Raw genomic sequence first — 111,315 nt, 5'->3', positions numbered from 1 at the left:
CCAGGTCTTCCTGTAACACTGGTACAGTATGGCCAGGTCTTCCTGTAACACTGGTACAGTATGGCCAGGTCTTCCTGTAACACTGGTACAGTATGGCCAGGTCTTCCTGTAACACTGGTACAGTATGGCCAGGTCTTCCTGTAACACTGGTACAGTATGGCCAGGTCTTCCTGTAACACTGGTACAGTATGGCCAGGTCTTCCTGTAACACTGGTACAGTATGGCCAGGTCTTCCTGGAACACTGGTGCAGTATGGCCAGGTCTTCCTGTAACACTGGTACAGTATGGCCAGGTCTTCCTGTAACACTGGTGTAGTATGGCCAGGTCTTCCTGTAACACTGGTACAGTATGGCCAGGTCTTCCTGTAACACTGGTACAGTATGGCCAGGTCTTCCTGGAACACTGGTACAGTATGGCCAGGTCTTCCTGTAACACTGGTACAGTATGGCCAGGTCTTCCTGGAACACTGGTACAGTATGGCCAGGTCTTCCTGTAACACTGGTGCAGTATGGCCAGGTCTTCCTGGAACACTGGTACAGTATGGCCAGGTCTTCCTGTAACACTGGTACAGTATGGCCAGGTCTTCCTGTAACACTGGTGTAGTATGGCCAGGTCTTCCTGTAACACTGGTACAGTATGGCCAGGTCTTCCTGTAACACTGGTACAGTATGGCCAGGTCTTCCTGGAACACTGGTACAGTATGGCCAGGTCTTCCTGTAACACTGGTACAGTATGGCCAGGTCTTCCTGGAACACTGGTACAGTATGGCCAGGTCTTCCTGTAACACTGGTGCAGTATGGCCAGGTCTTCCTGTAACACTGGTACAGTATGGCCAGGTCTTCCTGTAACACTGGTACAGTATGGCCAGGTCTTCCTGTAACACTGGTACAGTATGGCCAGGTCTTCCTGTAACACTGGTACAGTATGGCCAGGTCTTCCTGTAACACTGGTACAGTATGGCCAGGTCTTCCTGGAACACTGGTGCAGTATGGCCAGGTCTTCCTGTAACACTGGTGCAGTATGGCCAGGTCTTCCTATAACACTGGTACAGTATGGCCAGGTCTTCCTGTAACACTGGTACAGTATGGCCAGGTCTTCCTGTAACACTGGTACAGTATGGCCAGGTCTTCCTGTAACACTGGTGCAGTATGGCCAGGTCTTCCTGTAACACTGGTGCAGTATGGCCAGGTCTTCCTGTAACACTGGTACAGTATGGCCAGGTCTTCCTGTAACACTGGTGCAGTATGGCCAGGTCTTCCTGTAACACTGGTACAGTATGGCCAGGTCTTCCTGTAACACTGGTGCAGTATGGCCAGGTCTTCCTGTAACACTGGTACAGTATGGCCAGGTCTTCCTGTAACACTGGTACAGTATGGCCAGGTCTTCCTGTAACACTGGTACAGTATGGCCAGGTCTTCCTGTAACACTGGTACAGTATGGCCAGGTCTTCCTGGAACACTGGTGCAGTATGGCCAGGTCTTCCTGTAACACTGGTACAGTATGGCCAGGTCTTCCTGTAACACTGGTGCAGTATGGCCAGGTCTTCCTGTAACACTGGTACAGTATGGCCAGGTCTTCCTGTAACACTGGTGCAGTATGGCCAGGTCTTCCTGTAACACTGGTACAGTATGGCCAGGTCTTCCTGTAACACTGGTACAGTATGGCCAGGTCTTCCTGGAACACTGGTGCAGTATGGCCAGGTCTTCCTGTAACACTGGTACAGTATGGCCAGGTCTTCCTGTAACACTGGTGCAGTATGGCCAGGTCTTCCTGTAACACTGGTACAGTATGGCCAGGTCTTCCTGGAACACTGGTGCAGTATGGCCAGGTCTTCCTGTAACACTGGTACAGTATGGCCAGGTCTTCCTGTAACACTGGTACAGTATGGCCAGGTCTTCCTGGAACACTGGTGCAGTATGGCCAGGTCTTCCTGTAACACTGGTGCAGTATGGCCAGGTCTTCCTGTAACACTGGTGCAGTATGGCCAGGTCTTCCTGTAACACTGGTACAGTATGGCCAGGTCTTCCTGGAACACTGGTGCAGTATGGCCAGGTCTTCCTGTAACACTGGTACAGTATGGCCAGGTCTTCCTGTAACACTGGTGCAGTATGGCCAGGTCTTCCTGTAACACTGGTGCAGTATGGCCAGGTCTTCCTGTAACACTGGTACAGTATGGCCAGGTCTTCCTGTAACACTGGTGCAGTATGGCCAGGTCTTCCTGTAACACTGGTGCAGTATGGCCAGGTCTTCCTGTAACACTGGTACAGTATGGCCAGGTCTTCCTGTAACACTGGTACAGTATGGCCAGGTCTTCCTGTAACACTGGTACAGTATGGCCAGGTCTTCCTGGAACACTGGTGCAGTATGGCCAGGTCTTCCTGTAACACTGGTGCAGTATGGCCAGGTCTTCCTGTAACACTGGTGCAGTATGGCCAGGTCTTCCTGTAACACTGGTGCAGTATGGCCAGGTCTTCCTGTAACACTGGTGCAGTATGGCCAGGTCTTCCTGTAACACTGGTGCAGTACTCAAAGGTTTCTACATTCCTTGTTTTGCCTCCTCTTCCACCTTTGTCATCTACAAACTCTTTCTCTCTGGCACCATAATTAGGAACAGTGATGGCCCCAGGACCCAGCCCTGTGTGTGTGTGTGTGTGTGTGTGTGTGTGTGTGTGTGTGTGTGTGTGTGTGTGTGTGTGTGTGTGTGTGTGTGTGTGTGTGTGTGTGTGCGTGCGTTCGTTCAGGTCTGGAGCCTACATACCTCATTGATTTGATGGCGTACGGCCTTGGATCAGTATTTTACTATGGAATATGCAATATTTGAAAGACAAGTAGAGGTTTTTAACTACATTAATATACACAGTGGATTGTTCTTAAAGACAACTCCTGCAAGTTGTGTTTAAGAACAATATGCGTCCCGGCAGTACTGACACTGAGTACTTGGTGGTGGCGGCGTGAGTGGTGGAGGAGAGAGGCGCCACACTGGCATTGAAGGCAGTGAACGATGCCGGCGACGGTGGCGTGACACCCCCGCCACCCTTCCATACCTGGCCGACAAGTGAGAATGTAGTGAGATCATCCCTTACCATATATCTTCCTGAGCGAGGAGTACCATCAGAGACCAGACACTATCACCCTTGCTCACCCAGGAGCCAGAGTGTGGAGAGACTGGCCCTCGCGCTACTCCCCATACCAGAAGAGTCCTCTGGGACGACGCCTCACACTAAGTGAACGCTTCTCACCTGCCAGTCATCTACCTGGACTGTAGTAACTGTGTCATATTGAACTAATGTTCAAGCTCAGTAGGTTACGGGTGGCGAGCAGTGTGTGAGTTGACATCAATGCGGAGCCTAAGATTGGTTTACATGTTGTGTGTGGGCCACTAAGGAGCTCCCCGACGGCTGGAAGACCAGTGTCCCTCAACACACCACCACCATGGCCTCCCTCTGCTGCTGCACCACCCGCCTCCCCACCACCACTACCGTGAGTGTTGCAACTTGTCTTCCACACATGTACACAAGTACCGCACCTCTTTACAAGACGGAGGCAGGGTCATAAATACCGGCCAACACTATACACATCACACTCAAGCCCAGCGCCACGCCCACAACCTCTCCTCCAAAGGTGGAATGTACAAAATGTGGACTTTTGCTCCCCAAACAAATGATCAAGTTTCGCACTATTTTGTAGAGGACCCGAGGAAGGTGGCGGCAACCAAACCTAACTTCCTAATTATATATATATATATATATATATATATATATATATATATATATATATATATATATATATATATATATATATATATATATATATATATATATATAGTATATTTTGGTAGCAGTCTTGTAAACATATGTTGTTGAATATGACCGAAAGGGTAAGATTAATGATTCTAACAGGAATCTTCTCAATATTTCTTACGTTTATGCGGACGAAGAGTCACAATAACGTGGCTGAAATATGCTGACCAGACCACACACTAGAAAGTGAAGGGACGACGACGTTTCGGTCCGTCCTGGACCATTCTCAAGTCGATTGTGAATGGACTTAAATTGATACAATCGACTTGAGAATGGTCCAGGACGGACCGAAACGTCGTCGTCCCTTTACTTTCTAGTGTGTGGTTTGGTCAACAAAATTTTATGTTTTTCTTCACTGTCGGGGGTAATTGAAATATTAACTCTCCAAATTTCCTTTTCTCATTTTTCATTTATTGTCTGACGCCTAAAAGCGTTTTATAAGGGCTTCTTACATTTTCAAAGACAAGTTTACACATATCATTTCATGCTTATATTCGTTTTGGGTGAGGTGATATGACAAATGTTTTTTGGGTGAGGTGACAGAACACGAATCAATGGGTATAAATTGGATATGAAAACATAAGAAAAACATAATCTTACGGGCTCACTATAGCCCGTGCTACATGGACACTTCGTTCTGAGTAGCTAAATCTGAAACAACAAACAACATAAGAATGGAGAGTTACAGCTCTCCAAGTTACAGCCCCGCTCCTGTGCCAGGTAAGTCCACTACGGGCTCACCATAGCCCGTGCTACTTGGAACTTGTTGTTCCCAGTAGCTGAATCTATAACAACAACATAAGAATGAAAGTAACTACAGAAGGCCTATTGGCCCATATTTTCTCTTGCTGCTTCTATATTGGTTCGGGGTCTTGAAGTGGGTAGAATACAGTTATGCATTAATTGGCTGTTGATTGCTGGTGTTGACTTTTTGATGTGTAGTGCCTCGCTGATGTTGAGTCGCCTGCTATCGCTGTATCTATCGATGATTTCTGTGTTGCTTGTTAAGATTTCTCTGGTGATGGTCTGGTTGTAAGAAGAGATTATATGTTCCTTGATGGAGCCCTGTTGTTTGTGCATTGTTAATTGCCTAGAAAGAGGCGTTGTTGTCTTGCCTATATACTGATTTCTTTGGTATATAGATGTGTGTAAACCTGTCTTTGAAAATGTAAGAAGCACTTGCGAAACGCTTTTAGGTGTCAGACCATAAACAAAAAATGATAAAATGAACTTTGGAGAGTTAATATTTTAATTACCCCCGACTGTGAAGAAAAACGTAGGAAATATTGAGAAAATTCGTGTTAGCATCATTAATCTTAACCTTTCCGTCATATTCAATATATATATATATATATATATATATATATATATATATATATATATATATATATATATATATATATAATATTAATATACATAATATAATATATGTCTTACTACTTGGCCTAGTAAGCAAGGCCAAATTGACTTAACAGGCAGAGTGATTTTCCATGTTTTCAAATATTTCTTTAAAAAGTGGTTCTTTTCAAACAATATTTCCTAACCTCATAATCGGGATGTGGGGTTTGGTGGCCTAACCTCACAATAGAGGGGGGAGCGTGGTGGCCACGGCACGCTGGCCTAACCTCACAATAGAGGGGGGGAGCGTGGTGGCCACGGCACGCTGGCCTAACCTCACAATAGAGGGGGGGAGCGTGGTGGCCACGGCACGCTGGCCTAACCTCACAATAGAGGGGGGAGCGTGGTGGCCACGGCACGCTGGCCTAACCTCACAATAGAGGGGGGAGCGTGGTGGCCACGGCACGCTGGCCTAACCTCACAATAGAGGGGGGGAGCGTGGTGGCCACGGCACGCTGGCCTAACCTCACAATAGAGGGGGGGAGCGTGGTGGCCACGGCACGCTGGCCTAACCTCACAATAGAGGGGGGGAGCGTGGTGGCCACGGCACGCTGGCCTAACCTCACAATAGAGGGGGGGAGCGTGGTGGCCACGGCACGCTGGCCTAACCTCACAATAGAGGGGGGGAGCCTGGTGGCCACGGCACGCTGGCCTAACCTCACAATAGAGGGGGGGAGCCTGGTGGCCACGGCACGCTGGCCTAACCTCACAATAGAGGGGGGGGAGCCTGGTGGCCACGGCACGCTGGCCTAACCTCACAATAGAGGGGGGGGGAGCCTGGTGGCCACGGCACGCTGGCCTAACCTCACAATAGAGGGGGGGGGGAGCCTGGTGGCCACGGCACGCTGGCCTAACCTCACCAATTGTCTCTCATTGTGTGTTGTTGACGTGTCTGCCGCCCGCCAGCACGTGCGGGCCTTCACTCTTGTTCATACTGTTGAGCAACTCCGTGACCGAGGGCTCTCATTGGCCAGACGAGCTGGTCCTCGTCATCACGCCCTCTCGCTCCACGAATCACCGACCAATACAAGGGGGACACGGCCAGCCAATCCTCGCTCCGGTATAATGTTTCAGGCCAATCGCAGTTCAGGGAAAGTAGGAGTATGTGGGGTAATTTACAATGTCGCAAGAACCAGTGATGTAATTCCTACTCCGAGCACAAAAACTTTCCTAGAGACGTCAGTTGTAGAGACGACAGAGGAGAGGTGTGCACAACCTGACAAGTTACCACTCTACTTGTTCCTCACTACGTACACCACAGGCAGTCATCTCCTACCTCATCGTTACACTACCTTCATTATTAGCATCATTACACACACACACACACACACACACACACACACACACACACACACACACACACACACACACACACACACACACACACACACACACACACACACACTCACACACACACACACACACACACACACACACACACACACACACACACACACACACACACACACACACACACACACAGTTTAGGGGGTCTCGTAGCCTGGTGGATAGCGCGCAAGACTCGTAATTCTGTGGCGCGGGTTCGATTCCCGCACGAGACAGAAACAAATGGGCAAAGTTTCTTTCACCCTGAATGCATTCCGCACCAGTACTGTGCACCTACTCCCAAAGCGATATGAAAAGGCTTGAAAGCATTCAAAATGAAGCCATGACAATCATTCTTGGAGTCCCAAGAACTGCCAAAACGTCTAATCTACGAGAGGAGTTGTCCCTTCCCAGTATTAAAAGCAGAATTCAGGAGCTGAACGCTAAGCTTGCAATTAGGATAGCCAGAGATCCCCATTACAATGATATTGCCAAGAAAAAACTGAGCTCTGTGCTACTTTCAGGGGGAAACAGGAGAAGCAAAAAATGGCATCACAGAGCAGTCTGCTACCTTGAAGAACTTCACCTGCTCGAGCAAGCCCGTGAGCTCCTGCCTGTAGAGAGGTTACCTCCCTGGGAGGATGACTCATGAAGGATTATCATCTATGGAATGGCAATGAAAAAATCCAACATGATACCACAAGAAATGAGGCACAAGTATCTCGAGGACATTTATAAAGAAGCCGGAGATGAACTAGATCAAATCTACACTGACTGGTCATCTAATCCTATCAATGGCAGGGCTGGTGCAGCATACAAGGTAATCAAGGATAATACTTTCCAACGCAGAAATGAAGAAAAAGCACGTATTGAGAACTATGCCTCTTCAACGCAAGCAGAGCTAACTGCCATTGTTATGGCGTTAAGGTTTCTTGAACGGAACACTAATGGCGCAGTGATTTGCACCGATTCAAAAGCAGCACTGCAAAGCCTAAGTAAAAATCAGGCAGAAAATCTTGCAATAGTCGCTGAAATCAAGAGAGCTGTGAGAGTACTTGTAACAAACTAGGCTGTTGTAAGAATTATCCAGAGTGGTTTATCGACAAAAGAGAATGGGAAGCTGAGCCGCATGGTGACCTGACCCCCAGGGGAATTCGCGGTGGAAATAACCAACGCTTTGTTCATAGCTGCGTATAATGAATCATCCTATAGTATTCAGTAATTTAGAGAAAATTAGCCTTTATTCATTTTGCATTAAAATTGTATTGTATAATAGTACTGGATACAATATCAAGAGTATTCTAATTATTGAGTTAAGTCACCATCAGTGACGTCACGAATCAGATCTAACTTTTAAGGCGGAGTGACCGGCGGTCATAGGTCAGCAGGGTTGACATGTCTAATATTTCTCAAAGTTTTAATAACCATTTTTGTGATCGGGAACAGCTTTGCCGTTAGATGTTTGTGTAATCTAATTAAAGTAAAATAATTCAACCAGTCTGGATCAATTCAGTACAAACAGAGGTTAATTGTTATAACTTAAACCTTGCTAGTAACTGGGTAGAACTTTGACTAGGCGGAAGGATACAATACTCTTGTCTGGGGTAGACCAGACAAGGAGGAGATCAGTGTGAATACGGGAGCAGCTGGGAGAGGTCAACCATCTTACCTCTCCCCAAGACCAGCACAACATCTTAGCTGGAAAACATAGAGGTATAGTTGCTATGGTTATGTATAGAAATAGTCTTCTCATTTGCCATTCAGGTCAAGTAGGGAGTGTTAAAGTGATAGGGAGTGAACACATTTAGATTTTGTTTTAGTTTTCTTTTAATAAATTAAATTTGTTATTAATTTGCATTTTATTGTTTCCATTTGGTTATGTGTAAACTTGTCCTGGTCACGTGGTCCACACGAGGCAGAGTTGCATTGGGCGCCGATTCTAACATCGGATCGGAATTCATCATCCCCATCTAATTAATTCCACACTCAAGTTTCCGAGGTTATAAACTACTAGTGGGGATCAAGCCCCAAGGTGGATTAATTAGCGTGATCGATCCAGACCTCGATCATTGCTCTGTAGAGCTGGTCTGGTGGTGGCAGCATAGAGGCGACTCTAGGGTTTTACTCAGGGCTTAGGTCACGTCATACTGGGTGTAGAATCCTAAGTCGGTCAATCGTCTTAGGACCACGTGGCGTGGAGTTGGCTTTGGTAAAAGTTTTGGAGTCCCTTGGTAGAGAATATAAGTAAGAATACGGGTAGAGGGAGTAGAAGGTAGAGAAGAAAAGAGAGAGAAACCCAAACCCGTGTTACATACTTACCAACCAGGGAAGAGTCATCAAGTTTCTGTGGATCCCCTCCCATGTTGGGGATCCCCTCCCATGTTGGAATATGTGGGAATGAACGAGCAGATGTGCTGGCTGCTGAAGGCGCTGAAGGAGACCATATTGAATACTTCATACCCAAGACTCAACTACAAATTAGAGGTATTATCAGGCAACATCACCGTGACAAGGTAACTGAGGAAAGGAGGATAGAAGCACAAACCAGTGAATCTGTACGATGGTACAACATGGTTGCAGCTGGCAATCCCAATCAGTATGGCCGAAGAGGAGGACGACGAGGGAGAGAATCTGTAATAGCGAGAATCCGTCTTGGATACAAATATCCATGGAGATTTGGAATGGAAACAACAGTTGATCAACGAAGTTGCAGAATCTGTGGTGAGTGATGGACACCGCCTTGACCACTATCTACGTGAATGTGAACACCTGAGAGACATTAGGAATAACTGTAGAATAATAAACCCCACATTGTTTGAGTTAGGAAAACACTATTTGTCAAATGTTGATACTGTTCTTAAAAGATTTCCCCATTTTGCACCCGCAAGATAACGTAAGCTTTTAAGGGTTGATAAATGTTAATCTTCTTGTTTGAGGAGCTGTTCACTTGAGACAGTTAAGCAAGTCCCAGCTGTGTCTGGGTACAAGTGACAGGATGAACAACCCAGCGGGTTTTCTTCCTATTGGGGAGTGTTGTACATTCTGCTATGGCGGTATGTTCACTCACAAGATGAGTGGCGCTGCCCAATACTGTCACTATGGCGGTGTGTCCACTCACAAGATGAGTGGCGCTGCCCAATACTGTCACTATGGCGGTGTGTCCACTCACAAGATGAGTGGCGCTGCCCAATACTGTCACTATGGCGGTGTGTCCACTCACAAGATGAGTGGCGCTGCCCAATACTGTCACTATGGCGGTGTGTCCACTCACAAGATGAGTGGCGCTGCCCAATACTGTCACTATGGCGGTGTGTCCACTCACAAGATGAGTGACGCTGCCCAATACTGTCACTATGGCGGTGTGTCCACTCACAAGATGAGTGGCGCTGCCCAATAAACTCGCCCCTCGGGGCAAAATTAAATTAAATTAAATATCAATAAAAAATATAAAATAAAACGGTACAATACACTAAGCGAGGTACAACACCCTGAACCAGATACATTGAGCCAGGTACAGATGGCCATGTACAGAGAGGCAGGTACAGTGGTACTTCCAGGTACTTCCACAGTGTTGGAAGACGGCTAATGTAGTCCCGATATTCAAGACGGGTGATAGACAGGAGGCACTGAACTACAGGCCAGTGTCCCTAACTTGCATACCATGTAAGGTGATGGAGAAGATTGTGCGAAAAAAGCTAGCGGAACATCTGGAGCGGAAGAACTTTGTATCACAACATCAGCATGGGTTCAGGGATGGCAAGTCCTGCCTCACAGGATTGATTGAATTCTATGACCAGGCAACAAAAATCAGCCAAGAAAGAGAGGGCTGGGCAGACTTCATATTTTTGGATTGCCGGAGAGCCTTTGACACAGTACCACATAAGAGACTAGTGTACAAACTGGAGATGCAGGCAGGAGTGAAAGGGAAGGTAACCACTGGATAAGGGAGTACCTAAGCAACAGGACACAGCGAGTCACCGTGAGAGGTGAGGTCTCGGAGTGGCGGGGAGTCACCAGTGGAGTCCCACAGGGATCAGTCCTTGGACCTATACTGTTCCTGATGTATGTAAATGATCTCCCAGAGGGAATAGACTCGTTCCTCTCAATGTTTGCTGATGATACAAAAATTATGAGGAGGATTAAGACAGAGGAAGACAGTATGAGGCTACAAGATGACCTAAACAAACTGAAGGAATGGTCAAACAAATGGCTACTAAAATTCAACCCAAGTAAATGTAAGGTAATGAAACTAGGGAAAGGAAATAGGAGGCCAGACACTGGATACCGAATGGGAGATGAAGTCCTTCACGAAACAGAGAGAAAGATTTAGGAGTTGATATCACACCATACCTGTCTCCTGAAGCCCACATCAAAAGAATAACATCGGCGGCGTAAGCGAGGCTGGCTAACATCAGGACAGCCTTCAGGAACCTGTGTAAGGAATCTTTCAGAACCTTGTATACCACATATGTAAGACCAATCCTGGAGTATGCGGCCCCAACATGGAGCCCGTATCTTGTCAAGCACAAGAGGAAGCTGGAAAAAGTTCAGAGGTATGCCACTAGGCTAGTCCCAGAACTAAGAGGCATGAGTTATGAGGAAATGCTGCGTGAACTGCACCTCACGTCGCTGGAAGTCAGAAAAGCTCGGGGATACATGATCACCACATACAAAATTCTCAGGGGAATTGACAGGGTGGACAAGAATGGATTATTTAGCACAGGTGGTACACGAACAAGGGGACACAGGTGGAAGCTGAGTACCCAAATGAGCCACAGAGACGTTAGAGGGAACTTTTTCAGTGTCAGAGTAGTTAACAGATGGGATGCATTAGGCAGTGATGTGGTGGAGGCTGACTCCATACACAGTTTCAAATGTAGATATGATAGAGCCCAGTAGGCTCAGGAACCTGTACACCAGTTGATTGACGGTTGAGAGGCGGGACCAAGCTCAACCCCCCGCAAGCACAACTAGGTGAGTACAGAGAGTCTGGTACAGTGAGCCAGGTACAGTGAGCCAGGTAGTGAACCAGGTACAGAGCCAGGTACAGAGAGCCGGGAACAATAACATAGTCTCCCTCTAACCCTCGACAATAACGTGACCGTTTTCTCCGGCCTTCACCTTCACAAGGACGAGCGCGGTTGCCAAGTCTATGGAGGAGGCGCTCTTAGACCTTGGCACCCAGGACCCCTGACCCCGGCACCCAGGACCCCGACACCCAGGACCCTGACACCCAGGACCCCGGCACCCAGGACCCCGACACCCAGGACCCTGACACCCAGGACCCCGGCACCCAGGACCCCTGACCCCGGCACCCAGGACCCCGACACCCAGGACCCTGACACCCAGGACCCCGGCACCCAGGACCCCTGACCCCGGCACCCAGGACCCCTGACCCCGGCACCCAGGACCCCTGACCCAGGCACCCAGGACCCCTGACCCCGGCACCCAGGACCCCTGACCCCGGCACCCAGGACCCCTGACCCCGGCACCCAGGACCCCTGACCCCGGCACCCAGGACCCCTGACCCCGGCACCCAGGACCCCGACACCCAGGACCCTGACACCCAGGACCCCGGCACCCAGGACCCCTGACCCCGGCACCCAGGACCCCTGACCCCGGCACCCAGGACCCCGACACCCAGGACCCTGACACCCAGGACCCCGGCACCCAGGACCCCTGACCCCGGCACCCAGGACCCCGACACCCAGGACCCTGACACCCAGGACCCCGGCACCCAGGACCCCTGACCCCGGCACCCAGGACCCCTGACCCCGGCACCCAGGACCCCTGACCCCGGCACCCAGGGAGTCACCTGAACCAGGGAGTCACCTGAACCAGGGAGTCACCTGAACCAGGGAGTCACCTGAACCAGGGAGTCACCTGAACCAGGGAGTCACCTGAACCAGGGAGTCACCTGAACCACACAACCAGGCCAGGAACCAACAGATATATTAATGGTCAGTAAGAGCCTGCTGGAGGCGGCGACCTGCACGCACAACTTCCCGCCACTCAGGAAGCATATGGAGTCTTCCGTTGTATGTCTCACACACACCATTGTCGCCACCACCTCGGGGGAGCCACTCTTGTGTCAGGAGCAGTGATACACTCTCACTCTGGTCACTCTCCACCCCTATTCTCCCGTCTCATCTTACATAAACATGCAGGAAAGATTTGATTGTTGTCGCCGGAGGCGGCTAGATTATTGTACACCCCATACTCATCCTGTGAGCGGTAGCGCAAAAAACATTACAGAGGGCACAAAAGGTCTTTATCAGTCCTCATCTTAGATTATTACTTAAACAATTTCATCTATCCTTCACACTTTATAGTTACAATGTCAGCTAGTTACAGAGAAAGTGCTATTTCAAGAGCTACATATTTACAGTAAAGTCATCATACATTAATGGTAAGTCTTATCGCTAGTACATAATTGTTTGACCAATGAAGATAGTCATAGGAGAGCTTCTGTTTATTATTAGTCTTCACAATACACTACTTGTTTCTGAATCTCATATGTCGTTTATCTACTGGAAGCGAAATATGGATACAGTGCAAGGATTGCAGGTAATAAGATAGGTTGCCATATCATACAGCGTGAGCTTAGATTTATCTCTAAATGGCTCAATTTTACTACAATCCAAGATATAGTGTTCGAGTGTGTGTCCCTGTCTTTGTTTGCAACCCGTTCTCGCACTTGCTTACAGTCAATATTGGCTTATTTAATAAGTGCATATGTGACATACTAATTGATTGTGAATATTTTAGTTTACCTTGAAAAGCTTCATAGAAAACACCAACCTCACCTAACCTTCTTAGTAGGTTAAGATAAGCATCTTATTGCTTCTTATTTACAATTATTACTTAACCTATCATTGCTTTGTCCACACACTTTACACTTTACTTCATCTAGATCCCTATTCAAGCCGAACTGCCAGAGATACTTGTAGCCAAGTCTTATACGAGCTGTGACAACGTCTGTTAGTTTATTGACTTTGTTACTTGCCCCATACACATGTTTTTTAGGACAACCTGTCTTCGCACTTAATGCCTCGACACTGTCGACCCGTCGACGCCCGCTGCTCGATTTGCCTCTACAAATATTTGACCTGTCAGCCAAAGGAGAAACTCACAAACCCAAGCATTGTAACGTTCATTACGTTAACGTAAAAAACGCGACCTATTAGTTGGCTGCACAGGTTGCTACCGTCAAAATGTCCTGACTAGTGAACACTGGGTAGTGAACAACGGCCTGGACAGGTTGCTGGGTGGCCAGGGTTCGAAGGCTTCTGGTGAGGCAGTGGTCAACGAAATCTGGTTTCCACCGAAATATATGGGGATTGATTCCCGGCCAGGACGGAGACGTTTGGCCATGTTTCCTTTCACCTGATGCCTGTGTTGACCTAGCAGGAAACAAATACTCGGGAGTTCGTACATTGTTGTGAGCAGCACCGTGGTGAAGGTCAGTGGCTGGCCTGGGTGCCGCTCTACAACACTAACAGGCTTCCTGTCCCCGACAAAGAAACACTGTGGGTTGTCTGGTGGTGAGAAGCGACTAAGCGGACATCAAGCTAAAGTTTTGTACGAGTTTTTGCATGTTGGTGTTGGGGAGGACGCGCGCCTATAGCCTCTATGTTGCCTCCGTTCTCCACAGTAAGTAATGAACAGCAGTTCCAGCCAAACCTTTACCTGTCTTCACTGCAAGTCTCTTCAAGACTGCAGGTTCTCCTTCTTAAGCTTCGTCTCTATTCTTGAAATACATTACAATAATTTTGAAAATGTTCCTTGTAACCGACAATTATTAATTAAAGCTTTGCAGGATTTTTTAATCAATGTTATTATGGTATTGGTGATGGAAGGTTGTTACAATGTTGAGAGGTGTTCTCGTGTGGCAGCCGAGCTTAGCCTGGTAGAGGGTGTAGGTCACCAGACGACACCCGCCTGAGTCAACCTGTAAGATGGTCCACACAATGTTGGTGTGTGGCGCACCTTCCTCCACCTGGGTGATGGTGGACACACTAGAGTGTGATCAGCGGTGCTCCCCGTGTCTCATGCTCTCTTACACCACCTGGCCCAGTGTGACCCACGCTGCCTCGCTCCTCCCCGCGGGCGACGGGGGCTCTCAAGTGTTCCACCACCCCCCACACAGTGTTCCACCATCCCCCACACAGTGTTCCACCATCCCCCACACAGTGTTCCACCATCCCCCACACAGTGTTCCACCATCCCCCACACAGTGTTCCACCATCCCCCACACAGCTGTAACACCATAAAGGTGTTTAGTTTAATACTTCACATAAAACATAAGTCAGCCAGACGGGATATTTGAAGGGTCAGGTTGCCTGGCCTTAACAATTAAAAAGTCACATCACTAGTGTGTTAATTACAACAGGTCACATCGGGTGAAGTGACCTTGCCCTCTGCTAAGCCGATAATTGCAGACGATTAGTTGTTCCCATGAAACAAGCCGCTGTCTAGGGCCAGGGATAGGAAACCCCTATCTTACTGGGTAGGTGGAGTTAGCTCCCAGATCCCCCATAAATCCCCATGGAACTGTACATTCGACACAAGGATTGACAGCGAGCAGGACAGCGTGATAGATCACTTGTCGGGAGGCCGCAGCCAGACCGCTGTCAGGCCGGGTGGGGACTCTGTCAACTCTCCCCCCCCCCCCCCTCTCTCTATCAAACTTTGGCTGAGAGACTTTGGTGAGTTAAACTTTAAGGTGACAAATTTGGTGTGTTTCCAACTTAAGGTGTTGTGTGATTTTGAGGGGCAGTAGTGTCCTCAAATGCTTGTGTGGTGACTCACCTTGTGTATTATCTTGACATAGTCAACATAAAGTTTAACTGTTTGAATTATGACATTCACATGACTTGTTATATATTTTATTAACTTGTTGGTTTAAATTAACTTTAATTTTGTTCCCTAGATTTTTGTCAGTTGAGGCGAGTTAGTAGAGTCCTCTGAGTTTACCGGCTTGAAGATTCTTGCGTGTACAAGTACATGATTCCACTTGATACATGATATACATGATACATGCTAACATTTGATAACAGCTAGATGTACAGACAAGTTCCAGTCCTTGTCTTACTAACTTGAATGGATGGTGGCAGCAACTTTTCATCTTTAATCTTCCTTAGTCTAAAATTCTACTCTTTTACTTTCCTCCTTGACCTCCTCCTCCTCTCCCTCCCATTCTAAACTTTCCCTTTCCCCGGACCTCTCCTTCCTCACACCTCCCTACCTCCCTCACCCCATGAAAACACCTTAAGTTTTCATTCCTTTTCAGGCGTTTTCCCGATACGATACGCAATGTTCCACCATCCCCCACACAGTGTTCCACCATCCCCCACACAGTGTTCCACCAACTCTGGTCTAGAGAGTTCCACCAATGCTGCTGGCTACCCCCACACACCTGGGCCGGGCCAGGTGTGTGGGGGTAGCACATCTGGTCCATGACTTGAGGGTGACACCGGGGACGTGACGCGCACCTCACACCCCCACATGTTAATATGTGAGATGTTTCCGTGTGTGGCAGGTGGGGGCTGTGTGAGCCGACCTGCACTCCCCGTCCCTCCCCGCCCGTCCTCCCCCGTCCCCGCCCGTCCATCCCCCCCCCTCCCCGCCCGTCCTCTCCCATACGCTAAAAATACAAGTTTTGTCTAATCAGAAGCATTCAAACCCAAGCAACCCTCCCAACCTATCGAGGCTGATGTCTAGAAAACATTTGTAATTTTTACTTTATACGTCGTATATTTAACGGATTAGTCGATTCCGTTAAAATCGCGACGCATTAGGTGAGCAGACAAGGTCATAGTTATGATCGCTTGAACGTCCTCGCAATTATTTTATTTTTAGATGTATAGGTTAGGTTATTTGTGTTCATCCGGGTTACTGTAGCTTACTCAGCAAATAGTTGTAGTTTAGGTTGCAACACCCTCACCAGATCCATGTTTAATCCCATGCAGTTTCCGTGGCGTAGGGGTAAGATACTCGCCTGGCCTTTCGCGAGCGCTATGGCCTGAGTTCGTACCCTGGCCGGGGAGGATTTACTTGGCACCAATCCTTAACTGTAGCCTCTGTTCACCCAGCAGTGAACGGGTACCTGGTTGTTAAACGATTTAGCGGGTCGTATTCAAGGGAAAATTAGAATTAAGGACCTGCCCGAAACGCTATGAGTGCTGGTGGCTGTACAAGACTGTAACAACTCTTGTACATATAGATATATAACTGTAGGTGTGTGTATAAGCATAGGACATTATGGAGCGTGAGCCAGGCTTGAGGCCCCTCCCACACTCACCCAGTCTACGCTACTCATCTCGGGTTCTCTGAAAATAGAAGAGTTGTGTGTGGTAAATGGTCGGGATAAAGCCCGGGCTCTCCGTCACACAGATCACACGACGACACTGACTCAGCACTGTAGTATACTGCCTCAAAACATTAACACAAGGAAAATAATAATAATAATAATTTATTTAGGAACAGTAGATACATAGTTGCAGCGTTACAGTACAAATATTGTGTTAGATTTAAAGATAGAGGTAGTACATACAATACGTAAAGCCACGACGGGTATGCATAGCGTCTCGGACAATCAACCAAAAGTCACCCATGAAGTCACACTCTGCTTCATCGAGGTCGGTGGAAGATCAAAGGTCATCCACCGACTATAAACAAGTGCCGATGTACTGTGCGTGTCAGCGGCGGCCCAATAATGTCCCATGTACGCACCGTTTGCTACAAATAACTCCGGGTAAATAACAAGGCACATATATGGCAGGGAAGTGGTGTGGGGTCGGTCCGTCCAGGACCCGTCGTCACACTGTTGTGACTTACTGCCTACCTTGAGGTTACCTTGAGGTGCTTCCGGGGCTTAGTGTCCCCGCGGCCCGGTCGTCGACCAGGCCTCCTGGTTGCTGGACTGATCAACCAGTCTGTTAGACGCGGCTGCTCGCAGCCTGACGTATGAGTCACAGCCTGGTTGATCAGTGCCTCCTACACACTCTCTCCACTTTCAAGTATATCAATAAATATTAAACATCACTGACGACTCGAGGGATTATTGAGCCAGGCTCCACAGATGGCGGTCTTCCAGCCCACATATGCTGGCCAATCCCGGCACTGGAAGCGTTGTATAGGTGACCTGAGGACTCCCGACCAGCGGACACACAAGGGTGTCCCGCTGGTCCCACACCCTCCACACACCTCAAGGTAAACATGCAAAACTTCCACCACTGAGAAACAAGGCACTAAAAATAATAGCAAAAGTGTCCATCATATGACCAAACAATCCCAGGCCTCCTACACACTCTGACCACACAACACCTGACCACCACACTATAACCCCAGGCCACCAGGGCGAGGTATACAACCCTTAGCACCAGAGTGTACTGGGAGGCCACACACACCAAGGTGTACTGGGAGGCCACACACACCAAGGTGTACTGGGAGGCCACACACACCAAGGTGTACTGGGAGGCCACACACACCAAGGTGTACTGGGAGGCCACACACACCAAGGTGTACTGGGAGGCCACACACCAAGGTGTATTGGGAGGTCACACACCTCAAGGTGTACTGGGAGGCCACACACACACCAAGGTGTACTGGGAGGCCACCCACCCCAAGGTGTACTGGGAGGCCACACACTAAGGTGTACTGGGAGGCCACACACCAGGGTGTACTGGGAGGCCACACACCAAGGTGTACTGGGAGGCCACACCCCAAGGTGTACTGGGAGGCCACACACACCAAGGTGTACTGGGAGGCCACACCAAGGTGTTCTCACAGTAGGTGTACAAAAAGTGACCCAACACCGACTACGGGAAAGTGGGGTCTACCTCTATATGCTCCGCCTACTAACCTTGTTGTATCTATCGAGTTTTATTTCAACTTTCATGATTGGCAAGTTCCTTGTTACATCTGACCTTCAAGTTGTGAAGGAGGTGGCTTCCACAACTTCTTTCAGAACCTTCACTTATTGACTATCCGTACAAGGTACGAGTATTTCCTTACATCTCTTCGCCTGTGTCCACAATTTCCCACCATATCTAATTTAAAAAGCATTTAAAGAATGAATGATCAGGAGAAAACATCAAGCCATTACGATTATGTAGCACTGGGAAGGGGTCAGGATAAGGATTTGGGATGGGACGGGGGGGAAGGAATGGTGCCCAACCACTTGGACGGTCGGGGATTGAACGCCGACCTGCATGAAGCGAGACCGTCGCTCTACCGTCCAGCCAAAGTGGGTTTAAAGAGCCTTTCCTTGTACTCCTCGTCTATTCCCCCATTAATATCTTATATGCAGCGATCATATTCCCTTTGTTCCTTCTCGTCTCTAAGTTTTTTTTTTTTTTTTTTTTTTTTTATTTTTACATGCAAGCATGCGTAGAACGTACAAGAAAAACAGAACAAATATAACATAGAACAAAGTACAAAGCACACATATGTACAAGGACAAAGGAACAAATCAATAGAAGGCCAGCCAGAAGGGCTGACCACAAAAAAATGCATATACAAACAATACACAATTAGTAACACAGTGTAAAACAAACATAAGGGAAAACCCCAGGACAAAATGCACACAAAACAAGCCTGCTAACACCTCAAATACATACAGAGAGGCGAGAAACATACAAGAATAAGGACAATAACAATAAAGAAAACAGATCCGCCATAACAAACGGAAGGCAAAACAGAAAGAGCACACGCCAACAGCCTGAAGGGCACACAATATGAAAAACAAGTGCACACGACATCCATAACCGAACACACTAACGCATAGGATCCGCACACCCCCCCACGAGCCATACAAAAAAAAAAACCAAAACAAACCGGAGCACGCAGGAACCGGGAAACAATACCCTCCCCACCCACTCACATACACACCCCACAACCAGGCAACACAAAATACATAGAAATCACTTGCGAGGAACCTCGTAAGAAATGTACTTCTCCGGGAACTGCTCACGAGGATATTTCGACTTGTAAGCTTCCCAGACGAGATCTTCAAGGTCGGTAGGGTTTTTGATCCCCCGCGCTCGAGCGGGTATCATAAACTCGGGAACATCTATATCTGGCGGCATCGGCCAAAGCCTAAGGTCACTGACGCAAGTCGCATAACGAGGCTGGGGAGCGCCAACCACGCCCTTCGAGGAAGCAGATGACACCGGAGAAGCGGACGAGGGACGCCGAGCCTGCCACGCCTTCGCCATCGGAGCAGGTGTCGGACGCTGAGACGATAGCACTTCCACGGATACCGCAGGAGACACGGAAGGGACTGCAGGAAACGGAAGAGGCGGCAAGACCGCTGCCGAGGAAACGGGTAACGAGGAAGGGGCCACAGAACATCCAGAGCGAGCATCCTTTCTCAACATCACCACCAGGCCACCCCGCTCACCACCAACTACAGCAGGGGGAACCACCGCCCACGAAGAACCGGAGCCATCCGACGCAGGACCCTCGGACACCGGACCAGAGGTTGAGGCCGAAACGCCGGCACCGGCATCCTCAGGCAAGTGTACCTCCGCCACCACCGTAGTGTGCACCACATCCGGAGCCACGCCACCGTCAACGGAAGGACGACACTCGTCGAAGTCGCCAACATCAGCCCACACAGAAGAACGCCGGGAACGCTTAGGCTCGGGCCGCACATCATCAGACCCGGAGGCAGACTCAGCGACCCGCGCAGCACCAACCGAGCGAACCGACGCACGCCGCAGCACGGCAGCCTCCTCAACCACACGGGGCACCAGGCCAGGCACAGGAGGGAATTCCGGATCCACCTCAGCTCCCAGCACAGCCGGGACAGACGGCGAGGGTGCAGGGACCGGGACAGACACAGCAGAGGAAGAACTGGAAGACGAGGGGACCGAGCAAACGGCAGGCGGAAGAGGCTCAGGGACACCAGCTGGAGCACTAGGCGAGGACCCAACCTCCGGAGGAGATGCGGCAACAACAGGGGGCGCAACAGGCGGAGCAACAGCTGCTACAGAGGGCACCTCCTCAGCCGAAGAGACGTCCATACCCACCGAATCATCCCCCACAGGAAGGGGCGGGAAATCCTCCTCACTGAAGAGGTTCACTGGTGCAACAGGAGGCGCAGAACAGTCAGCAGCCTGATGGCCCAAAAGACCACAACGATAACACGTCCGCGGCTGACGGGCGTAAAACACCCGAACGTTGAACCCCATAAGGCGCACAGAGGACGGAATATCCGCCCGGAGTCTCATGCCCAGGGTGCGAATGTTAGACCTCACACCCTTAAGAGGACTAGAAGACACCACGTTCACTCTCACACTAACAACTGCGCCAAACCGCCCGAAATACCGCCGTAGCAGAGCCTCTGGAAACTCCAAGGGAGCCCCATGCACACTGATGTAAGTAAGTGCACCACTTCTATCCGAGAGGGTGACAGTGCCCGCACCATCCGGCAGGGGCAGTGTCCGCCCCTCGTATCGCCGGAGAAAATCGCGATACGCCGCCTCCTCTGCAAACTTCACAATGGCCCTACGGGCCGTTACCAACTCTACCCCATAAATCGCAAACACAGGGACAGAGAGCAGTTCACAAGCCAGGGCAATCTCCGGGTAACCAGCCCGCACAGAGAACTCTAGTCCCACAGACTGAGCCCGGACGACTGGGGGTAGAGGGACCCCCATCGTAACGCCACGTCAGCACAGGCGAGCAGACACACACCCGCCCCCAACCGGCCGAAACGGGCAAACAACCAAGTATTTCCTTACATCTCTTCGCCTGTGTCCACAATTTCCCACCATATCTAATTTAAAAAGCATTTAAAGAATGAATGATCAGGAGAAAACATCAAGCCATTACGATTATGTAGCACTGGGAAGGGGTCAGGATAAGGATTTGGGATGGGACGGGGGGGAAGGAATGGTGCCCAACCACTTGGACGGTCGGGGATTGAACGCCGACCTGCATGAAGCGAGACCGTCGCTCTACCGTCCAGCCAAAGTGGGTTTAAAGAGCCTTTCCTTGTACTCCTCGTCTATTCCCCCATTAATATCTTATATGCAGCGATCATATTCCCTTTGTTCCTTCTCGTCTCTAAGTTGTGGTTTCAGTTGCCTTAAGCTGTGCTCGTAGCTTCACACCATTCTAACACTGGTCTTGTTGAAACCTTGGAACAATTAGGCTTAGTTTTGTATTTCATGCGGTGGTACTCGAGGTGGTGGTGGTGCATCCTCCGGTAGTTACCTCACATGGGCGGTATATATAGTCTGGTAGCAACCAATGTTTACCAGGACCTTGCTTACCAATGTTACCTTTAGCGGTAACATTTAATGCTCTTCCGGCTTCTAACGTCCGGCCGATCATTGACGGCTTTATGTCACTTTATCTAATTGTTACCAATTGGTAACCACGTGCACCCCTTAGCACATGGAGAGCTAAGGGTGGCGAGACTCGTTACTTAGCCCTGGGCCAAAGGGCCCCTGGACTAGGGGCTTCACCAAAAATGTTCCCAGTTGAGGCCAGCATCTCCTAAGGCCGGCCCTGCTGCCAGTGTTAGGCTGTTGGAATTATTTCCACTCAGCAGTTTTCAATTTCCGGTTTCTATAGTTTCTTTCCGGGCATGATACATATTTTTGTATTGTCTCCTGTCTCTCTTTCCTATCTTCATTAATCACACTTCTGGAGGTTGAACTCTAACAGCCATTTGCCTCCACATTCCTGGAGATTGTAATGCTTTCCTGTAATTCTATGGCGTCTTACACAGTTTTCCCATTTCTCGTTAGATTTCCTTGATCTGTTAACACTGACATGTTCACCTTCACACTTTCGGCGGCGGCGGCGGCGGTGACGGAGGTGGTAGTGGTGGCAGCGGTAGATAGTGGTGGTGGAGGTGGAGGAGCAGCATTGATCGGCCAGGGCCGAGGGGTCGCCCAGTACCATGACTGACAATTCGCTCCTCAGAACTGGGGGTCAACGGCTCGGCTCCCACCACATCCATGAGGCATTTCCACAGTACTTATTTGCTCTACTATCATATATAGATATATCTATATCTGCATTTATGCAGATATGGGTTACATAGTGAGTTATGTAGTGGGATATCATGGGTTACAGATATGGGTTACATAGTGGGATATCATAGGTTACATAGTGTCAAGAGCTCCCTGATGCTAAAAACATGGTAAGAGTTATACAACCTGGCAGTCTCCAGAAACCACAGGAGGTGTGGAGGCTACTACTGAAGCCAGTCCAAGTCTAACATATAACCCCCAAGCACTCTGGCGTAGGTGAAGTGATTCATCAACCGGTCGCTCCAGCTTCACATTTTCTCCTTGATATACATCACTTTAACATGTTATCTTTGTGACAGTGAAGCTGGCGGCGGGTTGATGAACTACTTCACCCACACCACAGTGCTGGGGGTTATATGCAAGACTTGGACTGGCTTCAGGAGAAGCCTCCACACCTCGTGTGGACTGAGTGTTAGTTGATGCCCGAAACGCTTTGTGTAATAGTGGCTTTAGGCATTGTATGTACTAGCCCTATCTATAAATCCATCACTCTTTGTAAAATCTCTTGTATGTATGTACCTTACCTAAATAAACATTTGATTTTGATTTGATACGGGGTGATGAGATCAGTAGCCTCCACTGGCAAACTTTAGGTGCATTATGAGGACGTCAACAACACCAGAGTTAAGTGATTGCAAGGCTGCAGGTACCTCACTATAGTAGATCTGGAGGCTTTAATGACTAGACATTCAGTAATGTAGTGTGTCAGTTCCTGCTAGCTCAGGGTTGTGCAGGGCGTGCTCAGGGTGACACACGGAGTGCTCAGGGTTGTACAGGGAGTGCTCAGGGTGACACAGGGAGTGCTCAGGGTGACACAAGGAGTGCTCAGGGTGACACACGGAGTGCTCAGGGTGACACAGAGAGTGCTCAGGGTTGTACAGGGAGTGCTCAGGGTGACACAAGGAGTGCTCAGGGTGACACACGGAGTGCTCAGGGTGACACAGAGAGTGCTCAGGGTTGGGAGATTAGTTACCTGGAGCCATCAGACTCTCACCCATACTTACAATGTAAGCACTGGTCGCTACCAGGGTCTTTCATGTGGAAATGTAAGTAATTATTAAAAGAACACGCCGAACGTGGAAGACTAGTTAGGAGCATGTGTGTGTGTCACAGAACATTAGTCCTAAATACCACACACGATACCAATATCGGAGCAAAACGACGCGAGACGAAAAATGTCAAAGGAATCAGATTCACGAGGATATTATCGCGGAACAAATGACAAAGGAACAGTGTGAAAACAAGATTTGGGACCGTGGGGACACTGGGGACACTGTAGGGGGCGCGAGTGTTACCGAGACTGTGTAGTGCGGGTAATGACGTCCAGGTTTTATTCCATCAGCTGGCCATGAGTTAATGGTGTACGTGGCCAGTACATAACCTGGCCAGAGTCGCTTCCCACTTCCTGCTGCGCTGCCAGGAGCAGGAAGGCCACGGGGATCCGTCACACTGATACTACACAACTTGGTCTTCGCCAAAGGTAATAATCTACCCATACAACTATTGAAGATTGCGTTTTAAATGACAGGCTAGAAATACGAATATGGAATCCTTAGATAAGGGTGAGACAAAGGGGTTCTTCGGCAGTTGGGTGACCTGGGTCACCAGAGACAAGACCACTATGCCTGGAGACCCAGCACCACCCCAGGTCACCAGGGGTACAGCAGTAGGCCGGGACGGACGTGGCGGGACGCACGTACAGTGAAATAATTTTAGGGAGACTGGATACTCTGACGTGATGACGTCACCGTGCGGCCGAGTTGCATCACTCCGCTGCCGGGGCCCGCCTGGATGTCTCACCATACACTTCGTCTATTCTCTTGATTTTAACTTGTTATGCGACTCTTGACATGACTGCTGCTCTTAGTCTTACCAACACTAATGTAAGACCTGTCTCAGATTACACACTTTGGTTTCAGTCACAATTGGTAAGGAAAGACTAGGGAGGCCGTAGCTTCCTGTCTGCGACAACCCTTTTCGAATTTTTCGGAAAATTTCGCAGGCTACAGTGAAGGCGACGGTGGAGGCTACAGTGGAGGCGACGGTGGAGGCTACAGTGGAGGCGACGGTGGAGGCTACAGTGGAGGCGACGGTGGAGGCGACGGTGGAGGCGACGGTGGAGGCTACAGTGGAGGCGAGATCACATAATCATTATCTCTGGCAATTGAAGACAGTGGTAACTCCTTCCAGAAGACACCCCCGACCCCTCTCACTGACCAAAGTACCTGTACTCTTGTGGTCAGCAATGGGGAACCCACTGAGTGAAGTAGTGGAAGCCACCTCCATACACAACCCCAGACTCCACAACAGTACTGGAAGGCCAGACAAGTTAGAACTAACGCCTCAGAGACTGCCACTAGCTGGCACTATTAGGTAAGTCCCCAACGCTCTCCAACGTGACAAAAACTCATTCTTGGAATAGCAGTTGTTCTAGGTACCTGAGAGCGCCCACGTCTCTTATCAACGCCTTGGTGTCATTTCCTGCATCTCCCTCATGTCCGGAGATCAACCACTTGGGCTGGACGGTAGAGCGACAGTCTCGCTTTATGCAGGTCGGCGTTCAATCCCCGATCATCCAAGTGGTTGGGCACCATTCCTTCCAAGTCCTATATAGTCGTAATGGCTTCGTGCTTTCTCTTGATAGTTCCCTTCTCCTTCCCTCTCAGCAGTTTACCAGAAATCTTGTCCAAATGTCCCAAGTTTGCTTAGTGTAAGCAGTGCTTGTGTGTCAAGACTCTCCACACCCGTCCCTGCACGGCTCCCGTCTGCCTCCTACCAATCAAATTACGTGTAACTAACTCACCATTAATGTCAACTGATTAGCTTAGCCTTAGAGTTATTGTGGTTCATTATACCGAGTGCTGAGATTATACAACTTACACAATACGTTGTGTAACTTGACTGACAAGATTCTAACTTGCCAACCTACATGAATTTGGCGGTTCACTTCCTGAACCTATTATCTGTCTCTATATGTTTCCTCAACCACCCACAAGATGGGCACGGGGTCCACTACCACTAGTGGACACCGTGCTAGTGTCAGGTGTGTACACTGTGGGAGGTGTGTCGTGCTAGTGTCAGGTGTGTACACCGTGGGAGGTGAAGGTGACCCTGGGCTCCTCCTCAGTCATACTTTCTCGTTTGGTATGGTGTTAGGCCTAAGGCGTAGGAGCCGCGGGAGGGTTAAGGCGGCCACAATAGCGCACTGACCATCCAGCATGTCTGGTGTTATGCCTCAGGCCAATACCAGCCGCGGGGGGGGGGGGGGGGGGTTAAGGTCACCACAAGAACTGACCGACCATCCCTGCGGTATCCAGGACTAAGCTATACATTAGTCCACAACATAGTCCAGCAACTAAAGTTAATTCAGTTCATATGCACCGAGAAGTGGGGGTACACTTCTCTCCGTGTAACACCAACAGGAGCAACGGGTTCAGGCTCAACAAGTCACAATGTAGTACGAAAAACAGGAGTTTTTTTCACCCATAGAGTTTAAAAACCCATGGAACCGCCTACTCGCCAAGGCCATAAATGCCAAAATCATTGCCTCAATTCAAATCCAGCTCTATAAAATCATCAGGACAAATGAGGAGGGAGGACATTTGACAAGCCGCCGGCTTTCTGTTCTCGTCGAGGCCCTTGAATAAATATGTTGAACGACTGATTCGGAGACAGCATGCAGGCCATCTTGAATGGCGGGAAACAGCCCACCAATCATGGTTGTCCTTTTTCCTGGTCAACGAATGACCGAAGCAGTTAATTCACATTGTGTTGACGTATCGCCGGCCTGACGACTGTAACACCATAAATGAGTCTTTTAATATTTTACATAAAACGAGTCAAGTCACACTAGCTGGTGGCGCCAGGGTGTCGGTCCTTAGCACTATATAAAGTCACACCTTTCGAGACAATGTTCACAAGGTGAGCAGAGGTCAGGTCGTGTAGCGAGCGAGTAGATTATCCCAATAATATACTCGCTCCAAACGCATTAGTACTAAGAAGAGCTTTGCTTCACTCATTAGGCTAATGCGTTTAGAGCGAGTATATTATTGGGATAATCTACTCGCTACAATCGTGTACGGTGACCTCGCTTCTGCTAAGCTGTTAATTGCAGACGGCTGGCCATGTTGTTGCCATCAAACAAGCCGCTGTATAGGTGTGGTAGGAAGATAGCCAGAGGCTACCTAATGGTAGGTGGAATATAGCTCCCGGTTCCCCAATAAATACCGGTGGAACTGTACATTTGAGACATTGAGCAGTACAACAGATTCGCTACTCCAGAGAGGTTACAGCAGCCCCAGACTGGCCGCCCCAGGCCGGGTGGTGGACTGTCTTCAGTCACCCATCCCCCCCCCCCCCTCCTGTACCAAACCTAGTCTCAGAGACTGTAGTGAGTGCACTGAAAGGTTGTCATATATTATGTGTTTTTCAACTTATGTGTTGTGTGATGTTCAGGGGCAGTCAGTCGTGGTTGCTCTCAATTCCTTGTATGGTGACTCAAATTGTGTATTAATGGTGACATTCGAATATCAGGTGACATGGTTGAATTATGATACACACATGAGGGAATATACAATGGCATATATATAATTTACTTTTTAAATTGCCTTTGTGATCCTTAGATCTTGGATCTCCTATGATATAATAAAAGCTAGAGTAGAGAGCACTCTGAATTGTAGATGCTTACTGTTGGTAGTGTGTTAACATTAGTTAATACTGTTGTGTAGACAAGTTCCGGTTCTTGTCTTAACAATATAGGCCCTTCCTGGCACCACGACCAGGGTTGTGACCTTCACCAGGCCTGACTATTGCAAGCAGTGTACCATTGTCCTGGGTGTAGCACTGTCCACACACACCCTTGACGTGCAGTGAAGCACGTAACTGTCCACACACCCTTGACGTGCAGTGAAGCACGTAACTGTCCACACACACCCTTGACGTGCAGTGAAGCACGTAACTGTCCACACACACCCTTGACGTGCAGTGAAGCACGTAACTGTCCACACACACCCTTGACGTGCAGTGAAGCACGTAACTGTCCACACACACCCTTGACGTGCAGTGAAGCACGTAACTGTCCACACACACCCTTGACGTGCAGTGAAGCACGTAACTGTCCACACACACCCTTGACGTGCAGTGAAGCACGTAACTGTCCACACACACCCTTGACGTGCAGTGAAGCACGTAACTGTCCACACACACCCTTGACGTGCAGTGAAGCACGTAACTGTCCACACACACCCTTGACGTGCAGTGAAGCACGTAACTGTCCACACACACCCTTGACGTGCAGTGAAGCACGTAACTGTCCACACACACCCTTGACGTGCAGTGAAGCACGTAACTGTCCACACACCCTTGACGTGCAGTGAAGCACGTACTGTCCACACCCAGACTGGCCAAACAGACACGAGGAACCACTGTCCAGGCCAAACAGACACGAGGAACCACTGTCCAGGCCAAACAGACACGAGGAACCACTGTCCAGGCCAAACAGACACGAGGAACCACTGTCCAGGCCAAACAGACACGAGGAACCACTGTCCCGGCCAAACAGACACGAGGAACCACTGTCCCGGCCAGACACGTGAGCTATTGGCCTAGATGGGTGAAGCCAGAGAAAAGTGTCGAGGTGAGACCTGGTGCTTGTAAGGAGTGCGCTGCTTATCACGATACCAGACTGTTATACGTCAGTGGTGTTGGTCGCCACAACCTGGTCCCTCCTCCACTCCAGCGACCAGCTCCTGGCTACCATTATACACATGTATACAGGACAGCCACAGGTGGCGTATTTATATTGGTCGCCACAACCTGGTTGCCGACACCCTTCCGTATATACCGTAAAATACTACATAACAACATACAAATCACAAGTCTTATGTTGTATCAAAGTTATGTGATGGAAAAAAAAGTCTGTTGTAAACCAAATAATTGCATCCTCCTGCGTGAAACGTTTATAACAAGGAGGAAAACTTGTGCAGACTGAGACAGGCAGACGTGACGAGGCCTGGCACGGGGACCGGAAGCCCCCGCCCCCACCCCCACCTTCCCACAACCCAAACAACAGAAAAAGTTGTTTTCCTTGTTGAGAGCAGGTTGTAAAACGTGTTAACTCACCCGCCGCACTAACAACAATCATACTGGGGTTGTTACAATCACCCGCTCACTAACAACAATCATACTGGGGGTTGTTACAATCACCCGCCGCACTAACAACAATCATACTGGGGTTGTTACAATCACCCGCTCACTAACAACAATCATACTGGGGTTGTCACAATCACCCGCCGCACTAACAACAATCATACTGGGGTTGTTACAATCACCCGCTCACTAACAACAATCATACTGGGGGTTGTTACAATCACCCGCCGCACTAACAACAATCATACTGGGGTTGTTACAATCACCCGCTCACTAACAACAATCATACTGGGGGTTGTTACAATCACCCGCCACACTAACAACAATCATACTGGGGTTGTCACAATCACCCGCCGCACTAACAACAATCATACTGAGGTTGTTACAATCACCCGCCGCACTAACAACAATCATACTGGGGTTGTCACAATCACCCGCCGCACTAACAACAATCATACTGGGGTTGTCACAATCACCCGCCGCACTAACAACAATCATACTGGGGTTGTTACAATCACCCGCCGCACTAACAACAATCATACTGGGGTTGTCACAATCACCCGCCGCACTAACAACAATCATACTGGGGTTGTCACAATCACCCGCCGCACTAACAACAATCATACTGGGGTTGTCACAATCACCCGCCGCACTAACAACAATCATACTGGGGTTGTTACAATCACCCGCCGCACTAACAACAATCATACTGGGGTTGTTACAATCACCCGCCGCACTAACAACAATCATACTGGGGTTGTCACAATCACCCGCCGCACTAACAACAATCATACTGGGGTTGTTACAATCACCCGCCGCACTAACAACAATCATACTGGGGTTGTTACAATCACCCGCCGCACTAACAACAATCATACTGGGGTTGTCACAATCACCCGCCGCACTAACAACAATCATACTGGGGGTTGTTACAATCACCCGCCGCACTAACAACAATCATACTGGGGTTGTTACAATCACCCGCCGCACTAACAACAATCATACTGAGGTTGTCACAATCACCCGCCGCACTAACAACAATCATACTGGGGTTGTCACAATCACCCGCCGCACTAACAACAATCATACTGGGGTTGTAACAATCACCCGCCGCACTAACAACAATCATACTGAGGTTGTCACAATCACCCGCCGCACTAACAACAATCATACTGAGGTTGTCACAATCACACGCTCACTAACAACAATCATACTGGGGGTTGTCACAATCACCCGCCGCACTAACAACAATCATACTGGGGTTGTTACAATCACCCGCCGCACTAACAACAATCATACTGAGGTTGTCACAATCACCCGCCGCACTAACAACAATCATACTGGGGTTGTCACAATCACCCGCCGCACTAACAACAATCATACTGGGGTTGTTACAATCACCCGCCGCACTAACAACAATCATACTGAGGTTGTCACAATCACCCGCCGCACTAACAACAATCATACTGGGGTTGTCACAATCACCCGCCGCACTAACAACAATCATACTGGGGTTGTTACAATCACCCGCCGCACTAACAACAATCATACTGAGGTTGTCACAATCACCCGCCGCACTAACAACAATCATACTGGGGTTGTTACAATCACACGCCGCACTAACAACAATCATACTGAGGTTGTCACAATCACCCGCCGCACTAACAACAATCATACTGAGGTTGTCACAATCACCCGCCGCACTAACAACAATCATACTGGGGTTGTTACAATCACCCGCCGCACTAACAACAATCATACTGGGGTTGTCACAATCACCCGCCGCACTAACAACAATCATACTGGGGGTTGTTACAATCACCCGCCGCACTAACAACAATCATACTGAGGTTGTCACAATCACCCGCCGCACTAACAACAATCATACTGGGGGTTGTCACAATCACCCGCCGCACTAACAACAATCATACTGGGGTTGTTACAATCACACGCTCACTAACAACAATCATACTGAGGTTGTCACAATCACACGCTCACTAACAACAATCATACTGGGGGTTGTCACAATCACCCGCCACACTAACAACAATCATACTGGGGTTGTTACAATCACCCGCCGCACTAACAACAATCATACTGAGGTTGTCACAATCACCCGCCACACTAACAACAATCATACTGGGGTTGTCACAATCACACGCTCACTAACAACAATCATTAAAAGCATAATACGGTTATAGGTCAATTTGCCTTTAAATCACTACCTGTCCTCACACTTAATGCCTTACACTCTGGACGCTATGGACCACTGTCAACACGTGGCTGGTCGAGTGTCATTAAAGGCTTAGTAAAAGCCACGCCATATAATACCTTAAGCATTAAATCATAGACATTTTAATTTAGGCATTAACTTGCAGCCATTTATTACCTAAAGTAATAATGAACCAAGCTGCAGAAATTAATAATTCATAATGTCACAAGTAATTATCAAGAGTAAGTTTGGGAGGCTGTAATATTGTGGTGTCATATGGCCTTCTTCCCTCACTGTGGGTCGTTCACCATACTGTAGTTATGAGAAGCCTAATGTGAGGGATGGTGGCGGGTGTTGTATAGTAACCAGAGCTTCCATGTGATATTATCCCGCCTTGTGTATACATGTCTGGTAGTTGGTGTGTCACGCCTTCACTCCCGCAGGTGCCTCACACTCCCCTTTACCTCTCTACATATTTATATTATATACACACACACACATTACTGCTATATTGTTAGCGTCTCAACATTACATATAGTGTTACAATTGTCACAGTTCTACATAAAAGTCAAAGCAAAGTTTTAGGGGAATAATGCCACTCTTCTATACTTTGGAGCCATAAGCCATTAGAAAATATCACTTACTATCCAGGGACAAAAATAGTGTTGCACAGTATAATAATTTTAGGATTTTTCCATCCGTATAACTGTATATCAACCTAAACCTGAGTAGCATTCCACAGGAGCTTGATGTAGTGTACATTGTAAGGTCTTCTCAAGATTGTAAGTAACTATATCTAGCAAATATAATCTTTACTCTCTGCAATATTATTAATATTTTGTCTCACAACGTGACTACCCTGTGTGATCTGTCACTATTGTCTCACAACGTCACTACCCTGTGTGATCTGTCACCATTGTCTCACAACGTCACTACCCTGTGTGATCTGTCACTATTGTCTCACAACGTCACTACCCTGTGTGATCTGTCACTATTGTCTCACAACGTCACTACCCTGTGTGATCTGTCACCATTGTCTCACAACGTCACTACCCTGTGTGATCTGTCACTATTGTCTCACAACGTCACTACCCTGTGTGATCTGTCACCATTGTCTCACAACGTCACTACCCTGTGTGATCTGTCACCATTGTCTCCCAACGTGACTACCCTGTGTGATCTGTCACCATTGTCTCACAACGTCACTACCCTGTGTGATCTGTCACCATTGTCTCCCAACGTGACTACCCTGTGTGATCTGTCACCATTGTCTCCCAACGTCACTACCCTGTGTGATCTGTCACCATTGTCTCCCAACGTCACTACCCTGTGTGATCTGTCACCATTGTCTCACAACGTCACTACCCTGGCCTGTGATCTGTCACCATTGTCTCCCAACGTCACTACCCTGGCCTGTGATCTGTCACCATTGTCTCCCAACGTCACTACCCTGTGTGATCTGTCACCATTGTCTCCCAACGTCACTACCCTGTGTGATCTGTCACCATTGTCTCACAACGTCACTACCCTGGCCTGTGATCTGTCACCATTGTCTCCCAACGTCACTACCCTGTGTGATCTGTCACCATTGTCTCCCAACGTCACTACCCTGGCCTGTGATCTGTCACTATTGTCTCACAACGTGACTACCCTGGCCTGTGATCTGTCACCATTGTCTCCCAACGTCACTACCCTGGCCTGTGATCTGTCACTATTGTCTCACAACGTGACTACCCTGGCCTGTGGTAAACCCCCATTAGGTGCACTTAACAAGAAGGACCATTAGTTGTATCCAGTGTAGGAGTGTGGGGAAGGTAAACCTGTAGTAAAGACATTAGGTACCAGGGGAGCGCGCAGGCGGGCGCCGTAACGAGAGGGTAGGCTGGCCGGGTGGCGCCAAATCTCTGACAATATTCCAGGTTATGACAGCTGACAAATGTACAGGGTAATGTAAGCATTTTTAGTGTTGATTCTTATATTTTGTGAGACAGGATGAGCGCAACCGCCATGCTACACCTCCCATCCACTAACTATCCTCACCCAAGCTCGCCTTAATCATCAACAGTTCCCCTTCTATCCTTGCCACAAGTCTCCCATCCATCTATTGTGACGTGTAGTGTGGGTGAGGTTTGACTCCTTGACCTCAACCCACGAGCTCCCCTACACCCGCACGGCCCGTAGGAGGACCCATGACCACACATGGGTCCACCACCGGGGCACCAGTCCACCCCCCCGTCCACAGGACGTCACCCTGCGGGCACCAGTCCACCCCCCGTCCAGAGGGTGTGTTAGAGTGCGTCCATCCCGCCAAGGGACAACTGCCCACCTTTGAACACCAGCCCCGGCCGGCTGGCCTGGCCGCCTCTGCCATTAACACACTCCCTCCAGCCAATGTTAAGATTTTATCAGCATTAATAAATGGGTTCTTTTGGGAGAGTTAAGAGTAAGAGGGAGAGGAAGGTGAGACAGTGAGTGAAGAGTAGGAGCAAGGAAGACAGTGAGAAGGGGGCAGGAATAGAGATAGTGAGAGAGGGGGGGCAGGGGGAGAGAGAGACTGTGAGAGATGGGTAATAAGGAGATAGACGGTGAGAGAGGGGGGGGTGAAGGAAAGAGAAGGGGGTGAGGGAGACAGTAAGAGAGGGGGAGAGGGAGGGATAAGAGCCAGGAAGGGTGGGCAGGTAAGAGCCTGTGGAAGGAGGGTACCTGCATGGTTCAAGATTAAAGATAGACACCAAGTGTCCACGAGCAGGCGCACACCCACCTCCATACATACACACACCTTACCTTGAGTCGTGTGTAAACCGCTTTTCATTCATAAACAGCTGGGGGTTTGACGGGTGCATGGAATCACTTTTGGATCTTTGTTTGGAGGACGGGCTGCATTTATAGCATTGTAGTTCGAACAAAATTCGTCAGTGAAGCACTTGTTCCGGAAGTGTTCGAACGAAATCAGTTGTGAGTCGTGTGCAAACCGTTTTTCATTCATAAACAGCTGGGGGTTTGGCGGGTGGATGGAATCACTTTTGGGTCTTTGTTTTGAGGACGGGCTGGGATGGAATGGACTTGAGTCAAGGACGGGTTGGATTACGGGGGAAGTGAAGTCTAGCTCTTTATGCCCCGCCTACTAGCCTTGTTGTTCCTCTTGTGTTATAAATTAACTAATTCTTTGTAGTCTGACCTTAAAATTTTGGATGGTGGTGACTTCCAAAATTTCTTTCCAGTCATTCCACTTGTTGACCGCCCGTACAGGGTACGAGTCAACCCTTACATTTATTTCACTCATTTCCGCTTCCGGCTTCTACTTATGGCCTCTCGTTCTATTTTCTCTAAGTATAAAGAGGGTATACTTGTCGACCTTGTCACTTCCCTCCAGTATCTTGCATGCTGCGATCATGAACCCTAGATGTTTCTTCTCTCCTCCAGGATAGTGAGCCAAGTTGGAGACAAGTAGGTCAAGAACAATTCTGGTTTTATGTTTCACGAGGTGCACATCCCAGGCCGGTGTTCCATATTCCAATATTGGTTTAACCAAGGCTGTATAGATGGCTTTTATTGGGTTCTGGTTTAGGCTTCTAAGCTAGAAAGTGCCTGAGAAACTGTTAACAATCTTTATTCTAAAACATTATTTCTGTCATTACCTGATGTGTAGTTGCCAGCGTGGCACAAGAGGTGCGAACAGCAGACTGCAGGTGTAGCCGGGAGGGAAGCAGCCAATGACTGTGGTGGCAGTCCTGCATCACACACGAGTATCAGCTGCTGAAGAACCAAACTCTTCGCTCCAGTGTACACACGTAAAGTTTATGTGGTCAGGTGTGATATCTGGAGGCACCATCAGCTGTGTGATGTGTAATCTGCATGTAACTGAGATGACTACCTTCACAAGGTGTCCAAGGTGAAGCAGTCTGCTGTACCCTGCAGCTGCTTCCCTTCACTCCACACCACTCTCGTCTACATAACACATATCCACTCCTAATGTTGAGAAGGTAGAAGCTTGTAGAAGCATGGGGTTAGCCTCATACTTTTTGGATGGGATGATGGAGAACTGCTACCTCCCAGGTATACCTGTTTACTGCTAGGTGAACAGAGGCATCAGCTTAAATAAACTATGCCCATTTGTTTCTGCCTCGGCAGGGAATCACACCCGGGCCCTTAGGACTACGACCCCCGAGCGCTGTCCACTCGGTCGCGAGGACCTCTGCATGTGTGTGTTTAATTACCTAAGTGTAGTTACAGGATGAGAGCTACGCTCGTGGTGTCCCGTCTTCCCAGCACTCTTTGTCGTATAACGCTTTGACACTACTGACAGTCTTGGCCTCCACCACCTTCTCACTTTGCTTGTTCCAGCCGTCTACCACTCTGTTTGGAAAAGAAAATGTTCTAATATTATTTTCGGCACCTCTGTTTTCTTGGCTTGAATCTGTGTCCTCTTGTTCGTGAAGCTGCTGGTTTCAGGAATTCTGCTTCGTCAATTTCGTCTATTCCTGTTAGTATTTTCTAAGTGGTGATCATATCACCTCTTTCTTCTATCTTCTAGTTTTGGCATTTTTAACGCCTCTCTCCTCGTAACTCTTGTTTTTCAGATCCGGAAGCCATTTTGTAGCATGCCTTTCCACCTTTTCCAGTTTATTAATGTGCTTCTTGAGATTTAGGAACCATACAGCTGATGCATATTCTAATTTTGGTCTTACAAAAGTCATGAACAGTTTCTTTAGTATTTCACCAATCATATAATTATAAGCAAATCTAAACTTGGAAAGCGACACACACGCTCTTCTCACAATGTTCTTTATGTGTTCCTCTGGCGACAGTTTACTGTCCAAAACCATCCCCAGGTCTCCTTCTTTATTACAGTTCTGTAATTCATTTCCACATAATTTGTAAGTTGTGTGTGGTCTATTTTATCGGATTCCACATCCCATAACACGGCATTTATTCACATTGAATTCCATCTGCCACTTGACGCTCCAAGCACTTATTTTATCAAGATCAATTTGAAGGGCATTACAATCGTCTGCGCCTCCTATCTTCCCCAGTATCTTAGCATCATCGACAAACATGTTCATATAATTCTGTATTCCTTCTAGTAGATGGTTTATGTAGACGATGAACATTACTGGTGCAAGAACTGAACCCTGTGGTACTCCGCTAGTAACACTCCTCCAGTCAGATACATTGTCTCTGATTACTGCCATCATCTGTCTGTCCGTTTGAAAGTTTTTCATCCATGTCAGAAGTCTCTCTGTCACCCCTCCAGCATGTTTCAGTTTCCAGAACAGCCTCTTGTGTGGGATTCTGTCAAAAGCCTTTTTTAGGTCCAGATAGACTCAGTCAACCCAGCCACCTCTTTCCTGTGTTATCTCTGTGGCTCTATCATAAAAACTAAGTAGACTTGTTACACAGAATCTTCCTGTTCGAAAACCAGACTGTTTGTCCATTATTGTCATTACTCTCTAGGTGTTCAACCCATTTGGCTTTAACTATTGTTTCTAGTGTCATTCACGTACATTGTGTGTGTGTGTACTCACCTAGTTGTGTTTGCGGGGGTTGAGCTCTGGCTCTTTGGTCCCGCCTCTCAACTGTCAATCAACTGGTGTACAGGTTCCTGAGCCTACTGGGCTCTATCATATCTACATTTGAAACTGTGTATGGAGTCAGCCTCCACCACAACACTACTTAATGCATTCCACCTGTTAACTACTCTGACATTTAAAAAATTCTTTCTAACGTCTCTGTGGCTCATCTGGGTACTAAGTTTCCACCTGTGTCCCCTTCGTGTTTCACCCGCGCTAAAGAGTTTGTCTTTGTCCACCCTGTCAATTCCCCTGAGAATTTTGTAGGTGGTTATCATGTCTCCCCTTACTCTTCTGTTTTCCAGGGTTGTGAGGTTCAGCTCCCTTAACCTTTCCTCGTAACTCATTCCTCTCAGCTTCGGGACCAGTCTGGTAGCATACCTCTGAATCTTCTCTAACTTCCTCTTGTGTTTAACTAGGTATGGACTCCAGGATGGAGCTGCATACTCCAGTGTGTGTGTGCGTGTGTGTGTGTGTGTGTGTGTGTGTATTTACTATTTGTATTTACTATTTGTATTTTTTGAACCCCGCCTTTCTGACTAATTTATTTTTACTCTATTATGTCTACTACATATATTTCTCTTACACACGCACACATACGCGTGGTTGGTGCACGGGCGCTGGTGGCTAAGTGGACAGCACGCTGGATACGTAGTCCTGTGGTCCGGGGTTCGATTCCTGGAGCCGGCGGAAACAGATGGGCAGTTTCTTTCACCCTGTTGCCCCTGTTACCTAGCAGTAAATAGCTACCTGGTAGTTAGAGAGCTGTTACAGGCTACTTTCTGGATGTGTGTGTGTGTGTGTGTGTGTGTGTGTGTGTGTGTGTGTGTGTGTGTGTGTGTGTGTGTGTGTGTGTGTGTGTGTACTCACCTATTTGTGCTTGTGGGGGTTGAGCTTTGGCTCTTTGGTCCCGCCTCTCAACTGTCAATCAACTGGTGTACAGATTCCTGAGCCTACTGGGCTCTATCATATCTACATTTGAAACTGTGTATGGAGTCAGCCTCCACCACATCACTGCCTAATGCATTCCATCCGTTAACTACTCTGACACTGAAAAAGTTCCTTCTAACGTCTCTGTGGCTCATGTGGGTACTCAGTTTCCACCTGTGTCCCCTTGTTCGCGTCCCACCAGTGTTGAATAGTTTATCCTTGTTTACCCGGTCGATTCCTCTGAGGATTTTGTAGGTTGTGATCATGTCTCTCCCCTTACTCTTCTGTCTTCCAGTGTCGTAAGGTGCATTTCCCGCAGCCTTTCCTCGTAACTCATGCCTCTTAGTTCTGGGACTAATCTAGTGGCATACCTTTGAACTTTTTCCAGCTTCGTCTTGTGCTTGACAAGATACGGGCTCCATGCTGGGGCCGCATACTCCAGGATTGGTCTTACATATTGTTATGATCTCAGCCTGCAGGAGAAACGAGTCTCCCTTCTTGAGAGTTATTCAGCAAGCCTGACCTAACTAGAAGGTCTAGCAAATATTGAGGTGATAACCCATATGAAAAATGGCTGGTTGGATATGTAAAACAATTTAAGATTATGGGCAGTAAGTAAGGAAATAGATAAATGACTGGCTAGGAGATGTGGACATTTTGCTGGAGGCGTGAGGCTCGCTTCCGGAGGACCTTGACCTCACTTGAGTGCCAGACATCGCAGGGGGAAGCCGCGCTTCGTTGAGCTCCCGTCAGAAGGGAACCCCTAGTGATATATCTCTAAGAGAAGAGAAGTGTGCAGACGTGCCAGCTGTGGAATCGAGCTGGGGACGTGTGGTCTCAAGTCGTGGACGTTAATTAGTGAATATTAAGCCGCCCGGAGGCATTATTGTGGGCTGTGTGGAGCGCCCTGACCAGGCGCCGTCAGAGGAGAAGCGCCCTCGACCAGACGTTCTGTGGTAAGCACGATATACGCCAGTTCATAGTGATTGCATTGTAGTTGGTCGTGTGCCCAGCGACAGTAGCGATGTTTATTTATAGGTTAGACATGTTTTAATAAGGCAGAAAGCCTGAAATAAGAGAGTGGAGAGGGAGGAACACGGAGCGACGTCCGTCCTCTCTGAGCGCTGGCGGACGACTGAGGGAGCCTGGCTCCGGATGGAGGAAGACCCTCCCAGCGAGTGAGGACGCCGCCAGGCGAGGTGGAGTATGGACCCGCCCAAAACGGGGGAGTCCACTCTCACTGTATGTAGAGGACAGATAGAGGTTTGAGGCAAGCATATTGTGTGGTTATTTTTGTTTATGTGTTAAAGGGGAACATTTTATTGGAACGTCGATGGGTTGCAGGTTTGTCTTTGGGGAAGAAGTTGCTGAGAACTTCGAAGCCAGCAGATGATGTAGCTGATGAGACTCCAAGGTAGTGGAGCAGAGGACCTCGAGCTGTGAGGAGAAGCAGCAGTGAAGAGGAGTGTCACGCGCTTCTGTAGAGGTGGTGTAGCAGCCAAGAGAGCTGTGAAAGAACCTAACAGAAGGGTGAAGCACCGTAGTTGCACAAGGAAACTTCATGATAGCAGCCTGGAGGAGCTGCAGAGGATCCTGGTAGTGAAGCCTGGAAGAACCTAAGGATATTAGGGTTGTGAACTTCCAGAGGTGGAAGGGGAAGTTCTGGTGGATTACTAGTAGGGAGTTGATAGTGTTTGGTTGTCATTAGCGTGCAAGACGCAGTGAGAGGTGAGTGACTGTTGGCATTCTTATGTCAAGGAATTTTTTATACTGAAGTATCAATGAACATTTATACTGGTATATGTTATTGCATTCAAATGCTGATTTTCTATATATATATGTTATCTTGCTGATGGTGCAACAGTGTGTAGGCTTGACCAACTTGAGGAAGTTAATAGTATCAGGTGGTGAACCAGGAGGTAGGATACCACTTGATAAGCTGATAATAGAGCTCTGATGGTGTTGGAGTGCAACCTGATTGTGATATTATAGAGTATAGGATTCATTATTATTATATGTGTGTATGTATCGTGTATGTGCTTTGTTCAGTAAATGTGTCACAATTTGCTGGTGTTTTGCCCTTGTCCTAGTGAGGCTTCCCAGGAGGTAGTAAAGAAGGAGAGAGAGAGAGAAAGAACCAAGAACCACTGCTGTGAACAGGGTAAGAGGTAATACTAGTAAGTCATAGGGGGATTGAGGAGATCATATCTCATAAGGAGAGAGTGGGGAGTCACAGCGGCTCGAGTGGGTGTGTGCACGTGACAACGAGGCTAAGTGTTGGAGCCGCATCCCCTAAACGTGTGACGTTGAGCCCCTCTCCAAGAGCCAGAAGCGCCAAGGGTGATCTCCTAGTATAAGCACTCTGCCGAGTTGTGGGTTGGGTTGTCCATAGAGAAGGATCAATGACGACAACACCAACCAACCCACAGTCTATAATAAATTGGGGGCCTGTCCGGGAGAGTGAACTGACACACCCACACCCTGTCCAAGAGTGGATTTGTACACCCTTGCTGAAATAAACTGTGTGACCGCAGGTGTATATTCTCTCTCTTGGGAAGACTCACAGGACAAAGATGGATAAGGTGCAAGCGTTTGTGGAGTCAGGCAAGCCTGAGGACTTGGAAGGTTGCACGAGGGATCAATTGAAACAAATAGCAGAAAAATGTGGCATTAGGTTGAAAGCATCTAAAGTAGCTGGGATGAAGGATGAGATCCTGAGGCAGTTGAGAGCCAGAAGTGAAGCGGCAGAACAAGGAGCCCAGGAAGGAGCTGAAAGTAGAAAGGAGGATGATGGGCAGGATGAAGTGAGATCCCAGGGATCGAGTAGGAGCAGCAAGAGTAGCCGGAGTAGTAGGAGTAGCCGGAATAGGAGCTTGGAGAGATTCCAGTTAGAGCTCCAGATGCAGCGTGAGGACAAGGAGAGACAGTTCCAGCTGGAAAAGATGAAATTAGAACTCCAGATGAAAAATGAAGCAGAGAAGGAAAAAGAGAAAACCAGACTGGAAATAGAAAAAGAGAAAGCAAGGCTAGAGGTGGAAAAAGAAAAAGAGAGAACAAAACAAATGCAGATAGAAGCGAATAGAACCTTGGCTGAACAAAGGATTGAACATGGGTTGCCAGAGAGCACCACCCAGGTATCACACCCACCAGATGTTAGGGTTAGGGAGAAGGACATTCCCTTGTTTGTTCCCGAAGAGGCAGAGAGCTTTTTCGAGCACTTTGAAAAAGTAGCCAGCATCAAGGAGTGGCCACAGGAGGAATGGGCCCAGCTGGTCCAGTTAAGATTGACCGGTGCAGCCAGGGAGGCATACACCCAATTGTCACTGGAAGAGTGCCAGGATTACGCCACAGTAAAGAGCAGCATATTGCGCTCGTTTCAGTTAACCCCAGAAGCTTATAGGAAGCGCTTCAGAGAAATGATCAAAGTTGGAGCATGTACGTTTGCTGAGACAGCAAGAGATCTGGAAAGACGATTCCAGAAGTGGATTGAGGCTGCTGGAGTTGGATCTTACGCTGACCTGAAGCAACTGATGGTCATGGAGAAGTTCTTGGAGATGATGCATCCCGAAACAAAGTTCAAGATCCAAGAAGCAGGGATAATGGAGGTGAAAGATGCCGCAGATAGGGCGGATATGATTACTGAAGCGTACAAGAGCTTAAGGGAGAACAGAGTGAGAAGCGAGGCGAGACGCAGCAATAGCAGACCCAATGGAGTCTGGGGAGGAAGAAATTATGAGAGACCCAGAGGAGTCTGGGGTGAGAAAAATTTTGATAAATGGGCAGATAAAAGTAAGTACCCTGGAACTCAGAAGAGTAGGTCGCGCACTTCATCTGAAAGTGAGGATGGAGGAGCAAAACGAGAAACTAATCGTTATCCAGGAAATCAAGAGTCCAGTAAAGCTCTACAGAGTACGAGTAGTACGTCTGGCCCGAGGAACTCCAATACGAGTGGGCAGAGTCAGAGCCGCTTTGGTACATATAGAAGAGATTTTTCCCAGATGAGATGTTACAATTGTAACGGATTGGGTCACGTGATGCGAGATTGTCGGCAGGGCAAGAGAGTTGTGACCCTGGCCATGTGTGACCCCCGAAGCAAATATATCAATGTGTTCCAAGACAAACCACAGAAGGTGAACTTAGTGAACGAGAGGTATAGGCCGTTCATGAGTAAAGGTTGGATCAGTATAAGAGGCCAACCGGAGGTAGAAGTTGGTATCTTAAGAGATACCGGAGCTAATCAGAGCTTGATTACGAGAAGCCTGATTGGGAATGATCGACGGTTAGCTGGCAGGAGTAAGATGAGGGTATATGGGTTGTTGTCTGAAAGTGACATGCCCGTTTGTACTGTCCAGCTAAGGTCGGAATATGTGTCGGCAGAGGTGATGTTGGGAGTGTGCCCCGACATACCTATTCCAGGAGTCCAAGTGATCCTGGGGAATGACTTGTGCGGGACAAAGGTGTTGCCAAGAGTCATAGCGGAGACTGTGCCAGAGGAGTGCCCAGAAGGCCACGGCACGTGTGGGACACCTGAGAGTGTGAACCTGACTGACATCCGGGGAGATGAGTCAGGAGACCGCCAAGCCATTGAGTACCCTGTCTCGGTAGTGATGAAGACAGAGGTGGCCGACGAGGAAGACACTGGAGAAGGTGAGACAGTGTCGATTAAACCGGTGGAAGATATCGATGTAGATATATCATGGCTGTTTGATGAAGGTCCAGCCCAGGAAAATGAAGTCTCGGTGAGGTCAAAAGTGAAGATGACCCAGCCGAAGAAGAATCATGTGAAGAGAGCGGACCTGAGTAGAGCCCAGGCTGCTGAAATTAAGAGTCGGAAGGTGAATGCAACTGTGCTGAGTATGAATGAGGAAAGATGTGGACATACTGAGGACGGGAGTAGAGCGTCACGTTGTCCACGAGCACAGAGGCATAGGGATAGTGGAGTTAAGTGGTTTGAGATGTCAGGAGTCGACATGTTCCACAGAAAACGTGGCGGAGAGATAGTGAAGAAGAGTAATAGCCGAGAAGATGAAAGGAGAAGGGACAGTATGTGTGGAGAGATGCTTACGAGCACTCTAGGAGAGGTAAAGCGAGATGTACGGTCGAGTGCTGTTGGATGTAGTACAGTGCTCGAAGAAACTTTTAGGGAACGAAGAAGAGTTGAAGGAGAAGAAGTGGAGTTGTATAGAAGTGAAAAGTGTGGGAAGAGGAAGATGATACAAGCATGGAGGAATAGAAGAAATCCGAGGATGCGAAGTAAGTCAAACAGGATGAGGTCTCGGATAAATGAGACGAAAGGGAGGATAGTCGGTGAAGACGAGGGAGTGAAGTATGATGACAGGAGGCGGAAGTATAATGGCAGTAGATGGAAGTATGAAGACGACAGAGGAGGTACAGACAGTAGATGTCTGACTCTGGACGGGAAGAGAAGAAGACGAGGAAACGGAGGGTGGAGACAATAAGTAGAGTGGACCAATGGATTGCAGGCGTCCAAGGAGGACAGCCTAGCCAAGAGGTGCCAGAGAAGTCAAATCGTTTGTGAGAAGACCATGTTTCTGGAGAGTTGTGAGCCGGATGTTGCAAGGAGCAACGAACTAATTGTAGACTCCTAAGAGAGTATATCGGGTGAAGAACGAGACAGTGTGGTGGCGGATGTATTATCCCGAGCTTTGCCACTGGAATAACTCTCAAAAATAAGGGGAGGGGAGTGTTATGATCTCAGCCTGCAGGAGAAACGAGTCTCCCTTCTTGAGAGTTATTCAGCAAGCCTGACCTAACTAGAAGGTCTAGCAAATATTGAGGTGATAACCCATATGAAAAATGGCTGGTTGGATATGTAAAACAATTTAAGATTATGGGCAGTAAGTAAGGAAATAGATAAATGACTGGCTAGGAGATGTGGACATTTTGCTGGAGGCGTGAGGCTCGCTTCCGGAGGACCTTGACCTCACTTGAGTGCCAGACATCGCAGGGGGAAGCCGCGCTTCGTTGAGCTCCCGTCAGAAGGGAACCCCTAGTGATATATCTCTAAGAGAAGAGAAGTGTGCAGACGTGCCAGCTGTGGAATCGAGCTGGGGACGTGTGGTCTCAAGTCGTGGACGTTAATTAGTGAATATTAAGCCGCCCGGAGGCATTATTGTGGGCTGTGTGGAGCGCCCTGACCAGGCGCCGTCAGAGGAGAAGCGCCCTCGACCAGACGTTCTGTGGTAAGCACGATATACGCCAGTTCATAGTGATTGCATTGTAGTTGGTCGTGTGCCCAGCGACAGTAGCGATGTTTATTTATAGGTTAGACATGTTTTAATAAGGCAGAAAGCCTGAAATAAGAGAGTGGAGAGGGAGGAACACGGAGCGACGTCCGTCCTCTCTGAGCGCTGGCGGACGACTGAGGGAGCCTGGCTCCGGATGGAGGAAGACCCTCCCAGCGAGTGAGGACGCCGCCAGGCGAGGTGGAGTATGGACCCGCCCAAAACGGGGGAGTCCACTCTCACTGTATGTAGAGGACAGATAGAGGTTTGAGGCAAGCATATTGTGTGGTTATTTTTGTTTATGTGTTAAAGGGGAACATTTTATTGGAACGTCGATGGGTTGCAGGTTTGTCTTTGGGGAAGAAGTTGCTGAGAACTTCGAAGCCAGCAGATGATGTAGCTGATGAGACTCCAAGGTAGTGGAGCAGAGGACCTCGAGCTGTGAGGAGAAGCAGCAGTGAAGAGGAGTGTCACGCGCTTCTGTAGAGGTGGTGTAGCAGCCAAGAGAGCTGTGGAAGAACCTAACAGAAGGGTGAAGCACCGTAGTTGCACAAGGAAACTTCATGATAGCAGCCTGGAGGAGCTGCAGAGGATCCTGGTAGTGAAGCCTGGAAGAACCTAAGGATATTAGGGTTGTGAACTTCCAGAGGTGGAAGGGGAAGTTCTGGTGGATTACTAGTAGGGAGTTGATAGTGTTTGGTTGTCATTAGCGTGCAAGACGCAGTGAGAGGTGAGTGACTGTTGGCATTCTTATGTCAAGGAATTTTTTATACTGAAGTATCAATGAACATTTATACTGGTATATGTTATTGCATTCAAATGCTGATTTTCTATATATATATGTTATCTTGCTGATGGTGCAACAGTGTGTAGGCTTGACCAACTTGAGGAAGTTAATAGTATCAGGTGGTGAACCAGGAGGTAGGATACCACTTGATAAGCTGATAATAGAGCTCTGATGGTGTTGGAGTGCAACCTGATTGTGATATTATAGAGTATAGGATTCATTATTATTATATGTGTGTATGTATCGTGTATGTGCTTTGTTCAGTAAATGTGTCACAATTTGCTGGTGTTTTGCCCTTGTCCTAGTGAGGCTTCCCAGGAGGTAGTAAAGAAGGAGAGAGAGAGAGAAAGAACCAAGAACCACTGCTGTGAACAGGGTAAGAGGTAATACTAGTAAGTCATAGGGGGATTGAGGAGATCATATCTCATAAGGAGAGAGTGGGGAGTCACAGCGGCTCGAGTGGGTGTGTGCACGTGACAACGAGGCTAAGTGTTGGAGCCGCATCCCCTAAACGTGTGACGTTGAGCCCCTCTCCAAGAGCCAGAAGCGCCAAGGGTGATCTCCTAGTATAAGCACTCTGCCGAGTTGTGGGTTGGGTTGTCCATAGAGAAGGATCAATGACGACAACACCAACCAACCCACAGTCTATAATAATATGTGGTGTACAAGATTCTGAATGATTCCTTACACAGGTTCCTGAACGCTGTTCTGATGTTAGCCAGCCTTGCATATGCCGGAGACGTTATTCTTTTTATGTGGGCTTCAGGAGACAGGTTTGGTGTGATATCAACTCCTAGATCTTTCTCTCTGTTCGTTTCATTAAGTACTTCATCTCCTATTCTGTATCCTGTCTGGCCTCCTGTTTCCACTGCCTAGTTTCATTACTTTGCATTTACTCGGGTTGAACTTCAACAGCCATTTGTTGAACCATTCACTCAGTCTGTCTAGGTCATCTTGTAGCCTCCTACTATCGTCCTCAGTTTCAATCCTCCTCATAATTTTTGCATCATCGGCAAACATTGAGAGAAACGATTCTATACCCTCTGGGAGATCATTTACATATATCAGAAACAGTATAGGTCCAAGGACTGACCCCTGCGGGACTCCACTCGTAACGTCTCGCCAATCTGAGACCTCACCCCTCACACTGACTCGTTGTCTCCTGTTGCTTAGGTACTCCTGTATCCAACGGAGTACCTTCCCTTTCACTCCAGCCTGCATCTCCAGCTTTTTCACTAGCCTCTTGTGTGGCACTGTATCAAAGGCTTTCTGACAATCCAAAAATATGACAATGTGTGTGTGTGTGTACTCACCTAGTTGTGTTTGCGGGGGTTGAGCTCTGGCTCTTTGGTCCCGCCTCTCAACCGTCAATCAACAGGTGTACAGATTCCTGAGGATTCCTGTGTGTGTGTGTGTGTGTGTGTGTGTGTGTGTGTGTGTGTGTGTGTGTGTGTGTGTGTGTGTGTGTGTGTGTGTGTGTGTGTGTGTGTGTGGTGTGTGTGTGTGTGTGGTGTGTGTGTGTGTGTGTGTGTGTGTGTGTGTGTGTGTGTGTGTGTGTGTGTGTGTGTGTGTGTGTGTGTGTGTGTGTGTGTGTGTGTGTGTGTGTACTCACCTAGTTGTACTCACCTAGTTGTGTCTGCAGGATCGAGCATTGACTCTTGGATCCCGCCTTTCGAGCATCGGTTGTTTACAGCAATGACTCCTGTCCCATTTCCCTATCATACCTGGTTTTAAAATTATGAATAGTATTTGCTTCCACAACCTGTTCCTGAAGTGCATTCCATTTTCCCACTACTCTCACGCTAAAAGAAAACTTCCTAACATCTCTGTGACTCATCTGAGTTTCAAGCTTCCATCCATGTCCCCTCGTTCTGTTACTATTCCGTGTGAACATTTCGTCCATGTCCACTCTGTCAATCCCTCTGAGTATCTTATACGTTCCTATCATGTCCCCCCTCTCCCTTCTTCTTTCTAGTGTCGTAAGGCACAGTTCCCTCAGGCGCTCCTCATACCCCATCCCTCGTAGATGGTGTGTGTGTGTGTGTGTACCCACCTAGATACGCTGGCCCCGGCGTCTGGATATTCTTAATTTAATAATGACTCAGTTCCGCAGATGTTGTTGTGTTGCAACTCGTCCCCATCAACACATGCCAAACTCTCCTCAGTTCATCTAAGAGTTTTATGGCCGGACGCTCAGAGATGCGTTTGGCTGACATTTTCAAAGGCAGAGAGGACCTCCCTCCAAGGTAGAACTACCGACTTTCCCCAGGATGCAACCCATAACAGTTGCCTAACTCCCGGGTACCTATTTACTGCCAGGTGAATAGAGGCTCAGGTGAAAGAAGACGTGCCCAACGATTTTTGTCCATCCCGGGGATAGAACCCGGGATCCTGAATTGTGAGTGGAGAACGTAACCAGTTAACAAGAGTGACCCCCTCAGTGGGCTTCAGGAGCCAAGTTTTGTGATATGATCATCATGTGGTCCCCAGGATGGTGGTGGGCGGGGTGGTGGGCGGGGTGGTAGGTCTGGGGTGCGTGTGGTGGTGAGGGTGGGTGGCAGGTGAGGGGTGGTGGGCGGGTTGGTAGGTCTGGGGTGCGTGTGGTAGTGAGGGTGGGTGGCAGGTGAGGGAGGTGGGCGGGGTGGTAGGCCTGGGGTGCGTGTGGTGGTGGGGGTGGGGGCGTGGCCACCACCTCCCGCGGGGGGTGGCACGGGAGGTGTGACAGCCACCAACCAATGAATGACAGCAGCGATACCGCCATCCTGGCCTCCCGGCTCCCGGTACCTCCAGACCCTCACCCACCCTCTTCATACCATCTGATAACACTATCTAACCGGATTTCCTATGTGGCGGTGTTATTGTCTGTGGTGTTAGGTAAAGAGAGTGTAGGCGTGCGTCGCTGGACGCCATCCGGCTACGTGGGGAGCTTCAGGTGCTGAGTATTGATTTGTTGAGTCCAGACAACGCCCTATGTTCTGAGCGCTCCGATTGGCTGCCGGGGAGCACACACCTCCAGCCGGCCCCTGCCTACACGAATCACAGAGCCGAACACAATAGCGCTCGGGGTAACCTTTACATTTATGTGGAATGTCGAATTCACATTTCTGTGTATTAATAAATAAATTTATTTTTCCTGGGGCTATTTAGGGAGAGCGGAGTAGGTCTAGGGATAGAGAGGTATGGGTGTAGAGGGTGAGGGTGTAGAGGGTGTAGAGGGTGAGGTGGAGGGTGGAGGGTGAGGGGAGGGTGAGGGAGTATGAAGGGTGACGTCAGGGAAGGTGACCGTGCTGGCGGAGGCAGCAGTGTGCGCCTGGCCTGTGCAGCAGAGGTCTTCCCCCACTGCTTCCTCAAGTGGGACTCGCCTCAAACCTCTCCCGCTCAGTCGATAAAACCCCCGGCCGCCCCAACATGGAAATAGTCGCCGCCGCGGATAGTGACGAGAGAGGACTGTCGCTCCTCAAAGTCGTCGACGTGCTGCAGAAAGCCGTACTCTTCGTACACTCGTACACTGTTGACAAGATCAAAGGCCAGCTGACGAGAGCGGCCACCGTGGAGATGCCTCCCATGTCTGACCAAGTGATCGCCTCTAAGGTAGGGTGTGACGCCGGGGGCCTCACCCTGGCACCAGCAGCAGCAGCCGGCGCCCTCAGGGTGCACCACACTTGTGGCTCCTCTCGCCTCCTTCATGTCTTAGTGTGAGGGCTGCTTGTTATGTGTTACCAGTCACCATCATTGGTGCTGTGTCACCATCACAGACATGGTAGTTAACAGTCACCATCACAGTGGTGGTGTGGCCCATCAACTCTACAGTAGTGTTGATGGGGCCACACCATCACACCTGTGTGTCCCCATCACAGTGGAGGTGGCGGACAGCGAGTCCCCACCACACTGGTGTGACAAGGGCAGACAGTGGTGTAAGAGGAGTGTGACAAGAGCAGACGGTGGTTTAAGAGTCGTGTGACAAGAGCAGACAGTGGTGTAAGAGGAGTGTGACAAGAGCAGACGGTAGTGTAAGAGTCGTGTGACAAGAGCAGACAGTGGTGTAAGAGGAGTGTGTGACAAGAGCAGACGGTGGTGTAAGAGGAGTGTGACAAGAGCAGACAGTGGTGTAAGAAGAGTGTGCGACAAGAGCAGACGGTGGTGTAAGAGTCGTGTGACAAGAGCAGACAGTGGTGTAAAAGGGGTGTGACAAGAGCAGACAGTGGTGTAAGAGGGGTGTGACAAGAGCAGACAGTGGTGTAAGAGGGGTGTGTGACAAGAGCAGACAGTGGTGTAAGAGTCGTGTGACAAGAGCAGACAGTGGTGTAAGAAGAGTGTGTAACAAGAGCAGACAGTGGTGTAAGAGTCGTGTGACAAGAGCAGACGGTGGTGTAAGAGGAGTGTGACAAGAGCAGACAGTGGTGTAAGAGGGGTGTGTGACAAGAGCAGACAGTGGTGTAAGAGTCGTGTGACAAGAGCAGACAGTGGTGTAAGAGGGGTGTGTGACAAGAGCAGACGGTGGTGTAAGAGTCGTGTGACAAGAGCAGACAGTGGTGTAAGAGGAGTGTAACAAGAGCAGACAGTGGTGTAAGAGGGGTGTAACAAGAGCAGACAGTGGTGTAAGAGGAGTGTGACAAGAGCAGACAGTGGTGTAAGAGGAGTGTGACAAGAGCAGACAGTGGTGTAAGAGGAGTGTAACAAGAGCAGACAGTGGTGTAAGAAGAGTGTGACAAGAGCAGACAGTGGTGTAAGAGGGGGTGTAACAAGAGCAGACAGTGGTGTAAGAGGGGTGTGACAAGAGCAGACAGTGGTGTAAGAAGAGTGTGACAAGAGCAGACAGTGGTGTAAGAGGGGTGTAACAAGAGCAGACAGTGGTGTAAGAGGGGTGTAACAAGAGCAGACGGTGGTGTAAGAGGGGTGTGACAAGAGCAGACAGTGGTGTAAGAGGGGTGTAACAAGAGCAGACGGTGGTGTAAGAGGGGTGTGACAAGAGCAGACAGTGGTGTAAGAGGGGTGTAACAAGAGCAGACAGTGGTGTAAGAGGGGTGTAACAAGAGCAGACAGTGGTGTAAGAGGAGTGTGACAAGAGCAGGCAGTGGTGTAAGAGGAGTGTGACAAGAGCAGACAGTGGTGTAAGAGGGGTGTAACAAGAGCAGACAGTGGTGTAAGAGGAGTGTGACAAGAGCAGACAGTGGTGTAAGAGGAGTGTGACAAGAGCAGACAGTGGTGTAAGAGGAGTGTGACAAGAGCAGACGGTGGTGTAAGAGGAGTGTGACAAGAGCAGACAGTGGTGTAAGAGGGGTGTGTGACAAGAGCAGACAGTGGTGTAAGAGGGGTGTAACAAGAGCAGACAGTGGTGTAAGAGGAGTGTGACAAGAGCAGACAGTGGTGTAAGAGGAGTGTGACAAGAGCAGACAGTGGTGTAAGAGGAGTGTGACAAGAGCAGACAGTGGTGTAAGAGCAGTGTAACAAGAGCAGACAGTGGTGTAAGAGGAGTGTGACAAGAGCAGACAGTGGTGTAAGAGGAGTGTGACAAGAGCAGACAGTGGTGTAAGAGGGAGTGTGACAAGAGCAGACAGTGGTGTAAGAGGAGTGTGACAAGAGCAGACAGTGGTGTAAGAGGAGTGTGACAAGAGCAGACAGTGGTGTAAGAGGGGTGTAACAAGAGCAGACAGTGGTGTAAGAGGGAGTGTAACAAGAGCAGACAGTGGTGTAAGAGGAGTGTAACAAGTGCAGACAGTGGTGTAAGAGGAGTGTAACAAGAGCAGACAGTGGTGTAAGAGGGGTGTGACAAGAGCAGACAGTGGTGTAAGAGGGGTGTAACAAGAGCAGACAGTGGTGTAAGAGGGGTGTGACAAGAGCAGACAGTGGTGTAAGAGGGGTGTGACAAGAGCAGACAGTGGTGTAAGAGGGGTGTGACAAGAGCAGACAGTGGTGTAAGAGGGGTGTAACAAGAGCAGACAGTGGTGTAAGAGGGGTGTGACAAGAGCAGACAGTGGTGTAAGAGGGGTGTAACAAGAGCAGACAGTGGTGTAAGAGGGGTGTGACAAGAGCAGACAGTGGTGTAAGAGGAGTGTAACAAGAGCAGACAGTGGTGTAAGAGGAGTGTAACAAGAGCAGACAGTGGTGTAAGAGGAGTGTAACAAGAGCAGACAGTGGTGTAAGAGGAGTGTGACAAGAGCAGACAGTGGTGTAAGAGGAGTGTAACAAGAGCAGACAGTGGTGTAAGAGGAGTGTAACAAGAGCAGACAGTGGTGTAAGAGGAGTGTAACAAGAGCAGACAGTGGTGTAAGAGGAGTGTGACAAGAGCAGACAGTGGTGTAAGAGGAGTGTGACAAGAGCAGGCAGTGGTGTAAGAGGAGTGTGACAAGAGCAGACAGTGGTGTAAGAGGGGTGTAACAAGAGCAGACAGTGGTGTAAGAGGAGTGTAACAAGAGCAGACAGTGGTGTAAGAGGAGTGTGACAAGAGCAGACAGTGGTGTAAGAGGGGTGTAACAAGAGCAGACAGTGGTGTAAGAGGAGTGTGACAAGAGCAGACAGTGGTGTAAGAGGAGTGTGACAAGAGCAGACAGTGGTGTAAGAGGGGTGTAACAAGAGCAGACAGTGGTGTAAGAGGAGTGTGACAAGAGCAGACAGTGGTGTAAGAGGGGTGTAACAAGAGCAGACAGTGGTGTAAGAGGAGTGTGACAAGAGCAGACAGTGGTGTAAGAGGAGTGTAACAAGAGCAGACAGTGGTGTAAGAGGAGTGTGACAAGAGCAGACAGTGGTGTAAGAGGGGGTTGCATCACTGCTCTAGCAACGTGGGTTAGGTGGTTGCCAACAGCGTATCTGCTGTGGTGTTTGTTCTGCACTTTACAAGTCCAGTGACCTTGTTAGTCGCTGTACTTGTAAGTCTTCATGTATCTGTCTGATATAATTCATGAGCATTATTGCTGAACATTTATAATGAAACAGATTTTGCTGCATCTATCAGTAATATATGGTCTTAATTGTGTTGTTGGTGGTTCATTACTGATGGATTAATCACAGGTCAATGTTGCCTTTTGTCGACTTATATTTATTTGATGGTATTTAGGCGTGTGTGAATTTGTGTAGTAGTATTGTAGCGTGCTCATGGCGGCCGCCAAGTGACGCTGGGAACGGTGGGGAGTACGGGCGCCACTCCCGCCAACTGATGCCTCTTGCGCCAACTTGGCCTCCTGCCAGACTCTCACCTACACTGCTCTACTCTGCCTTACACTGCTCTACGCTGTTCCTTAATCTGCCATACACCTCTCTACACTATCCTAAATCTGTCCTACAATGCCGGGCTCTGCTGCTATGGCTTCCTCGGTACTCATGTGTGTAGATCACTGTTGCCTTACGCCAGCTGTGGTCTATAAATACTCTCACCCGCAACCATCGATACGCAAGACTCCTCATGTAGACATGTCATTTACGTATATTAGAAATAGAACTGGTCCCAGCACCGAACCTTGAGGTGCTGCACTCGTTACTGTTCACCAATCCAACTTCTCGCCTCTTACTGTTACACACTGGATCCTGCCTGTTAGGTAATTCCTTACCTGCTTGATACCTGCTTGATGGTGTTCAGGGAGTTCTTCTACTCTCCAAGCCTATGTTAGGGCTTTTCCGCTTACTCTCGCCTGCCCCTTAAGTTTGTATAGTAATCTCCTGTGCGGTACTGTATCAAAGACTTTTGGCAGTCCAGAAATAAGCAATCTGTGTGTATGTAGTCACCTAGTTGTGCTTGCGGGGGTTGAGCTTTGGCTCTTTGGTCCCGCCTCTCAACCGTCAATCTATTGGTGTACAGATTCCTGAGCTTCTTGCGCTCCATCATATCTATATTTGAAACTGTGTATTGAGTCAGCCTCCACCACATCACTGCCTAGTACAGTCTTAGTACATTCAACCCCCAGGTCTTTGTCTGTGTGTGTGTGTGAGAGTGAGTGAGTGAGTGAGTGTGTGTGTATGAGTAGAGTGATTAAGACTAGTGAGAGTAAAGGTTCAAGTGGTGGAGAGTACAAGGCCACGCCGCACTCAGCCACACACCTCACCAGACATTCTCACCAGCCAAGATGTCTTCACTGTGACAAGAGGCTACACCATTAACATTTATCTCAAGACATGTGTCGCACGTGTTTGTACCCAACTGATTCCACTCATACATTTACTTACCGATACCTGAAGCTTTCCAGATCTTGGTAACTTCTTCCGTATATTTGTACCCCTATAAATGTATCGGAATTTGCCTACTTCTTTACTAAGTCTAAACTTAACGAGCCTGAGTGTAATGTTTCATGCTCTGGTTTGGTTACTTTAATTTATTTAGTATTTAAATTTATATTATTTACTAAATTATAAATTTAGTAAATTTAATGGTCTTAATTAATTCCCAGGATTAACTGAGTTATTTTTCTTCATATACTTCGCAGAGAATTTACATGTGTTCTATACTACGGTTTATCTTGACTTGCGGTGATTCTGGGGATCAAGGTCCTCGCGACCCGGTCCCCGACCAGGCCTCCTGGTTGACTGGTCAACCAGGCTATTGGACGCGGTTGCTCGCAGCCTGACGTATGAATCACAGCCTGGTTGATCAGGTGTCCTTTGGAGGTGCTTATCAAGTTCTCTCTTGAACACTGTGAGGGGTCGGCCAGTTATGCCCCTTATGTGTAGTGGAATCGTGTTGAACAGTCTCGGGCCTCTGATGTTGATAGAGTTCTCTCTCACAGTACCTATTGCACCTCTAATTTTCAACGGGGATATTCTGCACATCCTGCCATGCCTACTGTTCTCATGTGAAGTTATTTCTGTGTGCAGGTCCAGCCCCTCTACTGTTTTACGTGTAAATTATTACAATATGTAGAATCTCTCTCGCCTGCGCTCTAGAGAATACCGATTTAGGCTTTTGAGTCGGTCCCAGTAATTTAGACAGTTTACTGAGTGAATTTTAGCAGTAAAGGATCTCTGCACACTCTCCAGGTCAGCAATTTTTCCAGCTTTGAAAGGGGCTGTCATTGTGCAGCAGTATTCCACTCTAGAGAGCACCAGTGTCTTGAAAAAATGTCATCATTGGTACGGCATCTCTTGTTTGAAAGGTTCTTGTTATCCAACCTGCCATTTTTCTTGCACTTCTTTAGAGGTAAGGTTTTCTGCCATAACTACACACAAAACCTTTACAGTGCTTTTACGCTTTATGGTAAGATTTGACTGCGTTTTGTACGTGATTCTTGTTTGTATTTGTTGTTTTTTCCATAGCGCAGGAGCTGGAACTTATCTTCATTAAATACCATATTATTGGTAGTTAATGATGTGCCCCAAGTTATTGCTAATCCACGTGGGGGTGATAAGGGTGGTGGAGGTACCTGCTGGTATAGGGTGTCCTCTCAAGGGATGAGTGACGCTTCCCAACAAACTCACCCCCCCCCCCCCACCTACCTTGAGGTTACCTTGAGGTGCTTCCGGGGCTTAGCGTCCCCGCGGCCCGGTCGTCGACCAGGCCTCCTGGTTGCCGGACTGATCAACCAGGCTGTTGGACGCGGCCAACACGGGGCAAAATTAAAAACATCAATGGAGGAAAGGTGGAAGGAGCAGGAGGAGGGCGGGAGGTCGAGACGGTGTAGCAGGTGTAATCTTAGGAATGTTAACTCGCTGTCATTAAACCAGTCTCTCTCTCTCTCTCTCTCTCTCTCTCTCTCTCTCTCTCTCTCTCTCTCTCTCTCTCTCTCTCTCTCTCTCTCTCTCTCTCTCTCTCTCTCTCTCCCTCTCTCCCTCTCTCCCTCTCTCCCTCGAGCAGCACGCCGTAACATATTCCCATGAGAAACCTTGGCCAAGGTGACCGCAGGTGAACATGAGGACAATTATCAAGTCTAAACAACAAGTTCCCATAGCGGTGAGCGGCCCGCAGTCCGACCAGTTCTACAACATGCACCAACAACCTCCGCCAGTCACCTCAACAACCATAAAACAAAAAACTTTGAATATACAAAAAGTTTCATATACTTAACTCCAAATTTTAGGGGAAGGCGCTACTAGAATATACTGAGGGACCTGAACCTACTGACAGTGGAAAACGGAGAAATAGAGGGGACATAATCCAGACATGTAAAATTCTCATAAATATAGCTGACAGTGTTTACATTAAGCAGTAGCGCAGCTGGAGGAAATGCATGTTAGCTAGACACGCAGATGAGCCACAAGGATGTTAAGAAACATTTATCCAATATGGACAGTAAATTGAAATGACTACCTTTTTAAATTCAGATATGATGACAAAAAGAGTAAAAAATCATTGTATTTAAATCGATAGTTGGAAAGGCTGAGCTTAGGAACCGAAGCACAGTCCTTCCAATTTTGTTAGGTAAGCACACACACACACACACACACACACACACACACACACACACACACACACACACACACACACACACACACACACACACACACACACACACGTTACAGAATAACTCAATGCTAACTCTTGTGGACTGATCACGTACCTTACCTTTTGTTCTCCTTGTTAAAGGACATGTGTTATGTGACCCGCGGTAACTGATATATGTTATGTAAGTGTTCTTATTTACACTTACCTGAGAGTTAACGCTCTCACCTGAGAGTTAACGCTCTCACCTGAGAGTTAACGCTCTCACCTGAGAGTTAACGCTCTCACCTGAGAGTTAACGCTCTCACCTGAGAGTTAACGCTCTCACCTGAGAGCGCGCAACCTGGCTATCACATACAATAATATAGTGCCAATATCTCTGGTAATAGCGTAGTACTTGCATATTTTATGGCATTTTGTATCAATTCATTCACATTGATTTTGTATTAATAAAATGGCGGATGCAGTAGCCTTCTAGAAACTTGTGTGACGGATTGACGTGATAATTTAAGTCAATCAGGAGTGTGACATTACTTTATCATTGGTCGTTGGGTGGAGTGTGAAGAATGTGATGCAGCCAGTCAGAGTGATGAGAACACACAGGTGACTGAAGTAAACGTCTGCAGCAACACACCTTCCTTGTTACCTGCCTTACCGCCAGAAGGAAGCTGTCAAACCCAAGGTCACACAAAGCCGTTCCTCATTGGCTCTAAGAACTGTTAGCGAAGTAAACATAAGAGGAGCAGTTAACATGTAGTTGTGTGGCAGGACTGCGGGTGTATGGGACACAACTTCCAACACTTGTTTCCCGAAGGACAGTAAGCCTATTAGGTGTTGACCAGACCACACACTAGAAGGTGAAGGGACGACCACGTTTCCGTCCGTCCTGGACCATTCTCAAGTCGATTGTCTCAAGCCTATTAGGTTTATCGAGGCCCTCCTACCCTAGGACAACAACTGTACTTTCTTAGAGTGCAACCCACAACAGTTGCCTAATTCTCGGGTGCCTCTTTACTACAAGGTGAACAGAAGTATCAAGTGAATGAAAACGAACCCAACGTTCTCGCCCTGAACGGGAATCGAGCTTCAGGCTAATCGGTTGGGAATCGACTGCGCAGAGCAACCCGTTCTCGCACTTTCGTACAGTCAATATTGACTTATTAAATAAGTGCATATGTGACATACTAATTTATTGTGAATATTTTAGTTTACCTTGAAAAGTTTCATAGAAAACACCGACCTCACCTAACCTTCTTAGTATGTTAAGATAAGCATCTTATTGCTTCTTAATTACAATTATTACTTAACCTATTATAGGTAAGGTTAAGTAATAATTGTAATTAAGAAGCAATAAGATGCGTATCTTAACATACTAAGAAGGTTAGGCAAGGTCGGTGTTTTCTATGAAGCTTTTCAAGGTAACCTAAAATATTCACAATAAATTAGTATGTCACATATGCACTTATTTAATAAGTCAATAGTGACTGTACGAAAGTGCGAGAACGGGTTGCGCAGAGCCCCATAGCCTGAGGACGGCCCGTGTTAGCCGCTCTCAGGAGCAGGTACCGGTGACGGGGTAAAAAGCTGTAAGTGGAATGTAGCGAAGAAATCAGGAGGCTGTCAGTGTCACAGTTGGAGGACATCGTCCTTCAGAATAACTAAACCCGCGAGACCTCGGGTTATTTGTACACTTCACCATTAGTCGCAGTTAATGTTAGTATAAGAAGGAGGTTTACAACTGTTCAGGATCTGAAGCATTCTTAGCTCAGCTTCTGCCACTTTATTGTATCTTGTTTTATAGCCTAATGACCATTTGTCCTGGCAGTTTATGTATATATTTCATGCCAATATCTAGCATTATTTAAGTGATCATTTTATGTATGTAGGTCTTCAATGATACTATATTTACACATGTTTTTGTGTAAACAACCTAGTTTGAACCTAATGGTCTGTTGCTGTGTGAGTTCCTCTGTAATCCTTAGTATATACTTAGTATATAAATCAGCTGGAAGCCATATGGCTTCCATGGCTGGAAGTTCACTGGATAACCGCAGACAGTTCAGTCCCGGCTCATGTAGGAGTCTACTATGCAACAATGGCAGGCCACATACAGCGAGAGGGTTACCTCATTTCTCTGTGTAAATTAGGTGATGTTGTGGTGACCATAACTGAGCCGTGGTTGACATGCATAAACTCCACCCTCAGCCCCACACCATGCCTCGCCCCCCCTGCTGGTCGCCCGGGGCACGCTAGCCCTTGCCGGCGCCCCTGGCCTTCCCACACTCATTATTTTTAATAATTTGTGCTCTGCCGATAATGGTACAATATAGACTTTACAATGTAGACAAACGCCTATCGCCTTGCGCTCGATTTACACAGTTCGCCCAAAAAACTTGTGATGCGCCCTTTGACGCATCACAGCCATATTTCTCAGAAAAGGAAAGATGTTTTTCCACTTACAGATGTAGTGTGACGGAATGCATTATAAAATTATTTCACAACAGCACACTACTTCAGGGAATCGCTTTTGTTTCCCAAATTTACGAAATAAATACAAATCTTGGCTAGAGTAGTGACATGAGCGTCAGGAGGCGGAGTGGAAATTTCCCCGGCGGCGGCGGCGGCGGCGGCGGCGGCGGCGGCGGCAGTGACGGGCGGGAAGCACAGTGCCCGCGGCCAGCTGGGGCTCCGGATACCAGTAATAATAATAATAACAATAATTTATGCACAAGAAGGTACAATGGGTCCGTGACATTATATAAGATTGGTATTTGTACATTCTTGCAAAGCCACTAACGCGCATATATATATAGCGTTTCGGGCTGGTCCTTACTCTAACATATCAGGTAAAATGAAAAGGTACATTGTAGCAAGGTTGTAAATCATGAAATTAGGTATTTTTTTATTTAACTTTTAAATAGGGTACAGGTTGGAAATTTTGTTAATTCATTTAGGAGTGAGTTCCAAAAACTGTTCCCTATATCACGTCGTATATAAGACATTTCCCCCAACCAATTTTAAAACCCACCTAACCTTATCCATTCTAACCTAACATAAGCTATCCTATCCTAACCTAACCTTATCCAACCTAACCGAGCTTAATACAGCCTATGCATTCTAATCTACATTCTCACCCAAAAAATATCCTGTTTTAAACACTCAAAATGAGCTTTGCGAATAGTCTTTTGTAGGATTTAGGATTTATATGATTTGAGTGTAGCGGGTGTGTGGTGGAGAGCGTAAGAGGCGTGACACCACCGCCGCCGCCCCGGCCGTGGCAACAACTGCCTCACCAATGACGAGTTAAGGTCAAAATACGCCACCTTCCTTACACATGCGCGCGCACGGTGGAGGCTGGCACACATTATTCATGTGGTTTGGACCTTCCGTGCCCACACACGTACAGTTTGGACCTTCCGTGCCACACATACAGTTTGGACCTTCTGTGCCCACACATACAGTTTGGACCTTCCGTGCCCACACATACAGTTTGGACCTTCCGTGCCCACACATACAGTTTGGACCTTCCGTGCCCACACACATACAGTTTGGACCTTCCGTGCCACACATACAGTTTGGACCTTCCGTGCCACACATACAGTTTGGACCTTCCGTGCCACACATACAGTTTGGACCTTCCGTGCCACACATACAGTTTGGACCTTCCGTGCCACACATATAGTTTGGACCTTCCGTGCCACACATACAGTTTGGACCTTCCGTGCCACACATACAGTTTGGACCTTCCGTGCCACACATACAGTTTGGACCTTCCGTGCCACACATACAGTTTGGACCTTCCGTGCCACACATACAGTTTGGACCTTCCGTGCCACACGTACAGTTTGGACCTTCCGTGCCACACATATAGTTTGGACCTTCCGTGCCACACGTACAGTTTGGACCTTCCGTGCCCACACATATAGTTTGGACCTTCCGTGCCACACATACAGTTTGGACCTTCCGTGCCCACACGTACAGTTTGGACCTTCCATGCCCACACGTACAGTTTGGACCTTCCGTGCCCACACGTACAGTTTGGACCTTCCGTGCCACACATACAGTTTGGACCTTCCGTGCCCACACGTACAGCTTGGACCTTCCGTGCCACACATACAGTTTGGACCTTCCGTGCCCACACATATAGTTTGGACCTTCCATGCCCACACATACAGTTTGGACCTTCCGTGCCACACATACAGCTTGGACCTTCCGTGCCACACATACAGTTTGGACCTTCCGTGCCCACACATATAGTTTGGACCTTCCATGCCCACACGTACAGTTTGGACCTTCCGTGCCCACACGTACAGTTTGGACCTTCCATGCCCACACGTACAGTTTGGACCTTCCGTGCCCATACATACAGTTTGGACCTTCCGTGCCCACACACACGTACAGTTTGGACCTTCCGTGCCCACACGTACAGTTTGGACCTTCCGTGCCCACACGTACAGTTTGGACCTTCCATGCCCACACGTACAGTTTGGACCTTCCGTGCCCACACGTACAGTTTGGACCTTCCGTGCCCACACAAGCGGGTTATACAGTATACACAGTTAACGCGTGTAATATGCACGTTAAGTACTTGTCTAACATGGAAGTCACAACTTAAACTTCAGCAAAGAACTGATCACAATACATGCAGTAATACAGAGCCTACAGAGTCAGCTGAGGAAAGCCAAGGAAGAGGTAAGGAAACTCAGAAAATGCGAATCAAACCAGCACGAAGAAGGGGATGAAGGGCTCCTTCCAGTGAGACCCTCGTTTGCAGAAATGCTGCTAAATAACCCAAGTGCCAAGGCTGCTATACAGGAAGCAGCTATGAAGCGGCTACATCCCAGGAAGCTGCAATGTGCATGACTCAAATGCTGGTAAAAAAGATTTATTATAGTTGTAGAAGTAGAGGGACCGGAAGGATCCAACCATGTAACTAGCTGACATTGTAACTATAAGGTGTGAAGGATAAATGAAATTGTTTATGTAATAATCTAAGATGAGGTCTGATAAAGACCTTTTGTGCCCTCTGTAATGTTTTTGCGCTACCGCTCACAGGATGAGTATGGGGTGCACAATAAACTAGCCGCCTTCGGCGGCAACAATCAAATCAGGATGAGTGGAAAGGGAAGGACCGAGCAATTGCGACAAAAATCTTGGAGGGCCTGAATATGGCAGGGGCTAATGGCAACATAGAGAAGGTTTTTAGGCTGGGCGTTTACAAGAAGGAAAGAAAACGACTAATAAATTTAGTGCTTACAGACGAGGCAACGAAAGAGAAAATCCTGTCAAGGAAGAGCAAACTTATGAGACTAGAGGGATACAATGATGTTTTTTTGCAGAGGGACATAACGAGGGAAGAGAGAAGGAAATAAAATATTCACAATCAATTAGTATGTCACATATGCACTTATTAAATAAGCCAATATTGACTATAAGCAAGAGTATGAACAACCCAGCGGGTTTTCTCCTATTGGGGTGCTGTACCTGCTGTTATGGCGGTATGTTCACGCATACGATAAGTGATAATGCCCAATAAACTCATTCTTCAAGATACAATTATAAGACAAAATTATATGGTGAGGGCCGGTGCTGTACTGGGTAGGGTGCTGTTGTCGGCCGCTGGCCTGTCTCTGGGAATGTTCTATGTTTGAGTGATGGTTCCAGAGTGAGTAATGTGGCGGAAGAGGTAGTGTTGGTCCTGGTAGGAATAGCGGCACTTGTCAGCACCACTGTCAAGGCCTCGCACCACTTTCACTATGGCACCTCGCCTTGCCTCTCCTTCCTCCCGTCTCTCTTTTCACTATCCTCCTCATTAGTAACTCGTGTTGTCCATATTCCTTGTCGGCAAGACTCGACGGGTTTGACTTACTCTCTCCAGGGGTTTGTTTACCTCCTCCTTCCTGCAAGTGAACTACCTCGGACATCCCGCATCTTACTTACTTGTGATCTAATTATAGTGTATTTCCCATGGGTCACGTTCAGTTGCCACAGGCCAGCAAGGTGAGACCACTACTCTCCTTGTATCTCCTCATGGCTGGGCGACTTCTACATCCTGCACCCAGATTCGACTTCCGGGTTATTCTTGACCTTTACGTTGCCTACATGTGTCTGCGACCCTGCTGCTTGACTAGACGTAGCGAGATAACAGCTGAAGTTCATTAACATTTGGTGTTCAACTTATCAGGCAGAGTTGGGAGCAGACGACACTGTCTGCTTGTGTCTGGGTGTGTCCAGCAGACGTATGGCTCAGGTTGTCCCTGTTCCTTGGAGAGTACCTAACGTGGTACCTCTTTTTAAAAAGGCTTTTGATACTGTCACCAGCGGTGTGCTTCATAGTTCTATATTGACCTATTATTGTTCATAATTTATATTAATGAACTTGATGCTGGGGTAAACATTAATGTCAGCAAATTTGCAGATTTGGACACAAAAATAGGGTGAACAGGGTGAAATAACGATTCTGCTGAACTGTAGAATACACTGCAGATTTGGACACAAAAATGGCAAATACAGTTCAACGTTGACAAATGTGAATTCCTAACTTTGGACAAACTCCGTGTGTTCCTTCCTAGGCCAGAGCTCTCAGGTGAGGGAGTTATGAGGGCTGCACACTGCTGTAGTGGACAGTGGCGCGTGTTGAAGGTGGCGCCAGAGGGAGCAATCGCCTCACCGGGAACTATCTTCAGCCTATGGTAACCAGCAAGTGGTCACACCACCACACTTTTACTACACTATCTCAAGCTCAGTTATTTTCGTCTCCCGTCCCAGACGTCAAGGTTATAGTTATTAATGTAAGACTAATGTGAGGGTGAAGCTGACACTGTCTGGTCTTCCTGGTGTAGTCTGGACACGCGGCCTTCAACACCCTCTCAACACCCCCCCTTGTTCGGTGTCTTCACTGAGGCGACGTTACTGTCTGCAGGGAGCGAGGATGGTGTCTCAAGTGACTGCAGCAGTGACAGTCAACACATATGAGACACGTGGTGTTACAAGGGTGTCAGCAGACACCAGCGTCCTTCACTGGTGTCCTACCGTCTCCTCCCATCACCACAACAACTTCAACATGTGCTCTCCATACCAAGTTGTGTGCACTTGTTAAAGCCATAAACACATATGGCCGTGGCACGTACGATGCTTGTGTGTACACACACACACACACAAACATGTTCTCAGTTAAACTGTGAGCTATTATTATAGACTGGTATAATGTTCGGTACATACAAAGTTGTACTTGGCACATAAGTTGTTATTATGAACATTAGTGTTATTAATATATCTTCATTCTTGTACATATATTGAGCACAAATGTAAGCTTATAACAGATTCATCATTGTATATGTTGAGGTCAGTCCTATCTTCATATGCATATAAATGTTTATGTAAGCGTCTGGGGGGGGGGGCGACACTCCCAGGGTGTTGTGTCGTCAGTTGCCTCCCTCAACACCTCCTGTGTTCTCTACAGTCGCCTTATTTATCCTCCAAAACTTCTACCTTATCCTTGGCTTCACATATTTATCACAAAAATCAGTACTGTGTTACCTAATAACTTCGAGAGGTGTTCTACCTGTGTACTGTGAGTAGTGTACCAGGACTTAACTTGACCTTCACTGTGAGGTTTCCAATATTTGTTTAGCCAAGTGAGCAGCACACCGCTGGACGGCTCCTGGCGCCTGTAAACACGCTGAGAGCCTTTCCTGCCATACCTTATGGTAAGGTTCGACTTCTAGTAAGGGTTAAAACTAGTAGGGTTTAAAACTAGTAGGGTTCTAAAACCCTACTAGTTTTCCTTGCATTATCGGGGGGGGGGGGCGGTGAGGCACCGCTGGAGGCCACTAGTGTACACCACCAGAGGTGGCATCAGAGGTGCCACCAGAGGTGCTCCAGGCGGTAATCCTCCCATGCAACACAATAGGGATATCTTTCACAGAGGTGTACCCAGCTTCTCCATGTAAATACATTGAAGTTTACGTTAGTACTGGATAGTGTTCGGGACTAACGTATACTTGCTGGTTGATTTATATGGTGTTTTAATTCTTTGTGATATTAATTAATTTGGGTGTCTTTAATCCGCGGATGATAGGCCTTACACTCAACACCAACCAGCAACATCACCCTGGTGTGAGGAGGAAGAGTTGAGCAAGTATTTCCTCCAGGCCTTGAGCTAATTCTCCAGGCCTTTCTCCAGGCCTGTCCCTGCCCAAGCAGGGACAGGCCTGGAGAATTAGCATTTTGGTAGGGTACTGACCTGACGTGCCCATGCCCTCTGCGTGTACTGACCAGTATAAAGGTGGTGCCTCTGAAGACTTTCCTGGTTGGTTGTACCTCGACCTGTGAACCCTCGGGTAATGGTTGAGCCGCCAGTTCGTCCTCTTGAGTTGACATCCCACCACCTGGACCTGGCGTCCTAGCTCACAGTAACTTTATCATATAACCAGTGACGAGCAGGGGTGCCATAGACACAGTCAGAGAACACTATAAACATCAGAGGTCCGCGGTTGTTCAACACCCTCCCAGCGAGTATAGAAAATATTGCCGGAATAACCGTGGACATCTTCAAGATAAAACTAGATAGCTTTATTCAAGGAGTGCCGGACCAACCGGGCTGTGGTGGATATGTGGGCCTGCGGGACGCTCCAAGCAACAGCCTGGTGGACCAAACTCTCACAAGTCAAGCCTGACCTCGGGCCGGGCTTGGGAGTAGAACTCCTAGAACCCCATCCAGGAACAATCCAGGTTATTTCCATACTTGCTAATGTAACGCCGTCCAGCTATACGTCAGGGATGTTTCACTACGTCACAGACATGATGACATGACTACGCACTTGTCTTGCTGCAGCAAGCAGAGGGATCCAGTATATAGTGTTTATGATGAACGGATAATAGTGCATGGTGATGCCTCCAGACACCTCCTCCGTACAGACTCTTGCACTTCGACACATCCATTCATACATTCCTTCTATAAATAAGGAATCAAAGGTCGCGTTTATCTCTGACTTGTGATAAGATGTGCGTATTTGGCTATTGTTGCCTTCCCACCCTTGCCACTACGGGGGTGTAGGGTTTTATATAGCTTGAGGGCACCCGTCCCCCCCAACCACAGGGCATGGGGGGAGAGGTGGGTGGTGCACCTTCAGCACACATACTGCCCTACCAACACAAACTACAATATATATAAATAGTTACTTGGCACATCTCACTCACACGAGTTAAGATAATAATAATAATGATAAGAACGATAGCCAAATCTTTTATATTTTGTTTTTCTTATAAAGACACAGCACACAAAGAGAGGAGTGCACATTATATAATTAAAAAAGAACTAAAGGTGAAGGCAAAACAGCAAGCTGTCCAAGCGGCAGGTATGGTGACTTTGGAAGGAAGCGGAAGCTCCTAGCAAGGCCCCGGAGCGGGAGGGTTGTCAGGTATGCCCACGGGGGTCCCTCCGGCCGCCGCCATACTCACTCGCGGACTCTGGCCAGGTCGTCCACCCTCCTGTGAGAAGCCATTCGGGGGAAGTGGTATCCCTCGATGACGACCCTGCGTAGATTGATTGATAAAGATTAAGCCACCCAAGAGGTGGCACGGGCAGGAATACCCTGTAAGGCTCTATGTAGGTAGTTAGCTACCAGCTTTCCTGGCTGTGGGTATGCCCATCGTGACTATATTTCACCCGGTGCACCCATTGCACTGTGATCCTGGGACTAAGGTGGTCTGCCTCTGGACGTGGACTTAGACCATATTCTGTAGAGGGAATATGTCCAGGTTAGGGCTTTCACACAGCAAATTTCAAGATCGGTTATGGTGAGGCCCATAGCCCGAGGCCCACATGCACTCTCCCTGCACCATCATCCTCTCCAGTTTAGGGTGAGAAGCGGTGGACGCTATGTGCTTACCGGTATATTCCCTGACCCACTGAAGGATCTCTGGGGTGCCGTACTTGTCACACTTGCTCTGATGTGGACGGGAGAGTGGCAAGTTATCAGTAGAGACCTGAGTGTCTAATATATAGGCCTCGTCACCTTTGCAAGCAATGATGTCAGGCAGAAGGTCCCTCCATCCGGTACACGGACCTCACGTTCCACCACAAAACCTCTTTGCCGCAGGCGGCCGGCTACGAACCGGGTGATATTGTCATGACGTTTCACCCGAGCCCCATGTGTCTTGTTGTAGGCTTGGAATATGTGGCCAAGAGTATCGGTCTCCTGCAAGCATCGCAGAGACCAGAAGCTCCGGGTCTACCCCTAGCAGCTCTAGACGGAGTGGCTACAGCTCTAATCTGGATTGCATGGACAAAATCTCCTCTGCTTGGCCCACGTGCACTCCTTAGTACCCTTATGAGGCGGGTACCGGACGAGGCCCACTTGTGGCAGGAAGGAACCTCATAAGGAGAGTCAAGGCTGGCACCGTCACCCATGCTGTACAGTTTTGCCGTCCAAACCCTCAGACGTTCCGTTAGAGGGGGTTCCAGCGGCCATAGTCGGATCATCGACCCATTCGCGCTTAGAATGTAGGTAGGAGAGCCGCTGCCATACCACTGTGTCCTCCGACTCAACCATCGCCCCGAGCCGCTTGCTCTGCAGTAGGCGGATTGATGCTGCAAAGTCGGGAATTCCTAGGCCACCGTCCTTTACGTCAGCGTGGAAGGCGCTGGGAATATTGTGGGGCAAGCCCAGCCACTCACTAACAGCATGCCTATCGAGCCGCGCCAACCCTGTCTTAAACGCCCGTCCGAGAACAAGCTGGTGGTTCATTTTGGAAATTAGGGAGTGTTTAGGTATGTAATCACCTAGTTGCTTATTTACTGCTAGGTGAACAGGGGCATCAGGGTGAAAGAAACTCTGCCCATTTATTTTCGCCTTCGCCGGGGATCGATCACCGGACCCTAAGACTACGAATCCCGAGCGCTGTCCCCTCAGCCGTCAGGCCCCATAGCCTCTATTGAGGTTTGAGGGGTGGGGGGGGGGGATGGCCTTGGTGATTTAAATACTTGTACTGGTCCGCAACACTCGTAGTATCAGTGGCATCAACAGGGACATAACAAGCCCCCCTGGTGGGGCCAGACCAGGCACTCCTGTGCCCGGCCACATGGAAGCACAGCGTAGCGGCATTTCTTTTTTTTTTATTGATATATACAAGAGTTGTTACATTCTTGTACAGCCACTAGTACACGTAGCGTTTCGGGCAAGTCCTTAATCCTATGGTCCCTGGAATACGATCCCCTGCCGCGAAGAATCGTTGTTACAACCAAGTACACATTTTACTGTTGAGTTAAACAGAGGCTACAGTTAAGGATTTGCGCCCAGTAAATCCTCCCCGGCCAGGATACGAACCCATGACAAAGCACTCGCGGAACGCCAGGCAAGTGTCTTACCACTACACCACGGAGACTGGTAAATTCACCTTCAGGTCAGCTCCCGCAGTGTGACAATATTCCTGAGTGGCGCGAGGCCCGCCAGTATCACCTCACCTCACCGCCCTTATCCCGGGATTATCCAAGTGTTTGTTGGTAATTCTCACTTATACCACGTTATCAAAGTTTGCGCAACGCCTCTGACGCACGCTCCTCATACTGAATGATAGCGTGCAGGCCAGCAAATATACAACACGTACACATACCCCATATATATTTACACACACATGGCGCTCATATATGAACATTAATAACACACACACACACGATAGACACATATTGTGCATATATCTGAGTTTAGGGATCATTACAAAAGTATGTGTAGCCCTCGTAGCATGTGACACATGTGTACCACGAATGGTCTAGCCAGCTGGGGGTAATATACACTTGTCTTTACCTGTATAACTTTTTAACGGGAAGTTCTGGGTCGATGGCTAAAGATAATGCTATCCGGGTCTGTTAAGTAGGTTCAATGAGAGAGTACTAGGATCTGTCTTAGGCAGCTGTAAGGTTCTTGGTTCTAGGCTTATCGAAACATCAAGGGACCCAAGAGGCACCCCTTTGTGTGGCGACCCAACAACCTGCTCTCACGGAGTTTGTATCCTAATGGTAATTACACGCTCAGATAACTACTCGGCGTGAATTATAATATCATCATGAACGATAATGAGAGATCTGGTCTCCTTTATCAAGACTAACTTGCTCGGCTAAATGAATTTTAGGGTTCAGTTCCTAAACCCATTATGTGCCTCTGACATTTTCCGCTACCACCCAGGATGGATATGGGGTCCACAACCACTCACAGGATGGGTATGGGTTCCACAACCACCCACAGGATGGGTATGGGGTACACAACCACTCACAGGATGGGTATGGGGTCCACAACCACCCACAGGATGGGTATGGGGTACACAACCACTCACACGATGGGTATGGGGTCCACAACCACTCACAGGATGGGTATGGGGTACACAACCACCCACAGGATGGGTATGGGGTCCACAACCACCCACAGGGTGGGTATGGGGTCCACAACCACCCACAGGGTGGGTATGGTGGCCCCTACAAAGCACCACACGTGTGTGTGGAGTGCATAATAAATGAAGTAAACTAACAAGCTTTTGCTGGTTGTGAATGAGTCGAGGATGTCGTTACTTTCCAGGTAATGTTGAAGGTTTGTGGAATATGAGCCAACACCGACGACCCGCCGGCAACCTGTCCCATGTCACGTCCGCCTCCTACCTCAATTAAGTCGTCTCTCGAAAAAAATCACATCAGGATAAAAATAGCTGTTTATGGGATTAAGCGTTTCTCTTCACACCTTGTGTGTTATCTTGAGTGATATATATCTTATCTCTGACCAAAGATCCCTAGATTGACTACTAACGTAAAAAATCACGGGAAACTCATATGGTTATCAAGAGATTAATATATACGGCAGCTAGTAGGTGATACACCGCACTGGAAGGTGTACACGAGGAGGGAAGTGGAATAGAAGGAAGGAGAGGTTGTGAAGGCGAGAATGAGGGAAGCAGAGGGGTGTAGTAATTAGTGAGAGTAAAGAGTACTTGATGACTGGAGCAGGCGCGGCCAGATAAGAGTGTGAGGGAGCCAGCGAGCATCCCAGTACCACGCCGGCTACAGTCTGGTGCTCTGCCCTCTCCACTCCCCACAACCACTCATTACCCACACTTAAATACACACACTTTATGGTCCAAACTTCGTAAAGTATGTACACCATTATTGTGCCGCTTCGTGTACACGTGAAGCTGTATGGTATCATGTATACAGCCTTCCATTGGTACTTTAACTGATAGTGATTGTATAGTGGTGTACACCTGCTAGTGACTGTAACGCTCAGTGTACATCTGCTAGTGACTGTAACATACAGTGTACACCTGCTAGTGACTGTAACGCTCAGTGTACACCTGCTAGTGACTGTAACATACAGTGTACACCTGCTAGTGACTGTAACGCTCAGTGTACACCTGCTAGTGACTGTAACATACAGTGTACACCTGCTAGTGACTGTAACGTACAGTGTACACCTGCTAGTGACTGTAACATACAGTGTACACCTGCTAGTGACTGTAACATACAGTGTACACCTGCTAGTGACTGTAACATACAGTGTACACCTGCTAGTGACTGTAACATACAGTGTACACCTGCTAGTGACTGTAACGCTCAGTGTACACCTGCTAGTGACTGTAACATACAGTGTACACCTGCTAGTGACTGTAACGTACAGTGTACACCTGCTAGTGACTGTAACATACAGTGTACACCTGCTAGTGACTGTAACGCTCAGTGTACACCTGCTAGTGACTGTAACATACAGTGTACACCTGCTAGTGACTGTAACGTACAGTGTACACCTGCTAGTGACTGTAACATACAGTGTACACCTGCTAGTGACTGTAACATACAGTGTACACCTGCTAGTGACTGTAACATACAGTGTACACCTGCTAGTGACTGTAACATACAGTGTACACCTGCTAGTGACTGTAACATACAGTGTACACCTGCTAGTGACTGTAACGTACAGTGTACACCTGCTAGTGACTGTAACATACAGTGTACACCTGCTAGTGACTGTAACATACAGTGTACACCTGCTAGTGACTGTAACATACAGTGTACACCTGCTAGTGACTGTAACATACAGTGTACACCTGCTAGTGACTGTAACATACAGTGTACACCTGCTAGTGACTGTAACGTACAGTGTACACCTGCTAGTGACTGTAACATACAGTGTACACCTGCTAGTGACTGTAACATACAGTGTACACCTGCTAGTGACTGTAACATACAGTGTACACCTGCTAGTGACTGTAACGTACAGTGTACACCTGCTAGTGACTGTAACATACAGTGTACACCTGCTAGTGACTGTAACATACAGTGTACACCTGCTAGTGACTGTAACATACAGTGTACACCTGCTAGTGACTGTAACATACAGTGTACACCTGCTAGTGACTGTAACGTACAGTGTACACCTGCTAGTGACTGTAACGTACAGTGTACACCTGCTAGTGACTGTAACGCTCAGTGTACACCTGCTAGTGACTGTAACATACAGTGTACACCTGCTAGTGACTGTAACATACAGTGTACACCTGCTAGTGACTGTAACGTACAGTGTACACCTGCTAGTGACTGTAACGTACAGTGTATACCTGCTAGTGACTGTAACGTACAGTGTACACCTGCTAGTGACTGTAACGCTCAGTGTACACCTGCTAGTGACTGTAACGTACAGTGTATACCTGCTAGTGACTGTAACGTACAGTGTATACCTGCTAGTGACTGTAACGTACAGTGTATACCTGCTAGTGACTGTAACGTACAGTGTAAACCTGCTAGTGACTGTAACGTACAGTGTAAACCTGCTAGTGACTGTAACGGTGTAAACTTAAGTTTACAATATTGCTGATAATTTATATTACTTTTATTACTAAGAAAGTGCACAAGTTTTTGTAAGTGTGTTTGTGCTTACTTACAATGCGACTACATTCGTACAGTGGATAGTTACAGTGACATTAATATTACAGTACTTTAGTTCTGGGCCATGTTGAGGAGCAAAATATATTTGGTGATTGGTCAGTACTCACCTAATTGAAATTGAAATTGAAATAAGTTTATTGAGGTAAAATACACACAAAGGGATGAGGTAGCTAATTGTGCTTGCGGGGGTTGAGCTTTGGCTCTTTGGTCCCGCCTCTCAACTGTCAATCAACTGGTGTACAGATTCCTTAGCCTACTGGGCTCTATCATATCTACATTTGAAACTGTGTATGGAGTCAGCCTCCACCACATCACTTCCTAGTGCATTCCATTTATTAACTACTCTGACACTGAAAAAAATTCTTTCTAACGTCTCTGTGGCTCATCTGGGTACTAAGTTTCCACCTGTGTCCCCTTGTTCGTGTCCCACCCGTGCTGAAGAGTTTGTCTTTGTCCACCCTGTCAATTCCCCTGAGAATTTTGTAGGTGGTTATCATGTCTCCCCTTACTCTTCTGTTTTCCAGGGATGTGAGGTTCAGCTCCTTTAGCCTTTCCTCGTAGCTCAATCCTCTCAGTTCCGGGACGAGCCTGGTGGCATACCGCTGAATCTTCTCTAACTTTGTCTTGTGTTTAACTAGGTATGGACTCCAGGCTGGAGCTGCATACTCCAGGATTGGTCTTACATAAGTGGTATACAGGGTTCCGAAAGATTCCTTACACAAGTTTCTAAAGGCAGTTCTTATGCTGACCAGTCTAGCATATGCCGCTGATGATATTCTTTTGATGTAGGCCTCTGGAGACAGGTTCGGTGTGATATCAACCCCCAGATCCTTCTCTCTATTTGACTCTTGCAGGATTTCCCCTCCCAGATGATACCTTGTGTTCAGCCTCCTGCTCCCTTCGCCTAATTTCATCACCTTACACTTTCCTGAGTTGAACTTTAGCAGCCATTTTCTAGACCATTCCTCCAGTTTATCCAGGTCATCCTGTAGTCTCTGTCTATCTTCATCCGTCTTGATTCTTCTCATAATTTTTGCATCATCAGCAAACATTGAGAGGAATGAGTCTATACCCTCTGGAAGATCGTTCACATATATTAGAAACAGGATGGGTCCAAGTACTGAGCCCTGTGGGACTCCGCTGGTGACATCTCGCCACTCTGATGTCTCCCCCCTCACCGTTACTCGCTGTTTCCTGTTGCTTAAGTACTCCCTTATCCACTGGAGCACCTTCCCTTTTACTCCTGCCTGTTGCTCCAACTTTTTTAACAGCCTTTTATGGGGTACTGTGTCAAAGGCTTTTTGGCAATCCAGGAAAATGCAGTCGACCCACCCTTCTCTTTCCTGCCTAATTTTCGTTGCCTGGTCATAAAATTCTATTAAACCTGTGAGGCACGATTTACCAACTCTGAACCCATGTTGGTGGTGCGTTACAAAGTTATTTCCCTCCAGATGCTCTACAAGCCTTTTCCTCACGATCTTCTCCATCACCTTGCATGGTATACAAGTTAAGGAAACTGACCTGTAATTCAATGCCTCTTGCCTGTCACCCTTTTTGTATATTGGGACCACGTTAGCCGTCTTCCAACTTTCTGGTAAGTCTCCTGTTTCCAGTGACCTGTTATACACCATAGAGAGTGGCACACTTAGTGCTTCTGCACCTTCCTTTAGTATCCATGGTGAGATTCTATCAGGCCCAACAGCCTTTGTCACATCCAGCTCCAGCAGACACCTTTTGACCTCATCACTGGTGAGGTCAAATTCCTCCAAGGTTGCTTGGTTTGCCGCCTCCTCATTTAGTGCAGGGGCTTCTCCTTGTTCTATTGTGAAGACCTCCTGGAATCTCTTGTTGAGTTCTTCACACACCTCTTTGGTGTGTGAACCTACCTCAGTAGGGTAGTGTGGCAGCCCTAATATGTACAGTGGTAGCCCTAATATGTACAGTGGTAGCTCTAATATGTATTGTGGTAGCTCTAATATGTACAGTGGTAGCTCTAATATGTACAGTGGTAGCTCTAATATGTACAGTGGTAGCTCTAATATGTACAGTGGTAGCTCTAATATGTACAGTGGTAGCTCTAATATGTACAGTGGTAGCTCTAATATGTATTGTGGTAGCTCTAATATGTACAGTGGTAGCTCTAATATGTACAGTGGTAGCTCTAATATGTACAGTGGTAGCTCTAATATGTATTGTGGTAGCCTTAAAAGTTGACAGGAGTTGTGCCCAAACCCGGCTAGTGACCAGGCGAGGTCCTCCTACACACACACACACACACACACACACACACACACACACACACACACACACACACACACACACACACACACACACACACACACAAGGAACTGTTGTTCATTATCTTGACCGAGAACCAAGTCATAGTGACGGGAGCCTCTCGGGACCTCTTTCTTATGTTCTCTTTACTTCACAATAAATATACGCTACCACAAATAAGGTAGCAAATGAGATGTGGAGTAACGGCAGCACCCGACCTACCGCTGGGGCAGCCCGTCCTCTGTTATTGTTTTAGATTCAGCTACTCGGAACATAAGTTCCAAGTAGCACGGGCTATGGTGAGCCCGTAGTGGACTTATCTGCCACAGGAGCGGGGCAAGTAGCGCGGGCTATGGTGAGCCTCGTGACCGTCCTCCTGTTTTGGTAGTACTTATAGTAATCATGACCACCATAGTATAACCACTCACGGGCTATTCATGCCCGTGCCACCTCTTGGGTGGCTTAATCTTTATCAATCAATCAATCATTAGAAAGTAGAAATCGGCACTATTGAGTTGGACAAGCCGGAAAACTATTTTCTACTCATGTTGCAATGACAAACTAAGTTCACCTAACCTGACTTTCCTAGGCCTTATACACGATAGCTGAGGCCTAATATAGTACACATGTGTGCTATACTAGGCCTAGGAATATTTAAGTTTGTTTTTATCTTAATTTTTTCCGACTCTATAAAGTGAATAGTACAAAGTTCAACTATCTAATTGATTAGAACGGCATTATTTGTACTACTATGGTGCACACAGTTACAACAACTACTATCCAACAGGAGAATGGGTTGTGTGGGAATAGTTATGTGGTCCACCTCCCTGCCAGCCTGACTTTTACCATATCAACACTTGCTCACCACACCTGACTCTGCAACACACTACACACTTGCTCACCACACCTGACTCTGCAACACACTACACACTTGCTCACCACACCTGACTCTGCAACACACTACACACTTGCTCACCACACCTGACTCTGCAACACACTACACACTTGCTCACCACACCTGACTCTGCAACACACTACACACTTGCTCACCACACCTGACTCTGCAACACACTACACACTTGCTCACCACACCTGACTCTGCAACACACTACACACTTGCTCACCACACCTGACCCTGCAACACACTACACACTTGCTCACCACACCTGACTCTGCAACACACTACACACTTGCTCACCACACCTGACTCTGCAACACACTACACACTTGCTCACCACACCTGACTCTGCAACACACTACACACTTGCTCACCACACCTGACTCTGCAACACACTACACACTTACAAACCAAACAACATTCCAACTATGCTTCAACAGAGCAGAAGTTGTTATACACATTGGGCATAATCTTACTGAAGCGAAGTAACACTTAGTGTGTCAGAGAGAGACTTAGGGCCCCGCGCCGGACAACCCGTCCTCTGACCAAGTCCATTCTACCCAGCGGTCGACCCCAAGGACGCAGTCATCAATTTTAACATTATGTTCATTCACTGAACTTTTCTCAAATATAAATTAATATTATAATATATTAGCATATTGTGCATATATAGGATTAGGTTAGGTTAGGTTAGGTGTTTAGGTTCTGTTGGCGATTATTTGTATTTGTAGTACGTGGGTGAAGCATTTACAGCGTTGTGGTTCGAATAAAATTCGTCAGTGAAGCACTTGTTCCAGCCCGTCCTCCAAACAAAGACCCAAAAGTGATTCCATGCACCCGCCAAACCCCCAGTTGTTTATGAATGAAAAACGGTTTACACACGACTCACAACTGTTGACGTTCGAACACTTCCGGAACAAGTGCTTCACTGACGAATTTTATTCGAATCACAACGCTATAAATGCTTCACCCGCGTACTACAAATACAAATAATCGCCAACGGAACCTAAACACCTGACCTAACCTAACCTAATCCTATATATGCACAATATGCTAATATATTATAGTATTAATTTATATTTGAGAGAATTCCCGTTTTGAATGAACTGCATGTAAACATTTATGAATGCGTCTGTTGGGGTCGACCGCTGGATGTAATGGACTTGAGTCGAGGACGGGTTGGTGTGCCGACCTCTCCTGTTTACTGCTTCAGTTTTACGCTTTACCGTCATGGCACTGACAAGTGGCGTCTCAGCTCCCCTGCTAAACAACAATTTGACTCTTGATGCAGTAGACTATGCTTCCTCTCACACCTTTAATGGTATAACAGAACGAGAAGGCTTCTCAGGTTATGAGGTAAATAATTTGACCTGTTCCACATGTTGATTAGCTGACTGAGCGCCAATTGTCAACTTCTTATAACAGCCACAGGTTAACGCTATAACCAAATATCTTGTTGCATCACTCGCACCACATTTCCACATAATTGAACACTGTTTTATGGATTACTTCACGTGTGTGTGTGTGTGTGTGTGTGTGTGTGTGTGTGTGTGTGTGTGTGTGTGTGTGTGTGTGTGTGTGTGTGTGTGTGTGTGTGTGTGTGTGTGTGTGTGTAGTTGTGGAAGCCTTGAGGCCAAACAACAGTCTTTAACATGCATAGATGGGTACTAGTGGCGACGCCCGACCACTCACAATACCCATCCAATATACAAGGTACCATTTTATCTATGTATGTACGTATGTAATGAATGAATACATATATATATATATATATATATATATATATATATATATATATATATATATATATATATATATATATATATATATTTAGAAGCAACACTAACTCTAAATAGGCCGATTATTTCTCAGTATTACCTAACCGTTATTAAGTAATCATTCAAATATGTCAATATCGTAACTTTATTAAAACTCCAGCGCAGGTACACAAAAAATAGAACACAAAGATCTGCCTGTTAGGCAAACGAAGTCTTGCCATATTCAATTGATAGCCTGAACAAACTACAGGGTGTTGCACTATAAATAATATATGACTTTTGAACAAGGCAAAATAAAACTGTTATACATTTATGTAAATTATTTAAAGTGAGGTTACTTCCTGGATCATGTTCCGTCCCGAGTCATGTTACCGTCTGGCGTCATGTTGTCCAGACATGTTATGATGTCAGTCCGTCCTCGCCAGCGGCCACAACCTTATGAAACTGGTGTACTAAATTGCCCGAACCTAACCTAACCTAGGACCCATAAACAGAAAACGGAACCTCACGTTAATTTTGCGAGCCGCTATGATTTTTAGTACTGTACATAGGTTTGTAGCCTGGGGGATTTATATGTCAAAATGCGATGTTACCATTCGAGAGGCCGGGTTGGTCACATAAAATATTTTATACTACCCACGGTTTTATAGTTATATAACTCCGTTTATTATGACCTAATGGTTCAGTATGGTGGAAGCCCTCCCCCCCCCCCCACACCTTCTACCATACCAAACCCTTTGGTTAAAATCTGGATGATTTGGATAAGATAATGAGATAAGTTAGGTTAAATGTTTCGTCGTCTAGACTACACTCACCTAATTGTGCTTGCAAGGGTCGAGCTTCAGCTCTTTGGTCCCGCCCTCTACAGGTTCGTACGCTTCTGGTTAGACATTAACATTTCCAATTCGATGTTGGTCAAATTGTGAGAAACGATCACTTTGTTTGGCAAGTTGCTTAGTGTCCACCCCGTGTCTGGTCATAGTGTCCCCCACACTGGTCAGTGTCCACCCCGTGTCTGGTCATAGTGTCCCCCACACTGGTCAGTGTCCACCCCGTGTCTGGTCATAGTGTCCCCCACACTGGTCAGTGTCCACCCACAGTGCCTGGTCATAGACAGTGATCCCCACAGCGACTGGTCATAGTGTCCCCCCACAGTGGTCAGTGTCCCCCTCCCCCACAGTGGTCAGTGTCCCCCTCCCCCACAGTGGTCAGTGTCCCCCCCCACAGTGGTCAGTGTCCCCCTCCCCCCCTCCACAGTGGTCAGAGACGGTGTCTGGTCACACAATACAGTGTGACACCTTCACTGCCTTGTCAAGCACAATACGAAGCTGGAAAAAGTTCAGAGGTATACCACTAGGCTAGTCCCAGAACTAAGAGGCAAGAGCTACGAGGAAAGGCTGCGTCAAATGCACCTCACGTCGCTGGAAGACAGGAGAGCTTGAGGAGACATGATCACTACCTTCAAAATTCTCAGAAGAATTGACAGGGTAGATAAAGATAAACTGTTTAACACGGGTGGTACACGAACAAGGGGACACAGGTGGAAACTGAGTACCCAAATGAGCCACAGGGACGTCAGAAAGAACTTTTTCAGGTCCAGAGTAGTTAACAGATGGAATGCATTAGGCAGTGATGTGGTGGAGGCTGACTCCATACACAGTTTCAAATGTAGATATGATAGAGCCCAGTAGGCTTAGGAATCTGTACACCAGTTGATTGACACTTGAGAGGCGGGACCAAAGAGCCAGAGCTCAACCCCCTCGCAAGCACAACTAGGTGAGTACTGCTACATTACCCAGACCAACTCAAGGTTCTACAAACAAGCTCATCCTCTCACCCGACACAATATTTAAACACTGGCGACAGTCGCAAACTGACTGCTTTTATGATATATAAAAGCATTGTATACGTATGTTTTTTTGTTTTTTAACAAAAGACAATCTTTGTGGATAGGTTTGATGGGGTGGTGTGGGATCGAACTCTCTGGTAAACTGAGAAGAGTACACTTTGTACGTTTGTCACAGTGTAAGAACCAGATTTTATTTCAGGAAACAAATGTGTAAATGTAAATATGCTTCTGAGACGCAGTTTTCTAAACGTTATTATCATGATCTCTGAACCAGCGATGTGTGTGTGCATCAGTGGTGAGATTGGCAGTGACAACTGGCCGTGACACAGTGACAGGTGACAGTGACAATTGTCATTGGGACAGTAACTAGTGTGGGTGACATTGACAAGTGTGGGTGACATTGACAAGTGTGGGTGACACTGACAAGTGTGGGTGACACTGACAAGTGTGGGTGACATTGACAAGTGTGGGTGACAGTGACAAGTGTGAGTGACATTGACAAGTGTGAGTGACAGTGACAAGTGTGAGTGACAGTGACAAGTGTGAGTGACAGTGACAAGTGTGAGTGACAAGCGTCAGTGAGAGGGAGAGAGAGCCTCATACTTGAGACCTGCACACACCCCCAGTCACTGTTCTAGATGACTGGCTGACTGTTACCAGCAATGCTCTACACTGACTCGTCTTCCCATAGCACAGGTGTATGTCAGATGTGTGGTGGAACAGGTGTTTCAGGTGTGTCGGAGGTGTGGTGGAGCAGGTATGTAACGTGTGGGAGGAGTGGGGGAGGCAGGTGTGATATAGGTGATGGCGGCAGGTAACCGGCCTGGAGGTGGCCTGGCCCGCCCAGGTGCCACCACCCTGGCCAACAGTGTGTGTGTGTGTAGCTCGTCCGCCTAACAGAACCTCGCATTTTGACGTATACTTTAAGGCCAAAAATGGTCGTACAAGAAAATGGTAGCGGCTCGCGAAATTGACACTGTCCCGTTTTTTGTTTTGGGTCTTCTGGTAGGTTAGGAGAGGGCACTTTAGTACGACAATTTCTTGACGTTGGGAAATCTTAGGAGGACGGACTGGTATGTTTGTATGTTGAGAGCCTCGGTAAACACCAGTTTTATTTTTTAACTGTTTGATATGTTAGCGTGTGGTTGTTCCAGCACCTGAATGGCTCAACCCAATTGGATGTGATGTATACCATTGTTGGCTCACAATAAGCCGGCTTCAACCTGGAAATACTCAGCCCATATAATATGGTCAAAAGGTTCAGATCCCAGTGTTGTTGGGTGGGTATGAGAGCAGCAGACATCCATGCACAAACATGCACCCATATTGACACACATGAATAAGGACGTAGAAGATGGTAGTGTTGAGAGCTGGGGGAGGGGGGGGGGTGCTACCTATAGAAGGTGGTAGTGCCAGCAAGGATAGTGACAGTGCCAGGAGCAGTAACAACTCACTACTCAGCTATACTTCCCTACAACCTGCCAACCAACCGGTTTCTGCGGTAATACTTTTAGATTTGAGACTTCTGGGCAAGTGCCCTTACTCGGCAGTACACTACACCTTGTTCCTCCATCTTCATTATGCTCTGCCGCCCTCTACTACACGGTAACTTGCCCATTTCTCACCATCCTCTCATGATATGTAAGCATACATTATTTTTTTTTTTACACATTTTGGTATCATAGAAAACAACTTCTGACTCGTGTTAGCAGGCAAACGCTTTTCCTTCCCATAGCTCATTCCTAGCTTTGCCCTGCCAGTCTGATGCGGAACACGTTGCTAAAAGCCACAATGTACTTGGTTGTCGAGCATGTCCATCTTCTACAGCCTTTACTAAGCAGAGGAGCGAGAAGACCAGGCGAGATAGGGACGGGCATGGGCCACACACATGGAAACTTCTGGGTCAAGAGTTATGAACTTAATTTGCTGGTTAGGATAAATAGCACTGTACTTGAGTTTGATAATAAAGCCTTCAACTGGAGGATGACTGGAGATTTTGACTTGAGCAGGACACATTCCCCAGTCTCAAGTGACATGGTCTGGAGGCTTTATTTGATGACAAACTGAGAATATATTGAGGAAGTCAGTCTCTACAAGCTTGTCTGTTGGGAACTTTGATTCTGTGAGAATTCAACTCTTTATGTTGAAGAGAGTCCTGGAACCCATTTCAAAATGAACACCCTATCCTCCTGATAAGATAGTACTTTTGTAATTATGTGGGCCATCGTACAAATATCGCCGTGGACCCAGAAAGTAGTATTTGGTACTATTCATTTTATAACCCAGAAAAATTAAAACAAAAAACCAAACTGAAGTATTCTTAGGTCCAGTATAGCACATTTATGTACTATATTAGGCCTTAGGGTGTATTGATCGTAGGGTGGCAAGGTTAGGTTAGGCTTCATTAGCAATATACATAGAAAAACCTTTCCCAGTTTCTCCAAATTCAGTAATACAAAAGTTTACTTTCCATTAGTCTATCACGTTTATATTTGTAGAAAGGGCCACATGGTTACTATAAGTATTTCAGTCTAGGAGGCGGGGCTGAAATGAAGCACTGACTGCTAACACATTAAATGCTTGGCTTGATGCCACTTATCCTGCAACTCGTCTAATCCACACTATCTTTACTTACCTTATATCTTGTAGTTGGTTCAAGGAATTCTTCCCAAGTCCGGCCTTGGACCTGGCTTGTGTTGTGATAACTTGGTCTGAAAGGTTGTTGCTTGGAGAAGCACTACCTCACTATCTGCGTCCAGGAGCGCCACTATACCGTTATCTGAAGAGGCTTCCACCGGTCAGCTGCTACTTTTTCATCATATATTGTTTGTCTCTGTTGTTCTATCTCTGAGGAAGGAAAATTATGAAGCTTTAGCAACATCACAACACAAACTGTGGGATCCGGGCCACCCAACACCACAGCTCACCACCTCACCCTACAACTAATTATTTAATTCCAAACTTTCGAGTAACAACAGACGTCGTCACACATCTCTTGTTTTATTTACAATTCTTTATGGAATAAGAACGTGTGTTTTACCATTTGTTAATTCTTCTGTTCGTCGTTTTCAGTAGAGATAAATCTTGTATCAAAGTGACGCTATAATAAAAAGCACAAAACAGGGTGCAAGAAGTGACAATCAGGATACAGAGTTGTTTGGTACCCACTACTCCAGGGTAGAGTTGTTTGGTACCCAGTACACCAGGACACAGAATTGTTTGGTACCCACCAAACCCAGGCACAGAGGTGTATAGTACCAGCCACACCAGGGAAAATAATACTATTTTGTATTTCCATCAGTAACACAAGACAACATGGCCACTTCTGAGGTAAGAAATAACCATATTCGCAAATAACCAAATAACCGTAAGAAATAACCAAATTATACACAATACAGTATATTGTAATGATGTGTAGATTACGATTTGATCTTATAATTATTATATCGTTTCTATATCTCCTGTATTTACTGTTGTCCAATGTGGGCGAACCAAAGGATATAACTACCCAAGGTTAGGATAGCTAACTTTTAACACTGCACTTAAAACGTGGCTTTCTCTTAGTGTTCTTTATCACCATATGCGTAGTAACATGATGTGGCCAGCTTGCTGTCACATATCTGCAGCCAGAGGTTAGCCTTGTGCTCCAAGTCCCTATTGCTGACCCTCGGCTCAAATAACAACAGACTACTTTTGACCTTAACCACATGGACGCTACTGTCATATATATTAAACTTAGTCCACATGTATTACACAATAGGAATAGGCACAAGAGCTACATCTGTGCTGTAATGACCGGATAATTCAGAAAGATGATGTTCACACTGGGCCACATCCATGGATGGGTGTAGTTTTAATGTGCTGAAAAGGCATAATGACCAAATATCGTCAATTCCTAAGCTTAGTTCACTATAAAAAGAGCGGAGAGCTCGCCCAACCACTTGGACTAGACGGTAGAGCAACAGTCTCGCTTCATGCAGGTCGGCGTTCAATCCCCGACCAAACAAGTGGTTGGGCACCATTCCTTTCCCTCGTCCAATCTCAAATCCTGACCAAGTGCTTTATAGTTGTAATGGCTTTGCGCCTTCCCCTGATAATTCCTCCTCGATCGAGATTGAAACAGACTGTGAGAAAAAATTGAGACAGAGGCTGTGTGAATGTTCAGGACTGGTCTCAGGGATGTATTAACAACAAAGGAAGTAAAGAACAAACTCTAGGAACTAGATGTAGGGACCGATATTTCTGGGAGAGGAGCAATGACCAACTCCCGACCAGGCTGGGATAGTCACATACCACCCATGTATCTTCTTGAACAGTTGGGTGAAGCTAGCCCCAAGCATCTGGCCTCCAACCCTGGACGAATCTTTTATAGATATACTGTATAACTCGGGGAATAAAATGCATGTACATCACTGACGCATAAGCTCACATAGGCTGAGTTAGGCTAGGTTGAATTTGGAATTAATGGTGTTGTACAGGACTTGGTTAGGACTAGTTAAACAAAGTGATAAGCACATGAGGAGCTCTTCTGTAACATCACAGCCTGTCATACCACCCAGACTTGTCAACATATTTTATTCAAGGATGTTTTGTGGCCTTGGGATAGTGGTGGGGGGTGGCGCGGGACCCTCTGGAGGGAAGCAGTTTTGTATTGACACTCATTACTTTGTTGCTTAACAAACATGGCTGTTTGCCTTGGACAGTCAGATAGGATTGTTTGTCTTGGACAGTCAGATAGGATTGTTTGTTTTGGGACAGTGAGATACGGTTGTTTGTCTTGGGACAGTCAGATAGGGTTGTTTGTCTTGGGATAGTCAGATACGGTTGTTTGTCTTGGACGGTCAGATACGGTTGGGTGTCTTGGGACAGTCAGATATATATACATATGTATGAAGCCATACTCAAACACAGTATTAGAGAGAAACAAACCTCTCTACCAGAGCACTTCTCCACCAAGAAATCCCCCGCGACTGTTTACGTTTGACATGTTCCAGTTCCCATCTTCTTTGGATTCATTCCTCACCCAAACCTTCATAATCTACTTCCATACCATCTTTTACCTTCTCCACACACTACGTTCAGTTGACTCTACAATACTTCCATGTCGCTATTTATATAATATTTTCTTTATTCAACTGTAAGAAGTTACAGCAAATCAGAAATCACGTTTAAAATTACGCTGTATCAGTGACAGATGCAACCCAATTCCTCCTTCATAAGGATTGATTAATTGCAATTAAATAAATAGATAATTAAATAATTAAAGTAAGAAATAAAAAACTATGAAACTAATAATGCTGCTGTATTGTACTTTTGAAGTACTGTACTGTACCGTATAGGATAAACAAATGGTGCGAAGGGATTTGGGTTCCTGTATGGACCCTATATTAGTTATGTATATGGGTCACAGGTATGGACCCTATACAGGTCATTTAAGTGGGGTAACTGTAAATACATCTCCCCCCCCCCCTATTTGTACATACATTTTTTACCTGTAAATCATTATTTTAATAATGTGTAGCTAAAACAATTATAGCTATATATTTTGTTTATTTAACAATATATATTTATATCCATAAGTTATCTTGGAGAGGTGTTTAATATATACAAGTATTATTTTAAACATATTTTGAGTTTCAAGTCTAAATTCCAATTTGGTGTCTAAATGATGTAAAAACTTAATATTTTTTTGCTTCATATTATCTTTACTGTGACTCTACTGCATAAATGTATTGTTTTATATTAAGCATTGCTGGATGTGTAAACTAGGTGCTCAATATGATAGTTAAGTCCTCACTTGACCCTACTAAACACACTCCCGATATGCAACTATATGTTTTAAAATTCTTAAGCTGCTATCTTAGATAAGGACACAGACCACTCTATTTTTTAGCATAAATTATTCTTTCACAGGTAAAAGCAATCTGCGAAGAGTTAATTCTAAGCCAAGAGACCCTTAAAGAGGTTTGTGACTGTCTCCAAGAGGAGATCAACAAAGGCTTGGGCAAGGACTCCAATCCTGAAGCCACCATCAAATGCTTCCCAACATACGTCAGAGATCTTCCCAATGGCAAAGGTAAGTATTTATATATTCCACAAGAGATGTGACAGCCACGCAGGGAATTTTGTAAGGCAGTCACTGCTTGTGGGTGGGGGCTGGGTGCCAGGGAGGATGGGGTGGTTAGGGTATATTGGGGCAGATTTAGTGGCTGGGGGTGTGAATAATTGGGGTCGTGGCTGGGGGTGTGAATAATTGGGGTCGTGGCTGGGGGTGTGAATAATTGGGGTCGTGGGTGGGGGCAGGAATAATTGGGGTCGTGGCTGGGGGTGTGAATAATTGGGGTCGTGGGTGAGGGCAGGAATAATTGGGGTCGTGGATGGGGGCAGGAATAATTGGGGTCGTGAGTGAGGGCAGTAATAATTGGGGTCGTAGGTGGGGGAAGGTTAGGTGGGGGCAAAAGTGGAAGTGGTGGTAAAATGTGGATGAGTCGGATGGATGGACAAGCAGTTGGCAGGTTGGATGGATGATGAAGCAGATGACTGTTCACTTTAACACTCGGCTGATCACATCAATATGTAAATAATGTGTGCGGTTAGTACTATATATATGATATGTCTAGTAGCATCTTTGGGAGAATGTACATAGCTTATTTCTTTATCAAAATATATTAGATATTAGTTGCTCCGGTTGTACTGTCGAGTTGGTTCTCGACTCTCAGTTGGGACTTCTGGGAGCAAATCCCAGGCGGCGCAGAAGTGGTTAGGCACGTTTCCGATTATTAAATGCCCCTGTTATCAATTATGAATTATTATTAATTTATTCTATGTAGCCTATACGCCAAAATTGTTACAAAAGCCTCTGTATCTTCGTGAATAAAGGCTATACAATATGAAGTGTGTGTGTGTGTGTGGAGAGCCGGAGGGAAAGAATATATTCCTTTCCTGTTGGCGCCACAATCCAGTAATAATTTTGAGCATAATGCCACACTCGACCACTTGTTGTTGACTAAGGGGAATGGTATATTTATAATTACATATGGCCTCCCGCAGGATTATAATGTAAATAAATGTTGCATAACACTTAAAGCATCTTACTTAATTTCGCAAGGCTGTTCAAGAACAAGAAAATGGGGAAGCGAACGTGTGTGTGTGTGTGTGTGTGTGTGTGTGTGTGTGTGTGTGTGTGTGTGTGTGTGTGTGTGTGTGTGTGTGTACTCGCCTATTTGTGCTTGTGGGGGTTGAGCTTTGGCTCTTTGGTCCCACCTCTCAACCGTCAATCAACTGGTGTACAGATTCCTGAGCCTACTGGGCTCTATCATATCTACATTTGAAACTGTGTATGGAGTCAGCCTCCGCCACATCACTGCCTAATGCATTCCATCTGTTAATTACTCTGACACTGAAAAAGTTCTTTCTAACGTCTCTGTGGCTCATGTGGGTACTCGGTTTCCACCTGTGTCCCCTTGTTCGCGTACCACCAGTGTTGAATAGTTTATCCTTGTTTACCCAGTCGTCAAAATCGACAGGGAAGACTTCCTGAGACCTGGAACTTCAAGAACAAGAGGTCATAGATTTAAACTAGCTAAACACAGATGCCGAAGAAATATAAGAAAATTCACCTTCGCAAATAGAGTGGTAGACGGTTGGAACAAGCAAAGTGAGAAGGTGGTGGAGGCCAAGACCGTCAGTAGTTTCAAAGCGTTATATGACAAAGAGTGCTGGGAAGACGGGACACCACGAGCGTAGCTCTCATCCTGTAACTACACTTAGGTAATTACACTTAGGTAATTACACACACACACACACACACACACACACACACACACACACACACACACACACTCACTCACTCACTCACTCACTCACTCACTCACTCACTCACACTCTCTCTCTCTCTCTCTCTCTCTCTCTCTCTGTCTGTCTGTCTCTCTCTCTCTCTCTCTCTCTCTCTCTCTCTCTCTCTCTCTCTCTCTCTCTCTCTCTCTCTCTCTCTCTCTCTCTCTCTCTCACCCACCACCCTGATCACACACACCCATGACCACCAACCCATTCCCACTCATCCACCACTCTGACCACCATCACACACCCTCTCATCCACCACCTTGACCACCATCACACACCCACTCACCCACCAGCCTGACCACACACATCCCTCACGCACCAGCTTGACCACACACATGCTTCATCCACTCACCCACCAGCCTGACCACACACATCCCTCACGCACCAGCTTGACCACACACATGCTTCATCCACTCACCCACCAGCCTGACCAGACATGCTTCATCCACTCTCCCACCAGCCTGACCACACACACACACATGCTTCACCCATTCATCCACCAACCTGACCACACACATCCCTCACCCACCAGCCTGACCACACATCCCACATGCACTCATCCACCAGCCTGACCACACACATTGTCAAACACATTCATTCAGTCATTCAGAACCTTGTATACCACATATGTAAGACCACTCCTGGAGTATGCGGCCCCAGCATGGAGCCCGTACCTTGTCAAGTACAAGACGAAGCTGGAAAAAGTTCAGAGGTATGCCACTAGGCTAGTCCCTTAATAAGAGGCATGAGTTATGAGGAAAGGCTGCGTGAAATGCACCTCACGACACTGGAAGACAGAAGAGTAAGGGGAGACATGATCACAACCTACAAAATTCTCAGAGGAATTGACAGGGTAGATAAATATATACTGTTTAACACAGGTGGTATGCGAACAAGGGGACACGGGTGGAAACTGAGTACCCAAATGAGCCACAGGGACGTTAGAAAGAACATTTTTCAGTGTCAGAGTAGTTAACAGATGGAATGCATTAGGCAGTGATGTGGTGGAGGATGACTCCCTACACAGTTTAAATGTAGATATGATAGAGCCCAGTAGGCTCAGGACTCTGTACATCAGTTGATTGACAGTTGAGAGGTGGGACCAAAGAGCCAGAACTCAACCCCTGCAAGCACAACTAGGTGAGTACACACCCTTGCCTACCAACCAATTCCTCCCACACACATCAGTTTGGCAAAACATATAAATTCTAAACCACATTAATGTGGAGTTTGAATATAATTGGATATCTTACTGGTGCCAGAATGGTTTAAAAATAAACCATTAAGCAGTCGCCATCATTCTCCATGCTTTTTAGTCAGCATTGATGGTGCAATGATAGAGCTCCTGCCTGCTACTTTCAGCTTGAGAATTTGATTCCCCAATAAGCCAGGTGGATGAAATACTGTATGAAATACAGTATTTCATCCACCTGGATGAAGGCACTGAAATACAGTGCCTCTAATCTCTCCTTGTAGCTCTTGTCCTTCAGTTCTGGGAGCAGTGGCTTGTCTTTGCACCTTTTCCAGTTTGTTGATGTGCTTCTTAAGATATGGGCACCATACAACCGCTGCATATTCTAGCTTTATATGTCATGACCAAACAACTTTATATGTCATGAACAAAAGTCATGAACAGTTTCTTTAGTATTTCACCATCCATATATTTAAAAGCAATTCTGAAGTTAGAAAGCATAGCATAGGCTCCTCGCACAATGTTCTGTATGTGGTCCTCAGGTGATAGTTTTCTATCTAGAACTACCCCCTAGATCTCTTTCTTTATCAGAAGTCTTCAAAGATTTTCCACATAATTTATAGGTTGTTTGGGGTTTGTTCTCCTATTCCACATTCCGTAAATACCCACTAAACTTGACACTTCAGTCATTTTGTAACATACTTTAAAACTATAAAACTTACTTTAAAACACTGTGTATCATACTCATTCCATATTTACCTTACAGAAAAAGGAAGATTCTTGGCCTTAGATCTGGGAGGAACCAACTTCAGAGTTCTCCTGATTGAATTGGGTGACAAATGTACCATGGACAGTAGAATTTATGCTGTTCCTCAACCCATCATGGTCGGACCTGGTGATGGGGTAAGAAATAAGGAGTTTTATACTGTAATTTCTTAGTTTCAGAAATGTTAGAAAATTTAATGGTTATTACCCAATCATTAGTCTATACTGTACATACAGTCTTAGGTTAGTATTACATGGGAGCATGTAATGCTCCCATTTATAGTAGGTATAATTATAACCTTGCCATGGAAACCATACCTCAAAAATCAATTAATAAATTCAGATGTTGGATTAGGGAGAAATAACCCCAAGAATCATTGTGTGAATCCATACTGCTCTTGTTATACATGGATAACTAACTGCAAAATCAGTTCCCTCTTGTCAATGTGTGCTGATGATGCAAAGCTTTAAAAAGAATAGTAATGAAGAAAGAAAGATTGAGAGCTACAGGAAAACATGGACAAGTTACATGGATGGAGTGACAAGTAAATACTCGAGCTCATTCCTAGGAAATGTAAAATGATAAGGATGAGATAAGGGGAGAGCGGTGATGAGAGGAAGGCAGCTGCCAATGTGACAGAGTACACGACCCAGAGTACTGCACACTCACTAATGTCACTGACTTACATCAAAACAATAACATCAGTAGGGAATGCAACACTTGTAAACATAACAACAGTCTTCATGAATTTCATCAGAGTCATTCAAGTACTACCACCATGTTTATTTTATTTAATTTAATGCTGTATATTGATTGATTTATGTATCTATTTTTATTTTTATTTATTTATTCTTTTATTTATTTATTTACAATAAGGCACATTGGATTGTGAGAATACATAACATTGGTACTTGAGCAAAGCATTTACAATCTTGTTAGTGACTTTGCATTCTACAAAGCCCCTAACATGAATAGCATTTCAGGCATGTCTTTAAGCTAACCAATACATGTAATAATATATGACAGTGTCAGACCACGGAGGAAAATTGAAACAGGAATTTCCTTAAGTACTTTCGTATATTAATACATCTTCAACTACTCCTTCTGAAGATGTATTAATATATACGAAAGTACTTAAGGAAATTCCTGTTTCAATTTTCCTCCGTGGTCTGACACTGTCACATTTTTAGTCACGTGTTTATTTTCGTGATATACACACGTAATAATATATATGTACATTGTAGCAGAATTTGGGTTCAACATAAAAAGTTTCAGAGCGGGATTATTATTTAGGAACAAGATTTTGTAATTGTAAATAGTACAAGAAAATGTGTAGAGTGAGTGAATGTTTAGCATGTTTAGGGATTTAAACAGAGGGGCTGTGTGTTGTCTGAAGACAGAGTTTGTTATAAGATTAGATAAGATAATGTTTATTCAAGTAAAAGTACATACATTCAAAATGAGTTACTAACAAATGATGGATTTCTAGATAGAACTAGTACACACTATGCCTAAAGCACCTAATATGCACAGCGTTTCAGGCAAGTATGGTAAAAACATTTAGACCAAAACTTAAAACTGATCGAGATCAAAGCATAAAGGGAAAAAAATAAAAAAGAATGATAATAATTAGATGATAGATGGCACAGCAGAAATTGCAACAGTACAACAGACGTAATTTTAACTAAATAAACAGAAGACTACAATTCAAATTTACTGTATTTGTCTGTAATTGTTTATGTCAGCTGTATCAGCTCCTTTATGAACTAGCATTACTCTTGCTTTTTTAAGGATATCAGGAAAAGTATAACACCCAAGAGTTTTGTTGAATAGTAGAGCTATGGCTGGTGTAAAGGCATGAGCAGCATTCATATATCATAGTACGTATTTCACTAATGTTTGCAGCTTTGGTTTTATGTGAGTGACCTATGGACATGATGTCTGTCGGGCTGATTGGCAAAAAGGAGTAGAGAGAGAGACCACAGAGGAAACATGGAAAGCACATGGAAGATATTCACTAACATTCCATGATCCAAATAAACATTGTGAAAACAAACAAATAAAACTCACCAGATAGGTGGTTGACCTCAGTCTGTGTTTACAGTTTATCCACCGTCTATATAAAGTGGTTTTACAAGAACATCCTTAGCTTAAATATTTGTCTATATAAATTAATTTCTGTATAGATATTTCACTGCATATATAGTATTTTTGAAAATAAAGAAAGCCTGTTTGAATGAATACATTACATTCAGCTTTAAAATGATATAATGACTGACAGAACAACCGACCACTATCCTACCTTTCACAGTGAGTTTTGGAATAATGTATGGCAATATTTATATAGAAAATGGAACACCATGAACGTGGCTCTCTTTGTATAACCACAAATAATTAATAACAAATACAGAAAGTAATAAAGAGTAGATAATAAAGCATACAGCAAGTAATAAAAATACAGACTGTTATAACAAATGCAGGAGGTAATAAATACCATACAGTAAGTAATAAATTGTTGTAGTTATGTATTGTGTATTAAGCAATTTCCTGTTATGCAGCATTATACATGTTATGTGAATTCAATATCAATATTCTAGCTACTGTAATTATATCTTGTTCTTTTGTTTTCAGCTCTTCGACCACATAGCAGAATGTCTTGCAAGTTTCATTAAGGAGCGAGATCTTGGGAAAGAGTTGCTTCCTCTGGGCTTCACATTCAGCTTCCCTTGCAAACAGGAGGGGTTAACCAAGGCTCGGTTAGTACACTGGACTAAAGGCTTTAGATGCGAGGGGGTCGAGGGTCGAGACGTTGTGGAGTTGCTCAAACAAGCTATTGCGAGACGAGGGGTGAGTGTATTTTCTGTTTATCACTAATACACAGTACAACACTTTCAATGAATATTCTACATGTTTAAATATGTAAACATATAAGATTTATATATAAATATAATCAATTTATTCTTGCAGGTGTTTAAACTGCCCTTCTGCCTTATGTTTGACCTTCAATGTATCAGCTTTGACTCTACTGAGATAGTCTTTTAATAGGTATCCTAAAAGTATTGTTTGTAAATGTTACACCAGCTTACCCTTTGCATTATGTTCCACCTCCTTTCTCTCGCCATATTTTCCATTATCGAATATATTTTCTTTACAAAGTATTATATCTCACGATGTATGTATTTGAAAATATATTTAAGAGTATCAAGACTGAAGACCATCCTCAGAATTTTTGTTAATTCATACAAAAATAATATTTAATAAATAATAGTAATAATAGTACATAGCTTTAATCTTTCTTCTAATATTTTCCACTATGTTCAAAATGTTGTAAAATGATATGAATGAACTTAGAAAGTTTTCTGTAGGAGTGCATGCTTTCTGGTCGGTGAATGTTGCTTCTTTAGCTTTAAGCTTTCTCACTTCTCTTCATCTCATAACTTTTTCTTCCATTTCATGGAGTAATACACAGTGTATTTATAAATTATTTAATTAAATTTTTTCAAAACAGGATGTCAGCATCAAGATTTGTGCTGTTCTAAATGACACCACTGGCACACTCATGTCTTGTGCCTGGAAGAGCAGCAACTGTCGAATTGGTGTTATTGTTGGTAGGTCAAAGCTGTTATATCGTGTGTATTCTTAGCTTTGAGAAAATATAGAGGCTGTTTGGAGAGAAAAGAAGTCTTGTGATTTTTTACAGATGTATATTAGCATTCCTGTAACCAATAGCAATGGCTTGAATATGAAACTATGTGGCAGACTTTTGATTTACTAAAGGGAGACAATTCAACTTTATATAATTGACAACAATTTTAGATACTCTATTTGCAAGTGTCCCTTGTTCAAATACTTACATTGATACTGCTACTGATAAACTCCTGTGTTAAGTGTAATGAAATGCCACTGTCTGGGGGAAGGGGGAGGGGCACGTTGGCTCACTGTTGTTAGCTGCTCTGAGATTCCTCCACACACACATGTAAGTCACAAGTCTCGGAGTTCTTAATATCCTACATCACAGAGGCACAGTGAGCAGGGCATTCATGATCAGCCTTTCTGAAAAAAAAACTGACTCCCCAGAAAGGAAAAAAGGCCAAAGAGACAAGTACAAGGTTGAGAGAAACTCAACAAAGTAACAATGGTCCACCCCAGTATTTAGCACATTACCTTCTATTTGGTAATATTATTTGGCTGCTTCCCACCATGTGGTTAGGTAGTTTCATTCTTAAGAAAATTTATTATACAGTATATGTAAGTCTGTTTTTAAACTGTACTAAAATATGTTTTATGGTTAGATAAAGCTTAATAATTTGAATATATTATTTGTAAATATTTGATGGAACATTTATTTTTAAAATCTAAAATAGCAACTGTTTGTTAGAGCAAGTTTTACATGATTGTGCTTATTCTTCTTTTCTTTTCTCCCTTGCAGGCACTGGAACAAATGCTTGCTACATGGAGAAGCTGGAGAAAGTGGAGTTGTGGGACGGTGAAGTCAATCATCCGCCACAGGTATTTATCACATCTTTTTTATTCTGCATTGTAATGTGTGTGTGTGTGTGTGTGCATATATATATATATATATATATATATATATATATATATATATATATATATATATATATATATATATATATATATATTATATATATATATATATATTAGTATATTTTGGTAGCTGTCATTCTTGTAAACATATGTTGTTGAACAAAAATGTAAGATTAATAATTCTAACACGAATTTTCTCAATATTTCTTTCTTATGTTTTCTTCACTGTCGGTGGTACTGGTAATGGAAATATCAATTCTCCAAAATTCATTTTTATTTATGGTCTGACACCTGAACGTGTTTCGTAATGGCGTATTACATTTTCAAAGATGTCTGAAAATTACTTCACACCATAGATCCTATCACTAATATGTCATAAATCTTTGGTAGTCTCTGCACTGGGGCCTACACTCAGAATCACCAGTCTACCTCATAGTTAGTCACTCATCCTCTATTGTGTTCTCTGTTGTGTTTCCTACTGTCATGCTTATTGTGCTCATTATTGTATTCACTACTGTGCTCATTATTGTATTCACTACTGTGCTCTGTATTGTGGTCTCCATTGTGCTCACTAATGTATTCACTATTGTGCTTTGTATTGTGCTCTATTGTGTTCTCTCTATTCATGCAAACTCAAGGATGATGGAACCCCCAATGAAGTTACGGGGGTACGTACTATATTAGCTGTTACTCTGTGATTTATGACTTACAAATGACTGTAAGGCATGCATTTATTTTATATTGACTTTACATTCCACTGTAGTTTTATACATTGGAATGTATTAAAACATTTTTCAGTAATTTATGGCTTAAACTACAAAAGTATAATCTTTATCCTACTGATTAATATCAAAGGAATGAAGCTGAGTAAAGAAGCAATTGACACATGCATCCTGCTGAAGTTTACACACTTGAGTAAAAATATTTTTATTTAATAATATTATTTTCAGGTGATAATCAACACTGAATGGGGAGCATTTGGAGATAACGGCTGCTTGGACTTCATTCGTACAGAATATGATGACAATGTTGATAGGGAATCAGTAAACCCAGGAAAGCAGCTGTAAGTATAAGTTTCATAAATGAGTTCTTTTCTAGGAGGGCTCCTATTGCCCCAAACTAAATAAAATCCATGGAGCTCTATGTAATTAAATCCACACGAGGCCCTTGTGATTTATTATAAGCCTACCAGGGATCAGAGGTCAAAATCTAGATCTCTTTATAAAAGTGCAAGGATCAGGGAATTCTAGATCACCCTAACCAAAAAAAAGGCCACCAGAAAGGTAAAAAAAAAAGCAAGGTAAATAAAGCATAAAAAGTGAGACAAAGAATTCCATCTGTGCACCACCAGGAGAATGCGGACCTTCTTCCTCAATCCCCTGGCCTTCAACCTCGGTCTAACCTGTCTGAGCTGGTCTCAGTCTATGTGACCCTGGCTCGCACATCTATGATGCCACTCTTATGTTATTCTTGTCACCTCAGCCCTCTTTAAATTCCGATTTCTGGAGGGAAGTCCCTTGTGGCTCCCTGAAGCTATACACAAGAGATGGTTCCTGTTTACCAGGTCGCATAAGCCGTGGAGTTCTTTGGGCCTACCGGGAAACCAGTGCTAGAACCTGACCCCTTCACATGGGGACATTTTCCACCTTAATGGGGGAAGGCAACTAGAAAGTCTAAGTCAAAACAAACCATTGCTGGGTTCAAGAGAGACAGATGCCTCGAAACTTGCCTCATGAACTCCCCCAACTATGTAAACAGTCAAATTCTCTTGAAACTAACAAGAGCTCATTTGCCCCACCTCCCCCACTTGTTTCAGGGGAGGGAGAAGTGGTTCACTGCCTGCTAGGGTCTGAGCTATCAGTTCTTTCGCTGATGTAGTGGTTCCCAGATTGCTTCTCTTTCGTGCAGGCTCCTCTGTTTAGTAACTGGTGTGGTGTTTGCCCTTAGTGACTTCCTGTGCACCGTGGTATAGTGTGAGCCTGGCTTTGAGAGTGCTTGGAGCTGCATGTGCTCAGTGATCCCTTCCCTATGTGCTCTTTAGCAATGCCCTTGCATTGCCAAGTTATCTTATTTGGAGTGTTCTGGAGTTGCTCCATTAGAGGTCTCTTCATTTATGGCAGCCTTCATCCAGGGATGAGTCAGGAGGCTTGTGGCTTTCCTGTCTTAACTCGGGTTGGGTGCGGCATTGCTAGTAGGACACACTGGTGGTTCGCGGGCTTTCCTTCAGCACGCCAAGGTTGGCCTTCACAGCCACATAACCCAGGCTGTGTCGGATTACTTTTAGGCCCAGTATAGTGTTCCCAGTGGCTGGGTGTCCTGTTTGGTTTACCCTTCATGCTCTGGAAATTACCTGCAGGTTTGGTGGTCCTATAGATATTCCCTCGAACCTGCTCTCACTTTGTGCAAGTTTGAAGGATGTCCATAACCCACGCCACTGGGCAGCGATCGCTCTTTCTCCCTCTGCAATGCTGCCTGTTTGGTCAGTGACACCTTCAACCCTGAGTCCTGTGGCATTTGCTCTTCCCATGTGACTACTTTTTCTGACCCTCCTGATGAAGTTAGGGCGTACCAGGCAGCAACCGCTTTGCATGTTCATTTTGCTAGGTTGCAGCAGTCTAGGTTGTTTGCCAGGATGAATGTTCCTGAGCTGCCCCATCTGATGTTTAGGAACCTAGAATGCGAGGTGTTAGTGAACTCCACCTTGGCTCCGTCCACACCTCCTCTTCCTTTCCCTTCAGGCATGGTTTGCCCTCCTAATCTTCCCTTTTCCCCAGCTTCTGGCCCTGAAGTGTCTTAAGAGTTTCTAGGTCGGGGCAGGATTTAGCTTTGGGTGTGGCTCAGCCACCTCTGAGGGTTGTCCCTTCCAAATCAGGTGCAAAAGCATTTGAACTGGTTGGTCCTGCTGAAGTTTCAGAGTTTTAATTTTCAGCTTCATCCCCCCTCCTGCCTTCCCTCCTTCTTTTGAAGCTTCTTCCTTGGGCTCTGTTTTTTTTTATCCTGAACAGTGGGTGCTGGCTTTGCCCCATGGCCCTCGGGTGCTCCTTCTGAGGTTTGGGGGAGCTGGATGTGAGCTTCTGGGTGCTGTTCGATTCAACATGGTTCTTGGTTTCCTAAGAGAAGGATCTCCTTTTATAGAGGTAGGGGGTTTTCATATCTTCCCTCCCTGTATGAGTACGATTTTGGGGGAGCTTCTCATAGGGTTTGGTTCTATTTGCCTTTGTGCCCTTTGGGAGCGTCCTTCTGGAGGTTCCCTTCCTTACGGTTTTTTTTTAATAAACAAAAAATTTTTGTTTATTATCCTACCATCCACTCACCAGTCATGTGAAGACAGCATATAATGTTATATGCTTCACACAATTATTATCCTACCATCCACTCACCAGTCACGTGAAGAATGCATATAATGTTATATGCTTCACGCAATTATTATCTTACCATCCTCTCACCAGTCATGTGAAGAATGCACATAATGTTATATGCTTCACACAATTATTATCTTACCATCCTCTCACCAGTCATGTAATGCATGTAAATTTAAGAATTTCATTCTGCCCATTTCATTAAAGTGGAAGTCTGTTAGAATTTATATATTTTTTCTTTCCAATAGATTTGAGAAAATGATCAGTGGAATGTACATGGGTGAAATTGCCCGACAAGTTCTTGTTAGGCTAGTTTCTGAAGGTCTGCTTTTTGGAGGCTACACTTCAGAAATTCTTCAAGAAAAAGGATCCTTCTTCACTAAATATATCTCTGAAATTGAAAGGTAAACTAAAGATTTTGTATTGAATTACTATAACAAATTTTTATATTGAAGAATTTCAATAAAGAATTCATTGTATACTGTACATAATATGTGAATGTGTATAATATATAAGACATGGCAGGCAGTGATGCAGAAATATTAATGGAACAAATTAGTTTTCTTATAACTGGTATATGGTAATTTAAATGAAAGTGACCCCAATATTATGTACTCTCAAAAACCCATTGTACCTGCTTGTAAATAAATAAATAAATTAAATATATAAATAAAAGTGCTAAACTTTAATGGAAATATCATGGCCTCCATAAAATTGCATACACCAGTTTATATAATCTAAATTAAATAATTATTTATTGTTTTGATTTCAGTGATAAAGTTGGCGATTTCAACAATTGTCGTGCAATCCTAGAAGAACTTGGATTCAATGATGCCACTGATGCTGACTGTGCAAATGTTCGTTATGTTTGCAAGTGTGTCTCAAAGCGGGCTGCTTTTTTGACGGCAGCGGGTGTTTCTGTTCTACTCAACCGAATCAATGATGAGAGTGTTACAGTGGGTGTTGATGGATCTGTGTACCGTTTCCACCCTCATTTCCACAACCTTATGGTTGAGCAGATCTCACAACTTATCAAACCAGGGATCAAGGTATGGATGAATGAGATAGACAGATTTTCATGTCATAAGAATGTATTTTTTCTAAATCTTAGCAAAAAACCAGCATTGAATGTAATGAAACTCCATTTTCTGGGTGAGTGCAGGAGGCTCCCCGGAGCTATCCAGGCTGGATGGGTATGTATATCTGTCTGGCATCAGTCAATGCATGGAGTTCTACCTACCGGGGACCACGAGCCAGAACCTGGCCCCCCCTCTAGAGAGGCTTGAAGGCACAAGGAGCAATGGCCTATAGAGACCTTCCTGTGGTTGGAAGCATTCTATGTCTGCCATCGACCGGGACAAGCACCCAGAAAGGTAGGCACCCCAAAACAAATCCCTATTCTGGTAAAATTATTGAGACCGAAAGCCAAACAGGTGGACAGAACTCCCCAAACAAAAATGAGCAAACTAGCATGACGTCATCATATCGCCGCGCCGCTGTCTGTGCAACCCCCACCCCCTCCCCGGGAGGGGGAAGAGGGAGCCCCAGACTCATCCGCTGGTGACCCAACCTACAGTTCCTAGGCTGGATGTCAAAAAGCACGAAAAACACCGCTGAACAGAGGGAGGAACGGATGCCGGGGAGCCTCCGGGACTCACTCAGAAAATGGTGTTTCATTGCATTCAACGCTGGTTTTCTGGAGGGGAGATCCGTCGGCTCCCCGGAGCTAACTACCCAAAGATAAGGAAAAAACAGGGTCTTACCCGGGAGGCGGTTCGTCCTCACTCCTTAACGCGAAGTCGAGACAACTGGCTACAACCTCCGACCCAAGGCAACGCAGGCCCTACCTGGCCCCGGAACATTTACCAGGTAGCAAGCAGCCAGGACCCTGTTCGACCTCCAAAAACTCTGCGCCCGAATGTCAACCCAAGACATGTTGCCAAAAATGGCAGCCAAAGCCACAAACTTACGAACGTCGTGGGCACGGGGATAAACCGCAGGCTGGCTAGACTTAATAACCCTGTGGACAACCTGAGAGACCTGAGCCTGAGAATAGGGAAGGGAAACCCGGGTCAACCCAAAGTGCATTCCCGGCCACCGAAGCCGTGGCGCGCAAATAACGGCGGAGAGCCGCAACTGGACACAACACATGACGTACCCCCAGCCTGACCAACCAAGCATCAACAACCCAAGGCCCCCTCCAAAATGCAGCCGTTACGTTCTTCGCCAGAAGAGAACACGGCTGCAACCGAACAAAACGACCACCAGGACCGAAGGAGCAGAAACCCCGGTGTCAGAGGAGAGCATGAAGCTCCCCTACCTGACCCACAGAAGCCAAAGCCAACAGGAAAAAGAGCTTTAGAAAAACAATTCCGAATGGAAGGGGCCACAACAAACCGAGGAGAAGAGAGAAACGAGAGCACCCGGTCCAAGGACCAGGACGGCTCAGAAGGCACATGAGCAGGCTGGAGGTGAAACAATGAACAAGACAGCTTGCGAAACAGAGCAGAAGTAACATCAACACCGAAAGCAAGCTGAAGCAGCTCTGCCAGCGCCACATGATACGAGGCAACAGTATTGGGCATAAGATGACCGTTCTGGAACAACCAAGAGAGAAAGGACAGAAAACCCTATGAGAGACCGAAGAACACCCGCGCAGTGATAGGAAGAACTGGAAGGACCGCCAGGAAACTTCATACTGCTGCCGAGACGAAGCACGCAGGTGGTAGACCAACAACGACGCCACCATACAAGTGATGATAAACCTGAGTCAAAAACTCCAGACGCAAAGACTCGAGGCGAAGACCGAATCACCCTCATACCGGGCTGGACCGATCTGTTCAAAGATCTTCCCGCGGAGCCGCGGGAAGACCCTCCGGTTCGGACACCAAGCAAGCAGTGCCTGAAACCAAGGCTGGGCCGGCCACCACGGAGCCAGAAGGACAACTCTTCCCTGGTAAGTCTCCAAGCGAGCCAGGACCTTTCTCTTTCCCCCAGTTCAGCAACAGCTGAACTGGGGGAAAGAGGTAAAGGTAACCCCACCTCGCCCAGTCCTGCCTGAAGGCGTCAACCCCTAAGGCCTCGCAGTCGGGGAGGGGCGCCACGTATACCAGGAGACGCCTCGACCAAGCCGACGCGAAGAGATCCATGTCCGGAGTCCCGAACGTCTGGCACAGCCAACTGAAAGAGTCGGTGTCGACCGTCCATTCCATGGAAAGGGGATGGAAACAAGACAGGCTGTCCGCCAGGACATTTGACACCAACCGGACATGAACTGCCAGGAAAGCCAAACCCCGAGAAATCGGCAGACGATTCACCCGAAGCAACCATCCCCAAAGAGCCAAGGACCGCATCAAATCCCCTCGGTTCAGGCAATGAATCACCGGGGAGCAGTCCGAATTGAGCCGGATCGTCGATCCGCGAACGACTCGAACCCTCCAGAGCAACATTTGCACCGCTGCGAACTCCTGGACCGTGAAAGACGGAACCGAAGAACCTGCAGGATCACGGAACCGAGCCCAGGGACGGGTGGACACCAAATCCATCTCGTACACGGAGGGAGCGAAAGAAAATCCCTCTCCTTGTAACACCAAGCCCCGCTCGGGGGCAGAAAAACCCAGGAGGGGGGGGGTTCAACGGGGCCCAAAGCCCCCAAGCCAACCTCTCCCCAACTCTGGGAACCTCACCCTGAGGACCCGGGGCTGAGCCAGCCTCCAAACCCCCCACCTCCTAAGAAAAGGTGGGAGCTGCCAAAAGCGCAGGAACGAAGGGGGCCCACTGGCCAGACCCAGAAGCTTCAGCAGAAGGACCAGGCTTGAATGCCTCTGCCACAACCCCTGAAGGGGACACCCCTGAGACCGCCCGAGTCTCAACACCAACTAGACCCTAGGGGGATCGAATGAACTACAGATGGGGAAGGATTAGGAGGGGCGGACGGAACCAGAGCCGAAGCGACTCCCACCCCCAACTCCGGGTCCCTATAACCAAAACGGGGCAGTCTCAGGGCATCCGGGGTCGCAACCAACCGAGCGCGTTGCAGCAACCTAAATCTAGCATGAAACCCTTAGCTGCCTGCACCTGCATATCATCATCACTAGCTTGGGTGAACTGGAGTACGAACAGACAACACACGTCGCACAACTCCGGGTCAAAACAATCACCGACCCAACAGGCAGCATGGCGGAGGCAAAACCGGTGAGTATCCCCTTGAGACAAGGGGACAAAGCAACCTTCAAACTCGCAAGATGCGAGAGGGAACTCAGGAGTCGCATCCATCGGACCACGTAGCCCCTGTGGGGTTTCCCAGGGTCCTTAGCCTTGGTAACACGCTAAGGGAAGCCCAGGCAGGGTACTGCGAACTGGCGCCCAAGTCTACCAACAAAACTCCTAAAACTGAACCCCCGGGATGTGTCCACTCACAGGGGCCAAGCGGGGAGGACCACCCACACAAAGGGAGAGATAAAGACACCCTAAGAACAGCAGACGATCCACCAGGCAGAAAACAAAAATAAAAGAAATATCCTGCAAGAGGACAGCGTACTCAGGCGTAACAGAGCCGGCCGCTGTTAATGGTGAAAACTAGCTGTGCAGTACCCAGCGCCCCTGGCAGTGACGAAAACTACCCCCTACCCAGAGACAAACCAGGGTAAGAAAAACCCCAGCTGACTCCAAGGGCGGCCAAATACCGAGCAGTAAACGGCACAGTGGAGGTAGATCCCGAGATGACTTGTGGAAGGTGGCCCCAAGCCCCAAGAGCAGTACTTACAGGCACCTAGGGAAGGAAACCTTAGGCGCATGCAGCCCGAGTACCATGGAATATCACTCCCGGCTCACACACCACCTGAAGGGACAGCCCACACCACAAGGCACAGAACTGCAACGAAAAACTGGAGCCAGAGGCACGACTGCACCAGACTTCCATCAGCCAAGAACTGTAGGTTGGGTCACCGGTGGATGGGTCTGGGGCTCCCCCTTCCCCCTCCCAGGGAGGTGGGGGTTGCACAGACAGCGGCGCGGCGACACGATGACGTCATGCTTGTTTGCTAATTTTTGTTTGGGGAATTCTGTCCACCTGTTCGGCTTTCGGTCGCAATAATTTTACCAGAATAGGTTTTTTTTGGGGTGCCTACCTTTCTGGGTGCCTGTCTCAGTCAATGGCAGACATAGAATGCTCCCAACCACAGGGGGGTCTCTATAGGCCATTGCTCCTCGTGCCTCTCTAGAGGGGGCCAGGTTCTGGCTCGTGGTCCCCGGTAGGCAGAACTCCATGCATTGACTGATGCCAGACAAATATACATATCCATCCAGCCTGGATAGCTCCGGGGAGCCGACAGGGCTCCCCCCAGAAAGGCATTGTATCCTGGTCCTCCATCTATGACTGCCACAAATACATAAAGATTTTATTCAATTTACATCAGATTTATTTAAATATTTAATCATGTAATGATAAGTTGATAAAGTATTCGTTAAAAAAGAGAAAAAAAAGCATTGTAGTGAAATGTCTCTTTTTTCCTGCTTTTCAAACAACTTTTAAGAGGGAAATTCAGGACATCCAATACCAATCCTGCCATTTTGTCTCTTAACCCTCAAAGTGTGGTTTTCCTCATCATACGTTTATTCACTGGGTAATGCATTGTCATCATATGTTGATTCATGGGGGTAATGCAGGTGTCATCATATGTTGATTCATGGAGGTAATGCAGTTACAGTATCAAATACTGAATCACTGGGTAATGCAGTTGTCATTATATGTTGATTCACTGGGTAATGCAGTTGTCATCATATACTGACTCATGGGGGTAATGCAGTTGCCATCATATGTTGATTCATGGGGGTAATGCAGTTGCCATCATATGTTGATTTAAACTATTATTGTATGCGTTTTTATACCATTAATTATATTAGGGGACATAATAGCTCTATTTGTATGTAGTAGATTACACCTTGACACATGAAAATATCCTGGTATCATTTCAGGATCACCTTACTATGTACAGTAAATGTGGTTATCATTGCAAATGTTATTATGCCAATACAGTAATTATCATGAAATGAAATAAAATTCAATTATAATGACATTATAATTGAGTATACCAATTATTTTTATGATGATCAAACAATATATCAGAAAATGGAGAAATGACGGCTTTTCAGTCCGTTCTGGACAATTATCAAGTTGTATGATAGAATTGAAGAAGGTGCCCAGGCTTAGCCTAGGATATGTGCGATTGAATTCTCTTGTCATCCACTTAAATTTTCCATTGGCTTTTGGCAGTGAGGAGTTGCCTGTTCTGAAAGGGTTCAGTGCCCGGCATAACATTCCTGGTGCCTAGGCTTCCTGCAGGCCCTGGAAACCCTCATGGGTTCGGTTGTACTGTGGATACTTCTTCCAAGCCTGCTCTCACCTTGTGTGAATTTGAGGGTTGTTCATCTCTTGTGTCACCTGGCAATGATCATACGTTCTGACTCCATCATGCTGCCTGTTGGGTCGGTGATACCTTCAACCCCAAACCATGTGGGGACTTATTCCCCCCATGTGGCTCTTCTCACTCATTTGCCTCTTGACGTTCAGAGGTTTCAAGCAGTGACCACCTAACAATTAAGGTTCCGGTGTTGAAGGGGAGCTGGGTGACTCAGCGGTTGCTCAAGCAATTGTGTGGAAGCCTGAACTTTGCCCTTCCCATTTTTCCCTTGGGCAGGGTTTTAGCTTCGATGGCAGTTCTGATTTTTTTCAGGGCAGCCCCTTTTGCTCTTGCTGGGTTGGACTCCAGTGGCCATGCATTGGTTGCTGTGCCACCAGCTTCCTGTTCAGGGTTTTTGGGGTTCAGATCCCTGGCGCCTTCCTCCATCCTTTCTCAAGATTTTCATGGACTCCTTGGCTCTCGGTTGGGGCTTTGTAACCAGCAATCACCAGGCCAACCAAGGTCATTGGTGTCCCTGCATTCGTCAAGCGCACATTATAGTTCAGAAGTTTGCTGCCATGTAGCAGGTACTGTGGAGAGTTCGGCTGCCATTTTATAATGAAAATTGTTAGCAATAATAATAATAATTCATTGTGTCGGGGAACAGGAAGACAGGTTATACATACAGTACATGTTAGGCTTATACCAAGGCTCCCCTTACCCCCAGGGTCGAATTACTGACCCCACCCAGGATGCAACCCAATAACAAGCTGACTAACTCCTGGGTACCTATTTACTGCTAGGTAGACAGGGGCATGGGGGTGAAAGACAATGCGTCCAACTATTTCTGTGCTGCCTGGGATTAAAACCTGGAATTCTAGATTGTGTGTCGAGAATGAACTCGACTGTACTACCAAGACCTTCAATGTGTGATATTGTTAATACAGCAGGCCTACTTTATTTAATAAATCTTGATTCAAATTGAATTGGGAAAAGTCCATTACATTCTTTTACATGAAATGGCATATTATAGTGAAGTGAGAATGTTTTCATGTACAGTATTAGTGTATACTGTAGTCTACTAGAATGGGAAGCTTTATATATATATATATATATATATATATATATATATATATATATATATATATATATATATATATATATATATATATATATATATATATATATATAATATATATATATATATATATATATATATATATATATATATATATATATATATATATATATATATATATATATATATATATATATATATATATATATATATATACATATATACATACATACATACACACACACACACACACACACACACACACACACACACACACACACACACACACACACACACACACACACACACACACACACACACATACTGTACTGTACAGTATATATAAAACTCTGAACTGTAATGCTAATCCTGATCTAAAATGCTCCCTAAAAAAGAGTTGTAACAGAACCCATGGGCACCACACTTGAAACAAGTATGTTTTGGACATTCCAAGAGTCCGACTTAACCAAACTAGAAATGCTCTGCCCATCAAGGGTCCCAAAATGTGGAACGACCTTTCTAATCATGCCATAGACTGCCCCTCTATCTACTAGTTTAATAGGCATAGTATATACAAGCTCCATCTAGAAATCCAACATTCTGCTTGTAACTCATTTTGTATGTATTTTTACCTAAAAAATTATTATTATTATTATTATATTCTTCAAGGGTTAATAAATATTTAGCTTGCTTTCTAACTTGCTGAGACCTTAGAGATGGTTAAAATATCCAGGGAAGATTTCAGAAAGGGAACAAAGTACCATAGACAAACAGATTCCTAGTAACAGGCATTTCATATAACATAATTTGTAAGCACCGTAGTATTTACTGTATGAAGCTGCTATTTGTGTATGAAATATGTTTTAAAGTCTTATTTCTGCTCTAATATTTTAGATTTTGCATTAAGAAATTCCTTTAATATTAACATTTTAAATTTGTACTTGTTTATTTCAGTTTGATCTTATGCTTTCTGAAGATGGTAGTGGACGTGGTGCTGCACTCGTGGCGGCAGTTGCATCCAGGTGTCCTGCAATGAGATAGAATACCAAGTCAGTGATGATTCTGCCAAATGAAAAGGACCTTTTAGAGAAATGTAGTGTGACTGATCAGTGTATGATTCTTGCCCCATGTGGTTAACATTTCTTAATGACTGAAAATGTCAAAGCATAATACCATAAAATGTGGCTTGAATGTGATGATTGTCACTACAAAGTTCATAACTGTATAAAGAAACCCTAAATATAAAATGTGCAGCAAAATATGGTATTACACGAGCCTTGTGTCAATAAAACAAACATAAATGATAAAGTTTACACTTTTAATTTAAAGTGTCAATAATAACGATATATATTTTGTGTTCTTAGCAAAATAGGTTTGAAATGTATAAATTGTTATGTATTCATATCATCACATATGAAGAGTATATTATGCTGTGAGATCGTGGTCTTCAGTCTAGTACAGTTTAGATATTGACGATGCTCATTACTGTACAGTATATTGTTAACTGATTATTTTAAGGATTGTGGCATAAGTTGAATAAACATTTGTTTATTTGTTAAGTAACTGTATATAGGTCAACCACAATCAAAGCAACAAATTAATTCATGTTGAAAAGGCATTTAATTTTAGAAGTGCATTGTCAGTGTTAGTACAGTACTCCTCCCATTGCCAACTCATTGTTGAAGCCACGTAGTCAAGGACTGACATAGTCAAGATATACACAATGTCTTTGTGATATAGAATAATGCTTCTAGGATCATCAAAATATATTTTATATCTTTTAATAAGCTCATCACATCCTTCTTTGTATGAGTTTTTCATTTATTTATAAGACTGTAATGTTTATTGCACTTGCTGTACAGTTAAAATGTTTAAGTTTTATTTAAATTTCCAAACTCTGAAAAAGCTCGGTAATCCAGATCTTTGGGTGAATTCCTGTTCATCATTTTTGAGTAAATGGCGGAAGTATGCGAGTAAACTGCGGGAGAAGCTGGGTATATGGTGGGAATGCAAGGGTAAACTGGGAGAAGCCAGATAAATGGCAGGAGTACATGGGTAAACTGCAGAAGCCAGGTATATTGTGGGAGTGAATGGGTAAACTGTGGGAGGAACTAGGAGTAGGTGGGTAAACAATGAAAATGCAAGGTAAACAGCACGAGTACCTGGGTTGTGGTACACAAAATAGCAAATTTGTTCATTTTGGATATTCTTGTTCAAAAGTTTGGCTAACTCATAGAAGGCGGGGCCCCATATGATTTGGATTACCGAGTGTAGACAGTATAACCAATATTTTCCATTGGTAAAATGTTAAATAACAAAACTCTTGGTTTACATAAATTTCACAAAAAATAAGTATTTTTTATTATTCCCTTACAAAATAAAAGATTGCATTCATAATATCAAATCAAATACTGTAAAATAAAATGTTTATGAAAGTTTTCTGATTAATATAAGCAACAAATGTATTAGATATTGTTTATTCTTAGGAAGAATGCAAAAATGTTACGAAATGTCATGAAAACCAAAATGTTATCAATTCTAAAACACAGTAAGAAAACTACAAAATGTTGTTAATATTAGTGGAGTGCTTTGTTCAAGTGTGGGGTTCAATACAGTATGCTGGGACTCTCCAGGGAAAACAGTATAATAATTGAATGTTTCATTGTGTGGCAGTATCTTTTTTTTTCATTATTATTTAGCTCGCATCCCCCGCCTCTCTTTGACAGGTCTCCAATGCTACAGCAAATCATCTCTCGAGTTCTCATTGTACTTGATCTTCTTTTTTCCTGAATTATAATGAATAAAATAATTTTGATGGATAATTACCGCACGTATTCCAAAGGTTGTACAGTACTTACTGAACTGTGCTTTATTAAATGCTGTGATAGTTGCCTGTGACACGATGATGTGGAGTGCTGCATAGCTTTTGTACTTACATATTGGACACAACTAGTTATGGTTGACAGTTCTTGTACTGTTGAGTCAGTGAAGATATTTGGATAATAATTATTCTTTATAATTTATTCATTCAGATGTTGATTAACAAAACTCACAAAATTTGATTTTGATATACAGTATATGTTTGTCATATTGTTAATCATTTAAAAGCATCAATTACATGATAACAGTGCACAACCTCTTGTCCAATTCACTGCTAATTTTGTTACCAATATTTTTTATTACTATTAATTCCATAAAAGTTTTGTTTTCCCAGAGTGTGGCCAGTGTGCTCCCAGTGTGGCGCATCAAGTGCATGCATCTTGGAAAGAAAATGTTTTGATATGCCACTATAAGCAATGCTTCCTTAATGTGTTTACTATAGTATATGTTTGAATCTCAGTAATTTTCATAACATTTTTATATTACTCATTACATTTCTTGTTCATAATTACGGTATAGCCATTACCATTCAACTTTATGACAGGAACAGCTTCTTGACTTTCCTTCTATTAAACTTTAAATATTTTTTTTCTCTATGCTTCTCTTGTTATTTGGGCTTCAAGATTATGTACCTAATTAATAAATAAGAATTATATACCAGGTTACCTTTGAGTGCTAAGCCAAATTAAGAACAACCACTCATTTGTATAATATATCTACGATATATAATTATAATGAATGAATGTATGTATGTGCATAAGAGAATAAGGTGCGGTGATGCACCCACTAATGAAATGTAAGCCAACTATTTAGAAAAACCACAAGAAAAATAATATTATATATATTTCTCTGCTTGGGATAAAACATTTTATATTTTTTAATAAATTATATTATATATATATATATATGTATGTATGTTGTACCTAGTAGCCAGAACGTCGTACTCGGCCTGCTATGCAAGACCCGATTTGCCTAATAAGCCAAGTTTTCCTGAATTAATATATTTTCTCTAATTTTTTTCTTATGAAATGATAAAGCTACCCATTTCATTATGTATGAGTTCAATTTTTTTTATTGGAGTTAAAATTAACGTAGATATATGACCGAACCTAACCAACCCTACCTAACCTATCTTTATAGGTTAGGTTAGGTTAGGTAGTCGATAAACAATTAATTCATTAAAACTTAGCTTATTAGGCAAATCGGGCCTTGCATAGTAGGCTGAGAAGTGCGTTCTGGCTACTAGGTACAACATATACATATACATATGTGTATATATATATATATATATATATATATATATATATATATATATATATATATATATATACATATATACATATATATATATATATATATATATATATATATATATATATATATATATATATATATATATATATATATATATATATATATATATATATATATATATATGTCGTACCTAGTAGCCAGAACGCACTTCTCGGCCTACTATTCAAGGCCCGATTTGCCTAATAAGCCAAGTTTTCCTGAAATAGTATATTTTCTCTAAGTTTTTTCTTATGAAATGATAAACCTACCCATTTCATTATGTATGAGGTCAATTTTTTTTTATTAGAGTTAAAATTAACGTAGATATATGACCGAACCTAACCAACCCTACCTAACCTAACCTAACCTATCTTTATAGGTTAGGTTAGGTTAGGGAGCGGAAAAAGTTAGGTTAGGTTAGGTTAGGTAGGTTAGGTTGCCGAAAAACAATTAATTCATGAAAACTTGGCTTATTAGGCAAATCGGGCCTTGAATAGTAGGCTGAGAAGTGCGTTCTGGCTACTAGGTACGACATATATACATATATATATATATATATATATATATATATATATATATATATATATATATATATATATATAATATATAAATAACATAACACACACACAGTGGCACCTCGATTAACGAGTTTAATCCGTTCTGGCACCGAGCTCATTATGTGGAAAACTTGTCTTAAGAAACAAATTTCCCCATTTAAAATAAAGGAAATAAATTTAATCCGGTCCACTCCCAAAAACATCCAGACTTGTATGACATTTTATAATGTAAATATAATACTGCACATATAATTATAAATGTTTTGTTGTACTGTTTTCATGTTTACTTTACCTTATGAAGTCGTTGCTGGCCTGAGGGAGACGATGGGGAGGTGGGAAGGAGGAGAGGAGTTATGGTGTGGAAGGAGAATCCACCTCTGAGTCAGGCGGGCTCTCTCTTCTTGGGAATTACACCCCAATGAGACCAGGGTGTGGTTCACTATCACTAGCTCTTTTCTCTACTTTTGCAAAGAACGTATCCATTGACAATTGCTTTTGTCTTTGTTTTAGGATGTTCCTAAAACGAGACAGGAAATTGTCATTAAACATGTTCACACACCGGGTTGTCACTGTTTTATAAGGGCAGCTTTTCCAAGAATGCGGTCACCTTTTCAAACATTCCCAACACTTCCCTGATCTCAGTGGAAGAGGCAGCATCCTCCCTTACCTCCTCATCCCCTTACTAATGGTGCAAATTGTTGATGAGGACCTGCCATACTCCTTTGTGAGATCAGTCACATAGACACCACACTCATGCTTTGCTATAATTTCCTTCTTCAAATCCACAGTAATTGTGTCTTTCTTCCTCTTGACAACACTATCTTTAGCAAGCAGCTTCTTTGGCGACATTGTGCATTACAAATTGTAGTCACAAAACCACAAAAAAAAAGCGCAAATAAATGCAGAGGGATGTTGTATCGCGCATGACAAGCAACACTGGCGTCCAAGAATTTGTGAGAACCCGCGAGATGCTAGGAAGCACCATGTGGTTTTGCTCGTTAATAGAAGTGAAGCTCGTCAATAGAGACAAATTTGCTGCGAGTGGCTCTCTCGTTACTGGAAATGCTCGTAGATAGAGCCGCTTGTTAATCAAGGTGCCACTGTGTGTATATATATATACAGTATAATAATAATAATAATATATTATATATAAATGTTGTACCTAGTACAACTAGTACTCGGCCTACTATGCAAGGCCCGATTTGCCTAATAAGCCAAGTTTTCCTGAATTTATATATTTTTTTATTTTTTGTTGTTGTGAAATGATAAAGCTATCCATTTCATTATGTATGAGTTAAATTCTTTTAATTAAGAGTTAAAATTAACGTAGATATATGACCGAACCTAACCAACCCTACCTAACCTAACCTATCTTATCTTAACCTAAACTAACATAACTAAGTTAACAATTTATGTTCTTAGCATATAATAATAATTTTTCAAATAAACCAATTGGAAACAATATTTTAAAAATAACGAAAATCACTCAGCCTATTAGGCAAATTGGGCCTTGCATAGTAGGCCGTAAAGTGTGTTCTGGCTACTAGGTACAACATATAAGTAATATATACAGTATATTAGTATATTTTGAGAGCAGGTTTTTTCCAATACACATGTCATTAAACACAACAGCATTGTGACTATTTTTAATTTTCTTTTGGATATTTTCCATTCTACACAAATATCTTCTACCATCTAGAGAGTGAAGAAACACTACATCACTTAATCTTTCCATTCTTTATTGTTCGACATTTTGTCAACAATGTGACATCTTCAGGAGTACACTGTTGAACTGACACAGATATACTAAGATTACAAGGAAAAATCTAGACATTTATAAGTGTGGGTACACCTCACTCTACGATTCACCTAACTCCCTTAATTGTAGAGAGCGGCGAAGGGTAGGGTGAGGTGATTGTTGCCCGACTCTGGATTCTAGATGTCTGCCCGGTCCTGCATCTTCTCTCTGGATCAATGGAGGACCATCGAACAGCTGTATGCTCACCTGTTCCCACACTAGGTTCTTCAAAGCAGATGCCTGTGTATTAAAAAATGGGTTTGTTCTCATATATAAATTAATATTATTATACATACAAATTGTATGTAGTTAGGCATGGGTTAGGTTAAGTGTTTAGGTTCTGTTGGCAATTATTTGTATTTGAAGTACTGTACTGTATGTGGGTGAAGCATTTCCAGAATTGTGGTTCAAACAGGGGATGTGAGTGAAGCACTTGTTCTGGAAGTGTTCGGACGTCTTCAGTTGTGAGTCGTGTGTAAACTGCCTTTCATTCATAAACAGGGGATTTGGTGGCTGGATTAACTAGCTTGGATCTTTGTATGCAAGGACAGGCTGGTATGCTCAAAGTTAAATTTATCTGGATCTTGATTACTAGTCTTGGTTCCCGAATGAACACAGCCTCAAGTATACGAAGCCTCCTACAATCATCAGTCTGTGTGATTACTATCGTATCTTTCACTATGTCTTGGCGATTCAGGATGGTGTTGTGGTATTGAGAATGAGGTTGCTTAATACCTCCATCTTGCAAATGAAATGAATGACGTCTACCAAAAGTATTCGTGGTATGTCCGATGTAGCATATATTTTGAATTGGACTGTCTCTAGAGCTGCATTTTTATTGATACACTACATTAGTATACCTGAGTTTGTCAGAGGAGGCAGAGATGTTATTTCTCATAATGAGGGAAGATCTACGAGGGTTGTTACAATAAATGATAGGATGATTCCTTGCGTTTTCACTTAAATGTTTGCAATTCCTGTCAATTACGTCTCGTATTACTTTTTCATCCTTTTTGTATGCCTGAGTGAATGTATTTTTATAATACACTACAATGTCTTCTCTTGGGGGCTGATTTTTCACCCCTGGGGCCTGATTATCCTTATTCAGATGGCGGCCTAGCTTCTTACTTACGATTTTGTTGAATTCAGCATTGCTGTAATCGTTGTTCACAACAATTTGGCAGTCGTTCAAGTTCATGGTGCAAGAGAAGCAAAGAAGAGCATGTACGTATTGCACGACCTACATATGCATTGATGACGCTTCTCTGATACCTGTCATTGCATTTATTATTAATAATAGTCACAATGCTGTTGTGTTTAATGATGTGTGTGTGTGCACACATATTATTATATATATATATATATATATATATATATATATATATATATATATATATATATATATACAGTATATATATATATATATATAAATAAACAAATAAAAACATAGTGGAACTCCACTTGAATGGACGTGCTACCTTGAGGTGCTTCCGGGGCTTAGTGTCCCTGAGGCCCGGTCGTCGACCAGGCCTCCTGGTTGCTGGACTGATGGACTGATCAACCAGGCTGTTGGACGCGGCTGCTCGCAGCCTGACGTATGAGTCACAGCCTGGTTGATCAGGTATCCTTTGGAGGTGCTTATCCAGTTCTCTCTTGAACACTGTGAGGGGTCGGCCAGTTATGCCCCTTATGTGTAGTGCTAACTTCATCCGTTGACAAAAAAAATTTTTTTTTTTTTTTTTTGGCAAATCTTTTTTTTTTTAACAAATAGGATACTTATTTTAAGACACAAAAGATTAAAAAAATGTATGTAAATAAAAAAAAAGTATGTAGGAAACAATGACATTTATACTTTACCTTGAGCAGTTAATACTTAGTGAGCAGTTGTGTGGGCCCTCTAGAATGGCCAAAAGTACCCTCTACAGTATAAGTAATTGCAAAAGTAGCTGCCAAGCCAGGACTGTATGGCCAAAAATGGTGCAGTCAATCTGTGTCAATGTAAATAAAGTATTGTTGTACTCCTGTACAGGCTTCCTGAGTGATGGCTCTGATGTGTCTATGAATTTGTGACTTGTGTACTGCTATGTAGAAATACTAGCAGAGCATTTTATGTTGATACCTCAAGGATTTTACATAGCCTGAATTTTGTTTGGAACTGGAAATAGTACTCTACTACTTACAGAAATATACTCTGTACTGAGCATTAAAAATAAAATTTATACAGAAAATAAAAATATCTATTAGCCGTTTCATCAAAATGAAGTTAAACTACTATATTTGGCACAAATTGGGCAATGCCTATATGTAGTGTCAAGGCATGCTGTGCTTGCACTTGAATTTTCGACTGATACACCATGTCCTAGATGGAGTTCTCAATACAGTATAGGGTGTTACCACTTTGGGGGTTGAGGAGAAGACTAGACACTGGGCATACCACAACAGCAAGGGGAAGAGAGAGGAAGTGCAAACTTAGACCAGGTGAAATTCACCAACCCTTTCCAAGTCTGGGTCCCTAAACACCACAGGGGCTAACTCTGGGGCATCCAATCGAACAGCATACCATGAACCACGAACATAGGAAAAGGTGCCTAGAAATTAATATAGTAACTCAGTTAATATAGACTCAACTAGTGCAAATATTGCAGGACTTGGGATGAATGGTGTGAGCAACCCAATGGGCAGCATATCAGAGGCAGATAGAATGACAGCAAATAGCAACCTGACACTTTGACAGACAAGGAACATGGACAGGAAGACATCTTCACAAATTAAAGGATTTAAGTGAAATACATTCCCCTGAGAAACAGAAGGCTCTGGATCCCTGGCAGGAAGAACGGCTCAAATGTCTCTGCAAACATGGAAGGGGCGATCCCCGGAGAAGTCAGAGCTACACAAAGCTAAGTGCAGCCTGGACCCCGAAACCTTCAGATGTTCCAGAACCTGAATCAAGGAAAAGGACAAAAGATCTGTCAAACCAGGCCAGAAGGACCACGGTAAACAAGAGAGGGCGAATTGAAGAACAGGTGGAAATTGCCAGCAGCTCCAA

General features: G+C 45.5%; 2 protein-coding genes across 10 annotated transcripts; both read left to right on the top strand.

The window, feature by feature from the left end:
* Window positions 1-3,417: 3,417 nt before the first annotated feature.
* Window positions 3,418-104,093, top strand: Hex-A (Hexokinase A). Of its 9 annotated transcripts, none has more exons than XM_045767115.2 (12): window positions 67,824-67,968; window positions 79,631-79,888; window positions 82,472-82,634; window positions 86,359-86,495; window positions 88,990-89,205; window positions 89,867-89,966; window positions 90,788-90,867; window positions 91,542-91,571; window positions 91,854-91,966; window positions 94,511-94,666; window positions 95,035-95,311; window positions 102,696-104,093. In XM_045767115.2, exons 2-12 carry the CDS (start codon window positions 79,874-79,876, stop codon window positions 102,780-102,782), a joined length of 1,374 nt encoding a protein of 457 aa, XP_045623071.1. In that variant the 5' UTR covers window positions 67,824-67,968; window positions 79,631-79,873; the 3' UTR covers window positions 102,783-104,093. The 9 variants fall into 9 exon arrangements, with proteins under 9 accessions (XP_069174080.1, XP_045623069.1, XP_045623070.1 ...); XM_045767116.2 differs by having other exon boundaries at window positions 67,837-67,968; window positions 79,634-79,888; XM_069317979.1 differs by lacking the exons at window positions 67,824-67,968; window positions 79,631-79,888 and adding an exon at window positions 3,418-3,480.
* LOC138359153 (uncharacterized) lies at window positions 38,112-44,748 on the top strand. The gene is made up of 3 exons (XM_069317977.1): window positions 38,112-38,391; window positions 38,780-43,638; window positions 44,027-44,748. Exon 2 carries the CDS (start codon window positions 40,009-40,011, stop codon window positions 42,892-42,894), a length of 2,886 nt encoding a protein of 961 aa, XP_069174078.1. The 5' UTR covers window positions 38,112-38,391; window positions 38,780-40,008; the 3' UTR covers window positions 42,895-43,638; window positions 44,027-44,748.
* Window positions 104,094-111,315: the final 7,222 nt, after the last annotated feature.

The sequence above is a fragment of the Procambarus clarkii genome, chromosome 89, assembly GCF_040958095.1.
Source record: "Procambarus clarkii isolate CNS0578487 chromosome 89, FALCON_Pclarkii_2.0, whole genome shotgun sequence".
NCBI lineage: Eukaryota > Metazoa > Arthropoda > Malacostraca > Decapoda > Cambaridae > Procambarus > Procambarus clarkii.
The sequence above is the reverse complement of the archived record's forward strand: the minus strand, read 5'-3'. Positions and strand labels throughout refer to the sequence as shown.

What these genes read in the sequence shown, in the direction of transcription:
- LOC138359153 (XM_069317977.1), top strand. Translation starts at nt 40,009, where the DNA reads ATGGATAAGGTGCAAGCGTTTGTGGAGTCAGGCAAGCCTGAGGACTTG.
- Hex-A (XM_045767113.2), top strand. Translation starts at nt 47,876, where the DNA reads ATGGAAATAGTCGCCGCCGCGGATAGTGACGAGAGAGGACTGTCGCTC. An exon ending in TGGTCGGACCTGGTGATGGG is followed by an intron (nt 86,496 to 88,989) that starts GTAAGAAATAAG and finishes TTTTGTTTTCAG; the next exon opens with CTCTTCGACCACATAGCAGA. An exon ending in GTAAACCCAGGAAAGCAGCT is followed by an intron (nt 91,967 to 94,510) that starts GTAAGTATAAGT and finishes TCTTTCCAATAG; the next exon opens with ATTTGAGAAAATGATCAGTG.